Source organism: Patagioenas fasciata, chromosome 3 (genome assembly GCF_037038585.1).
Source record: "Patagioenas fasciata isolate bPatFas1 chromosome 3, bPatFas1.hap1, whole genome shotgun sequence".
In the NCBI taxonomy this organism is placed as follows: Eukaryota; Metazoa; Chordata; class Aves; order Columbiformes; family Columbidae; genus Patagioenas; species Patagioenas fasciata.
Window position 1 is genome coordinate 120,507,210 of NC_092522.1, and position 144,179 is coordinate 120,651,388.

General features: G+C 38.8%; 5 protein-coding genes across 5 annotated transcripts; all 5 read right to left on the reverse strand.

Annotated features, from left to right (window-relative positions):
- Positions 1 to 625: 625 nt before the first annotated feature.
- Positions 626 to 11,999, reverse strand: LOC136099341 (cytochrome P450 2K1-like). Its single transcript, XM_065833419.2, has 9 exons — positions 11,617 to 11,999; positions 9,874 to 10,036; positions 8,601 to 8,750; positions 8,150 to 8,310; positions 7,474 to 7,647; positions 6,629 to 6,770; positions 5,734 to 5,918; positions 5,398 to 5,539; positions 626 to 3,648 (listed from the first exon to the last, which is right to left on the reverse strand). The coding sequence occupies exons 1-9, from the start codon at positions 11,797 to 11,799 to the stop codon at positions 3,461 to 3,463; spliced, it is 1,488 nt and encodes a 495-aa protein (XP_065689491.2). The 5' UTR covers positions 11,800 to 11,999; the 3' UTR covers positions 626 to 3,460.
- A 1,633-nt stretch (positions 12,000 to 13,632) lies between these two features.
- On the reverse strand, positions 13,633 to 22,698 carry LOC136099340 (cytochrome P450 2K4-like). The gene is made up of 9 exons (XM_065833418.2): positions 22,310 to 22,698; positions 20,969 to 21,137; positions 18,823 to 18,972; positions 17,662 to 17,822; positions 16,818 to 16,991; positions 15,690 to 15,831; positions 15,335 to 15,519; positions 14,965 to 15,106; positions 13,633 to 14,468 (listed from the first exon to the last, which is right to left on the reverse strand). Exons 1-9 carry the CDS (start codon positions 22,493 to 22,495, stop codon positions 14,281 to 14,283), a joined length of 1,497 nt encoding a protein of 498 aa, XP_065689490.2. The 5' UTR covers positions 22,496 to 22,698; the 3' UTR covers positions 13,633 to 14,280.
- Positions 22,699 to 25,650: 2,952 nt separating this feature from the next.
- On the reverse strand, positions 25,651 to 43,608 carry RHAG (Rh associated glycoprotein). Its single transcript, XM_065834400.2, has 10 exons — positions 43,381 to 43,608; positions 37,285 to 37,468; positions 36,173 to 36,323; positions 35,834 to 35,981; positions 34,932 to 35,098; positions 33,892 to 34,029; positions 32,935 to 33,056; positions 32,227 to 32,312; positions 31,535 to 31,608; positions 25,651 to 29,529 (listed from the first exon to the last, which is right to left on the reverse strand). The coding sequence occupies exons 1-10, from the start codon at positions 43,514 to 43,516 to the stop codon at positions 29,452 to 29,454; spliced, it is 1,284 nt and encodes a 427-aa protein (XP_065690472.2). The 5' UTR covers positions 43,517 to 43,608; the 3' UTR covers positions 25,651 to 29,451.
- An 11,934-nt stretch (positions 43,609 to 55,542) lies between these two features.
- On the reverse strand, positions 55,543 to 65,374 carry LOC136100551 (cysteine-rich venom protein TEL1-like). The gene is made up of 8 exons (XM_065835760.2): positions 65,337 to 65,374; positions 61,722 to 61,783; positions 60,403 to 60,537; positions 59,106 to 59,196; positions 58,180 to 58,325; positions 57,486 to 57,580; positions 56,684 to 56,772; positions 55,543 to 56,012 (listed from the first exon to the last, which is right to left on the reverse strand). Exons 2-8 carry the CDS (start codon positions 61,779 to 61,781, stop codon positions 55,885 to 55,887), a joined length of 744 nt encoding a protein of 247 aa, XP_065691832.1. The 5' UTR covers positions 61,782 to 61,783; positions 65,337 to 65,374; the 3' UTR covers positions 55,543 to 55,884.
- A 33,459-nt stretch (positions 65,375 to 98,833) lies between these two features.
- On the reverse strand, positions 98,834 to 109,430 carry LOC136100550 (cysteine-rich venom protein TEL1-like). Its single transcript, XM_065835759.2, has 8 exons — positions 108,989 to 109,430; positions 106,045 to 106,106; positions 104,693 to 104,812; positions 104,127 to 104,214; positions 102,878 to 103,023; positions 102,026 to 102,120; positions 100,671 to 100,759; positions 98,834 to 99,749 (listed from the first exon to the last, which is right to left on the reverse strand). Exons 1-8 carry the CDS (start codon positions 109,161 to 109,163, stop codon positions 99,739 to 99,741), a joined length of 786 nt encoding a protein of 261 aa, XP_065691831.2. The 5' UTR covers positions 109,164 to 109,430; the 3' UTR covers positions 98,834 to 99,738.
- Positions 109,431 to 144,179: the final 34,749 nt, after the last annotated feature.

Sequence of the window (144,179 nt, forward strand, 5' to 3'; positions counted from 1 at the left end):
ATATAAATACTATGAAATATTTCTCCAATTTTTGATCACTCCACAAGGGGAGCACTTACTGAGATAACCACTATCCCAGAGGAATTTAATCCAGTTTATGGGTTAATGATTTTCCTGCATGCCAGCTGCCTTAATTTTTGTTAAGTAAGCTTACACTTAGCTTTCATTATTGCTGATCTGCTTGTGAGCAATTTACTATGTGAGTTTTGCGCTTCATGAACCACACAGATAACTTTTTTCTATTTAAAAAAAGAAAGTGTGGAGAAGGACAGTAAGTCAGAGTCCAAGATATTAAATAACTTCCATACAGGGAAAGCTAAATAATTGAAGAAGGAAATAATAAAGATGTAGAATATTTTTTGAAAGCATTAAGTGGCGACTGGTTATTAACTGCTCTTTACAACATAGGAATGAGAGAGTAGCTTGTTCTTATAGTCAAGAACTCTGTAGCAGTACCAAAAGATTCTGTGTAAGCCAAAGTGTATAAATAGCTGCAAAAAAGAAGTAAAGAAACAGGAAGCCTGTAACCCTCAGTGACAATTAAATGGTTTGGAAAATGTACTGATACAGAAAGTCCCTACACCGTTGGTGTCCTTTTAATCAAACACACTGACACTCTGAAAGGTAGAGTACTGAAGTAAGATATATTAATATTTTTGTGTAGGTATTTGCAGTATTTCTTGTGTTTCCCCAAGAAAGTCTACAATCACAAGAGCTTTTGTGTTTATTCCTAGGTGGTCAACTCCTGGAATTGAGATTTCTGGGCTCTTCCTTGCCTTGCAAATCTAGTTGTTTAGATTGCATTGCGTTATGCTCAAAATAGCGTTTCTATATAAAGAGGAAGCACTCCTTGGGGTAAGGGTATAATGCTTTTTACGTATGTTATTAAGAGATGCTATTTCTTTGTTACTCCTAAAACCAGTTTTATCCAGCTCCCGGTCTGTATTTCTTTGTAGCTGAGGGTTCTTCCGTGCCAAGTTTCATCTCTTATCATCCTCATCGTTCTCCTGTGCCACACCGCTTATCACCCTGTACCTCTGCTTCTCTGCACCGCATCCCATATCTCCAGGCCTCTGTTATGATGTTCCGCTTGCATTTCTCTAGACTGCATCCTTGTATTAGTCATAAATATCTAATTTACTGTAGAATAACTACTTATTACTGCTGTCTGTATAAAACTGTGGTTGTACCATGAAAAGATAACAAAAATAAAATAATTGTCCACCTGGTCAATTGGAAGAAATGCTAAATTACACAGCTAAGTAAAACTTTCACAGAGCACCTCATGAACCTCAGTCCTGAGGCCTTGTATTCGCAGTGCAAAGCTGTTGCTAGCAATGACAGCGCTGCATTACAGACCTAGGTAGTTACTGAAGGAAGCTGTAATTATTTTAATTCACTTTTTTCCTGATATTGGGTGATTTATGATAGGCTGGTTTATAAAGGCTTAATCGAGCGTAGACCCTGCCATTCTGCTCTATAGAAAGGCTTCTTGTACTTACATAAAACATAAGGTCTGGGATACGGCTTTTCTAGCTTTTTCATTTCATCCATATTATATTCTGGAGGTAGTGCGAGTCAATATGTACAAAGAGGGTTAGATTAGATCAGCTCTTTTGTACAAACAGAAGTTCTTTCAGGAAAACAGTGCAATCCTATCACCTCCCACCTCTTTGTGCAGTGCTTTCAATGTCACATTCTTTCTATGACTTCAGCATATTTATTTATTTATACATTAAGACAAACGCAAGACTTCTTGTTATATTGGATTTCTCGTATTACTGAGATAAATACAGGGTGTTTCAAAGATGGGCCCAATTTGAAATCGCCGTATCTTTGAAATTGGCTCCATCTTTTTGAAACACCCTGTATGTTTCATTTAAAGGCTAGCAGGAACAAGAAATACGAACATGAGATTTGTATTGAGTACTTCGATGATGTGAGAATAATAGCTGCAGAAAATGAAATGTGATCACCGACTTCTAATATCTTTACTACAGTGGTTCCCTTTTCCAAACCTTTTTTTCAGTGGAATCCTCCCATATCTTCATAAATGTTCTTGACATTTAAAATTCAGAGTCAGAGAAAATATATACGGTGAAACTAATTAAATTGTAATTTTCACAGATACCATCTAACTAATGAAAAACATCTTCTTCAAGTGCAAACATAGCTCAGAATACACACAGACATAAGACTGCAGTGAAAATGTCCTGTAAGTTACATTAGTTTTTTCTCACAGGACTCTTGGACTGAATATAAATAAAGGCTGTGAGGTTCTTTAGCACTACAACTTCCATCTCTCATTTTTAAAAGTTGTTTGCCCTGAGATACAGAACGATACCTAATAATGAGGCTGTATGGTGAGCACAGTTGGCTCTTAAGAGGGGTAACAATGTGAGGATATACAGCTCAATGAGCACCTTGAAGATATGTAGGCTAAATTTCCTTTCTATCTTACACCTTTGTGAATCCAGAAGCTAAAACAGACAGATCTAAATGAGAAGTTTACTACTCTTCTGTAAAATAAATCCTTAAAGGGAAATTACTACATTAGAAGAGCTCAAGAGGAGGGCAAATTTGCTCCTGAAAATAAAAATGATGTAAATTTTGGGTTCTCATACCATTTTCACTTTTGAGTCTTTAATTGTTAGTCTCTATCTAGCAGTCTACATTTGAATACTCAGAGATATTTGAAGTTTTTACATTATCTGAAACATGTATCAGGGGCTTATATGGCACAGGACCTGTTCCCCCAGCCTGGCAGCTGAAGGGCAAGCAAATGATCCGAGGGTATCTAAAATGATGCTAGAGGCTTGGGGTTAAAGCAATTGAATTGTTCTCTGTATATTAGCTTTAAACTGGGTTTACTCCCCACATAATGATGTAATTATTTACGGTCTAATGATCGGAATTTTGTTTGGGTGAGGAGGCAAAGGCATATGGAGGAGTGTTGATATGAAAACCCTCAAAACAAGGGAATGAGATCAAATGAATGGGAATGTTCAGAGGAGTGACTACTTCGAGAAAGAGGAATGAATGTGTTCAACAGCTACTCTTCTAAGTGGGATAATACAAGCCAGGCAGAGCTTCATGGTCTGTATGTCTCTTTGGAGAAATGTGGACTTGGGAGCATTTCTGGGGGATATGCCTTCAACAAACATACAGTGCCAAGTGAAAACTGAAGCAAGGATGTGAAAGCTGAGAGTTTGTATGATTTAGCCCAGATTAGGTGATCTAATAGGTTAATCAATTAGTCATCAATTAGTCCATACTTCTGGTCCACTTCTGCCATCAACCACTAAATAAAAAACAAAATAATACCATTTCATTTTAGAAGTACTGGAAACCCTCATTAAGATGCAATGTTGTGAATTACTTTGGCCAAAGAATGAAGGAGGCAGCTATAATGCAAAAGTAATCTAAGCAGTTTTTAAACAAACTGATGCTGATTAGAGTTCTAGGAACGCGGTACAGCACACATTTTATAGGGTTTGGGCATGACGCTAAATGAAATTGCAGGGCTGAGGTCCAGGTCTGAGGTAGAAACTCCAGGGGGAGGGTGGAAGGTGAACCTCTGCAGGAGACTGGTGAAGAAGAGGAAGAGCTCCATTTTGGCAAGAGTCTCTCCAGCACAGATCCTCCGCCCTGGAATGAGATGCAGAGTGGCCATAAGAAAGTCAGTGGGAGCTGCTTCTTCAATAGCTAGAAGAAATAAAAACCTCAGAGGACCTCTTATTCTGAGGAAGATAAGTGAGAATCCAAACCACCCGAAATGTTGCATCCTAGCTATGCATACAGAACACAGTAGCTCTTCAAAGTGTATTAAATACAAGAATCATGTGGGACAGAGGGATACTTGGTCTTCAGAAGCACGATAACAAAGCTACCTGGTGATTTGTTTTTTTCTTTTACTTTGCCTACATGATTATATTTGGGGAGAAATGTATGGAAATGCAAGCTGAATTCCCTAACTCCAGTTTTCAATAAAATTTGTTTTCAGAACTTTCCTCTACTTTGCTCAACTTTTGGATCCCAGGCCAACTTTGTCTGGATTAGTCTAGACTTTGGTTTGATTAGTCTGGCCACAGGCAATTTTTTATATTACATTTTGTCAGAAAAGGCCTTAAGACTCACAAATGCTGGGTCGAGTGAGACTGAGGAGAAAGATGGTAGAGATACTCCATGGATCACCTAATATAAGCCGTTCTTCAAAAGCACTGTGAATATGAATTATTCTCAATCCTGGTCAAATTCAGCAGTTTGTAAACTGCCTTAACCAGAGCATGGTGATTCAAGGCCAGAACTAACAAAGGCCTGAACTAAGGTTTTATTTTAATGTCCTTTTATGACAGATAATGCAAGAGCTATTGCGTGACTGTGCTATGAAATAATCCTCTCAGGGAATGCTCAGACCTGACACCCGCTGGATGTCCTTTCAGCTAGTACATCTAGACTTAAATCTTAAGGCCTGTGAATTGGGAGTATCAGAAACCCTTTTATGAAAAAGAAATCACTGTGTATTTGATGGTGAGTATGACACAATAAAAACTTATTCAAATATAATGCAGGGTTAAAAATACACAAATAGGGTCTCTAAAAAATGCAGAGTGCTGTGAATATGATAGACAAGTAAGATTATATGTAAGCAATAGGAACTTAATTGAGCAATGACAGAACCTGCAAAGCAGGAGGAATGCCAGAGAGGAGCCGGTCATGGGAGTAGGGATCTCCTGTGCATTGTCAAATGGTGCAAGTGTGTAAGCTTAGGTGAACATCATGCTCTGTGGAAACCTCAAGAGGCAACCCCTCTCTGTCCTTTGATTTTATACAGAATTTGGGAATTTATATAAGGCAACTCCTCTTTGTTGACACAGCATATGAAGTCTTGATCCCAGCCAACGTTATTGGTGACTTTTTAAAAGGGATGCACAAAAAGTAGACATGGCTCCTCAGAAAAGACACAGAAGCCACCTTTCCTTGTGAGTGGTCATAGACAATACAGCTGGGTATGGTAAGAGCCAGAGACAAAGGAGCCCAGGCCATAGAGCAGCTGTGGACCACCAATTACAATGCAGAAATGTTATTTAAACCATCATGGAATTTGCTAAAATCCTCCCTCATATTTAAGATGACACTATGAATTCTGATTTATAATCATTGAATACTAACTGAAAAACTAATAACATCCAGAGGCTGGAGGAATTAGCAGAGATTTGTGAATACTGTCATCAGAGGGGTGTCCTGAGAAATCTGAGTGAAATCTGAGTTGTGAAGTGGCCCCAAGAAAATGTCAGTGTGGGGAGGCCAGGCTTTGTTGACAAAAAACCACTGAAACAAGCAGTTCTTGTCTAAGACCTGTATTTGCAACAGCAGCAAAAGGAAAAGCAAAGGCACCTGCTGAAAAAGGCATGAAAGCATCTTTCTTCACAAATTTTCCCTTGGCGTCAAGGAAGTGCTCAGGATAGAACTCGTCTGGTTTCTCCCACTGTGATTTGTCTTGCAGGACAGAGGTCAGTAAGGGAATGATGTAGGTGCCCTGCAAAATGAGACCGTGGAATTAATTCATAGACTTGCGGTGGCAGTAATGGCAATGAGACTCCAAGATTGTCAGGCTGGAGAAAGATTATTCTGACTGTTGTTATGCATCTTCATTAGCGAGTTCATGTTTATCACATAAACCAGGTCTGAGAAAGAAGAAATGCTAAAAGAATCAATCCATAAGCATCTCACCTTGGGAATGAAATAGCCTCTGAGGGTGACATCTGCAGTAGTCTCATGAGGCAAATCCAATGGCAGGATATTAGCAAACCTCTGAATTTCATGGATGACAGCATCAGTATATGGCATCTGAGTTCGATGCTCGATCCGTGGGGGGTTTGACCCTATCACTTGCTCTATCTCTTCTTGGACCTTTCCTGGGGAAAAAAATCAAGTATAAGGAAGAGTAAAGTATTCATTCATCCCTTAGACATACTGTACTTTACTGGTCTAAAGTATAAATGACTTTGAGTGAAAACCACAAATTCTCCCCCAATTTTTTTTTCTTTTCATTAATGATGGGAGACAGACAGAACTACAGTCTTTGATCATTTCTTTACCAATAAGAAACCGAAGGACTTACATTTTTTTGCCTTCTCTTCTGTCCAAAGTTTCTTGTTCTGACCAAGAGGTGTCTCAAAAACTCCACTTGACTGCTAACAACCCTGTACCGTAAACTAGAATGCAGCTGATAAAGAACAATTCCCTGGATTTTCTCTGGCATTTAAAACCTCAGTAAAATCCGTTTAACATTTACACAGGCCTTTAGTTTATCAACAACTTGTTTCTGAAGGAAACCTGAAACAATTTTGTTGCCCAGCACAGGACAGCACTGTTCTTTTTAATTAATGAGATTTTACTGAGAAAAGGACTTGGCTCATACAACTCTGTTTATAATCTACTGGTGGCCTGACTAGTGTGTCCCTCACTGGGTCTGAACCACAGGGCACAGTGATACCTAGATAATAATTAGCTGGAAATCTGGGCTTTTTCTAACTTAGTGTATTAACAAATACATTGATCCTCGAGGTTCTCATTCAGTTCCTAATGCACTGAGTATAACAGCATCTATCATAAGACCACTTACTCTGAATTTCAGGGTACTTTAGCATCAGCAGAAAGCTCCAGTTTAATGTGGTGGCAGTTGTCTCAACACCAGCAGTAAACAAGTTGGTCACCAAGCTTAGCAAGTTGTCATTATGGAAATGCCCATTGGTAGTGGATTTCTCCTGAAAGAAGTTGTTGAGATGAAAGGATGAAAACTTAAAGCTTTCCATGTGAAAAAGATGTGTTTTATGTGACTAAACATTTACTAACATTTACTAAATCCTATATTTAAAAAAGAAAATGTGTGAAAGACAAAGAGCAGCTTTGGGCTTGTACCTGGTGAAGAACATTGAGGTAGGTTCTATGTTTTGCATGATCTCTGCCCTTACTGGGGACAACTGCAAAGAGAGATGGTTTCTCTACGGATACTGTAGCCCAGATATATCAGATACACCAAATAAGGATTCTGTGAAAGCCCAGGTAGTGCTTTTGTTTTGTAATGCATTATGTTTTTGAAAGAGACAGAAGGACTAGGATAACAGCAGATAAAAAGATGCAACCTCTGTAAAGGTATTACTATAGTCTGGAGAAAAGCATGAATAAGGGTAAATATTTGCTGACCAAAAGGGGCTGGAGCTGCAACAGAATAAATATATGTGTTTAACTCTACTGGTTTGTTAGATGTGTTTTGTCACAGATAGATGCCCTGAAGAAACACAACTATAATCATAAGAACAGAAAGGAAACCATAAATCATAGAATCATAGAAGTCCTGAGTTGGAAGGGACCCACAAGGATCATCAAGTCCAGCTCCTGTCCCTGCGTATGACAAAATGTCTTCATATAACCATAAAAATTCAAATAAAAGAGAAAATATTCAGTTACCTCCTGCTGTTTAACAAGGAAAGCATCAATAAGACTTCTTTGATCATTTTTATCCAGAATTTTGAGATGTTCTACAAAAGTAACTTGTACATAAGCATGGAATTCCTTTTTGATTTGTAGAAGAGACTTGTTAGCTCTTAGCAGAAGTCCAAGGTATGGGAAGATGTTGTACATCTACAAGAGTGAAAGACATTAAGGAGAATTTACCAGCCAGAGGTCTGAAAACACTGCAGAAGCAAGTGAATAATACTGTGCCCATTTTGGAGACACAAAATCAAAGACTTAACGTAACTATTTTCTTCTTTAGAATATGAAAAAGTGACTGGATGAATTCAGGGTAGAAAATCCATCAAGGACCGCTGAGTACAAGGAAACCTCTCAGCTCCAAATTGCTGGAAGCAGAAACTAGGTAGAACCTGATTTTTTTCTGTCCAGATTTAACACTCTTCAAACTATAGCTTAACTATGTTGTTGAGAGATTGAAGATTTGATTGTCGGCTTCAGGATTCCCAGACTGCCTCTGAAGATTTGTTTTACCCGAGTAAGTACTTGTAAACCTTTTATTTCTCAAAGACTCAGATTTTTCTGTTTAATGGAAACAATTGACTACCAGTATTATAATACTATGTTCCTATGGCATCCAGTGGAATAGCAGCATAAAAATGTTTATCATTACCGTAACCAAAGGTTTCCCAGCAAGCCTCATGCTTTCATTGGTCAAATGTAGAAGTCTCATGAATCTGGAGTCTTTGTAGTCAAAACGTTTTCCAAGTAATATCAACACAATTATGTTAGCAACTGCTGCATGAATTATTTTAGAAGCATCAAAGGGCTTTCCTACACAATGAACAAAATAAAAAATTATACTGTGACAACAAAGTATGTAAACTTCATACTAATTATAGATATTTATTTATTTTGTTATTATTCATTGCTGGTTTTGATTATTATCCAATGTTAGAACAATATGCCAAGGCACAAAAATACCAGAGGAACCAAATTAATCTAATTAGTGCAGCCTGAAGTACAATATTTCTTAAAAAAGTCTGAACTTGAGAAGGTTAATGGCAAGCCTCTGGGTACTTGAACAAAACCTTAGAGATTTGAAGAATGAATCATCTGCTCACCTTCTTGTGATCCAATGTTGTCTACCAGATACCCATATTCCTCCACAATACGGTCCTCAATGGCCCTTTTTCCCATTCCAAAATCTCGTAGTGTTGTGAGAGTAAATCTGCGCATCACCTTCCAGTTTTCACCATGAGCAAAAATAACCCCTGACACAAAGGGAATATTTCAAGTTGGCAAAAGATTTTAAATAACAACTAATCCATACACAAATAATATAGGTATTTAGAAGTAGTCACTTTTAAAACAAAGTAGATTACATCTAGCTGAGGAAAAGAGAAATAACTTTCCCTTAAGTATTTTCAGGCTTCAATAATAGGTTTATTGCACACACAAAAAAGGAAGATAAACTATTTAAGATATATTTCATCAAATATTAAGAATAATATGTATCTCTGAGAGACACTTGTCACTGAAAGAAAGGGGCCATTGGAATTTTGGTTTCAAACTGTTGGTCATGATACTTTGGAAGTGGAATTAAATTGAGATCTCAAGTCTCTGATGATTGCAGAAGAAACCTGGCTAGGTACAAATATATTTAAAATGTAGGTAGTGTCTTAAAACCTCCTCAACAATTTCTCACTGATATTGTTACACCATGTAAAAAAATCACTTCAGTCATATTTTTTTCAAGAAAAAAAAGGGAATAAAGAGAGCTTACATGCAGTAATGTGATCCAAGGATGCAACTGCTAAAATGTTCACAGAATTATTCCTGAATTTATCCACAGGTCTTTGGAGATGTAAACACGACACTCTCATGCAAACTCAGAATGAAATTTGGGTGTGAAATTCTCGTTTGGAAACCCAGTTCAGTATACTGTATTTCCTTTATTAAAATGAATTGTCGGTTCTGCAGGTGTGCCATTCTATTGTCACATTCAGATTTTAAAAGTGGTATTCACAACTTGAAAGGAAAAGCAGCGCTATAGCACTTATTTCAGGAAAAGAAGGTTCTACAATAAGCTCAAAACAAGAGATACCATGAGACCTAGAAATGACTTCCCTGTCATGCACGCCCCTGTTCTAGATCCTGAAAGCGTGACAGTGTCCACTATCTGTTGCTGTTGTTATTGTTAGAGTTATGGTCATTTTATTGTCACCGTCAGTAGTTTCAAAATAGAATAAATACACTGAAGTCAGTGAAATTGCTCTCTATTTCCAATGTCTTGGATGGTCTCAGAGCCAAAGTGATGTTCCAGCATCTGCTTCATCTGTCGGAAAAAACTCTATGAATAAGTCAAGCCAATAAGGAAAAAGAAAACCAACTTACCATTTCCTTCTGTCAAATCTTCAAAGATTGGGATTTTAGGTCTCTCTGCAAAAGCATCTGCCTGGTTTACAAGAGCTTCCTTCACTGTTTCATACCCAGAAATCACTACTATTTTCTTCAGCCCCATCTGAACACTGAAGACTGGACCATATAATTTTGACAGCTGTCAGAAGAAAATAACAGTGATTTTCGACTTTTACAGCCTGCAAAGAAATCCACCAGCTTTTCAGTACCGCTTATTTTCCTGTCCTGTCTCTAAATTACTAAAATGTTAAATGTTTTCCTATGTACAGAGAAAGATAATTGATTTAAATAATGTGAATGTGCCAGACATGATAACTAGTGACTACATGGCACAATCAGGAGTGAAGTCCCATTGTGCTAAACCAAGCAGAAGTGCTAACACCTGAAACCCCAAGTCAGTCAAGAACTGCACTGACAGATTTGTCTTCCCTCAAAGACCCCAGTAAATTCTATTTTTGACTCCCATTTTCACAATGATCTCTATGTTATTGTGGTTCTTTCGTTATTGTATAAAAAGCCCAGCGTGTTTCTGGGCCAGGTTCTGGGGTTAGGTATATTCTCACTTTTTATATATGACAACATTCACCATGACTCTGTCTCGGGGACAATGTTTGGCCTAAGCTGGTATGTTTTTAGCTTGTACTGGAAGATTTATTTTCATACAATGCAATGTTCCTGATTCTCCTGACAATATGCGGTGGCTTTTTGCCTGCATTTGTTTTCTAGTGTGTTTGCTCAGAGAAATAGAGGATAACTATTTAACATCAATAGTTTACTGGCATTTGCACACCAAGTATGAGTGAATTTTAAACCTTGAGCTAAGGTCAAGACAGAGAACAAACTTTCTCCATTAGAACGGATTCACTGGAATGACAGCGGAGACATGTTGGTTCTGTTGGACTGAAAGGAGATGGAGCTTGTTTTTTTTTCCCAACCCAGTTAGGCTGCATTGGATAGACAGAGAGGATTTTCTAAATACTGCAACATTTTGTCTTTTGATTTGTGACTGTAACATACGTATAGATATTTAGGTGCAAATAACCCTTTTAAAATAACCAGCAAGGAAGACATATCTAATTTCAGTGTCTAAGTAGAAAAACCTCTAAGAAAGGATCAGGTTCATAGAAGTCTTCTGACTTGAAGATCAGGAAAGTCCTACAATAAGCTAGATAAAGAAAACACTAGCAAAAAAAAAAAATATTGCTTTGGCTTGCTTGCACCTTTGCTGTACATTCTGGCAACTGTTGGCTCTGAATATAAAGAGTATATAGTTATTTTCAGCTTTTGGGGAAGAAAGGAGGAAAGAGTGTTGAGAAGGACTGTTAAATCAGTGAAGGCAGGAGGCTGAAGTAACAACCCCAGACATGTCAATCAGTGGAAGTTGGAGGGAGTTATAATGTGTGTCAAAATCACTCCTTATTCAGTTACCTTTTTCACAAAATTACCACAGAAATAAGGTGAACACTTATGATTAACCTGGGAGTTGTTTAAGGCTGAAACCCAGATGCATACACTCACAGTAAAGGGAGAAAATATTATAGTAACGAACAAATCTTGTTGCATTCAGCTCTTTCTTCTCAAATACCAGTTTCTGATCCCTTGCTAAGGTTCATCTGCGCATGTAACACGTTGGGCATAATAGGAGAAAATCTGACAACGTGGACTATGGGGCTTGGTGATGTTTTTAATTACGAGACTAATAAAAAAGATAATGAATACCTGTAGGTAAGTCCTGTAGGGTCTCTTCAAATCAAACAAATGCAGATTTCCGATGATAGGTAATGCTCGTGGTCCTGGGGGAAAATTCTTTCTCCTGTGGTTATTCCAGAGACCTCCCATTTTCAAAACAGATAGAAAAGTCAAGATGAACACTAAACCAAAAGTGCAGCTGCTCCAGTCCATCTCTTTTCAGCCAAGTATTTGCTACAGCAAAGAGAATGTGGTCCCTGGATCTCTGTCTTTCTGCAAAAATTTCCCTTGAGAGACACTTGTACTAGTCCATAATCTGCTCTCCCAATGAAGGGTATGTTTTTCTTGTGATTTTTTTTTGTGTTTTTCTTCCTCTGTGTTTGCTAATGAAACCTCATTAGAATACAGAGACAAGCAAATATTTGCTAAACAAGTGTATGTGAGAGGGTGTATGTTTCACTGTCCAAGAATCAAAGTCCAAGAACGTAGGAAACCAGAGTTCATCAACCTGCTGTTTGATATAAAAGTCATAAATTCTGCATGCTCTTCAGGTTACTGATTAGTTATGTTTTCATCATTAGTACAGGCACACAGCCTGTGTGAGAAATGAGAACTGAAATCAGAATGGCAATGCCCAAGTGATTAATGCACAGGGATTTAATTTTTTCAAAGCACTTACAAATTGGTATAACTTTGTTTCCATTGAATTAATCGGGAATTTCAAATCACAGAATCACAGAATGACTAAGGTTGGAAAGAATCTCTGAAAGTCATCTGATCCACCTCCCCTGCTGAAGCAGGGCCACCTAGGGCTGGTTGCCCAAGAGTATGTCCAGATGGCTTTTGAATGTCTCCAGTGATGGAGACTCCACAACCTCCCTGGGCAACCTGTGCCAGTGCTCGGTCACTCTCACGGTATGAAAGTGTTTCTTGATGTTCAGAGAGAACTTCCTGTGTTTCAGTTTGTGCCCATGGTCTCTAGTCCTGTCACTGGACACCGCTGAAAAGAGCCTGGCTCTTGGACAAGGTGCTGGGCCAACTTTTCTAGACCGTGCTTTTACTAAGAAAGGTTGAACCAGGGGGTCCTTGCGGTTCCTTCCAACCTGGTATTCTATGATTCTCTTTACCCTTCCTCCAGGTGTTTATTATGCACACTGATAAGATCCCCCTGAGCCTTCTCTCCTCCAGGTTTCTCCTCCAACTTTCTCAGCCTTTCTTCATGTGAGAGATGCTACAGTCCCTTCAGCATCCTAGTGGCTCTTTACTGGACTCGCTCCAGTTTGTCCATATCAGGATCCCCAGGTCTTTTTCTGCCAAGCTGCTTTCCAGCTGGGCAGCCACCAACATGTCCAGGTGCCTGAAGTTTTTCCTTCCTAGGTGCAGGACTTTGCACTTCTCACTGTTGAACTTCATGACGTTTCTGTCAGCCCATTTCTCTGGCCTGTTGAGATACCTTCTAGATGATGATACAACCTTCTGGTGTATCAGCCACTGCTCCCAGTTTGTTGTAATCAGGAAACTTGCTGAAGGTACACTCTGTCCCATCATCCAGGTCATTAATGAAGTCTTTAAACAGGATTGAACTCCGTATTGGCCCCTAGGGTACCCTGCTACTTATTGGCCTCCAGCTGGACTGCATGCTATTGATGACTAAACTCTAGACCCGGCTTTTCCACAAATTTTCAACCCACCTCAATGTCTGGTCATCCAGCCCATATGTCAACAGCTTGTCTATGAGGATCTTATGGCAGACAGTGTAAAAAGCCTTATCGAAGTCTAAGAAGACTTCTTGTGACTAAGAAGACTTGTTCTTGTGACTAAAAAGCTACAGAAGGGCTGTATGAGGAAGAAACTGGAGAAGCTTAAGTGGTGCCACAGAAGAATTGGTTTGCTCCATTCTTACTGGGAGCACAACACTGTTGTTTGTTTGTTCATTTGCTTGTTTTATTTTGTTTTGTTTTGTTTTTCAGGCAAGAGTGCATCCCCAGAAGGTATTCCAAGTGTGAAGGTAGATCTTTCCAGCTTTGAAGACAACATTGACAACAGTTTGATTTGAAATGGAGAAAGGTTTTTTTTATTTTTCCATGTTTTTATAATTGTAATTAAAGGTACGTTATTCTGTAGTAAACTAATTTATTTTCATTTCCATACAACATATCACCACATGGCATCACCTGAGAACCCTCTATGCATCTGTACTGCAGTTCTCCATCAGATGCACATCCTATGTAACTTTGTCTCAGGTTGAGCTGTTCAGTTATATTTGTAAGTGTGTGTATTCAGGGCACTGGTGCAGGGGTAAATTGTGCAATGAACCCTTTGGATGGGGTTGTGCTGGAAGTGTGGAAGGTCAAAGTTCATGGGTATGTATGTGTGTAAGTCAGTGTATAACCCTTTGAGGTCTGGCCCAGAGATTGACACTGACCTCTTTCATTGAGGGCAATATGCAGAGGTGTCGGGAAGGCCTGAATTAAATGGATTTTGCTATCTCTCTCCTGGGATTCATCTTCACAATGACCACCACCTTCCCCTTCAAGAAGTTGCTGGAAGTCATGACTGCTACCTTCCATTATCATGGTGTACTTGGACTAAAAATCCTTCACTGGATTCAGAAGTACCAAACTTCCCATGTGGGACTAGTTACAATGATATTTCATCTGGCTGTTTCAGGGAAAGCACATGGCTAAGAAAAGCTTAGGAACGTGGCACTGCACAGACTTCATGCGTCTTTGGGGGGACGGTAACCCCAAAGGAGGGAGAGATGTCCAGGTCGGAGGTGGAAATTCCAGGGGGAGGGTGGAAGGTGAACCTCTGCAGGAGGCTGGTGAAGAAGAGGAAGAGCTCCGTTTTGGCAAGAGTCTCTCCAGCACACATCCTCCGCCCTGGAATGAAATGCAAGATGGACCATAGGAGAGTCAGTAAGAACAACTGCTTCTAGAGCAGTTGCCAGGGCCTCTGAGCTCTTGTGGAGGGACTTCAAAGATCAGGGTCTTTGTTAAAGCTGGATGTATGCAATTAGTAGGTATAGGTGGAATAGGGGAGGAGGGAGAGGAGAGGAGAGGAGAGGAGAGGAGAGGAGAGGAGAGGAGAGGAGAGGAGAGGAGAGGAGAGGAGAGGAGAGGAGAGGAGAGGAGAGGAGAGGAGAGGAGAGGAGAGGAGAGGAGAGGAGAGGAGAGGAGAGGAGAGGAGAGGAGAGGAGAGGAGGGGAGGGGAGGGGAGGGGAGGGGAGGGGAGGGAGGGGAGGGGAGGGGAGGGGAGGGGAGGGGAGAGGAGAGGAGAGGAGACCTCTGGGAACAGTATAAGAGGCCAGCTCCAATGGGAAGAGAGTCTTAGATGTCCAGTTCATATCAGAACGCCAAAAACCAGAACAGAAAATACCTGCTGAAAAAGGCATGAAAGCATCTTTCTTTACAAACTTCCCCTCTGAGTTGAGGAAATGCTCAGGGTAGAAGATGTCTGGTTTCTCCCATTCTGATTTATCTCGCAGAACAGAGGCCAGTAAGGGGATGATGTAGGTTCCCTGCAAGCCAAGGCAGAACTGTTACTGCACTGAGGGTGGAGTTGCTGTGGCCATCATAGCAACGGTGAGTGTTGAAGCCCAAAAAGTACACTTTAAGAAGAAAGGTCCTACGAAAGTATCTATGAGAATCCTAGGGTGAGTGACCATTCTTGGATGCAAGCAAGACTTGAAAGGGGATATGTCAAACTGGGGACAGAGGGAAGGAAAGGAATGAGGAAGGCATCTCACCTTGGGAATGAAATAGCCTTTGAGGGTGACATCTTCAGTAGTCTCATGAGGCAAGTTCAATGGCAAGATATTAGCAAACCTTTGAATTTCATGGATGACGGCATCTGTATATGGCATTTGAGATCGGTGCTCGATTCGTGGTTGGTTTGATCCTATCACTTGCTCTATCTCTTCTTGGACTTTTTCTGTGAAAGGAATAGGGATCATATATAGATAGATCACTCGATTGTCCTTTTCTTCTACCAGGAATATGAGGGTGTGAAGAATTCACATTTGTTCAACCCTGTTCAAGGTGAAGTTACATTTGAGGTGACCTGATGAGAAGGAAGCTGCTGATTGTCTAGTTTCCACTTACTCTGAATTTCAGGATATTTCATCATGAGCAGAAGGCCCCAGCGCAGAGTGGTAGACGTGGTCTCCATACCAGCTGCAAACAGATTTCTCACAACTGCAATTAAGTTTTCATTATGGAAATATCCATTGGCCTTTCCATTCTCCTGAATATATGAAACAATCATAATATCAGCTGATTAAAGATTCAAGAAGGTACTTTTTCTTTGGAGAACAGGGGATAGCTTTCACATACAGTCCTCAGGGAGGAGTTAAGTGTAAAGTATATGAAGGTTTTGAGGGGATGCCTTGAGAAACCTGCACACTCAAGTCAACAAGGATCTTCACCTGGGTTATGTCAGTGACAAGAATGTTTTGGAAAAGAGCGAGCAGTCACTGGGGGCCACCCATGTGATTCAATCATTTGCTTCAGATGTTTTCTGTCTGTGGGGTATGGAGCGGAGCACCTTGTAGGGTAAGGTTTGTTGTGAAGAAGAATAAATTTGCTGTCAGAACTGGGTTTTGACACGAATTCAAGAGGTACTGGTCCATTATGTTGACTTCAACAACAGCTAACATCAGAAGAGAACCTAGAAGTGTGGTTCATTTTCCCCTGTAATCCAACAGCCAACCCAGACTTTTGCTATAGCCGATTTGGGCTCAAATCTCATGACTTCAGACCATGTAAAGGTGAGGGCTGGGTACAAACACCGTCACATTTTTACAAGAATTGTAAAACTAGATTTTTGTTGAAGTGGATAAATGGTATCTTGTGTGAGCTGGCAACAGAAACTGAGAAATACCTACCAATGAGTCCTGGTTCCCTGTCTGTTTCTGCAAAGGGGAATGTGAGTTTAAAAGAGTCAGGAATACTGGGGTACAGAGAAGGATTTTAAACTACAGTTAAAGACAGCTTCTCCTACTTTGCTTGCTGATAAGTGTTTTGTATTTTCTCAATAAATTAATGGAGAGACATAAAATATGATTGTCTGTGATCAATTTATCTTCTAGCTGAAATGACTATACAGACTTTTAGCCTGACCACGGTTTTTGGTACAACTTTTGCACGTTATATCTCTTCTAAAGGACATTTGTTTATCAAGCCTTGAAAGGAAAGTGAGGAGATTTGAAGGAGCTGCTGGGATTCAATTACCTCTTGCTGTCTCACAAGGAAAGAGTCTATGAATGTCCTCTGGTCGTTTCTGTCCAGGGTTTTGAGGCGTTCTATGAAAGCAACCTCAATAAAACAATTCAGTTCTTTTGAGTTCTGAATAAAAGTTTTGTGGTTCTTCAGGAGGAATCCAAGGACTGGGAATATGTTGTATATCTGCAAGATACAGAGATGGTGAGGAAGAAAAAATAGTTGCTAAGTAGATGCACCACAGTTCAACAATGTGTATTAAGAAAAGTTTTACAGAAGATGGTACATAGCCTTATGCTCCTGATGCAAAATGTTGCTTTGTCCTTCTTCCCTGACCAGCAGTGTGAAATTGTTAAAATTTGTTCCCCGTGGTGTATTACTCACAGTGGTCAATAATGGTCTAGAAATCCCATATTTGTGCATATGTCCTTGACACAATTTCTTACCTCTCCACTCCTAGACAGTTCATCCTTCCTTTTTCACACTGGTTGAAATGTGAGTCTCAAGTTTAAGAGACAGTTATGGGCATTCCCACACTGGTTTTGACCTTATTGTTTATAACTGAGGGTGGGGAATAATGACTGACTTCTACTGCTAAGAGACATAATCCTTGTATCACAGAATCAGAGAATTACATGCTGTTCAATTAATTCTTCATCATGAAAGGAGGAACTGACAGTTCACCAGGCTATGCTACTCAGTTAAATCTATAAATAGCATCAGAGGTGCACCTTCTGCCATTTCAGGGTGCATTCATCATGAATAGATTGATGTGTTGCAATGATTGGAGTTGGAGAGGTGTATCGTGTTGTGTAATCATGCTTTTACAGAGCAATAGTCAAACAGTATGAATTACCGAAACTGATGGACTTCCAAACATCCTGATATTCTCATTCATCAATGACAGGAGCCTTTTGAATGTGGGGTCTTCGTAGTCATATCGTTTCCCAAGCAGTATGGATACAATGACATTAGCAACAGCACCATTTGTCATCAGCGTCATCTCAAGGGGCTTCCCTAGTGTGGAAAAGGGTGGTGAAAACAACAAAGACATTCAAATTAATTAATAAAGCATGCAGAAACTTGATGAAGTCTGTGACATGGTAGGGACAGAGCTGGGAGGAGGAAAGACTCCCCCATCTCAGGGTTAACATGTTCAATTTTGACTGACTGTAAGTGTTTTGTGCTCCCCTCCATTTTCTTCAAGATCATTGCATCCCTGGTTCTTTGTGGCCCTTCCCAAGGGTGCTCTGTTTGGGCATACATGATATTAGATTTTTGCGATATAAGGGAAACTCTCAGCATTGCCACTTCCCCTTTGTTGCCATCCTCATTTGTCCCTCACCACTATTCTTTGTGCATTGGACTGTGTCCCTTCAGGTCCTTTAGGTACAATTTCCTAACTCAATAGCGTTTGGTCACACAATCTTTCCTGCTGAGGTTCTCAATTCTACAGCTTCTAAGTCCCTCTGGTACTTTGCAGCTTGACACATGTTCAAGGTGAGGACTTGACGCCTGAACTAGAATGATGATGTAGAAATCTGGTTTTAGCCCGAGTCTGCTTGGACAAAACAGCTACATGCTGAAGTCCTGTTGTTGATAATTGAGTCTAGTGAAATGTGTAACTGGGTGTTCTGTCTCCTACTGGAAGGACTTTCCCAGACATGGGACTTTAGGGATAACGAGCTTTTTAGTACAGGTATGTAAGTCCTTGCAATAGACTCCTGCCTCTAAATCAGTTAAAGCTGCTGCACGTGAAAGAACACATTACTCAGAAGTACTCTTTGATGTCTGAGTCCATGTTTGAGTTCAGGTGCGCCAATGAATGTTTTTCATCTGCATGTCAGGCAATTGCCGGGCAGAGAGACAGAGACAGAAAGCTCATGTTAACTCCTTGAAGCATGGATGCTGGAGAAAGGTAGATCTCTGAAAGACAGATTCTTCTTCCTTGACGCTTGGCATTTTTGTAGGAGGTTTGAGGAAAATCATGATGTTATAAAGGTAAAAATCCCCCCACCTTTCTGTGACTGAATTGCATCTGCCAGGCATCCACACTCTTCTATAACACGATCTTCTATGGCCTTCTTGCCCATTCCAAAGTCTCGTAAGGTTGTGAGAGTAAATCTTCGCATGACTTTCCAATTTTCTCCATCAGAAAATGTAACTCCTGAAACAAAAAATGAAAACACAGAAACAGAAATTTAATAATGAGAGCAAAGATTCCTCATATACCCTGAATCCTAGTAAAGAAGATGAGTGGTGACAGGAAACCTCTCAAACTCTCAAGGCTTGTTGTGTCCTCAGGTGAAATGAAATAAAGACAGACATGTCAGGAGAAATCTCTGAGGGAAGCAGCCAGCCTTTTGAGTTCATGAGGTGTCTGATGTGCCCTGAGACACGAGGGCAGCCTCTGGGATATCAACTGGGATGATGAAGGTCCTCGTTAACCTTATATTGCCCTTAGGTGAGCTGCAACTTCACCCAAAAGTGTCTGTGTTCTTACGTAGGCTGCAGAGAGTGAATTTAACCTTAAATATGGTCATCTATTCTGAAAATTTCCCCACTTAGTGATGGTAATACCATCCCCATACACTCTAGAAAAGCTGCAGAGAATTCTCAATGGAATCTTCAGAGAAGTTTCTGTCAGGCTGGTGCTGCTCTTTAGTGTCCTTTCACCTATCATGCTCTCTTATTCTTGTTTGGAGTATTGTTCAAAAACCTGTCCCTAATGAAGAAAGAAAACATTTAAAGACAGCTTGGCGTTTAACAACACATTGGTTACTCAGAGCTGGTCACAAGATACAAATGTGCTCATCCTTTCCTTCCTGTCTGAAGAAAACAATCTCTCATGTCCCTGCTTCCATGCATCCCGTCAATATGGGAATCCAAACATCACATTCAGGGTCTAACACCTGTGGAGGGTGAAATCTGCACCAGAAGAATCGCAGAATCACAGAATCACAGAATGTTAGGGATTGGAAGGGACCTCGGAAGATCATCCAGTGCATTTCCCCTGCCGGAGCAGGAACACCCAGATGAGGTTACACAAGAAGGTGTCCAGGTGGGTTTTGAATGCCTCCAGAGTAGGAGACTCCACAACCTCTCTGGGCAGCCTGTTCCAGTGTTCTGTCACCCTCACTGAGAAGAAGTTTCTTCTCAAATTTAAGTGGAACCTCTTGTGTTCCAGTTTGAACCCATTACCCCTTGTCCTATCATTTGTTGTCACTGAGAAGAGCCTGGCTTCATCCTCGTGACACTCGCCCTTTATATATTTGTAAACATTAATGAGGTCACCCCTCAGTCTCCTCTTCTCCAAGCTAAAGAGCCCCAGCTCCCTCAGCCTTTCCTCATAAGGGAGATGCTCCACTCCCTTCATCATCTTTGTTGCCCCGTGTTGGACTCTCTCCAGCAGTTCCCTGTCCTTCTGGAACTGAGAGGCCCAGAACTGGACACAATATTCCAGATGTGGTCTCACCAGGGCAGAGTAGACGGGAAGGAGAACCTCTCTCTGCTTACTAAGCACCCCACTTCTAATACACCCCAGGATGCCATTGACCTTCATGGCCACAAGGCACAGTGCTGGCTCATGGTCATGGTCTCAGAACAAGAGAGAGCTCCTTCTGGAGAAGTGAGCTAAAGGCTTGGATTATTGTTTGTTCTCTCTTACAGAGATATTTATTATCTCTTAAAGAGAGATTAATTCTCAAATATAAATTGAAGTGGGAAATTTAAAATAAACATTAATTAATATCAATCGCACAAGGAGTATTTGGAGATAGTGCTGCTGATTTAATAGACACTTCCCTGCCAGCTTGTATTGGGTTTATGCAAAAGGTTTTGGCAACTGGTTGCCTACAGGGGTGACCTTTGTAAGAAGAGATCAGGACACGCCCCAATGTCACCTTCTCAACATGTCACCTCTAAAGGAAGACTCTGTCGAGGATTCAGACCTCTAAATTATGTGTTTATGTGTAAATTAAGAGTATAATCTCTCCTTTTTTCCACACGGATATCGCCATATATTGTTCAATTTCTCCCTCATTTCCATTGCCTCACAAGCTTAGCAAAACAAAGTGAGAAGTTCTACATCCTTCTGTCCATGGAGAAAGTCTCGTCCTTCTTTGCAGAAGGCAAGTGTATGGGGAACAGAACAGCACACTCACCTCTTCTTTTTCCCACTCCTGTAATTTCAGTGATTGGTACTTCAGGCCTCCCTGCAAAAGCATCTGCCTGCTTCACCAGAGCTTCCTTCACTGTGTCATATCCTGATAACACCACCACTTTCCTTGATCCCATCCAAATGCTGAAGACTGGACCATAAGTTTTGGATAACTAGTGAGATGAAAGGGAGCATTAAAAGATGACAATTAGCAAGCTCAGAATACTTGTTTTTTTTAGCAGGTTTAATGTTCACTTTCCTGCATGGCACTGACTTTTAATTCACTGTCCAAAATGTGGTCTGTAATCCTCTGTTAGGTACTTGAGTACACAGAATTTTAGAGAGGCTAAAGACCTCTTTGGTACTGTGTTCCTTTGAAGAGAAAAATGCAAAGTGAATTTCTCAGTAATTGTGGCAAAACCTGTTCAGTTTCTGCTATACGAATCTGGACAAGCAGCTGGAATAATGAGTAAAGAACTCTTAAATACCTGGAGTTGCTGCCTTTAGGAGCAAGGTGCAAAAGCTGCAGCCACAACCAGGCAGCAATAGAAGGCATGGCTCACACAGGAATGAAATCCGGGAGAGCAGGTTAAGAATGGCTTCATTTTGAGTTATGAGATAATAATGTCCACTACGTGGACTCTGTATGTAACTTGACTGAGAAGCTAAGAACTCGTAGAGAACATGTTAGTACCCAGGAGACAAGTTTCCAAGGTGGTAGTACATCAGGACACATAAACTCTTTGAAACTCTTGGGCTTGCTGTTCATGGCTTTGAGGTGTGGCACAGTGAGAGGACCCCAAATATCCTACACTATCTGATTGTCACATACCATCTTCCCTGGAGTTTGCTGCCACTAGATATGAAAGAATAAACAGTGTGTGTTTGCTCTCTACTTTGATCTGGGAAACCAGGAAAGTTCCTCCTTTGTGGTGAGGATGAAAGGAGAGGATCAAGAAGCTGTTTTCTACCAGTTCCCTGATTGCTGAGTCCACCAGACAGCCTCCAGAACAGTCTGGTCTCATCCCTAAATGTTCCAGAAACCCCTGGTGGAAGTTCTTTTAGGAACAAGAGATGCATGGTTCCTCTCTCCTGGTTACCCTTGTCTGGAAAGCCCCAGCACTTCCTTTGCTCCACAGAAACAGGTCAATTCTTTTGATGACATGGCCAGAAATCAGTTTGTCTGCACTGATGCAAGACCATGTGATGGGAAGAGCAGTTACTCCAGAGAATTAATTCTGTTATGTTTGCATCTACCTGTCCAGATAAAAGTTTGCATCCTTTTTTAGGGGTCAGTGGCTGCCTTAAACAGAGAGCTCTGAGAAAAAGAAACAACAGAAGTTACCTCTAGCATTGTCAGGTGAGGTCTCTTCAGATCCATGATGTGCAGATTTCCAATGATGGGTAAAGGCTTGGGTCCTGGGGGGAGTTTTTCTTCCATGTGGCTCTTCCAGACATTTCGTCTTTTCAGAATCAACAGGAGAATGAGTATAAACAGTAACCCTACAGGAACCAGGCTGACCCAATTCATCGTTTCTGAGCAGAAGCCTAACTGAGAAGATCAGAATTCAGGCAAAGAGTGCAGTCTCCTGTCAGAAGTTGAGAGTTTCAAGCATTAATGGCACATCTACACATACAGAGATATAAACTTCACCTCTAAGAAATGGTAGAAGTTCCCATCTAGGGTTTTATGCTTGGAGAGTCCCTACTGGGCACTTTCATGCGTGTGTGCACTCACTTTACCCTGTGCTGGTTACTGTTTAATGGGTGATATCTAAACTAGTCTTGTGTTTTGGCAGAGATGTCTGTGGGCGTAAGTCCAACATAGAAACAGCAAGACAAACACCTGCTTTGAACTGAGGTGGAAGCAGGAAAAAAAGACTGGTTGCTTAGGCTTTCCCTTCTCTCTTTATGGAACATGTTGGGGATACCAGGTCTTGACAAGAGAAGAAGCTTAGATGATTAGGGATATGGGTCAGTTGTCAAGATTCCTCTTGAGTAACCTGAATGTGGATTTATGGCTGTGATGTATTGTGGGTCCTATAGTAGAAAGCTGCATTGATCAGAAATGCCTGAGAGGAAGAGCTCAGTGTCAAAATCCTCTGAGCTAGCTGATGAATTTGTTGTGACGCACACATCTTTGATCTAGCAGGAGTTCAAACAGTGAAACGTAGAATCAGACTGATCTGACCAAATGGTAAGGTCTTGGTTGATCTGATAGCTTCATTTTCCTTTAAAGTGATTAGATGACAAGGGACACATTCTCTTCCAAAACCAGAAGCTGCAACAGGTCATATAATCCACACCTTACATGTTCCTGATTTTCACATAATGGTTGAGGTCATCTGGTCCAATCTGCCTGGTCGAGCAGGACAACCTAGAGCCAGTCGCGCAATAGGGTCGTATCTTCAGCTGTGGCACTTGCCTGTGGCATCCAACTCAACAACAATTTCAGGAAGAGAGGTGGAGAGAAGAGCTTATGTGATTGTCTTTGAATGAGGAGCCAAACTAAGGGGGAACTTAACAAAAGATGGCCTCTGGTGGTTCAGGAAAGTACAGACTGACTCGTATGTCTTAAGGCCTAAGAGAGTGAGCAGCAGAGAAGGAGGTGTTAAAAGAAGAAACCGTGGAGAAGAAGAAACCATCCAGGATTTTCATTGAGACTGACCAGAGATGAGCTGCAGCCTCCAGAACGGTGTTTGGAAGAGCTTTCTAGTAGCGTTGTAGAGAACTAAATGATACACGACCTTAAGGCAAGAACATGAAGGCTGCATGAGTTAAGATGCCCAGGCTAAGCCTCTTGTCCTTGACTCTTTAAATCATCAGGATCCCTGCAGAGATACAATCAAAGGCTCAGGGGAGGGTTTAGACCTCCAGTGGATTTTAATGTGGAGATCTAGAAGAAAAGAACACAGGCACGTGGCTAGTAGCCTGCAAAAGGAGCTAGAGCTGTCTTACCCCAAGTCTGTTGCTGTCCCCGGCGTCTCTGGAGGAAAGACCAAGACAGTTTACCTACTTGGAAGGTGTCCTGGAAAAAGTCCATGGCCTATGTCCAGGTGTGTGTTAGTTGGTTTATTTCTACTCCACCCCCCAAAGGAGGTGAAAAGGTACTGAGAATGTCGTTCTTTCCACATATCTCTGGGATTTAACTATTAACAGAGTCAGATACTGACTCTTGAGATCTGAAAGGAAACAGCAATTCTGAGTTGATTCCTGAAAGACAGGCCCAGGATAAGGTCTGTGCAGAGCTTAAGGACAAACACAGCATTTATTTGTCTGTATAAGACTCTCCAGGTTGCTGGAAGGACACTGTGGGATCTAGGGATGTCTCCTGAAATTCAGTGAGAGGAGGCAAACCCTCTCACCCTGTTGCCCTTGTTTGCTCAGTCCTGTTGATTTCCTCCAGCATGTTCCTGCAATGCCAGCAAGCAGTGAGTGAGCTGAACAGGATGAATTTTCACAAACATGAGCAGCAGGCTGTGAGTGTGTCTTCCCTGCTTGGGAACATTTCCCCTTGGCCTAATTTTGAAGCACAAATTCAAGATCCTGCCTTGGACCAATATTTGTGGCTCCTCTAAGGTCTGACAGGCAGTGTCTCTGGACACATATCTTGAACAAGATGAATTGTTTCTAAAGTGTTAAGTTTATTATAGTCAAATAGTTCACTGCTCCATGGTGTTTTACACGATAAATGAGGAGAACTAGGTCAGGTTCTTCTAGGAACAGGAGAAAATTATTGTGGTGCTTAGTCATTTCAGTGAGCAAGACTTGGTAGAGCAAGAGTCATTCTTGTCATTGTCCCAATTCTCCTCACCTAACACGAATGCAAGAAAAAAATATTCAAAACAGATGCAGACACAGGGTTCATTTGCCAAACTTGCTGGAAAATTAGGAGATCTGGTCATATTAGCTATATCTCTCATAATAAAGTAAACGTCTTTGAAGACAATGCTGGTTACAGGTCGGTTCTAAAGTGAGGGTTTTTTTACCGTTTTGTGTATGTGTGTGTGTTTGTTTGTTTTTAAGACTTCAATGAATCTCATTAATATGCATACTATTCTGAAACAGATTAGTTCTTAGTTCCAAATATAGGATTTCCTCTGGTACTCTTCAGTATGTTTGTGTGGTAGTTTGAACTGGGACATCTATAATTTCTTGCAGTAGGTTGCACTGGTGTTTGTGTACATCTCTCTGTGTGTCTGTATTTGGAGGAACGTGTAAAGAACCAAGGTCTGGCTTGGATCTCAAGGAACTGAAAGTGTTGTTGTGTGGTATGTGATCTCTGCAGTACCAGAGACTGAGCCCTGCTTGTTTGCTTGATGAGAAGATGCATAGGTGGAGGGACACATATGTGGCAGTGCATTGTTAACATATTTTATACCAAATGTATGCATTTATTTTTTTCTGAGTCAGAAATACATCTGAGAAAAGCCTCTAGAAACAGTGTAGATTTATAGGGCTTTGTGTGGATGGAAAACCCAATGAAGGGGAAGAGGTCCAGGTCTGAGATGGAAACTCCTAGGGGAGGGTGAAAAGTGAACTTCTGCAGGAGGCTTGTGAAGAGGAAGAGGTCTCTTTTGGCAAAAGCCTCATCATACATAATTTGTTAACAGGTTGATTCCAATGGGAAAGAGAGAAGCCTTTATGTGCCCAAGAGATCGCAAACAAACACAACTGGTCATCTGGTAATTTAATTTATGCCTTTAATACAAACGTTAGAATAAATTTTGTAGGCATTCAGTAAGTGTCTTTGAAATAAATTTGCCTTTCAGTAATGAAATACAAAGATATTGCTCTGAAAGACATAATGCTAAACATCTGTAAGAGTCTTCAAAGTTCTGATCATCCACTGTTTTTCCAGAAAAGGGCAGAATGTCAATAAGCCTGAACTTTGGTTAGCTTAAATAAGAAATACTTGCTAATGAGAGGAAAACATAATAAGATAAAAACATTATTTCTTTAAATCCAACTCTTCTCTTTTGATTACAATTTAATCAATCTATATTTAATCTCGTAAAATAATAAAAGAAATACACTGCATTAGAAACATTGAATTTGAAATTTTCATTTAGAAAGCCACTAATCCAGTAGCTTCTGTCAGTTTTACCTTTACAAAAAAAGAGATCTGTTTTCTGATTAGGAATGGGTACAGGAAATATATTTTAAAGGACAGCTGATCTAACCTCCAAAAGGCTAGTAATTTGAAAAACATGAACGGTCTCCTAAGGTTTCTTCCAAGAATGATAGAAGTCTAAGAAAGAACTTTCAGCAACCTGATAGCAGAATATAATTTCAACTTGAAAGTTATCATTGTTTTCATTTAATTCACTTTTTTGGATATTTTTTATGCACAGCTTAATAAATGTCGATACTGAATGAGTTTTTACTCACTTAAAAAAAAAAATAAACTTTATTTAAGCTTTTTTTAATGTGAAAACAAGTCAAAGTGAGAACAAAGAGTGTCCAGTGGTTATTGGAGAGGATAAACCATTGGCTATATTTTATGATAGAGACAAGAAATGCTAGTCATCATGAACTTTGCATTTAGATTAGTTGTACTTGAGCTTTGGTTTACCTTTCACTCCTATCGTTAAAGCTCATCCTCTGCATTGTGTCTCATTAAACTCCTGGTTTTCCTTTCCTGCTGTGTATGACTCCCTCATTGATGAGCAAACTATTTTAAGCTTCCATAAGGCTGGACACCTCTCCCTAGTGTCCAGCAGCATATTACACAGAACTTATCACTATGTACACACTATGTACAAAAGAAACTCTACCGACTCAAGGTATTCAAAGCTGTGAGTAATCTGGAAATAATCAGCCAAAGAAAATACCGTAAGACAGAGAATCAAACACTACTGACATCTGAAATACAGAGGTGAGCTGTCAGGGTGAAGAACCTTAGGAGAAACAAATCATACACTTCAAAGGCACTGGCTTTTTTCACATTGAAAATAATGTTTAAAGCTCTGATTAAACAAAGGTTATCTAGGAAGCCGACAACTGCTATATTTCATTTCTTGATGATACCATCACAGACATCTCTGTGTACTCTCTGATGCATATTCGGGGTGAAGAACAGTCTGAAAGATGCTGGAAAAAGTCTGAAAGATGCTGGAAAAAGTCTGAAACATGGTGGAAAAGGTCTGAAACATACTAGGAAAATTCTATGCCCAATCTATTCATTTAACACAGTCAAACCATAAGGTCTGGATTGATCTGTCTTGAGCTGAGGCACTTGCCTAAGGCATCTCCCCATAGGGAACGATGTTTGGATTGTCCACGAGCAGCAGCCCTCCACCATAGCAGGGTAGAGACCAGAGGAGAAAAGCAAACATGAATGGATGATCAAAACCACAGATCTAATTTATTGTCTTGCTCCAGGTTGCAGTGATCTGTCCCAGGCCTGCCTGATAGATACCCCAAACAGCCCTCATTGCAGTTTTTTTTCATGCCACAATGTTTCTCTTATTTCTTTGCCTTCCTCAACTTTGCCCCAGTGTCCTTCTTGAGCAGAGGTGTCAAACTCATTTTCACCAGATGCCACGTCACCCTTGTGGTTGCTTTCAAAGGGCTGAATGTAATTTTTGAACTGTATCAATGTAACTACTATGGAAGGATTTAAAGGAGAACAGGAGAACAAAACTGCATAGTTTATTTTTCCCGCTTTTGTTTTAAAGAACTAAAGAACTATTGAGGACATCATTCTGAAAGATTTACTCATGACGAGTTGTACTTTTTCACTCAGGTATTCCTTCGAGATCAACACTCATGATCAGTGAATTTACCTCAGAGCTGTAGGTGAACAAAAGACCCTCTGAATCCCCAAGTAGGATTTTGAGTGGTGAGCTTCATGTATCAATGATAAGATTTTTACAGTCTGTCTACATATGGAATCTTTTTCAAGTACTTCAGTACTTTGTGTTTGTAAATTATGTACAAAATACTTCTAAAATCTTTACATATACAATATTTACATTGTTAAATGCCTTCTCAGTTTTTCCAAAAACGATTGTGTGACAACTTTGAAAGGATAAAATATGTCTTCTAGCCAAGAAGGTAGAAAAGAGTCAGTTGTTGCACATCTGCAAAAGAGTATATCTGAACTAAAGTATGTTACAACAGATGTATTTTCATTCATAGATAGAAATCCAACATATATAGCAGTATAGAGCTCATATAACATATGGAACAGCCCTGCCCAGTATCTTTCTAAGGTTTTTCAAAGAAAAATACATCAGGAGAACGGAAGAGATCTGTGCTATTTTATATGAGCAGAGTTTTCCTCTTATATCTGATAAGTAAGACTTGAAATAAGATTCTAATATTAAAAAGTCTTGAAGATTCACCCACTGGAGTGTGGCCTTTTGAGACATCAGTGGTAGCCCAGAGGCACTGTGATCTTTCTGTTAGATTTTCATCTCCCATCCATTGCCTCTCAATGGATTAACCCATGTAGGTAAGCACTGATGTGTGACTCTGCTTCCACAACTGCTGTCATCCCACAGGATTCCTTCAGATACCTCATTTATTTGTATTAATTGAGCAGCCATTATAATCACTTCTCAGGTGGAGTTAATTTTTCCTAATTTAGTTTCCACTTTCTTCTTTCTGCTTTTTCTTATTTCAGGAGGCAGTGACTTTAAATGTAGCAACTCACCACACTGAAGTTCTCCACTGCGTCTTCTGTAGGTTGAACAGAGGTGCTTTCTGATCAGTTCCTAACAAGTCATGCCTCTTCTTGAGGTTAATATTAAATTCATTTTATATCTATTGACATTAACAATGCTAATATCCACTTGTTACTCTTGAACATAATAAGACACATTATGTATTTACTTGTTTTTCATAGGTCCTACTCAATTCCCTTAGGATGTCCTTGAAACAATCTAAATAAATCTATGCCAATAATGAAATTTTTCATCATTTTGCTTTTTTCTCCCTTTCAATAAAGGTATTAACAAAGAATCTTTATACTCGTCACTGAGTTTACCTCATCAATCACTATATTCTGTAAGTTAATCTGAGATGCTCTGGTAAAAAGCTTGTTAGAATCCAAATTAAAAAAAAAAAAAACCAACAGTCTTTCTCTTCTTGATTATCCCTAAGCAGTTGAAGGATGTGACTCTAACTCAGAAATTTGAAGTTAAATATGATATCCTATAATAGGCTTGAAACACAAAGGTTGTTTCGATGGCTATATTAGCTCAGTGATGACGAAAGGTAAAATACAGACAAGTTTGTAGAGCAGTTTGTGGTGGGTTTTTCTGATGCACAAATATATGGCAGGATCTAATTAATTGACCTGACCTTGGCATAATGACTATATATTCAAAAATCAAGCCTGTTTCATATTGCAAAAATATAGCTATATACAGCCACTTCTTGAAAACCTAGTGTAGTTAGGGCAATACTCAGATGTCATTTTTTAGCATTAGAAACTGAAAAGAGAATCATTAGGATGAATATTACAGATTAACTATTTTTCTACATAGTGGCTTCAAATCTGGTGTGTTCATCATGGTTGTTGGAGTGAATTTCATGTGTCTTCTCCTTTTCTGGAACCTGCCGTGAAAATCAGAGAAGCGTTCAGTTGATAAGCTATAGAATTCTTTTTACCATAAAAGGAGACTTAAGTGCGCTGCAAATGTAATTCTGTTTGTATATATTATGTGTCTATTTATTAACATTGACCCAACCTGACATGAACTACCAGTTCTGAATTCTGAGGGATGAATTCAGGGTTTTCTTAATAGAAGAATTCCTTAACACTGGTGTTAGCTACGAGGGTGCAACATCAATAGCTGGGATTTTCAAAGAGCTCTAAAGAAACAAGGTGACCATCTCTAATGAGTTACAAATGGTGTTCTATGCCACATGTCAATGTTTCTTCCCATTACCTGACAAAGCTCACTTAGAGTATTTCTGAGCAGTTCTACTGATACTACATGGCAGTCAATTGAGCAGGATTTTATTATCATCACTGATCAATACAGGCTGTGATTTCTTCAGCCACACTTTAAAATTTTCCTTTCCTGATACTTTTTATCACTTACATATGACAGCCTATTTCAGGTCTTGGTGAAAAACAGTGTTTTGACTTTCCTGAGGTCAAACAGTGAATGACTTGCAGATCTGTCATTAGAAGTTGTGTTTTTTTTTCCGATTGTCATTGCTACAGCCAATTTTTTGGCTCAAAACTTTCCCTTAGATTGCAAACTTTCACCAAAAGCCAAATCGTGTGGTTCATACTAGAGTTTAATCTGCTAAAAACCTAATAAAATCTCCTTTTGAGTTCACGAATTTTATTTACAAGAAATGTGTATCATATATTTCTTCTTGTCTTGCCTTTTTGAATTTGTCCTGGCATAAATGTTAAAATTCACATTGCCTAAATTAAGAATCTGTCACCAGTTCCTAATGCAGGGAGATGCAGAAAACCTACGAACAGTACAGGGAGCTTCTTAGGTCAGCCAAGAGTAAAGGTATGTCTGAGTTTCTGCTCTGCACTTAGAATCTTAGAACCATTTTGGTTGGAAGAGACCCTTAAGATCATCGAGTCCAATCATAACCTAACACTGGCACTAAACCATGTCCCTAGTACCCTCATCTACGCATCTTTTAAACATCTCCAGGGTAGTGACTCCACCACTTCCCTGGGAAACCTGTTCCAATACCTGACAACCCTTTCCATGAAGAATTTATTCCTAATATCCAATATGAACCTTCTCTGGTGCAACTTGAGGACATTTCCTTTCATCATATCCCTTGCTACTTTGGATTGCAGGCATCCAACTCAGAGATGTATGTGGGACTCAGCTGATCAAATATAGGTCTCTACAGTATAGAGCTCCACATTTGAGGTAGGCAATGAAATGTCTTTCATCATCAGTGGGGAATGCAGAGACTTTCAAGGTTTTAATTCATGTAACCTAACACAGATCTGGAAGGATTCAGACGAATGTCAGTATCTAGAGTAATTTCTTCATTGAGCAGAAAGGGAGTCTAGCAGGGCTATTTCAGATGTAGTTGTTTCTCAGCCCTATTGTTTGTGCCTTTATGCATAAAACAATAGTGCCACGAGACCTGTCTTTTTCTGATAACCTCAGTGGCCAGATCATTGAACCAGGTAGCAGAAGTGTTTCTGCTCAGCCTGAGGGACACTTACCCTACAGATACTGAAGAAATTTCATTTAGTATGAAATTTTAGATGACACCAGAGAAGCAGCACCGTTTAGCCAAAATCACAAATATAACATGTTTAAATTACAGGAAGGAAGAGGTTGCCCAACACAGAGAGCACTGAAAAAAGAGATAAAGAGCTCCACTGAGGTCAAAATTTGTAGTCTCCATTTCTGCTTTTTGTTCAAGGTTAGTCTGATGTGTTATAAATAACATGACTAGCTAGCAAGTCCAAAAAAATCCTGAAGGTGCCCTTGATATATTCATAGCCTGAGCAACATTTTTGGGAGCTGAGTCTTGTGTGCAAACTACAAATCCCAGGAAAGCAGGACTGCAGTGTGCTGTACATCTTCCAACATAATGAAAATAAAGGAAGAGTGTATCTTACCTCCCAATAAACAGAGTCATCAAAGCAATTCTGGTCAGATGCTTGTCCCAAGAAGGGCAACTTTAGAATACCACCTGCAAGAAAAACAGCATCAGAGGTTAAAAAATGGACAGAATACCCAGATAAATCTTCCTCAGATATTCCCTGGGGAGTCATCTAAGTTTTCTGACTTGTTTCCCAGTTTGTCAAAATGCCCAACCATCTTGAGACATCAGACCACTCATAATGAGAGGTGATGCAGGTTTCTTCATGTGACATGAATAAAATCTTGTTTTTAATTGCTCAAACCTTTCTCAGAATTCAGACTGGAATTTTCTATTTCAGCTTGATTTTTTGTTTGGAAAGTATCCACAATCATATGGAACATGTGACACCTAGATGAATATGTCTCAATCTCAAACTAGTTTCTGTTCAGAATCCAGGGAAGAATTCCATCCAGAACAACATTTTTCAATTTCTAGATATATGCAACCCAGTATCTTTGAAACACGTATTCGGTAAGATATCTAGGCCTTCACTTGAAGAAAAAAATTATCAGAAAGCTGCTTTTCCATATTCAAGTTTCTGCCCATGTGTCATCGTGCGTTATTTCTATTTTTCTATTTTGTATGATACACATGAAGTTTTTGATACGCTGAAGTTCTCCATGGATGAACCTCTAAATTCACATTTATTTCAGTTGCTGTACTGACCTGTCAATGCTCCACCTGCCAGTGCAATTCCAAGTGAACTGCCCAGGGCAGCAGCCTGCATGCCCGGAGTAAGGCGGCCACTTTGCCTAAAAACAGCAGAAAAACAAGCCATTAACAATCAAAAAACTGTTACACTTTGAAAATCGTAATTGGTCTTACAACATTGTAGTTGCTGTCTGCTGGACAAGATGGCTCATAGGAAAATATCCTGGCATTGTCGTGTACAAGACAGAAATCATGTGGGATTGATTTTATTTTGGTTCTGTTTTAAACTACAGATGAAAACATGTTCTTTGAAAAGGTTATTAGTATCTTGTAAGCCTTTAGAAATTGTTCGTCTTTCTCAAAAAGACCACCACTGCATAATCTTTTAAAATAGTGGAAATAGATGATTTTGCTGACTTTCTTGGAAATCTTACAGTTATCAGCAGTATAATTATAGAATCATAAAAACAATTCTTCTATGTTTGAATGTTTCTATATGTTGGTTTTCATGACGTTTTAAAATTTATTTATTTTTATTTGAGCTTTTAATTTGGAACAAGCTTGGGATATGAACAGTGCGTTAAAGTCAGGACGTCAAGAAAGGTCCCATTTAAACCAGAACGTGGTGTTTAACATCAAATCAAAGATGCATTTTCTGAAAAAAATCATAATTAGATCCAAGGAAGGTGGAAATTCCCTTTCTGTTTTCTCTCTATAACTCACCTCACTTCCTCTTTTATTGCAGTTACCACGATGCCAGTGATACCTCCCAGTATTCCAGGTAAACCATGTAAATTATGAACTCCACAAGTGTCATGAATGTTCAGTTTTGATGCCAACAAAGGCTGAAATGAGGGGAAATATGAAGTTTATAGTGACTTATAGTCTTCCATTATCTCTAGAATGATATGCAAAAGAAAGCAGTTCAGAAGTTCAAGAAAAAATTTAACTTATTTAATGTACAAAAAATTTAGCTATAAAACATGCCCTTTCACTCTGAAATTCTCTATATGTGGAGAAAACCAAGTAAGTACATATAATGGTACAAATGTCCAAGCTACCATCAGAAAAATAATGGTACAAAACACTCCACTGATATTCCTAATACTTTCAGCCACTGCAGTAAAGGTTAAAAGGGATGGCTAAGTAACATGTATACACCTGTAATTAGACTAGTACTCAGGTATTTTCTTCCAGAATGTTTCTCCATGAGGAAATGGCAGTTTAGACAGTTCTAGTCAGAATATTTTGTCTCTAAATTTTGCTCACAAAATGCTTCCATTTTATACTTCAAAAGTATTTTCAATTACAGATCTATTTAGAAATACTAAAAGACTGAAATTTAATTAATCTTATTTCACTGATCTGAAAGGCAATTCTTATGGTTGTTCATGAAACGTGGGCTTGGAGCAAAATTCTGGCGGTTCCTTGAAGAGAAATCCCAACTTTGATGAATGCTACTATCTTCATGATCCTTCTCTGTTTTTAGCTAGATGATGGACTGAAATTAGCTCATAAGCATATATTTAAATCACACTGATTTCAAAGTAACAGTTATCTAGAATTTATGCTCTATACTGTATCAGCCAATAAACTCCTTGTGTAGCAAACTAAGGGAGCTCCAGTAGAGGCAATAAAGCAATAAGTCAATGAGAGCATAGGCAGGTCCTCAATACTTACAGTCAGAAAGTGGAACCCAAGGACAGAGATGATTCCAGCGATGCTCCCAATGCACATGGCAGCAAAAGGGTGGATTGACAGGTCAACACAGGTTCCAATTGCTACTCCTCCTGCCAGGGTGGCATTTTGAATGAGAACCTGCGAAGAGTGTACAGAGGTGGAGATGATATATGTAGAACAGAGAACTGTTTTAGAGCTGAATGACTTGTAAGACTTGCTTGCACACAGTTTTCCTTTTCTTCAGGTGGGGTTTTTCCAATGGAGAAAGATCAGGAATTTTAGACAGAGTTTCCTGCCACACAATCAGAGTGTTTGTTCAAAGCTGCTCTAAGGCAGCAGAAAACTGGGGCCAGTTTAACGAAGTCCAACTTCTGCAAAGTCACTAAAGCTCATCTGACCTCTTGAGAAGCCAGGCTGAGACAGCGAGACCTGTCTCCTACAACAGCAGCAAATGCTGCAAGCTCATTAAACTGTGCCTGCTCTCATTGGACTTAGATAAACACCGCTGGAAGAAGAGGTTGAAAAGATGGGGTTGGACTTTAGGGTGAGGAGATTAAAGGTTGGAAAGCTGGTCGCCTCAACCTCAATTGGCTTTGCCTGTTGTGTAGCTGCACTGTGAGATTGGCAGGGAACAGGTTGTTGTCTTGAGAGAACTATTTTAGCTATCGCAATATGTTATGTAGGATCTTCTTTGGAGTAAGACTCAGAAGCCCACCTGAATGTCGGAATAATGTCTCTATGATCCAGCAGGTTCTGTGGACAAGAGAGAACAAGGGAGCAGGACCATCACTGTAATGTCTGAGAGATCTTTACTCTCCAGATTCAGGGATCCCATTGAGAAACCACATCACCTACCTAAAGCAGGGTGGGTTGCCTCAGGACCCAGTCTGACATTTTTAATTTTAGAAGTGTAATAGCTTTAGTTTTGCCCACAGTGTGAGCAAAATCTCCAGATAGCTCACAGATACTGGGAATTTGCTTGTGCATCCTTACTATAAATGGATGAATGTATTTAACAGAGGTTGTGACTTGATTCTTACCATGCTGAATTTGCCTCTTTGATCTACCAGGCTGGAGAGGGCAAATGTTACGACAGTACATGCAGCCAAGGAATAGTAAGTGTTGACAATTGCTTGAATCTGTTCAGCTGGTCCAGGTGCAGTGGCAGAGTTAAAACTTGGCCAAAAAATCCAAAGAAACAGGGTACCTGGAAGAACATAAGACAAGATGAAACAAAGACTGTTCAGTCACAAGGGGTATTTCAATGTGAAAGATCCAACACAACAGAACCAGCTACAAGAAATGCAGAAGGTGATCAATAAGAAGCACGTAATACCCCAAATGTTGGAAGGAATAATATAATATGCAGAAGTTTTTGACAATGGCAGCTGTCATTTTGACACATGATATCTATAAAATCTTACTGGAAGATTTTAACACATTGTGACCCCTTGTCATGTCCCATTCACCACCAGAGCTCACCACCTCTGTGAAGACCATACCAGGATGAGATGCGTTATCAAGACAATTCACATACAAATAATTAAACATCTATTGATAGAACTGATAGTTTTAGCTGGTAAATCGAATATCTCTCTTGAACAGATATATGCATGGTTTCTAAAACATTCATTAGCACAACTAATATTTCTTTATGATCATTTTCTATAGAAATGCTGCTCATAACAGAATATTTAACAAAAAGGGAGTCACTACTAACACACAGTGAAAATATATTTTTAATTTCATCTTTCCTTTTCTTAATCAAGGAAAAACTTAAAAAATATGAGTCACTGAAAATATTGGGTATGCATCAGACAAATAAAAGAATATGTCTCTAGGAGTATACTTGAGAAATGTACGCAGCATAATAAGAAGCCACCATTAAAACATAAGGATAAAAAGGGATGAAACAGTCAACACTCACTATTACTTCACTTACCAATCATGGAAAATATGTCCGAGTGATAGGTAGATTCCTCGTTTTCATGTTTGTTTTTTAAACCAGGACGATACAAGACAAGGGTTACGGCCAAACCAAAATAAGCTCCAAAAGCATGGATAGTCATTGAGGCTCCAACATCTGTCGCCTGTAATAGGAACCCAAAATAATGTCACAAATTTTATACAGCATAAAGATGAAGATTTGATGCAGGAGAAGTCTGGATGACTTTAATGGTTTATTTTCTATGGTAGAAACCAGAATTGAGAATATGTAAACTAGAACTATAACAAAGTGAAAGCATTTGTTAGAAACAAACAAATTGCTAAATAGTTGTACCTGAAATATTTCTGTAACTAGATGTTCATTGCATGCAAAGATTGTGATCTCCAGAATTGTCAAGATCAGCATCTGAACAGGACTTGTTTTCCCCAGGACTGCTCCAAATGAGATCAAAGCAGTTGCTGTACTGAAGTCTGCATTTATCATGCTGAAGTTAAGAAAACAAATGAAACCAAACAAAACAAAACAAAAGCACAGGAAAAAAGAAAATCAGTTTAAATGGACTTGAAATAAAGCTATGGTATAAAGCCTGTCATATCATTAAAATGATAGAGCTTTAATGCTTCAGATATAAAATCATCAATATCCTATGAAAATTCAATCAAACCTTTCAGGATGGGTTTTGCGGGGATTTTTCCAGCTGCTGGGGAAAAAGTGTGGGAAGGTTACCTCCTGCTTATACCATATATGTGCTTAGCTGGTTGAAATTATAGTGAAACATGAGATGTGTATTGCAGATACTCAGGGATATTTCCAGCTCTTACTGTCCCTTGGACTCCAAAGAAGGCAGGGAGCTTTTAGCTTGAGTCAGATGATTCAGCTCATTTCAAAGCCTTGAACGTCTTTCTGTCACTGTGTCATGTTTGTACTAGCTCTCAGGAAGGACCAGTGTTAACAAGCTATGGCAAATGGCAAAGATAAATAAGAACAGAAATTTATCAGAATTTCTAGCACAGAGATGCACTAACTTATGGATACTTCAAAAATGTCTGTCTGTAAGTATTAAGAAACTATTTATTTCCGCTTGCCCCTCGATGGTGTTTGGATGCTGTGTCTTTCAAAATTGTCTACCAATTGTCTCAGAAAACAGAGCTGCAGATGTGGAAAAGACTCTGAGACCTTGGTAGAAGCAGAAGATATGAATGGGAGAGGAAGTATTACTGGAGCGCAAGTCTGATGAGAAGTGGTTGAGGGAACTGGGGCTGTTCAGCCTGGAGAACAGGAGGCTGAGGGGAGACCTTATTGGTGTCTACAACTACTTGAAAGCAGGCTGTAGCATGAAGGGTGTTGGTTTCTTCTCCCAAGCAACAAGTGATAGGACAAGAGGAAATAGTTTCTCCTGATATTGTAAGGTATAGAAATGTCAGTTTTGGTAAATTCACATGTACCTTCTCACATTAACACGAATTTTCCCTCCTTCCATGTGCCAAAATCCTTGCATCAGCGTTCCCCACTGGAGACCGAAGGCAGCAATGAGCATGTTGATACCAACACTGCCGAATCCATATTTCTTCAGGAAGGTCATCAGGAAACCGATTCCAACAAATATCATCACCTGGACATCCTGAAAGACTGAGAGGAAAACATTTCTGTGTCGTGACTATGAAGAATGACTATGAAGGGAGGAAAGGTGGGAACAAATCAGGATTTAACAGAAAAGGGTTCCAAACTCATGTCATTAGTATGATCCATCCTTCACCACTTCATGACCAGTCTGCTAGTGGAAGACTGAGTGTTTGGAATATGCAAGAGTCACTTATTGATTTTATCCCTTTCTGTGTCATTATGGAAAGAACACTAGATCTCTATACTAGAAAACTGAAGGTGCCTGGAAATATTCTCTGGGTGTGAAGCTACCTGGAACATCACGGTTTCATGTTCTTACAGAGAAGTTCTCTTCCCCTTAGATAAAGGCTGACACATCCAGCATGTTCTTGCTAACTCCAAAATTGTACATGGGATTTGTTTTGTAGAGTGCTAGTTGGCTCAGAGCAAAGGTTTGCTTGTGATCTCTATGAATTACTGTACAAGAGACTGATTTCTTTACTTGGGTAAAAGAAAAAGACATTTAAAGTAAGGTCTAGGCTAGTGATTTAACATTGCTAATCAGCATATACTTAGCCCTCCTTCAAATATGCCTTATTTTTTTTTTTTTTTCCTAAATATGAACTTCGTTAAAATATTGCTAAGTGGGGTTTTATTTATTTATTTATTTATTTATTTATTTATTTATTTATTTATTTTAGGCTTTTAAACACAAATTGAATTTATCAACATAAAATGAATATCTTATATTTTAAAATACTTTGTTACTCTGCAGTGTCTTATATGTTTTAGTGAACTCTGTACCAAACAGGTTTGATTCCTGCATCTAAAGCTTTTTCTTTGATTTTATTAAGAACCTCAGTATAGATAAGCTATTTCTTTTCATTTCTATTTCGTTGCCTCCTACATGCAAATATGTGGGAACAACTTGAGACGTTGACCTGATTAGCACAATATTTGACTTAAAGTTACATTTCCTAATTACACAGTTTCAGCATTCGTAGTTTTGACATATGCGTTACCGTGTTTAGCCACAAGAGGGTCCAAAAATCTAAGCTGTTACTGGAGGTTCCTAATAAACTCTATCATATTTGCACTGTCATACTCCAACCCTAAGCTAGCACTGATATACAAGCATGCATGTAGTAAGATCCGTTACACTGGGCTACACACTTCTGAAAATAGTGCAGAAATGCAGGTGGTTTGCAGAAATCCCCAGTCCTTTTGCTTCCTCTTTAGTCTGGACATTTTCACATTTGCTTCCTGACTTCAACAGCCAGCAATGGGACTTTTTAGGCCCCTGCAAGTGCTTTGGAAGCTTCCAATTTTCCTTTGTATTACTCAGTTCCCAGAACTGCTAGCCAAAGTCTCATGCTGTGCTTTCTACTTATTTTAAAAGACACACAATCAGTTTAACTTTCCCGTTTGAGCTTCTGATTTTGATATTTTTACATATTTTATATTGCAATTCTGTGCAAAAATAACTGTCTCACTTAGAGATCAACATACCCTCTTGCCACAGATGACTTGGTAAGAGATGAAAAAGGTATGTCTGGGGAAAATATAAAAACACACACTAATACAACCTTCCTGATCCTACCAGCAGCAAAGTTTTTAGTGTCTTAGTGGATGCAGAACCCCAAATACTGCTTAATTTGCCCATATTCCTCTGTCAGAGGCAATCAGCTGGGGCTGGGATTTAGCATGAAGTCATTTGACAGGTGCATCTGTTTGTCCGTCCTCCCTCCTGGGCCATAGGAATGCGGAGTTGTGGCTTTGTGCCTGACTTGGTTGTGGTGATGAACTGCACAGCTAGAACAACTCTCCTCTAAACGTCTTGGAAAAGGTAGCAGTGGTTAGTGCTGGTGAGAGCAGATAGTCTTCCCAGCCTTCCTCAACCACCACCTGATGACCTTTAAGTAGGATAAAAACATGTTAGCAGGTCACATGTGAAAGATCTCAAATAAGGGAAGAAGTAACCTTACATCTCCGCTCCTGCTTTTTGAGGATGAGTGTAAACTGAATGTTTAATCAGCCTTTTGCCTCCCTTTTAAAAGCAATTTTCCATAATTAACCATTCACCGAGTAACCTGTGGAATCAGCATCTTCACATCTGAGAAGTGGCCCAGGTTATTTCTCTGACTCTTGTGAAACTACTTTATTAAAAGCTTGTTAATGTTTCCAATAAAATAAGGGAAAATCCATTAAAGCTGCACAGTAACATGTAAAAAAGTAGCCTTTTTTTTTTTTTTTTTTTACTTTAGCAGAAGAAAGTGAAAATGTATTCAATAAACTCTTAGCACACGAAATCAAAGTGATACATGACTTCGACAGTTTTCAGTTTACATCAAACTTGAGTTTCATGCACAAAATGAGACGTACATTTGAAAATTAACCACTTCTGTTCTTTTTGTTATTTAACCGGCCTGTGCCATGGACTTTCTGATAAAGTTTTTGTTTTGCCCATTCTGAGTAGTCAACTCCAGGTAAGAAAGTTTTCCCAGTCTTCTAGAGGAGTGGATGGTTTGTTAGCATTCAGTGTATTACTTGTTCTTGTTTGCAATCCCCTGGTTCAATCATTGCAGACAAAGAATATTAATTATTCTCATCAAAACAATCCCACCTGTGTAAAACATCTCAGTAAATTGCGTCTAGATTAGTAAAAGGTGCTTTCCCGCTGAAATAACCTGACTCTACACTTGAACAGAAGAACAGGTTTCAAAACACCTTGATGACTGAGGAGTTTAATTCTTAATGCTCATCAACAGGGCTACTGCATGATCAGGTCTCTTTAGAAAGGTGTTTTTATTTATCGAAATCTTACCCCAGCCCTGAAGATCAGAAGCAATTCTGTTTGAAACAAGCAGCTGGTTGACATGTAATCATGAGTCCTCCTGAGGGTTAGCCAGGGTACAAAAATGTTTTAAAGCTGTTTGGACTTACACAAAATACTTAAAGTCTTGGTTAAAATTGATTAATTTGTGGGTGTTGAGGACAAGTACACAAGTTGAGTAAAGACCTTCAATTAATCTAGCCTATAACTTGTGCTTTAACTACCTCTTATGTATCTTTTTAAAGAACAGGTCTGGACAGTACAGTTTGTAATAAACGGTTTCGGTAACTAGCTGTGTTTAACAAAGCATGGTACCTCTATTCTGTGAGACAGAAAAATAAAGATTGAGGAAAATGCTCCAACAGATCCTGGACAAAACCACTGCACAAGATTCTAAAGGACTGTCCAAGACCAACATACTAATTCCACTGCAAGGTCTGCAAATGTAGTCACTCTCAGTGTAAAGATGCTTCTGGCATCTAGGTTTATATTAAAACTATGATTTTGTGCTGCCTAAAGGAGTAAACTGCAGAACCCTGGACAAGAGTGGCACATAAGTTTTCCTAAGTCACGAGTTAATAACAGGACATTGTCTACAGGGTACCAGCAGTAAAGAAGTCCTCTAGGAATGCTTGCAAAACTACCATGCACCCTTGTCCTCCCATTCTACTGGCATGGCACACCTGAAGTTGTTCATCCAGTTTGCCATGCCTGCAATTGCATCCACCAGAAACAGATATATTGCAAAGCTGTGCTTAGGGAATGATCTCAGCTCAGGCCCCCTTACCTGAGTACAAAACTATAGTGATTCTCAATCATTGTTTTCATCTTTCTTCAACCCCAAAATACTGAAACAGCTTGGATTCATGGTGCTGAGGTATGTAAGGCATATAAAAGCAGGGCTTGCACTACAATTCTGAAAATATAAATTGGTCCCTGGATGAAACAGCCAAATCTATGAGATATATTAACATCCCTGGGGACAGCATGGGAAGCAGTTTGAACCCGTCATTTTGTGAACTCGGGGGAAGTCCTGGTTCAGGATATGTACTAATACATCTATACAACCATAGTATTAACTTTCTACTGGGTGCTTGGGCAAAATGTGCTCCTGTATGCAATTTGTTGACAGGGAAGTTTGAGAGTAAGAGGGCCTAAAAGTGAAAACTCAGATATTAGGAAATCCTGCTTTTTTTTCCACTTGCTTTTCTCTGTTTTATTGATGATATTTCTGCCCTCTCTCTGATGCCTTTTTAAAATGGAGATGGTAAATTAAAATTTTAAAGAATGGGGCTCCACACAATAGCTGGGAGAGGATTTTGCTAAGTGTGAGAGCAGCTTATCTCGGGAGCTTCCAAGAAAACATTGTACCTGTGGTGATGTGTGTGACACAAGCACTCTCCATCCAGAAGATTCACAGTTTACAAAGAAATATGCTATGGTACTATAAGGGTCACTGAAGATTATTAAATTACTGACATAAGCATGAGGATCCCATTTACCTTTCTTCACTTTCATTGGTAAGGGAGACTCCAAGAAAATGCAGAGCCAGCAAATGGACCTTAATCTAAGTCTGAAGGACCCATGCCCTAGATAACATCCCTCTGGTTTACCAAAGTATATGAAGATGCCCAAAACACTGTTGTTCTGTGGCTGTATTTGTTGTTGTCATGTTGGTTTGGGACCCAGATAAGAGGTAGGTGGACAGGTGTTTTTGGTAAGAGCTCTGTTAATAACAGTGCCAGAATAGAATTTTCTGTGTTGTCAAATTATTAGTGTGGTCTCTGGCATAGTTTTTACTTGGGCCTACTATCACCTCCTGCGTGATGATGGACCAAAGGTCCTTTTCAATATACTCTCTAAATAAGGCCACCTAATTTAGGAACTGGGATAATTCAATATCATGGACATGGCCAAGCTGTGTCTCAGAAAGAGAATGGGTTTGGGCATAGCCTAAGTTCCTCTGTCTTTAGGATACTGCTGCATCTCAGTGGAGTTAACCTAAATGTGAGCAATTAGACCCTGATATTCTTCAACTGACTTGTATCTGGACCTGAATAATGCTGTGTATTCACTGCTCTTGAGTGGACAGTGATCTGTGTGAGAATACACAACACAAGACTACTAGGGAGGGAAATGATCCTGAGATCACATTCCTGTGTGACAGACACTGAAAGGCCAGTTGGAATGAGACAAAAAGAAGGGTACATTCAAAATTACATAGGTGCTACACACAGGCAAGTGGTTCTGTACCATTACGATCATCATTAAGAGGATTGCAATCAAGGCTACAAGTCATTAAGATACCAGAGCCAAGAAAATGAACAGACCTTTGATACTGTGATCAAGACCCAGGCTGCTCCTCCGCAGACTTATTTTCTGTTTATTTACAACAGTCTGATCATTGCATGAAGAGAAGGAGGGTGGGAGAAGTCAGCAACTACTTCTCAGATCAAAAACTTTCTCGCTGAACTTCATCAAGCATTTGCAGAGAAACAAATCAACAGAAACAATTGCAGGCTGAACCATTACTGTCTGCAACCAAGACGTGGCTTTGAAAAATAGGAGAGGGTTATCCACCTTGTGACAAAAACTATTGCCCTTCGTGGAGTCCAGTTTCTGCAAACACATTTTGTAATGATAACATTTTTGTAGTGTAATGCTTTCTCATAAGACAGCCTTTTGAAACCTGGATCATAGTAATTAAATGTTCTGTTCATTTCCATTATTTGATACAGTAATCAGGATAGAAGGTTCAGCAAGAAGCATTTACCATCCATCTCTGGAAAACACTAGAATTCTTCAAGGCAATTAATATTTCTCCAAGTTTTAACCTTCTATGCAAACACTAGAACTATTTTCATGGCTTTTCTCTCCCCAAACAGCTAACTTCTCAGCAGTTAACAACTTTAAGAATCCTAGATGCTCAACTTGAATTTGCCTTTGAAGCCTTTGAGACTGCTTTCATATCTCATAAAAAGTTTATTTGCCTGAAAGCAAATAGCTATATCTAGCTATATCACTAAGTCTCATAAGTTATTCAGAAATCTTGCTTAGCATTAATTTAAAGAAATTCTAAATTCTATAAATCTTAGACGACACTTACATGGGTATAAAGGTAAAGAGCCATCGCTGATCTTGTATTCCACGAATATCCCAAACAAAACAATGATGATCACTTCCAGAAGAAGAGCCAGGATCGAGAACTTGAACCTCATGTTGGTGTCTAAGGCTGAAGACATTGCAGGAGAATGGGTGGCTGTCAGAGCCTGATAAAAGACACTTGCTTTCAGCAGAGCTGTCTAACTCAGTGGATCTGGGTGATATAGGGAAAAAAAAGAGAGAGAGTGGTGAACACACCGTCACACCCACTATGGGAGGGAAACAGTATGGGTCACTATAACAATTTCTACTTCCCAGGCTATTTCTGTGCATGAAATGCTGGTTTACGTGTTTTTTCACTTTGTAATGCAAATCAGCTCATTTAGCTGTTTTTAGATGTGCTTCTCACTCTTATATGTATTTTATAAAGGAAATAGCCTAAAAGAAAATCTCACATAGACTGGTTTGCTGCACATAGTAAGGAGTATAGTGACAGTCAGTTGTGTTTCCTGTAGTCAATTATTTATTCCAATTATAGCTTTTCTTTTAAAACATAAATAATTTTTCATCTTGAATGAAACATAAATAGTGTCCTGTCTGTTCATATAGAATATGGTAGGCAGAGAGAATCTCTTTCAGCAGGTGAAAAGAGGTGCTTGTTCTTATTTCACAGTGAATGAAGTACTTATAGCGAATAGGTTATCATTGTGAACTTATTTGTGAAATAATTGTAGTTCTTCGTAAGAAAAAAATGAATATTGTTAGTTTTTAGAAAATAAAGCTCTAGATTATTAAAAATAATTTGAAAAGACTTTTTTAAAAACAAATATAATTTTTTTTCATTTTCCTTAGCTCAGACAATGAAAATAAGGCAAAGACCAAACCTCTTAAATGGCTTTAAACAGCTCAGTTTGTAAACTTTCTAATTAATAAAGAAACAAACTAAATTTTACTAAGGTTACCGTTGGATGATCACTTATTCTTAAGATTCACTTTGCTTCTCAAAATTTGCCTTGACTCTAAAAACTTTTGTGTATAAAATATTTTATTGACATGATACCGATTAACTTGGCCTCTGTTAATTCAGTATTCAGAGGACAGGCCAAAATTGTATTCTAGGAGCCTTGATTTAATGAAAAATTATATCTGTTAAAGAAAAGAGGATGATATTGCAGTAGTAAACAATTTGGTCACGAAGTGGTAGTGCTAGGATACAGTAATAAAATACCATTTAAGTCTTTGGGTATAAAAATCAACATAGTCTATGGATGCTGGGAGGTGATGATACATCATTGGGCTGCTGTTCTGGTGAGACTACTGTTGGAAAAGTGCTCACATGTTATTAGATTTAAATATTTTTTTTATTTTCTTTTTGGGTACATCTATACTGTCTCTGTGGCCTTTTCTCTTGTTCTGAGGTCAATTTAGGTATCTGGCAAACTTCAGCTTGCCCAGCAGGGTGACTGACACCAGACACCTTTCAGGAATAAAAGCCCAGTTTTCCTAGTATAAGAGTATAATTAAACCATTGACCAAACAATGTTTAAAATGATCTCAGCTTTTTCCCCATGAAAAAAGCTCTGTGGATTTGGAATGGAAACCAAACTATTTAGCGAGAAGAACATACCGGCCTATCACAGAATGAAATGTAAGAGTGGCAAAGCTGAAATAAGGATATACTTATTTTTCCTTTTGTAACGATTGTATTTCATTTGAACAGCTCAATGAGAGGAAGCAGAGCTTTGTTCAAAAGCTATTGCTCCACCTTGCTGTACCACAGGATAAGACGGATGACAACATTTGAATGTAAGGACCTGTGAACTCCTTTATTTGCACAGGAAGTGACTAAAAAAGAACAAAATCATGAGTGAAGTTCATTGTTTCTTTCACCACAGCTCAGCCATGAATAACTTGTGTTATTTGTTACATAATGTTTTCCCCAGTGAATCTCTCACATGATGTGTGCAATCCTTATATTAAACCCTTTGAGGGGGGCAGAAAATGCTCCCTTTTGGGGAAAGTGCCTTTTAATAAATGTTTAAATTCTAAAACTGGTTAAGTCAAGTTCATTCAATCAGGACTTTCTCTGAGATTATTACTTTATATCTTTATATCTTAAATTGCAGACAGGTACATAAACACACACAGATGGACACAGACACAAACATCTACAGTGAAAGATTATTCATGCATATCTAAGTCAATCATGTCATATTGCCTTCGTATTTAATGGGAAATTATATGAAACTCAAGAAAATGATTAGTCTAAACTGTACTAAAAGTTGTCTTAGGAAAAGACATTGAATGTTTTAGGGATTCTCATTTCCTTACATTGACTACAATGCAAGACATTGGTGAGGAATTCAGATTTAAGTATCCAGACTTGTCTCAGGAAACCTGTCTGAGGATCAGGCTTTTCAGCCAAGAGTTTCAATGATTTACCAAATGTAGTCTCATCTGCTCTGCTGTAATTCACATGGCCTGTGCCATGGATGAGACAGGGATCTGTTCACTGAGTGTACAAATGTGGATGAGACAGGGATCTGTTCACTGAGTGTACAAACAAAAGCTGTGTTCCAACATGTGTGTGTCAGAGAGCTGATGTACCAGTGTACCTCACCCCCTTTTTTTACTATTTTTTTTCTTTTTTTCCCCAGAAAGAGCAACTCAGCTATTCTCCTGGTGAGGCGAACTGAGGCCACAGAAAAAGGACCCCTATATATGTATAAGTGATTTACGTGTGATTAGGGACTTTGAAGAAATTATATTCCAATACCTATGTACTCTAAATCTCTTTTTATAAATAAAGGAAACACTTCTCACCATTAACAAGGCTTAATCTGTCAACATTCAACTTCAGCTGTTACTAACTTTAAGCAAAAAGGACTGACAACACTACCTTCCACAAGGAAGAAGATGTTTTATCTAGAGGGTGGAGCTGGGCTACTGCATTAGCAAAACCATCATCATCAGAGATAAAGAAGTCATTATCCTGCTCTGCTCAGTGATTGTAAGCCCATACCTGGAATATTGTGTTCAGTTTTGGTCCCCACTATACAAAAAAGTGTGGACAGGCTGGAAAGAGGATAGAGAAGGGCCACAAAGATGATCAAAGACTGGGAAGTCTGTGCGAACTGGACTTATTCAGTCTTGAAAATAAAAGGCTTATAGAGGACCTCATCACCATGTTCCAGTGTTTAAAGGCTGGCTATGAAGAAGATGGAGCCTCTCTTTGTACAAGGAGTGACATGGAAAAAATGAGGGACAATGGGTTCAAGTTACTCCTGGTGAAATTCTGATTGGACTCAAGAGGGAAATTTTTCACTATGAGAACAGTCAGCCCTCAGAAATAATCTCCCCAGGGAAGTGGTGGATTCCCCAACACTGGACACTTTTAAGTGTCCGGTGGTATACATTTCTCGATCTATTCTAATTAGTAATGCTTATCTTTTAAGTCAGGAGAGAGAAATAGAAACTCCCAAGAGCAATTGATTTAAAGGAAGATGACTAAAATGGACTAAATAGACCAAGTGAATGAATGCAAGGACTGGGTGCTCAATGACCTTTCAGTCATGTTTGTTGGCTAGCCCAGACTCAAATCAGCTTCATGGTGCCTCCTAGAAGAGAAATAATGCGGTCTGATGATGTTATTTAAAACTCTGAGTTCAGTTCATAGAAGTCTGAGCTATGAGTATTCCTCAGTGAATAACGTGGACCCGAACGCATGCCAATTTAAGCTACTTCTTGATGTATGCTGTTATTGTGGACATAGCTACAGAGACCAGAAAAGTAGGATAAGGTGCAGCTTACCTATGCACTGTGACAGAAATATTTCTTAGATCTCTTGAACTTTGAGCTGAGTCAGTTTTTTTGAAAACATTAACATTTATCCTCTTTCTGTGGTGTCATAGTAGGAGAGTTTTTTCATTAAACATCAACTTTAATGCTTTGAGTCAGCAGACACCTACTCCACCTCAATTTGAAAACTTAACCAAGTAAATGCAGTTTGTCGATGCAGTCCTCAAATAGTCTCCTTCACCTTGAAGAGCAAGGTGACAATAAGTGTGTTCTCTGACTCTTTGGTTAGCAACAATAAAATTGTCTTGGTTGGATCCATATCAACCTTTCGAGCCTCTTGACTGATTTCTTACAAATGTGTGGAACATAAGGTCACTGATGCACCGTTAAAAATTTATCACAGAGAACACTAAGATGTCCATCAGAAGAGGGAGGGAACACAATGGAGAAACAGCAATTACAGCTTAAAATATGTTAATTTTACCTTGTTATTACAGGGTGTTTTGCTGAAGTAACTGTTTTGCTTTTCCATTTGAAAACACACAAAATTTCTTCTCTATGGGAGACCTTACTTGAATAATACACAATGATTTTCCTCTCTCCAGTACACTAGCAATTGATAGAGATTAAGGTTAGAAGGAACTACTCAGTCTTTTTGTTCTCCTCTGTAAATTAAATAGGTCAGAGAATTACATCCAGTTAAGCTGTGTTTGACCAAAACATATCTTGTCAAAGAGGAACATGATGGGCTTAAAGACTTCACGGTTTCATGTTCTGCTTTTATTGCATGACTGTTGCAAAGAAGGAATAAAACACAGAAGCATAAACTTTTGGTTGAGGTGTATCCCAAAGTTGCAGGAAAGCTGTTTACAAGAGATAACAGGGTTTGTTCTCCCTTACACAAGGGCCAGTTTGTACTGCTCTTATGATAAAAAAGGGACTACCCCAGGGAAGATGGATGTCTTACACACACCTTGAAGTTCTACCTATTATCCTGAGAAAGCAACATGAAATAGTGTAAATGAAATTAATGTTTCAAGTCTCTGATGCTTCTTGCAAAAGACGTTAATGGTAAATATGTGTTTCTATTGTCCTTTCTTGTTTTTCTCTTGCTCCTCATCAGCCCTCTGTTCTTAATTGTGTCTGTGCACTTGAGATGGCTCTTCCAGAGGTGCTGCTCCTGCCAGTGTGAAGTCCCTTTATGTCTTGCTCTAAAGGCAAGCAGGTTTCTGTAAAAGCACAAGGAGATGATTTCAGACAGGGCAATGTATCATCTCAGTTGTCCTTCCTTACTCAGCACTGTCTGTAGGTTTCAAAATCCAGTCCAGACCTGTGAATACACCTGTATTTGTGATCACTCTTTTCTTTATATCTGTCCAGAACAGCACTAGGAAAGGACACTGGTCAGGGACACTGAGGGGAAGTCTTTTGTTCCTTCTTGACCTTTTATGGTACAACTCTCCTTACTGGTATCAGCAAATGCAAATGCACATCAATCTGGGTAATCTCCAAGTTTTCTTGCATTGCAGACATTCTACAACATCACTTGATTTGTATTTGTTGCCTTCGATGTGTTCTTTTTATATTAATGTCAATAAAACCAAAAATACCCTAAAACATATGACAAGATTTAAATGGAAACAGAAAGTTTTATTCTACCAAATCAAAGGCTTTGGTAGAAGATTGGTAGGAGGGATGCTGTTGAAAAAAAATAGTAATTTTTCAATGTTGCTTACGGGGTTCCTTAGCTGTACTAGCTACAGAGTTATTGCCACCGTGGATTTTTGAGGGTTGTTTTCCACTGGCAAGGAAATTACATATTTTTCTGAATTACCTTTCACCTGGAGATCACATTTTGCACAGAGTCTTCCAAACAGTTTCAAGCAACCCCTTCTATGTTCATCTGTCTGTTGAGATAAAATTTAAGTTGACTTTCAGCTTCATCACCAGTGAATCTGCACAGATTCTGTAACATACTGATTTCACTCATTAGTTTCACCCTTCTAGCAAGTAATGTGATTTTTCTCTGCCAATTCTTTTCTTGCCTAACAGGTTTTTTTCCTCCCTTGCTTCCCTTGCTACCAAATGCCACACTGTGGAAAGTATTTTCTAGATATACAAGACATTTTTATGGTCTTATGAACAGATCACATATACCACTTTAATCATTTAAATGATCAACTTAAGTGCCTCAGTTTGCTCATCAGTGGGGTTCCGTTTCCCCTTGAGAAAGGCAAAAAAAAAGTCGTTTTGAGAAATAGTGACTCTAGAGAGCTATGACATTAGGTCATGTAACTGTAATGGGAAGTGTGTTCATCTATTTGCCTTGTCTGTGACAAGTTACTTACAATCCCTGTCTTGTACGCCAGGAACTTCTGTTGCTCATATCAAGTTTTTTACTGATATTTTTCAAGGTCAGGCTGGACAGGGCTCTGGGCAACCTGATCTGGGTGAAGACATTTCTGCTCATTGCAGTGAGGTTGAACTAGATGACCTTTGAAGGTCCCTTCCAACCCAGACTTTTCTATGATTCTATGATTCTATGGTTCTCTCTCCGCTAAACCTTGCAGAGTACACAAATGGTACAGAAATCTTAATTGAGCTACATAATTCTAAGTTTACCACAATAATTGCAATGCATGCATGAAGAGTCAAAGAGGGTGGTTAGGGAATATTCTTCAAAACACGGTGTGTTGGCTTCACTTTTGCACAACAAACCATCTAGTGCAGCCAGATCAGAGGGTGTCTGTAGACTGAGACTGTAGGAAACAGGTTCCAGGGAGCTGATCCCAGAAGACCTCCTGCTACGTGTGGCACTTTTGTCATTTATATAAACATCACCCTCTCAGAGGCTGAGCTGTAATGTTCTTAGTGGCACAGCAGCAAGGTGCCATTTAGTGGCAATGCATGAAGTGATTTGTCTGACCTACATGAAGACTTGTTAAGTCAGAGAGATAGTAAATATTTGATTTTGATGGCTCAATGAGCACTGTAAACTCTCAGACCACAAGTTAAAAACCAACATAAACTGTGCCATTTGTGCATGCTTTAAAAGTGATCCACAAGTTCTAATCATTATGACCTTGACAAAACTTACAAATGTAGGTAGAACAATCAGCACGTAAAAAAATTCCTGCAAGAAATTCCCATATTTTTTTTTCCTATATAAAACTGACACATCCTTCAATTGTCTGAATATTGGGCAAGTAGGGACTTCTTTTAAACTTGAACGCTGACCTAATGTAAGACATGATTTGTGACCTTCAGAATTAGTTTACATTACTGTTTTTGAGTTACCAGGAAGCTGATATTAAATCACTGAATACCCAGAAGGAGTCCTGTGTACTGAACTGACAGGATTAATTTATTATTTCCTTACAATGGGTCAAACACAAATTCAAGGAGAAACAGCAACCCAACTTGCTATCTAAAATGCAATACCAGCACTGGAGACACTACAACGAATTGAGAGCAAATAAGTATGGTCATGTGAGGAAAAATAAATTCAGTGGAAAAGTTCAGTCTCTGAAGTGTTCATACCCACTTGTGAAAGATAAAAGTTTTTATGCCATAGCTCCTTAGATGCCACATTCTTAGACACTTTCCACGTATATCTAAGACATGCTAACCAACATTAAATAACTCATATAAGACTGGATAAAAATATTTTGTACTGATTTGTTCAACTGATCTGTCTAGCTAAATCTGCCTGACTCCATCCTCGTGACACTCACCCTTTATATATTTATAAACATTAATGAGGTCACCCCTCAGTCTCCTCCAAGCTCAAGAGCCCCAGCTCCCTCAGCCTTTCCTCACACAGGAGATGCTCCACTCCCTTCATCATCTTTGTGGCCCTGCACTGGACTCTCTCCAGCAGTTCCCTGTCCTTCTGGAACTGAGGGGCCCAGAACTGGACATAATATTCCAGATGTGGCCTCCCCAGGGCAGAGTAGAGGGGCAGGAGAACCTCTCTTGACCTACTAACCACCCCACTTCTAATCCATCCCAGGTACCATTGGCCTTCCTGGCCACAAGGGCACAGTGCTGGCTCATGGTCACCCTGCTGTCCAACCAGGACTCCCAGGTCCCTTTCCCCTACACTGCTCTCTAATAGGTCATTCCCCAACTTATACTGGAACCTGGGGCTGTTCCTACCCAGATGCAATACACTACACTTTCCCTTGTTATATTTCATTAGATTTTTCCCACCCAACTCTCCAGCCTGTCCAGGTCTCTGGATGGCAGCACAGCCTCTGGCGTGTCAGCCACGCCTCCCAGCTTGGTGTCATCAGCAAATTTGCTGATAGTACACTCTAGTCCCTCAACCAAGTCGTTGATGAATATATTGAATAATACTGGCCCCAGTACTGACCCTAGAGCCACTTCACTAGAAATAGACCTCCAACTAGATGGCCCTATTGACCACTTCCCTGGGCAGTCAGTTCCAATGCCTGACAAATGCAAAACAGAAAGAGAAAAACAGAAGAAGTAAAGTGTCATTTGATTTGAAATGATGATGTTATTCAATTTGAAATGATAATTTCTGTTCCTGTGGAAAAATCCCAAAAATTTTATTATAAGCATTTTAAAGAGTCATTTTCATTTGCATGTGTTGAGCAGTGTGTTGCCCATCAGTAACAGAATGTTAAGTTAATATAGGCCATTTTTGTGTCAATCTGTTACCTCAATTTTTCCTAAAAATTGTCTTTCTTCAAGGCTTGTTATTAATGCAGGTGTCAGGACATCTTTGTCAGTCCTAGGGATCAGACCCATGGCCCCATTGCAGAGATCCATGGCCAAATGACTGAGCCCAGTGACCAACCCATGAACGTTCAGACATTGTCGGTGGGTCAGTGTGGGTAGGAGTGTCATTTCCTCACTTGTATCTCCTAGTACCCCATGTTCTTTTGACTTGTGGTTAAATTGAGATATTATTATACTGGAGGTGTGGCTACCAAATGTGATATTATAATTAACAGGTCTTAGTGCTTCATAGGCCCTTTCTCAGCATTCACTAATTAATCTTCCTTGCCCTGACTATGTTAGTTTATCTCTGCGATGCAGTCTGTGAGACTGAAGCACAGAGGTTAAGGGTCTTGTTTGCGGAGACAGTAGCTGTCAAGCACCTTCTGTTTTTCACAGTTTAACTGTGGTCTTTACACTTAGAGGAACCCAATTTTTGGCAGCTTGGCCAAGAAGAAGTGGGAGCAGCCCAGGGGTGGAGAACATCCTTGTCCTGCCCCTGCTCTGATGGCCCTTTGCTGCTTCATCTTGCTCAAGCATCTTGCTATAGGTTTTTTTTTTTTTCTTGGGCATTAACTGGATATTCTGACAACACAAATTTCCAATGGCATGTCGAGGTTTCCAAACTTGCTTTCCATTTAGTATAAAGTCTTAGCTTTAGCTGCATAACCTGCTGGTTTGTAGGTGCGATATGTTAAGGACATGAGTGAGGCAAGGTTTATTGAAGAATTGTTCTATCTTATCGATAGATGGAGAAAAACAGGGAAGACTTAGGCCCATGACTCTCTTCAAGACTTTGTAATACTAAAAGCGAAAAACCTTCCATTTTGCTTAACCTGGAGACTGATTTTCAGACAGCCAAATTAAATAATGTGACTACTGCAGTCGGTGCATTATAAATATCAAAAATGTTCTTTCTTCACAAGCCATAAGACTGAGTTGCTCCGTAACATTTATTCAAAATTCTGTCTAAAGCACTTGTCGTGTAAGTTAACTGAAGAGCTCTTACATCATTCTCCGAAGATAAGACTTAGACTTGTACTGTAGTAGTTGCTCTTATCATTACTCAGCATATGTGCTTCTTGTGAGTATATCTGGAACCAGAACAGAAATGGTAAGAAATTCTCAGTGTTACTAGCTTCTTGCCTGAACTACACCTAAAAAGTAGCTCAATTCTGTAGATGTAACTCCAGCGCATACCAAAAAGCACACACTCGTACCACAAAGGAAACATATCTCAGGGCATCAGTATAAAAAATAAGTTTGTGAAAATACCGAGAATGGTGAAAAGTGTTATTTGACATGCTGTATCCCAGTGAATGTCATATTGTTTTTACCTCACCTGTATGTGGGAAACTCATATTCAGAAACATCTCAGCCTTTCCAGGGATATGAATGACTAAGCGGAGTGACCCAAGCTCTCCTTGAAATCTGTACTGAGAAAAAGGATCATCCAGGTAGCATTTTATTTCATCTGCTATTTCTTCTCTTCCACATCAATAGGGAAGTAGAATATTTTGAAATTCCTTATGAAAGTAAGAAGGTAAATGCCTGGATACACTTCAGTAGCCCAGCAGATTGCATGATGCTCCAGGGTGGCACCTCATGATGCAGAAGGTCTCTTCCAGCTTCTGCTGCTGCCAACCTCAAACAGCATAGCTGTCTCTTTGAGGAGGGAGCTCATTCAGAAATATCTGATAATAAAATAATCACTCTCTAAATATTCATTGGGTCAGTAAGAAAGGGAGGAAAAAGAAAGTGTGCGTATGGAAGGAGTTTTAACCCCCAACTCCTTGTATAATCAGAAATAAAATATTGGAAAATATCTCAGAAAACACCTGTAAGAGAACTGTGTTTTTATAGAATAGTATTTTCTGAGGAAGACATAGATTTCTTAGGAAATTTTCACCCAGCTTGTGTTCGAATTGCACTTTCCATGAATATCGCTGTGGCTGTAGGAATCTTAAATAGTGGCACAGGGTCATGATACTGAAACTGAGTAAAGGCAGGTAGAAAATCAAGGTTATAGAAATTACCAGTGGTATAATAGAATATGAACATAGAATATGAAACAATGGAGGGAAAGAATCACTACCAAATTGTTTTTATATGTAATGATCATTTGTTTATCCAGTATTAGCTAAGAAATTCTGCACAAGCAAGCGTTAAAAACAGGTCAGGGCAGGTCCAGATCTTCAATTTCTAGTGAAAGACCCATCTCTTCATTCGGCTAGCAAAATGAAAAGCGATACAGCTGAATGTCTGGGTATAGTTCACCCTCTTGTGTTATAAACTAGAATTGCAATCCTATGGAAAATGGATTTTTGCTGGTCTAAAACAGCAAAAGAAGGTGGTTAAGTGGGATTAGGGCTGGTATATGTGACTCAAAATCTATGGGAGACCAGCACCCATCTTGAGGAGCAGGTGGTGATCTGGTAGGACACTCTAGTATATCCTTTATGGCAACAGGATGTGACATTTGCTCTGCAGAGTTTTGGGATGAGTGTAATGAGGAACATCAGTGGGAAGGGGCTCCTCTGTGCATCGAGAAGATGGTGTTCCATAGGTCTCCTTGGTTTTCAACATCTCTCAAAGTTTATAAACTGTCAGCATAAAGAGCTTCAGTTTCCTCCGTACTTTTTTATTAAAGTTAGAAATTTAAAGATAAGATAAAAGCTATAATATGTAACTAAGAAATCTGTAGGATGATTCTGTAACGTAGTTTTATCAATATAATAATATTGTCAGTCAGAGGAATGATTATGATAATGCCCCTCACTAAAGGGGTCAAAAAGTTCCTTCAAGTAACCAATAACACTGACAGGTAATAAATGCAAGCCCTCAGTTCTGGCTCGATAGAAATACATGGTCCTTTGAAATCATCCCTTGCATTGTAAAGGGTTTGGAAAGATATGAAATTAAAACATTTACAGGTTTTTTAAAACCTTTACAGGAGCTGCCTGCAAATAGAGGTGGGAGAAGACACATCTAAGGCCTTCACCTGAACTTAACCCTCTTGGAGCGATCACAGGGTGTACAGTGTTGGTAAGTGGCACTGAGGTGGTTCCTGGGAAGTTCTGCAGAAAATCAGATATTTTAATTGGGATTTTTGGGGGGACTGCCTTTCTTTTTTTGGTAGCCATATTTTATTTTGTACATACTACAATACTAGTCCCAGGTGAGTGGCAGACTTACTCATAGAGAAGATGGGAATAGATATCTCCACCCCTTTCTTTTTATGAATGTTTTTAAAAGGCTTCCTATTTCTTGAGTGTTGGTGCCATATGAAAAAAAAAAATCATTTATCACTTGTATACGCAGATATATGAGAAACTTTGTGTTTAGGCCACAGGGCAAAATTTGGCAGATTCAATGTTTACCTCCTTATTTTGTTGTACAAAAACATGTATCACTTTTTGCTTTGTCTTTCTTTTCCAGTCTTATTCCCACTCACATAGAGTATCAGAGAGTCTTGAAATATCCATAAGGAATCTTCCAAATGGGAAAAAAAAAAAGGTATCATAAATAACTTCAGTGAAAAGCTCTGTTTGTGAACTGGTGGTAAATCACGTATTTATTTAGCAGAAACTCATTCCATTTCTAATCAAAGAAAAGGTAACAGAAGAAAGTTAAGTGAAATTTAACATATTTTGCAAAAAACCCCAAAGTGATATTAAAGTGTGTTTCCCATTGCAAAGAAATGAATCAGTGGACGATCCACTGAAATGAAAACCATGAAGACATTAGTAGCTTAAGCATGATTCCTACAAAGTCTATAACAACATCAGAGGTTGTTGAGCTACTAGACTTATTCAGGACTGAAAGAGTGGTGAGATTTCAGCAAAAGATGTTACCTATAGGTCAGACTGAGCTGATGCACTGAGAGTGAATACACTTCACAGTGAGTTCTACTCTTTCCTAGTAAGTCAGTGTCACGGCAGCTGTAATGACATCTGCCAGGACATTATATGATTTGAGCGGTGCATCTGCAGGTGGCGGGACACTTCTCTCTCACCAGTGGATGGCTACAGCTAAACAACATTTTCAAATTTCTGCAGTTTCCAAAGAAATCTTGATGCTTGCAAGGATTGGCTGAAATACAAGAGAGAGAAACAAAACCATGAAATTTTAGTTGAAAACCAAGTCCTGGTCTGATACATCTGCATTTTCCAAAAATTTCATATTTCAGGTCTATATAGTCTTGGTATGATCGCTCTGCTGTAAAAAATGCTTGAATATTACAGAAAAGGGAATGCAGGCAGAAAGGCAGTATCTTACTCGTCCCATCTACTTCTACACTTTTCCTCGCTCCACATGGAAGTCTATAGAACCCAGGGGCCTGTGCAGATCTTCACGTACATACAGATGTGTGAAGCCTGACAGTCTTTTCCTGCCCTTATATGTAGATGTACATTAAGACATTTGATTTTGAGCTTTCCAGAAGAGGGCAGCAGAAGATTGACGGTGTGATAATGCACCTATTGCTCAGGAGCAACATAATTTACCCATTATGACAGGATGGTTGAAGTTGGAAGGGAGGTCTGGGGGGTCAGCTAGTCCAATGCCCCCAATCAAGATTGTGCCTGTTCTAGTGGGATTTTTAACCATTGTTATTTCTGGGGGGAATGGAAATGGGCAGTTTCAGGATCTTTCCTCCAGATTAACAAGAAGTAACTATGAAAAAGTAAAATGCTACAAAGGAACGACATTACTATCTGAGGTAGCGTGATGTTTGCTGTAAGGATGACAATACATTCACTTACTGCAAAGCCCTCTGTCACAGTGGCCAGGACAGTCTGCACATTTTGGTCCATTTCTGTAAGGTGTAGCTATTTGCATTGCATTATTTCCTCTGAAATTCAAAAGAAATACAACACAATACAAGATCAAAGTGCAGCTCTGAGCCATTGACAGGAATTTATGCTACTTATCGCAGTGAGAGGAATTCAGAAGTTTTTGGATGAAATTATTTTCATAGGAAGTTGTGTTTTAGTTTCAGATATTTGTAGAATACTAGACCTTTGATTATAAATAGGAGGGATAATAATGCTTGGAGAACGAAAATTAATCAACTATTTACATTTATATACTATCATCAGTTGAAAAAAAATCTTCTGTGCTTCCTAGTTCTGCTTTTCCAATGGCTTTCAAGTGATTGTGGCTTACAAGCACATAACCTCTGCAGCTGCCTTCTGGCATGCAGCTGTTTCAGATGTACTCTTTGCCTCTGTGAATATTCATTTGCTGTTGGCTTGCACTTTACATCTGACTTTCTTGTTTGTAGTCCAAATTGCAGTATGACTTGTGTGTGATGCCTGATTCTAACAGAGGTGGAACTTTGTTTATAGGCTGAAGTTTCTCTAATATCTGTTTCAGTGTGAAACATAATAAATTTTGCTATTTATCCTGGTGTTAACCCACAATTCACGTTGGTATTTTCAAAACTATAAATGGTTAAAATAAAACATAATAACTCTATCCTATGCATGGTAAATAGACTGTGGGAGTTTTTGAAAGCTTATCTAGAATTATTGCACCTTAAATGAGTGAAAAGGCAGTACGTACGGAGGACAGTATTGGCAAACATAAAAGTAGTTGAACTGGTTCTTAGGACAGTATGCAACTGCACATCCAACCTGGTAGCTGCTGTACCATATTAGCTGTAGCAAAACAAACAAATAAAACACATTATTTCAGAGTCATGTTTCATTGAATTCTCATTGAGCAGGTCAGAAAATTGCAGAACCAGAATATAATATTTTGTTTCTTTTTTAAATTATTTTTTAAAAAATTTGTTTAGCTTTTAAGTTGTCAGTTAACTGAGAGAAAGAATGAATTGAAAAATGAGTTAACCATGCCCTCCAGTTTCCAAACGGTTTTGAACACAGTTTCTGGCAGGACAATGAAGTTTCAATTCAATTATTTTAATCATAGATATTTTGCTCTGACATTTCTTAATCAGGTATTCCAATCCATATACAGAAAATATTTATTTCCAAATTAAAGGTATTGAACAATTTTTTTTCTACAGAATAATTTTTTCTTCTGGACAGCTTTTCCAAAATACTGGTTCAATTGCCTCAAAATTAGATGAAAAACAATTGGAATTTATCATTCACCTCTGGATCAGAGTGTGAATTATAGATAATGATTTCATGAGAGTGATAATTTTTTTTCCTAGTATAGATATCTCCCAACTCACTGAAGTGTACTCGTATAATTCCAGTGCATCATTGCAGTTTGTTTCAATTCTCCATACCTGAGTATAGCTTGCGACATTGACATTTTTTGAGGTTGCTCCAAATCCATACTTGAAATTGGAGGACTGGCTGTACCAGACTCTAATTGCTTCAGCCCATGTTCTTGGGTAAGATGAGAGTAATATATTCTCACCACAGGTGACACCTGAATTAGAAGTAAGTGTATTGTGTTACTTAGGAGAGAAGTAAGATGTAGGATGGGAGGTATTACAGAGGGGTTGTATCTAGGCCCTAAGAAAAAGATCATAGAATCATAGAATGGAATCATAGGATAGTTTGAGTCTTCAAAGCTCATCCAGTCCAACCCCTGCCATGAGCAGGGACATCTCAAGCCAGGTTAGGTTGCTCAGAGCTCCGTCCAACCTGGCCTGTGTTGTCTCCATGGATGGGGCATCCACCACCTCTCTGGGCAGCCTGGGACAGGCTCTCACCACCCTCAATGTAAAAAATTTCTTCCTCATGTCTGGTCTGAATGTCCCCTCCTTTAGTTTAAAAGCATCCCTCCTTGTCCTATCCCAATAGACCCGTCTAAAAAGTCTGTCCCCATCTTTCTTGTAGGCTGGTTTTGGTGAGATTTCAGTCATAGATACTTACATGACTACAAAATGTAACACAAAAATGTCTCTACAAAAATGTCATATCAACAGTCATCTATTGCACTGTCTTGTCTCCTGCAGTAGCCAAAAAGTGGGCACTTAGAGAAAGGTACAAAAATTGGGCAAGTACATAGCATCCCTCTCTCTCAAGTTCCAATAATTTGTCTTTCAGGGTATTTCTCTGGCAAAGATGGTGGTTTTGTGTTTAATAATCCTCAAAAGATATTTTGCACTACATTAAAACTTATCCTTATTTCTAGTTCATGTGCAGAGGGGTCATCTGCAATTTGTATTAACCCATCAGCTTAGGTTTGATATTTGTCACGTACCATTCATGACTCTCTGATCTCTTGGACTGACTTTCATCTCACACTTATTTGCCCATTTCTGAGCATTTCTGGCAGTTTTCTCACTCCACACCTGAAAGACACAAAGAAAGAAGTATACAGGTCACAGGTAGGTTAGTGCACACCATGAAGGAGAAGAAAACAAACGGGGAGTGACTGGGATGTTGTGCACTGAATGTTTCTGTGGACCTCAGCAGAAAGCAGAAGATTTGTGCCAATTTACACTACTGGGGCATGTGCATCACATTTCTTTAGCACTGAAGTTTGCAGAGCAGGTTATTCTGCACAGTATCACACAGTCCTTATCTACAGACAGTCCTCATTAATAAGACTTCTATAACTTACTGTTGCTTTCTTTTGCCTATGTGAGTTAACTTTGAAGGCTGCAGTGTGCTGCAGATGTAAGCCCAGGTGCAGCTGAGATGTAATGATAGACATCAGCTGGACTTTGAGAATGTGGAATGTTTACAAGACTTAACCATAAAGCACTGACCAACTCATCTGCCCGTGGGATGGGGATAACAAAGAATATCAGAGGTGGCAGAGATGGGCACAGTGATGGGGAAAGCAAGTTCGTCTGAAGACAAATGGTTATGAAAATTTAGGTCTGTTCTGCCCCCCTGACAATGTGAAATTCAGAAACATATTGCTGCTGGTGCTCCTTCTCTTTGCTTTATCAAACTGTTTCCTTCATCCAAGGAGTGTGTTTGTCTTCTTCTAAGGGAGATGCTCAACCCACAGACTGAAGAGTGTTATCCATAATCTGAGAGCTATCACTGCATTTTGTAACTTATCCCTGGTTTAACTGTTTTCCCTGGAACGATTTGCAGTTGCTGTCTATTGCAATGAGGAAATATAAGGCAAGAACTTGTGATTCACTGTATGGGTTATGTTAATGTAGGTTTGACAGCAATAAACAGATACAGTTGGGGCAAACCTGTGTTCATGATTCCTGCAGACAAACAACTCTAAGCCTGGAACAGTTCCTGAGTTTTTTTAAGTGAAGAAACTAATACATATCGCTTAGGAGAAAGGTTTCAAATAGCACTTGTGGCCCATCCTGAGACCTTTGCAATGATTTTACAACGGCTTGCAGCATCATGATGTGCAAAATTAAGCATGAAGCCTGCAAAAACAAAGGGATAAAATTCTGATCTCTCCATCTCAGTCCCAGAGCATGTTTCCTCTTATCTCTGTTCACTGAGTGTGGGTTGTTTAGAAGGGCAAAAGTCTTCTGCTAGCGATATGGAAAGCAGGCTAGTAGGAATGCATATCTTACCATCTTCAGCATGTTCCTGGCTGTGGGAAATACAGATCTCCGTATTTCATTGTGATGCTCTAGGATCTGTTTTTGGTTTCGATACTTAGAATAAGGAAAGGAGGAGGACATGTCCATTTGTTTATACTGAAAACCCTGGAAAACAATAATAACGAAGGTTCCAGTTAACCAAAGTTTAATAAGCAAGATAAACCATGAGCTTCTTGTCAAAGTAAAGCTTCCTTCCTTCCTTCCTTCCTTCCTTCCTTCCTTCCTTCCTTCCTTCCTTCCTTCCTTCCTTCCTTCCTTCCTTCCTTCCTTCCTTCCTTCCTTCCTTCCTTCCTTCCTTCCTTCCTTCCTTCCTTCCTTCCTTCCTTCCTTCCTTCCTTCCTTCCTTCCTTCCTTCCTTCCTTCCTTCCTTCCTTCCTTCCTTCCTTCCTTCCTTCCTTCCTTCCTTCCATGATTTAAATGGTCGTTTTGACCCTACATGAAATTTGTAGCTAGAAATTCTTCCTTCAGATGTCTCCACATCAAACATGGAGAAAGCTTAGCTGTGGAACCAAATTTCAAGACTGACTTTGACCTCTCATGTCTGCTAAGAAAGTCCCTGGCTCTTACCACTTGTAAGCTTTGGAAGTATGTGAATCTGGATCAGAACTTAGGAATGTTTGCACACCATGTTCTGAAACACCTAAGGTTAAGAAAGCAATTAATGGCTTAGATTGTCTCTTACATAGTGATGTCAGGTCATGAATCCCTGCAGAGAAAGAGAGTTGTGATGCTTATCTTGGAATTTTCAGACTAAAATATCCCTCAGGAAAGGATTCTTCCCACTTAACGTCTGAAAAAGAGACATCTCAGTCTAAGCTAGAGACCTTCAAACTCTTCATCATTACTGGGCAACTTAGGGCATAGTTTTCCCAAGATTTGTTAAAGAAATAGATGATTAGCATCCCTCAAATATATAAATCACTCACATTCAAATATCTCCATAGTCGATATCTACATATACAAGATTAATCTTTTCTAAAGAGAGGTGAAGACTAGATTTCTAATACTTAGCTAGACTGTTTTAGAACAGCATCAGTTCATATTTTTTAGGGAAATGTACTTTAAAAATAATTCTTGTGAAGACAATAGTATTTTGATCGGTGGAAGAAATATTTTAATACAAAAATCTAAGGGAACAAAGAGTTCATTTTCATTGCAGAAAGGATGTGGTAACTATAATCTCAACCCTGAATTGTAAAGCTCTAGAGATCACTAAACCACATTATGCCACCTCAGATATCTATACAATGTGCACAGATACGGCTCTTTGAATAGATGAATGCTCCTACCTGTCCATCTATTTGGTGTAGCAAAGCAGCCAGGAAAATGGTTGCAGTTAGTAGATCCATTTCTACGAAGAAAAAACAAACAAGAAAATCCATTAATCTCTGTTGCATAAAGTTTGTTGTGTAATGTGGCGTGTGAGTAAGATACAAAATTGTTGCAAAGTCAAGCCTGCCACACAGAAGATTATGTTAGTTGCTACCTATTACAGCTGGATGCGCTGAAACTGTGCAAATGAGTGTATGACCATATATGACGACCACTGTCTAGTACAGAGAGAACACTCCATCTTGCATTGAAGAACGGATCATTAAGTAACATAAAAGTTGTGTGTATTTTGTAACAGAAGGATCAACCCCCTCTTGACTTGTTTATTCAACTTATTTTAGATCTGCAACATTTCCTTTATCTTTGCCTCCTTGTATTAAAAGAAAAAAATAAAATAAAGCCCATTAATGTGTTTAGTAGGGTCACATCAGTATCCTGCTCAAGCAAGCATCATCCGTATTAGGAATTGGTGTTCTGGAGTGGAACAAAATCCTGAGGAAGAGTAACTTTGATCTCAAACAGTTACCTTAAAACAGACTGAAGCAATCAAGGAAAACGGATGTAATAAAAACTGTCAAACACAATGGACCTTAGAGCTGGCCCTTGAGAAAAATCTTCAACATGAGCAATACAGGTCAGTGGTAGAGATCTAGGAACCCTGCTTGACAGGGAAACTATTGTGATAACACCTGTTAAAACCATAAATATACAATGAAAATGAAAGCAATCCACCATCTCTGCTACATGATTAAATAAACATGTTGATGTTAAATGAGTACAATGAGTTAAGAAAGTCTGCAGAGAGCTTTTCCTTCTGGCAGGAACTGAAGGAGGGATTCACATCTCTAAGAATTAACAGCAAGTTACCAGGATCCTGGAAAAACATTTCATTCTTCTTGCACTGAGTAGAATGAATATTTCTTGTTCCTGGAGTGACGACTTGGAAGACAAGGCACTTATAGCATTATTTATATCCTGTTAATTGTTTAACACCTGAAATGGTATCTAGATTTTTGATCTGATCTCCCTTTTATTTATGTTGGGTTTATGTTACTGAAGTCAGTGGATTTACTTGCTACCTAGTTCTACCTGAGTGAATCAGCCTATGTCTGTAGTGTCAGAAATAGCTGCTTATTATAAGGAAAATAATGATAATAATAAAAAGAATAATGAAGGAGGTCCAGAAAGCGTGTTAGTTTTCTTTTCAGAAGCTTTGGTGTGACTCTTTCATCTACAAATTTTGCAGCAGCTCCTACACTCACTGAGGAGCAAGTTCTATACAATGTGGTCTCTCACTGGGTACAAGAAGGTTCGCCTATAACCCTTGTTTGGAACTAAATTTCCAACCTAAATTCAACCCTGGACAGAGGGCGTGGGAAAGTCCTGCTTGAACACTGGAAAACACAAAGTTTTTCAAACATCTTTGTTTGTGAGACCCCTTTTATGTCCACAACTTATGAGTGTTCTGTACCAGTCTGTGGTAGGAGTATTCCAACATATATATCAGAGGGTATAACATCATGGTAAAGGACTTGATGTAACTATGCTCTTGCCAATATTTAGCTTTGAAGTTGAGAGTGACTTCCTTTGAATTTAGATGCTAATAACTACAGGCATAGCTAAAAATATTCAACATTTTTACAACACAGGATAGATTTTCCACTAGGACTGGAGGACAATCAATCAGAGAAAATAAATGTATCATGTGACTTTTACATACAGCCAAAAGATCTTAGGGCTAATAGTCACAGCAAAGTGCTCATGAGCAAATGTAAGACATGAGTCCATATATCAGAAGAAGGTAATCAAGCCACTGTTGGAACACGGTAAGTTCTTTATTTTTTTAGATGCCAGCTATGCAGATTTTCAACCTACCTCTAAGGAAATTAAAACAAAGAAGAAAAACGAAAACACTTGCATGGTAGCAATGCAAGACGAAGTTATTCTATGCAATGTGTTGTATTCTTTTAGGAGCTCACAAAATAATGAGCTTGGTGTATCCATTACCAAACTGATATTAACAAAAATGGCAGCACAACATTGCCATGTAGAGATGTGAGTTTGAATAAATGGGACTCATAGTTAGTTTATAGTAGCATTGTGCCTGGGCTAAGAAATCTTACTTCTTAGGAAGTCTATTCAACAGATGAAAACACCAAGAGAATGTGATGTGTTAACTATAATGCTCCTGTACTAGACAGGATGCAGCTAAATTCATCGTTTGCTTCAGTACTGTATTCTGTTGTGTGATATTAATCAACAAGACATATTCTATCACACTGAAGATTACACTTCACTCAGATATTCAGTCTTAAACTTGTTTTCCCATGACCGCATAAGAAAATCACTTGCATGAGGTAGAGGCAGGGATCTCCCTGATATTAATGAAGAATAAATTCTTAAATTGAAGGAATAGCTTTGGCCACTGATGACTTGTCCTTACATGAAGAAACAAGATCTTTCTGGGACTCCCCTGGTAAGTTCTGCAGCTGGAAACATAAAACATTCCTAGCTCCAGGATTAAACCTAATTAAAATACTATTGCACATCTTCAGTTGTTAGATTGTACCATCAAATCTGTCCCTTGAAGTAAATGTATTTGGCTTTACTTTCAAAGTAAAATGATACAGTCCTCAGATACAATTATCCTTCCCTGTCAGTAGTATTCAATCCTCAAAATCGCTTCTATGCTTCTAAAGAAACATTCTAGCAATGCAATTTTAGGTAGCTCTGCTGAAAACTGGACCTTTCATGCAAATTTGATCAAATGTAAAAAAATAAATCTCTATCTAAAAAGCTAGAAATAAAGTTCAATTTGAAAAAAAATAGTCCAGATTTTTTGTGTTTAGTCCTGGTGCTTCACTCCTCAGCAAAGCCTTTTTCCTGCCACCTGATAAAGCTTTAAGGTAATAGCTGGTTTAAAAATGTGTAAAAGTGGGAATATTTGTCTCTTCAGTTCCTTTGATAAGTTCTACCTTCTCTAAGTTATTTTCTCTAACTTTCATTTTGTAAAGAAATTTTCACTCAGCATTAAGAAAATACAATCAGTGTACTGCATGCTATGAGATTGAATAGATATTTTAATAACATTTATACCTGAAAGCTTGGACAGATAGTTAATATTTCTAGATGGTAAAATTATGAGTTCAGCTGTATTAGTATATTCCAATACTCAAGTGAAAGAAATTCAACATGAAACTAATGAAAATGACGTCAGAAAGCACTTCCCATGATTGACCATCCTCTACAAAGTGGATTAATGTATGTTCACATTTGAAGAATAAAGCAAGTCAGTGTTACACTTTGATGTAATAAATGTGGGAATTAGACTTCACTGTAGCCCTTTCACACCAATACTGGTGGAAAGTGTGCTTTCTAAGCAGAATTTATTATTAATTTTTAAATTTTTCCTCTGGGATTATTATAAGCAGATATTTTCTGTTAATTATAACACTTCATACAATTTAGACATTAAGTACATTAGCCTTTGTAGTACAGTGCCCAACCAATATTGATCAAGTGACCCTATGGATAAAATCTCTAATACTGAAATTAAATTCTGCATACATTACCTTTGTCCAGCCAGAATCCTTCTGTATCTTAGGAAAAGTGGTAGGAGTGAGAGGCTTTCCTCGCTCTAGGTTCGCATATATATATGTGTTCCCCTCTATATCTTTGTCAATATTTATTACTCATAAATGACATCAGCTTTGGGGTTGCACGTTTTAGAAGAAAGGACTTTTCTTAAGAAACAGGTGACTGGAAATGAACCAATCCAACTACATTGTTCTGACATTTTTTGCTTATCTCCAGGACCAGGAGAGATGCTAAAAGGCCTGTCCTTTAGCAGCACTTTGACTTTGTCAAAATACTTGTAGTCTGATCAGCACACTGCAGTGCTGATGTTGTGTTAACAAAAGGAAAGATCAGGTTTAGGGATGGTTGCTTTGCTATTGTTTTCTTTGGCTCTGGTAAAAGAGTGAAATAAACATTTTGAGGCAGAGACATAAGTCAACAACTCACTTCATAGCCATGCACAATGGGCAACACAGTGGTGTCTCCTTCCAAGTGGTTCCTGAACTTGCATTTGCTACATAATATCTATGTTGCATTAACTCACTGAGGCCAAGAGGCGATATCTTTAGGCATTATTATACACACGATTCACCCCATGTGTCGCTGAAGATGAACCTACTTGTAGAATGGTTACAGGCATGCACACCTTCCCCTCTCAGTCTGAAGGGATCTGTGGCATGTTTGCTTTTTCGCTCTGGTGCAGCATCACTCAGCTCATTTTCCCTTTTTTCAGAATTTATTTATACAGTAATATGACTTATAAGGTAATATTGCAAAGTCAGCTTTGACAGGTCCTCAATGCTTAAATGACTTACTTAAATACGTGTCTTCTTCCTTCCATACTGCCTGTTGTCTTTCAATAATCATAAAGTATCTGCATGTCTCCTCATTCTTTTCTTGCAGTTCCCTTCCTCACTGTTGCCTTTGCTGTGATGATTTCACACTGACCACCACTTTCATTATGCTGAGTTGAAGTTGCTGTCCGTACAACTCAAAATTGTTTCATTTTTTTTCCCATTTTCTACTGTATTTCTGCAGCTATAAGCTGTTGTTAGCATTTTAATATTGTATTATAATTCCTTTCTAACACAGCTGCTTTTTTTTTGTTATTTGTATAGCGGGCAGCACTACGGGAAGTCGCGTGTGATAAGGTCTCCCACATCCTTCCATGTTCTGAGATAAGGGTAAGAATGTCCTTTTTTTTTTAATCTGAAGTGCTTGTGACAACTTTGATGAGACCAGGGTTATCAAAAGCCTAGTAAACTGTCTACCATAGTTATTAGGACTGCACTTCTTTAAACTATGAAAGGAGACAGTCTAGCACCTCTAGATACTCAGTATCTTGAGAGATGGTTTCATTATTTTACCCAGTCCACTGTACTCAGTAATTTTTGTTAATTTGCCACAGTCACCTGAGCCTTATTTGTATTGTTAAAATGAAATAATGCTACTGCAAGCATTTATTTAAAGCATGCCACACCTGTTTAAACAGTGAAATTCATTTGTTCTATAAAGAATGTCTGTCAGATATGCTACAACTCCTGGTCTATGGGTAAAATAATTGGGAAGAAAACAAAGATTAATAAAACTGACGTCCGGAACCACGGTACAAGAGCAATTTAGCATATCAATTCCCCTTTTCCTCATGTGGATTCCCTGAAGGGGTGGAGTAATTGAAATTAAAAAGAAAAAGTCCCATGGACTTCTGCAAATGCATGTATTTCTTTAAAGATAAATCTATGTAAAGCGCTTAAAAAAAAAAATCTTATTGAGATTTGACTGTGGAAGTTCTTCTTTCAACCTTTAAGTATACCTGAACTACAAAATCTGATTTGCAGTCAAGCAATGAAGGCAAAATTCCAGTTTCTTCAATTCTTCAGTTACGCTGTAGTTAACGACAACTTAGCTAGTGACTTTAATTAAAATCCATGCTGATCTGTGTGCTTCGGGCTTTTCAGAGGTCATTTTCTTAACTGTACAAAACACCTTGCAGATCTCATCCTTTTAGCTAAGAACATTATTAATTTCTACCACACAACTCACCTTCCACTCCAGATGCAGGTTAAAATTATCATTAGGGAGATAACCAACAGGCTAATAATTTGAATAGTTACTGTCAGATGGAAGTAAATGACACACAAAAAAGAAAAAGCTTGCCCAGGTAAAGGCAAAGCACACAAATGCAGAAGCTATGAGTCTCTTTGAAGGCTGTTGGATTACCGAAGGTTTGAGATGCTGGGCATAAGTGACTTGCAAATTATAAATTTTCTCTACAGCACCATGATAATACTGCAGCATTGTTTTTGAACTTATGCTTATAAATATCTCATGGGTAGGTTTCAAGAGGATGGGACCAGACTCTTTTCAGTGGTGCCCAATGACAGGATGAGGGGCAACAGGCACAGACTGAAACACGGGAGATTCCATCTGAATATATGAGGAGAAACTTCTTTCCTGTGAGGTGCCAGAGCCCTGGAACAGGCTGCCTAGAGAGGTTGTGGAGTCTCCTTCTCTGGAGACATTCAAACCCACCTGGACACCTTCCTGTGTGATCTGCTCTGGTGAACCTGCTTTAACAGGTGGGTTGGACTGGATGATCTTCAGAGGTCCTTTCCAACCCCAACCATGCTGTGATTCTGTGATTCGGTGAATCAAAGGAAGGTTGTGTGGAGCCAGTAGGGACAGCAGATAGAGCAAATCCAAACTCCTCAGAGAAACATAATGTCTGTCCTCAGTCTTTGGAGAGCAAAGCTCCTCATCATGGCTTTTCTCCACAATCTTTCAGTCCAAGCAGATGTACCGATTAGATTACTGCCCACTGTGGCACAGCTGCAGTCTTTAAGGTTTGAAATTTACTTTCACTTTACAAAGGAGACATTTCAGGCACTTTTGCCTACAGGTTTTTTTTCAGGTCCACTGTTGGATGCAGATCTGCAGGTTGGCAATGGGGCTACTCCTCATTCACTGAGCTCCATTGACTTGTCTGGCTGAGTTTAAGCCCCTGATGAACATGGCTTAATCAGATCTGCAGTGCTGAGGGCTGAGTAGCAGCTGGGAAAGACACAAACTATCACCTATGAGCTAGATTTGGAAAGGGACTTCTTCTCAATCCTGAGATTATTTTGGTCCTGTCCTAGTGGCTGCTACTGAGCTTTGTGTTAGGTTGGTGCAAAAGTAATCACCGTTTTTGCATTGTTGAAACTTGCCATTTGATATTGGAATACATTCTTAAATAAATGTGGTTGTGTTATACATTATTTTAATGTGTTTTTCTCACTTTATGTCTTTTTTTATTTTTTTATTTTTTTTGGTTACTGACTTATTACTTGTTGTTTATTTTATATTTATTTTAGTCTATGGAAATGATGTTAGACAAAAAGCAAAGTCAAGTGATTTTCTTATTCGAGTCCAAAATGTGTTGCAAAGCAGTGAAGACAACTCAAAACATTAACAATACATTTAGCCGAGGAACTGCTAACGAACGTACAGTGCAGTGGTGGTTCAAGAAGTTTCACAAAAGAGACAAGAGCCTTGAAGATGAGGAGCATAGTGATTGTCCATCGGGAGTTGACAACAACTGAGAGCAGACATATGGTGTGAATTTTGGGGTTGTCCCATGCAGGCACAGGAGTTGGACTTGATGACCCTTGTGGGTCCCTTCCAACTCAGGACATTCTATGAACTACTCATTTCTGCCACAGACAAATCCTCTTATAAACAGATTTAATAGGTAAATACGTTTGTATATAGCCTACAAAACAGGAAGAAGTTTCCTGATCTCTTGATTTGAAGTGAAAAGAGAGATTTTTAATTTATTGGAACTTGCAAACAGGAGTTCATTACTCTTACATTCTTCCTTAGAGAGATCAGCACCCTAGAAGCAGAGCACAAGAGAGGAAAATGCAGAAAGCAGTGGTGGTCTTGTTTGTTTTTGTTTTGGTTTTGTGTTTTTTCTTTCTTCCCCCAAGAATAGAGGTCATCTTGGAAATCAATAAAATAAGAGAGAAAATTGTCAGTATAAACATTTTAGTTATTTCCACTACCCTCAAGGACTAGCCAGGTTAAACCTTTAATTTCCCATACAATTTGATTTATTTTTCTAAAGTACTAGTCTGGTCCTTAGTTAGAAATCATAGTTTTTTGAAAGAATTATGGCTTCACAACTGAATTCAGAAACTTATAATAAACCCAGTATAATGTTACTTAAAAAATTGTTAATAAATAGCATTTATTTTTTTTAAATGGACAAATATTATTCTACCTTATTTGGCTAATCTATCTCTTCTTATAATCACCATATTAAGAAATCCCACTGAGCATGTGTTAATTTGACAGTTGTATTGAATAAACACTTGACCACCAGATTTGAAGTGAGATTCTCTTCCATTAGGTTGGCTGACAAGAACTGAAGCATCTACTCAAGACTCATTGCCCGGACTCTCAGCTGTCAGCAGAAAAGGCAGATGTAACCAGAAGGTGATTCCTCCCATTGGAAATCAGGGATCTCAGACAAATAGGCTGAATTAAGAGCATTTGAAGTAGGAGCTAAGCACACCAGCAAGTGTGGTATAATAGAATAATTTAAGAAATTATCAACCAGAAAATCTGATAGGCCTATTCCCTCCTTCCTGCCCCCAGAACAGGGTCTGTTATAAATAGGCCGGGACTGACACAAGATTTCTATGTGATTCTCAGAAGTTTTCAGCAAGGAGAATTCATGGTTTCCTTGGGTAATAAACTTCTTTCTTTTCTAGTCTTACCATTCAAAAACTGCTTTGAAAATCTATTGTATGAAATTGGCTAAAGAAAGTCTTTTGCGGAAGCCATTTGCATGAAGTCTAAAATGGATTAGAAAATTATTTAATTACTAAAATAACGCACTTTTTATATCCAAGCTCAATATATGCATGTATTCATTGTCTTTCCAAAAATGTGGCAAAACTGAGCAATGTAAAAATGTAGCCTTGCTCATTTTTAACTGTATACAGATTGGCACTTCAGCTACAGTTTAGATCTAGTAATTAATTAGAAGCACTTTCTAAATCTATGCTATGGGATATCAAGGGTCTGCCTTCAGAAAAGAAATCTGGGGTAAAATTCATTCCAGCTCCTGGGACAACTCAATCATGAAAGTGCTTGCATTCGAGCTAGACTTTTTCTTGTAGATAGCTTAAACCCTGCTTTTCAAGTCGCCTTTAGGAAACAATATCTTTGATGTATTTAAAATGTTAGACTAGCCTTAGAGAAACTATCAGATACAGGTCAATGAGACAGATAAGCTACATCCGTTCAATCATATATCTCCCATAAAACAGATAAACTAATGTCTGTTTTAAATGAATGTTAACAGCCATATGGAAGGATACAAAGAAAGTGAACACAGAAGACTTCTGCATGGAAACCTCATATGGAACAACACTTTTTTTCAGATATATCTTCCTTTGTGAGAGTTTTGTCTAACCAAACAAAGCATAGCTATGCCCAATTGGTGTTTTAGAACAAACCCGTTATTTGAAACAAATCTGGCCAACAGGAAATAAAGTAAGGACACAACAACAATATTTCTCAGAATTCAGATTGGCTTTGGGTGTAGATGATTTACTGAATGAACTATTTTTGAGAAAAAAAAAAAAAAAGGGGAAATGAAAAATACATCCCTTTACTTTCAACTAATAGTGAAAGACACAAAGCAATACAGAGTCCAAATTATAATGAATATGTCAAATATAATGGCAGTCTGGAGATATTTGTTTCTAACTCATGGATAAAAATGGTTTTAAGAGCTCAGTTTCAGTTTACATTGGTTAATGACTTCAGCCATAACTATGTCTGACTAAAACAGGCTATACAAACAATTGAAGTTTTTCATGCATGCCTTTCTTATTTGCTACAGGTATTTGCTGGGAAAAGGTGTTTCTCTATACTAATTATAGTGACGACAATGTGGGACTTCCGCCATGGATTCTTTAAAAAAGTGTCAGCCCTAAATTCTTTCCATATGTGAGCATTATAACATTCCCATACACTTGAAGTAGGAGTGTACCAAAGACTCATTGTAGAGGGCACAGAAAGAATGTTGGTCTTGTATCAGTGACCAGCTGGTAAAAAATATCTTCAGCTTGCTGAGACTGAAAAGCATGTAAAAATGTAGAAGAAAACAGGAAAATCTGGTTTGCAAGTCAGTGAGTCCTGCACAGACCATTCTGTTGGACGGATTGCAGGAAGGAAAGGAGAAACACTTGGAGCAATGAAAGAAGTATAACGATAATCTCTGTTTAAAATCACAGTATCCCAGCATGAAGAATCGTTTGGAAATGATATTGCTGATTAATTGCAGTTTGACTCATAATAATTACTGAACAAACTGCATTTGCCCACAACCAACCGTGTTTGTGGAGCAGTTCCTCAGCTTTTTTGTGATAGCACAGAGGTTGACACTCTGAAATGGGAACTACTTGATAAAAGATGGATCTAACCTACATAACCAGAGGGCATATTACATACCCATTCATGGCATATTTTGACTGAGAGGGCTCTCCACACACCTTGCTGAAGCTGAGCCATTCCACAGCCTGACATGCAGGAATCATAGGGCTAGATGGAAAAAAAAGGAAAGAGGGAATATTTAATCATATGAACAAGAACCTGAGAAAAAGTATTGTAAAGGGAGGTGTAGATTTCTGGCTTCTGCATCTTGTAATGTCATTCCCTTTTAGAGAGACTTGATCTGATAGAAAATGTACACACAGTCCAGGAAGGAGAATGTGGAACACTCTGTTCTTTAATGAACTGCAGAAAAATAATTGGTAGAGAAAAAAATGTTTCCTGGCTGAAACTGATACACGTCTTTTACAGGTTTCTGATTTTGGAAAGTATCCAGTTATTCACACTAGTATCAACGATATCTACGCACATGTGCTTACATTAGTGCTTTTCCATGGTCAAGGCGGGGAAAAGCAAATACATACATTTCTCCATAAATCAATGTATAGACTCTTTTGAAAGAAGTAATGAGATACAGTTTTGTATAACTTAAAGAGAGTATCTAAAATGAAGGTTTCTGCATCTGAGCTAGTAATGCCAACACAGAGAAGGAGATCTTCCAGGTTAGTGGAGACCTAAGTCTAAATGCAGCAGCCTATATGGAAGCACTTGGCACTATTTCATATAAAGCAAGATGTTCAAGACAATGCTGCAGTGCTAAAGATGTTACAAAGAACATACTGAAAATCCACACCCTTCCCAATTGTACCTGGAGGACTGACAGAACACTTTGAGTCATCTCAGCAGGTTCTGGACACCCAAGTGTATTAAATGCTTAGATGAGTCAATGAGGGGTGTCTTGGGAGAGACTTGTCTCATGTTAAGACATCTACATTTCAGCAGGTTTATTGAGTTTCAGGTTCTGTTGTCTTTGTTGACCTAGCTCTACCAAGGAGAGGAAACCAAAGTAGGTTTTTAGAAAAGATAACTTTGTAGATTCAGGTGAATCTCCAAATGAAAAGCACATGAGATCTGTAGCACTCAAGGCATTCCTGTTTTTTAAGTGTGTATGCCTGTACCTTTTATTTCATGGTTTGCAATACTGTTGTTGTGATTCAATGTGCCCACCGTAGTCTTTAAAATCACTAGGATAGATTTCAATTTGCTAAATTGTATTTATCTATAGCGTAGCTGCCTTCATCTAAAATTAGTTCTCTTTACAGCCACTGGAGAAAAACAGTCATTTCTGAGATGGGATGTGCATTGCCTTGAATGTCTCACCCCAAACCAGACCACACATATCTGGGATTAAAAACATTTATTTTTGTCAGCTAACAGTAAAAGTAATTTGGAGCAATTAGTATACACAACAGATATTTCAGTTCAGGAGAACTGAATCTTACCTCTGACTCCTCAGCAATGGAGGGTTAACAAAATGTGAGTAGCTGTTATTTATGAGCAAGTTTAGTTTGGACCAGTCATCCCAAAATGAATCTGTACAGAGAAAAAAAGGGTGCACAACTCATCTTGCAGCAGCCAGAAATTATTTTAGAAGCACAGTAAAAAAATTCTCCCTGCCTTCTTTCTGTTTTCCTTGTGTGACCGATGTTTCATAAATCACGTTTATACTAGTAAATTTATCTTGTTCAGAACAATTGTCTTCAGAGATGTGGGCCTGATGGTTTTGTTTCACCTACTGTTCCAAATTCAGGTACGTTTAGTAACCATGTCTCATTTAAGTTTCCAACTTTGACCCATGTTCTTACATTCTTCAGTATCCTATTGGTATCAAAAATAGATCAAGGATGGACATGTCTATTCAGTTTGCCTGGTACATATTGAGACGTGGTAGAACCTTAATAAAAAACATAATAAGCAGGAATTTCTGAGGAGAAGGGGAAAGAAATGGGATGTAAAAACATAATCATGCAAAAGGAAGATGCAGGTTTACTCCGAGCAACTTCAGCTGTGAAATGGGGCATCACAGGCCATTGAAGGGCACAGTGACTGTTGAATTCACACCCATCTGTAGTTCTGCTTTGTAGAGAACACCTGGCAGTGAGCTGCTTAGCTGGTTAGAGCTAAATTCTGCTCTCTTGTATCTATTGACCGCACAATCAGCAGCTAAACATGCAATTTGGCAATCAGCTTCTAAAGTAGACACGTTCTTCTCCTCACGTCCTCTGCTGGCAATAAGTCACCACGAATAGTTCCTGGCTATACAACCTGCAGGTGCAAGCACTCCTCAGCTCTTAACAGCTTAATACCCTTGGCTAGTGTTTTGCTTACACTTAGGATTTTGAGGATGGGAATCCTGTCCCTTGGTATATCAGTACAGCTGCAGAGCACTAGGAGAGACCAGTTTTGTGGTAACACCTGTGGATGTGGATTTGCTGAGGCTGCAGCTGTGTGCAGAGAGGAAATGAGTATGGTAAGGAACAGGGCTAGCAGCTCATAAAACCCAAAGTATAAGGGCAGAAGTGTATGATCAGCATAATGAGAACAGTGCAGCAATAGCCTAGGGCCATCCGTTGCAGGTTGAAACTCTTCCAAGTTCGATTTCTTATCCATCCAGCTCAAACCAAACAGTCAAATGTTCTTGCCAGACAAAGAGCAAAATTGTGGTCTAGAGAGGGGGAACACATCAGCTGGAGTCAACCTACAGCTGGAAAAAAAAATCTCTGATGTTGGAAGCAGCAGATCTTTGATGTCCTGCCTCTGACATCAAAGGTGGAGATATTGAGAGTATGCCACTTTTTAGTGTCAGCTTGGACTGTAAAGTCAGCTAGGTTGACATTCACTGATGCTTAGATAGTAGAGCCTGCAGAGAGAGGGTAGATAGTGCTGTTGACAAGAGGCACATTTAACCTTCGCAAGGCACAACAAGCTCTCCGTCAACATAGAAAACTTATGAACTACATACTAGTCTCTTCTGAGGAAAAGGAATACCTTATCTGGGTGGTCTAACCTAAAGGAAATTCTATGAAAAATTGCAAGAAAAGAATTTCGGAAAAAGGGGCAAGATGACTTGGCACTCAGAGAGAGCAGAACTGTAGTTTGGCTGAGGACATAGTGACAATCCAGTTTCTCAGAGCAGAAAGATTCCAGTCAGTCCACAGCTGTGAACAAATGTTTTACTGGTTTTGGCCCAGAATGTTCATTTCTAGAAGGAGGAGAGGGTTTATTTTCTATTTTCATTTTGAAAACTGTGAGTTATATGAAGAACACTGATTTAGTTACCCTGAAACTATTGAGAGTTTTGGTCACATTAGCCAATAAGTTTTGCCTGGAAGTAATTTTTTAGAGCTGGATACACACTGTTCCTTTCTCCTGCTGGAAAAGGATTAAAGTACCCAAGCAGGCTACATGAAATGTGGCTTAATTCCCCTCGTTTTAATAGAGAAGACATAGCAGCTCTTTAGAGAGCTCCCTAAAAGGTGTTAGTGCATTATTTTTAGGAGGCTGTTCTCCTGTCTTGATATCAAGTCTGCAGCCTCGTGTTTCAGACACTCCCCTAGGAAACAGTGTAGGTGTATTCCAGCGCTGTTTTAGAATATGCAAACCCTGCACAGATACAGGTGCCCAGAGTGACTGTGGATGCCATGGAGGTCTTTCCTGGCCTCTTTCTTCTAGTGCAGAAAGCTATGGATCTCTCACAAATCATCTGCCAGCCCCACACAGAGGCACTATAGGTACTGAGTCATCAAATATGTCATTAGACACTTGTGTTTGAGCATCTTAACCACTTGCAGAAGTCATTGGGAAGAGGAACGAGAAGGAATAAAGAAGGTATGTTCAACCCTCATGCCACTCGTAATCCCTGATGAAATAAGGATTAGGGCACTCCTCCAGGAGGAACATGTTCTTCAGCATGCTCAGAGAGGGGAGGCGTCCATTCAATTTTCCTTCACAACAAGTGAAGTATTTCATTCATGTAACTACTAACTGTGAAGGAGATGAAGAACCAGGGACTGCTTGCACTTTTCTTTGTCTCCGATTTTCCCATACGTGACCCAAATTAAGCACCTTGTTCCCAGCTGAATACAGCATTGGAGAAAGTGGGAGAGAAACGTTCTATTTATTTATTTATTTCAAATGAAGTTCCACCTCCAGGTTCCTGGTTGAGATGCAGGAAAAGAGCACAAGAAAAGTTAAAATTGTTTTAATCATCTTTACAGGATCAAACACTTAATTTCCGAAGTCTGGGTCTTAATTTTAAATTTGTCTCTCTTAAAGACACTCTTCAATAGACATTTACATGTTTATTTAGTTTTTACAGTCACAATTTGACATTGCAATTACAAGGTTATGGTATTGCCTGATAACAGGTTCTCGTGTACTTTTTCAATAATGCTTCAGGTTCATATTTCTCTCTGAGAATACTTTGTTCTAGTACAACCCTGGACAGTTTTCAATTCATCTGTGGTGAGAGAGGTTTGAGAATAGGATTGATTAAAATATTTGTACAGGTCTGGTAAGAAAAAGGAACAGTTTGTATCCAGATCTGAAAAATAACTACCAGACAATTATTTTAATCACTTTGTCAAAGAAAAGTCTCATAACCTTGGGGAAAAAATGTACTGGGTACAAAATCTAGAGAATGTAGTTGACTGCTTTTTGGGAGCACTTAGGAGCAGTTATGGGAGTCCCAAGATGGGGACTTTTCAGGCTTCTTGTTTAAAGCACAATTAAAATTCTAAACCTGCCATTTAAAACATTTGGGTGAAAACTTAAATAGTTGGTTGTAGCTTTCTACTACAGATGCTTGTTGGTTTTTTGACTTTTTCTTATTTGTCTTTTTTCAAGGGTTGTTGCTTTATGGAGGCAAAATACTGATTTATGGATCATTTCTATTTTGAAATGTGAACTACAGTGCAGGGGCCACCCAGAACTCTGTCTTTGATTATTATTACTATATTGCATGTTACATTTTATCCTGACCATCTAATCATGTTGGTCTGGTTACTCCTTTTCCTTCCCCCTCAAAAAGAAAGAAAAAATAAATCTCTTAGTTCAAGTTACTCAGAACGCTTCCCACTTTTTTTTTTTTTTGCTTTTTCTTTTTTTCTTCACCTGAACAAAATCACCTTGAGAAACTGAGGAAGGTCTTGACATATTATATAGGCCAAATGTATCCTCACTAAAATTCCCACTGTCTGAAGTAAAGTGCTGCTCTAGATGGAGAAATGATGCTCCTGGGATTATCATAGAAAAACCCCTGAAAATTTCAGATGTCTGCAAGAAAGAAGCCACTTTTTGCTTCCTGCGGCCATGTAATATTTTAAGTTTTCATGTAAATTACTTAGCCCAACATAAAGTTGAAGTTGCACGTCACTATTCTAAAAAACTCTGCCAGGAATTTCCAGAAAATGCAGTATAGTTGTTATATACTGAGTCATCTGTGCACTAATATTTACATAATGATATATTACAAATTTATCTGGAATATCAGTACATTAACTTAGGACTTACTAATGAATGAATTAATTAACTTACAGGTCTTGTTAACAGGATGGTGGTTAATACATTTCAGAGGAAAACTTGCCTTTTTTGATGTCTCATCCACAATTTTTGCCACATTTTGTAATGTCTTGCTACCCTCCAGTTCACAATCATATACCTTGTTATTCTGATATACCTTGTTATTTTGTTGTCTTATCTTTTACTAACCTAGATAACATCTCCAATTTATTAGGCCTTCTTTTTGAATTCTAGTCCCATACCTTGCATATACCCTGCATAATGTAGAACCTCAACCAGCTTGATGCCGGCAAAATTTTTGAGAATTGAACTCCTTGTTCAACTGTGCAAGTAAATAATAAGAAATAGTGATGGCCTCACACAACATGGGAGCCCTCAGAACCCTTGTCGGATATCAATCCTTCCTATCAAAGTGAGATGTGAGTTGAAACTTCTCTGAGTTTCGTCTAAGTGTGTGCTCCCTTCATGGAGATTTAATCTAAACCACTTTTTTCTTTATGTGTCATGACATATATCTAAGTCAATATTAAAAGTCTTATTAAATTCAAAATATATCTTGTCTTTTGATTTCAGTTCACTCATTTTGCCAGTTATCCATGTTATAGCTGAAGGATGATGCTGCCCCTTTGGATCAGACACTTGAGATGCAGTTTAGGCAAACTGATTGTGTTTATTGATTAGTAAACAGACTTTGAGGTAATAAACAAAGCGGCCAATTATCTTGGTCAGTAATCTAAAAAAACCCCCAAATAATCCATAATCCAAGTAACAAAAGGACAAGCTACTGATATTAGTTGACAGTTACATAGCTATACAACTATGAAACTGTAATTTTAGCTCTTAAATCAAAGTTAAGATTTAGACACAGTATTACAAGCCTATAAATACTGCAACACAACACTATCCCCCCTACCACCCTGCTGGATGTTGACCTGATGTAAAGTATAATGGGTTGTCCAATAGGGGACCCTCAAGTGTCCTGGTGGTCTTAGGTCCACAGGTCGCCATCAGTGATGTCTGTATGTGTCCATTCTCTTGTTGCTAGAAGATTCACTTAATATTGTTCTTTAATTTTATTCCTTATTTTCCATTTCTCTGAGTTTGAGTCCATCTTTTCTCTGCCTTTACACCCCATTTTCTCTGCTTAAACAACTCTCAGATATGGAGTACTTCCCTAATTACATTTTCCTCTTTGCTCCTCATTCTGCTTCTAGTATCCAAACCCTGATATTTCTGATTACGCTCCTGAGGCAATCTTGCCCTTACATGGTGTTACTGATATGGTAGGTGTGGATGCCATTGCAACCCAAAGCACCCCTGTCATTTTCCAGTTCTACTGGTTGTATTTATTTTACCATATCCAGTCACTCAACATAATTATTCTGGTTTAACATTGATTCTTCTGCCTAGTTCCAGTCGAACACAAGCAGGTTCTTATCCTTTGTGTCAGTAGCCTGCACACCAGAACAACAAGTAACTTGCTTCACATTTCTGCTTGTGTACGTAAAGCGAAACGTAAAAGTTCCCTTATAAGGACTTAGCTACTGTGAGACCTCTTCATCTTGCAGACTTGCTTGATGGAAATTTGAAATATTAGATGTTTTTTGTTCTCAATGAAGCCTTTATGGATTCATGCATTGCTTTTTCAATAATTTGATCCAGAATTCTTCCCTGGATCAAACCAAGTCAACATGGTCCAAAGTCACAATGATTGAAAAGATCCTTTTGTTCCCTTTTTAGACAAAAGTACCACATTCAGCTCTAAATTACTTCTTCTGTGATGTGATTGCCTTCATGAAGATGGTTGTTCATGGTTCGAAGATTTGTTCAATTAGTTCCGTAAGTATCGGTGTTGAATTTCATCAGACTAAAATATACCTCTGCCATCGCACTGGTATCTTTAATCTTGCAGATAGATTCATCCTGTCTTGTATTGTAGTGAAGATGATTTGCATGGAGATTTATTGCATTGACCCTGTGCATGACTAGGTGGTTAAATTTCACTGCCTGGGGCATCCCCGTATGTGTGCAGCTTTAGGAGAGGAATAGGAAAAAGCATTTACATTGTGACATTCTCATATGACAGATCTACAGATTATAGTCTCCTGGACTTTTGTCTTGCTTGTCCTTTGCTCTGTGGAAAGCAAACACTTTGGGTCAGTGAAGTACCACTCCCACACAACCAGGGAGTGTTTACCAGGAAACTTTGTGTTTGCCAAAGTAATTTTTCTTGCCAAAGTAATTTTTCTTTCATATTTCTTGTTGTACAACCAGGGCATTTTTCATCTGCTCCAAGAATACTTTTAGTGTCAAGCAACAAATCACAAGCTCTGTTCAGCTTATCAAATAAACAAGTTAATGTATATTTACTTTAAAAGAATGTCGTCATTTGAAAACCTGAGTTTAAGAGCAAATTACAACTCCTTCCCTTGATTTTCTTTCCTAAACCTTCATTTTCTTTCTTTGTCCCTGACTTCTATGTGAAAGACGTGAGCAAACACAGGGAAAACCATGAACAGTAACGATATTGGTCAAATATGTGGGCCAGGATGAGGGTCATGTAGTTTGGAGGGAAGTTCAGTGAATGCCTCCAGCTTCCTAGTTCTTCGTTTGGTCTTATGTTACAGTCTCTCTCTTGAGTCCGTTTGCTCTGGCATCTTTAGTCAGGCACAAACTGTTCAAGCAAGAGATACAAAATATAAAGCAATTATTTATTGATTTAGGTAATTTTTATCATATGCAAAGGTGCCTACGGTCTGACAAGCTTTGAGGCTAATGGCCTCGTGACCGTGCAGAATCTTTGCTGACAGAGCAGCCACCAAGGGGACTGTTTGGCCTCCCCAGCTCCTAGGAGTGGTGCTGAGATACCAATTTCCACCATCTCTGTAGACACCCATGACCATAATGACTTGCTCAAAAACCTACTGATTCCCAACTAGCTCCTGACCTGCCTTCCTGGCTTTTTCCTCCCTTTTTTCTTTTAGGACTTCATACATTTCCATGTTGATGTTTTCCTCTTGAACTGTTGAGCTACTAACAACCCTACCTCAACCATCCTGCTTCTCTATTTTTAATTTTCTGTCTTTCTACAGACTTTTCCTCTGCTCTTTACTAATGGCAGGAGTCAAGGGTACAGTAGGAGTCAAGGGTATGTACTTTGGCCATGGACACCACAAATGCAGTCAGCTGAACCCTGGCACATGCCTGGGGGGAGCTCACAGTCAGGATTGCAGAACAGCAGGATCAGACTTATTGTCAGTGTAAAATTCAAAGCTCAAACTATTTACACGTATATTTGTATGTGTACCTTTCTATTGCAAGTCTGCAATGGTGGTGACATCCAGTGGCAATAATTTTTATAGGTGAATGAAGCTTTTTAGACTGGTTTGTTCTTGCTGTCACCTCCATGTTTGCAGCAAGAACAGTTCATTGGTTGAGGGTGAGGATGCTCAGCTATCAAATCTGTGCATCAAGTCAGATACGCAAAGACAGTTAAGCCAGCTGAAGTTTCTTGTGAAGTGGAGGAGGAGGCTAATTCAGTAAACTTGTATAGTCCAAATATTTTTTAAGGTGTCCCTTTTGTCTTGTCCTTGTTCAAATCAAAGGGACAAATGACACAGGGTATTCACATCAGCGAGCCACCCCAGACTCCATCTCCAGGGAGAGGCTTCTTTGCAGGGCACCATAGGGCAGCAGATCAGAGATCCTTCCCTGACCCATCCCATTGAAGACCCTGTTCAAAGTACAGCAAGCTGTGGTATAAGCTTCAGTTCCATGTCGTGGATCCTCCAAAATGTCTCAGGGGACCACTTCCAGCCTAACTAGAGATTTGGCACTGATCATTATTTGTAGCGTAGGTGGGATGTTACCTTTGGGCAGCTGGCACAGAGAAGCACTTTGCCCACACAGCTTCATCTTCAGCCCACAGGAATGATCAAACATGGGGAATGAAACCCAGGTCAGACCTTTTAGCACAGAAAAAACAGAGGCCATCAAGAGCACTGTAGAGTATTGCCGCTAATAAGCAGTTCCAGACAGTAATTCTCCCATGAGTATGGTGTCCTGTTGCCCTCTAATGCAGAGGAGCCACCCATATCTTGAAGAAAAGGCCCCCGGTGAGATCTTATTGAGGGCTTTCAGTAGTTAAAAGAGCTTATAAGAAAGATGGGGACAAACTTTTTAGAAGGGTCACTTACGATAGGACAAGGGGTGATGGTTTCAAACTAAAGGAGGGTAGATTCAGGCCAGACATGAGGACAAATTTCTTTACAATGAGGTTGGTGAAACACTGTCCCAGGTTGCCCAGAGAGGTGGTGGATGCCCCATTCCTGGAGACGTCCCAGGCCAGGCTGGACGGGGCTCTGAGTAACCTGAGTTGGGTGAAGATGTCCCTGCTCATGGCAGGGGTGGCACTGGATGAGCTTTGAAGGTCTCTTCCAACCCAAACTATTCTATGATTCTGTGACTCTATGATTTTGTGATCCCTTTTCTGGGCAGAGTGGGATGGCCATAGACACTTTTTGCGCATCCACCAATTTTCTGTGTGCTTGTTAAGATGAGTTTAGTAGAAGTGCTCAGGGTGTGTCATCTGATTGCAATTTCAAATCTACACACATTGACATGCAAACAGAAAGGCTTTATACCTACACAGATATATTCTATTAATACAGACCTGCTCCCCCTAAGGACAGTTGTATGACTGCAGGACAGTTTTGTGTCAGTGCAAATGAACTAACAGTCTTGGCTTGTGCTGCTTTATTTTTTCATGGAGTAATGACAGTATTTCTAGGAGTCCCCGGAAACAGGTAATTTTATTTTGAAGTATTTTTTCCTTACAGAAGATGCTTTTAATTTTTCTTTTAAGGCTTATAAACCACTGCTGAACAATGACAAGTAACTTACAATTAAAAAATAAACTTGGAAAAAACTTTGAAACTCCAAATACAGAATCCACAGATGTAAAGAATTCCACACAGCTGTTTACCTAAATTGACTTTACTTATATTAAATTTAGTCTCTGATGAATTGGCTCTGGGAGCCAATTGTACTCCCTACCCCTTCACAAGAAATTGGTCTTTCAGAGTAAACAACAGAATAACAAAATCAAACTTTAAACACAATATTATATTTTAAACAAAAAACAGTGCAGATCCAGTCATTCATATGTTGCAATATGATAAACTGCATAACATTTTCTTTCTCAGTCATTATCCATGTAACCTTAAAGACTTATGAGGAAAGAATTAAGTTTTAAGATTCTGTTCCTTCAGAGACAAAAGTTCAAAAATTTTGTTGGGGAATGGAAATCTCAACCATAAGACAGGCTCAGTGAAAGAAAAAAAGAGCCATAACACAAGATATTTATTTCATTATTTTATCATTACCTTTTTTTTCCCTCTGTGGATGTTTACTGTATATCATTAGCACTACATGGTGTTTACTGATAATACAGAGTTATCCTATACAAACTGTGATTGTTTTGTAGCTGGGTTGTGTTTCTCACAAAAAAACCTTGACTCATTTCTTTCTTCTGAATTTTCTTATCTTTAATTTCTTGTTATATTATCCTCTGTAAACATAAATCTGCACTGAACATGTACTGCCTGCAGTTGTTTTTTATACTTTCTTGTCTGCTATTTGTAATAGCAAGTCTATTTATTGTCACCGAATCATAGAATCACAGAATCATAGCATCCACCATAGAAGCATAGCATCTACAACCTCTCTGGGCAGCTCTGGGCCAGTGCTTCACCACATTCATTTTAAAAAATTTCTTCCTCATGTCTGGTCTGAATCTCTCCTCCTTTAGTTTAAAATCCTTACCCCTCGTCCTGTTGTAGCAGGCCCTGCTAAAAGTCTGTCCCCACCTTTCTTATAGGCCCCTTTTAAGTACTTAGCACCAGTCTTTCTGATTCAGGTTTGCATTTAACTAACACAATCATTTCAGGTGGCCTCTGGGCTTTGATATAGTGTTTAGTGTCATTAAACAGACACAGAGTGCTCCCTATTCAAAAATCACCAATAGGCGAGACTCTTCTACCCTGACATAAAGGTTTGTAAACTATGTATTTAGGTCTAGACACCCTTTATGATGATAGACAAACTTGCACAGGATGTTCACCGAAGTCCAACACATGGAGAGTTTACACCGCTACCTGCAAGAGTAGTTTTTGTGGTATATTGACAATAAAGGATGCTCTTTTGATAGTCCCCAGTTCTCCCATACCCATTGAGAAAGTTTAGTCATCTAAAACATAACTCCATATGGTACAACCCCACCAAGATTATACATTCAACATAAAATGTGTTAGCACTTGCTAACAGTTAAGCAGATAGTATTTTTAAGTTTCAGGAGATGAAACATCAATTTCTAGTACACCAAGATGAGCTGTGTCTGAAGGTTTTTTCAAAGTAGGAAAGAAGATGAAGTCTAAACCAACTGTTTTTTTTAAGAATTAAAAAAACCTCCAGGTTGTCTAACCACAAACAATGTTTCAGTAAACTCTTTTATTTCCAGGTGAAAACATCCAGTGACATAACTAAGAACTGATCTGGGACCTGCAGTTTCCTTCAATTTACCAGCACAAATTGCATGTATCTGCAGCTGAAGAAAAGGTAATTTTTAGTGACACTGAAATTTCAGCTTCAGCTATTCGGTTTTCCACCAGAGGGCACTCCTATATTTTTGATGAAGGCAAGTTTCTGAACAACACTTGCGGGTTTGCACAGCGTGGTGTGTACAGTACAATTCTATTTGTGACACAGCAAGCAAAAAAATGCAGGATCGGATTCACCTCGTCTCACATCTGTCAACACTTTGCATCATCTGGCAGCCACCACTGTCAACTGATCATGCACAGCAAGGCTTCAGCGTGCCAGATGTGTCACGTTTATGCACGTAAAATAAATAATCAGTTAATACACACAGTGTCTGCTATGGCAAGGATGTGACCCGGTTTAACCTGTGATTGAAGGGATCTGTGTCTTCCTCCTGAGGAGGAATGAGGCCACTTGTGTCATCCAGGGTTGCTACCAGATTTCATCATTTCCCTGGAATATTCCAACCCCTGTGCTGCCCTGTGAATTATATCTGGAAGTTTGTTTTATCTACCCATACAGACAAGACTAAACCACAATTCTTAAGAGTCTCTGTCAAGCCTGAATTACTTCCAAAGGATTTATTAAAGATAGTCTCATTCTTTAGTTACTGAAGTAATCGGCAAAGGCAGTTTAAGGAGGAAATAAACTCTTCTGGTAATTTTGCCAAAATATATATGAACAGAGTCAGCAGAGATTGGAAGTATAACACACCAAATGATTTACATGTTCTGGGACCATGATAAAAAAATGACAGATTCTGACAGCAACTCCTAAACTAAACAGGTGAATACTTTTCACTTCCTGTAAAGCCAGTGAGAAGGAACAGCTTGAAATCAGACTGTCACACTCATCTCATCTCTGCACCAAGGCAGCATCTATGTTAACCTGAACCCAGTTGAGACAACAAGGGAGAGCCAGGCTGAGCTTACAACATCACCAGCCTTTACTGGACCTACAGATGTCTGGTGTCTGTGAACTGCTGGTCTTGTCAAAAGCTGAGAAAATGATAGAGAAAAGCTGGGCAACTTTTAGTTACAAACACACTTTATTATAATATGACTTCATTGGCTACATCATTCTGTGATGATGTCTCTCCACTCTGCTACCTCCTGTGCTCCAGCTAATGAGTCAACCACTGTCTGTTCTAGACCAAACCTGTAGTCCATAATGTAATCAAAGGGACATCAAGAGTATGAGGTCTCCTATGGATTTGTAACATGGCTTCAGGAGGAGATGGAGTCAAGATTTGAATATGGGGAATCTCTGACTAGTTCATCTAATGAAACCAGTCACTTCACTTCTCTAGAGTGTTTTGTAACTACTTAATGTGTTGCTTAAACTTTTTCTTTGAACCCACTGCAGAAAATCTCTCAGTGTTTAACCACCTGCCAATATCTCCACTATTCAGTCTCTGGATTTTCAGCCAGAACCCTTATGCTCTGCAGACCCCTCACCTCCCAACCCTACCCCAGCCAAGCCTGCTGTCATCAAAGTTATGCTCACTATAACTAGCTTCCACACAGTCTCTTGAGTTTTCAGATGATGATGAAGATCTGTCCCTGCAAGAGTGTGATCTGGACTGCCTAGGTGGGATTCATCTTAACAAGTTTGATGAGCTAGATCTCTTCTTCAGAGCAACTTTCCTTGTGCTGCCTTTAGAGGTAAGGGAGGCACTTCAGGGCTGTACTTCATCTTCGCTTGTCACAGCAGGTGTCTGAGGTAGGCTGGGTAAGCAGTGAAGTTAAATGACTGCCTTGTCAGTGCCAAGACCTTAAAAAAAATACCATATGGCTCAAGTCATCCACTATTCTGCATCTCTTTGAAGACAAGGTTGAGGAAACCAGCTGTTTCAGGAAGAGATGTAAGAGGGAGCTCTAAGGATAAAAATGCTATCTCTACAGTAAAATTTGTCTAGGATAACCTTTTGGGCCTCAAGGTCAAGTGGTCTGGGTCTGGTCAGTACAGCTGGACTCTTGAACTATTATGACCTCTTCCAAACTACTGTAATGAAGGGCCTTTGGCTTTATTAATCTCTCAGCCATATCAGGGCATATTTGGAGGGTAATGCTAGTTGGAGAAAGCCAAAATAGTGTCAGAGACCAAGATTATAAAGGTACAGGAAAATATATGTCGGTGCTCAAGCCTGTGTACTGCTCTCTGTAGCCTATCGATATAGATAAACATGGGAAAAAGAATAGATTGAAAGGGTCTGGAGGAAGATCTAGAAAAGATCTAAAGTTAAGATTATATTCAGGTCACATAATGGAGACAGAATTTACTCTTTTCATTGTAGAATGCCATCAGTGACTGACTAACTGTGTGTGTATCCTCTAAAATTCACAGGGAATGTGTTAGACAGCAACAGATGCATATAAGGAACATCTATCTGAGATGTTTGTTGGAAGCAGAAACACAAAGTCACCAGGAGAAAAACCTACTCACAGCTTATTTATCTTCTTATTAGTGTGTTACCTCTGGAGCATGTTTGACAGTGTCTCTGCATGGTCTGTAGGAACGATTAAATTATGATGTTTTCTCTGTGAGAAGCAATGCAAAATTGCACCTCTACTTCTTCAGCTGCCTCGCTAGTCACAACTACCTTCAGAGCTCTGGTGTGTACACGTCACCCATTCCTTCCCTAGATCTGAGGTCTATTTTTAGTGTGAAGAGCAGTTGTTGATGTGTTGTCCAGTTGCAGAGTCACACTACGTCTGTTCATGAAGATGGACAGTAGTACACATGTTATATTTACTCCATACATAGGGAATATCCAGTCACACTGCACAACTGCTATTTTTGGAAGACGCCTCTTGCTTCCTCAGAATTGAGCTCATACACTTGTTCACCTGCATGGTGCACTTATGTGACACACTTGCTGGAAGCAGTGGCATGAAAAAAATTTGGTTTGGATTGGAAGACACCTTTAAAGATTATTTAGTTCTTACCTTCCTACCATGACCAGGAACATCATGAGAGATAGCAAAGTTTTTATGGCTATTGTGGTTTAGCACCAGTAGTGAGCTAAACCCCATATAGCAACTCACTAACTCCCCCTCAGTGGGACTGGGGAGAGACTCAGAAGGGTGAAAACATGAAAACTCATGGGTTGAAATAAAGAGATTTGAACAGGTAAAGCAGAAGCTGCACATGCAAACAAAGCAAAACAAGGAATTAGTTCACTGCTTCCCATTGGCAGGCAGGTTTTTAGCCCTCTCCAGGAAAGCAGGGCTCCATCACATCTAACAGTTACTTGGGAAGACACTCCAGACCTTCCTCCATTCCTTCTTCTTTCCCAAAACTTTTATTGCTAACATCATGTGGTGTGAGATATTCCTTTGGTTTGCTGGGGTCAGCTGTCCCAGCTGTGTCCCCTTTGAGCTTCTTGTGCATCCCCAGTGTACTCACTGGTGGGGCAGCATGAGAAGCAGAGATCTTGACATCATGTCAGCACTGCTCACCAACAGTGAAAACACCAGTGTGTTATCAACGCTGTTTTGGTCACAAATCCAAACCAGCATCACAGGAGCTGCCATGAAGAAAACTGAATCTATCCCAGTTAAAACTGATATAATTGCAGACAATTTCATTGATTACAAGGATGAAGACTCATAGCAATTGCTTTGAGCTGCCTAAAACTATCCCTTCATTTTTCTGTAGATCCTGTTGAGTACTCACCAGCCCTCACACAGTGCCTCTGAGAAACAATTTTGAGTTTTCTATGAATTGTTCCACAAAATTACAAAGTTCTCTCCTGTCTCTACATTAAAGGCTGTCAGCATGACTAAATTGGCTGTAGATGGCTAAAGTAATTCAAGATGAATTTCACCTCCCTGTATTGATGTTCCTGATGTTTTAATGGGCAAGCTCATTTGCTTTGGTTGACCCAGGAGCTGTGTGTAACCTCTTGACTGGTCTTTTCCATGCCTAACCCATGCAATCTTGTTTCTTATTAACTGGTAATGGGTGGACTGGCTTCCAGTATTATGCCTCATTAGGTGATGGGTTAACATTAATGGTTTGTTATTTGTTGTTAGATTCTTAAATGGAGCAAAAACTTAAAATTACGTATCACTTCCTGGTAGGATGAGCCTCCTCCTACCACCCGCTCACGGCAAAACAGGTCGGATGATGCAGTTCATAAAGTGAACAAAGACAGCTTGGGCTCAAGGGAGATTCTTTATGCAGAAGATGAGATCAGGCTCAGACATCAAGCTGCTTGGGGCGATGTATTATTAAATGCTATCTACTGATATGTTACTTTTGTAGAAACTGATTAATGACATCCTGCTTTATTATTCCTTATCTTTTATCTTCACCTTGTTTCCAGATGTAGCTGGCAGTACATAGCACTAACCAAAGACCCGTGGCACTCATTAGATGGCGGCTGCTCCTCACAAGTGCCATCAGGCATGCGATTCCTATTCACAATTTTGCTAACAATGCTGGTTAACATGTTGCTGTGTTGCTGCTCAAGCAACCTAAACAACATGGTCTTGTCAGTCTTGCACTAACTTATCTTTTACTGATCATTTTCTTTGACACAATCCTCTGATAAGCTGAGAGATAAATACATGACAGACTCTGCAATGTATTCCCCGGGCACTAAAATCTTAGCAGTAACACTGTAGAGTGGTTTCATCTAACAAGTGCTTCATTTGACCTGTTTTCCACTTTGTTAGAGTGTTGCGGCTGCAGATCTTAAGGCAAATTTAAACTAGAAACAAATTCTTGTATAGCCATTTCCCACACCTCAGGAAATTTTCTGTCTTTGTGTGAATGTGGGTGTTTAATACTAGCAACTCAGATCCTGGTTTTTGTTAGCTTTTATGCTGTGATTATAGGAGAGCAGTGAAGCCCTCTAAGAGAAAACTAACTAGAGGTGTAGTTTTCTGCTGTGTTAGTGTGCTCATTTATCTTGGCAAAGGTTAATCAGGCACTGGGACACTTTCAATTGAAGGCAACTATAACTTAGTTACTGCTTATAGCAACCAGATGTGGATTTGGTGGGGAAGGAGAAGAAAGGGTGGATTAAGAAAATGAAGCTCCTTGATAGTGCTGGCCAGTCCAATAGTACTGGTGTCTGCTGTGTAACTGCATTGTCTCTCCTTCACCCTGAGACTGTGCCTGGTCCTGGGGGCAAACAAGACCTCTTGCAAGGGCTATGAAACCCATGCAGTTCAGGGGATAAATAGCAGAGCAGCTACACTCCATGGAGCTGTGAAGGCTGCTGGTATTACCTGAGCTACAGCCAGGATAAAATCAGTTCCAAAAATACCATAGAATCATAGAATCATTTTGATTGGAAGAGACTCTCGAGATCATAGAGTCCAACCATAACCCAACTCTAGCACCAAACCATGTCCCTAAGAACCTCATCTACGCAAATACTAAGAGCCACAGAGACTTCAGGCATTAAAATAACAACAGCAAGGATACAATTTAGAGATTATAGCTTCTTTCTGGAGAGCATGTCATGGAAAGGGGATGCTGCGAGGTAAAAAGAAAGCAGAGAGAGAAGAAACTGAGCCACGGTGTCACAGTAGGCAAAAGCATAGGATTCCACACACTTTGCCAGGGCTTTATCTGTCTCCCACTCATAAAGCTAAATGGGTGACTAGTTCAGTTAAAGATCACAGTACTAGGACACAAACAGTGGTTTTCATTGGTGTTTCATCATGAGGAATATGGCTCTGTTTATTTATTTCAGTGGTGCACAGGAAGCCTGATAATGGTGCTGAACTAAATTGCAGTAATATGTTCACTTCCTAGTGAACATATTGTCCTAGATCAGGACAATTTGTATACTTCTCTGCACACTTGCAATGGTTTGCTGAATTATAAAGAGTGAAAAACTTGAAAGAAAACATGCAATAGACGAACTGGGTTTCAAGCCATACTTAACATTATAGATTGCCAGGCACTGCAGGTCCATTCCTCTGCATGCCCTCACCTTAGCTGACCTCAAATGGGAAGAAGACTGATTTAATGAAGTGAAAATTAGTAAGATTAGTCGAGGAAGGGAGCCAGAAGGCCTGCGTGGTTGAATAGGGATCTGTTGGGTATGCTCAAGCAGAAGAGGCGAGTTTACAGGTCATGGAAGCAGGGACTGGCCACTTGGGAGGAATATAAGGCTGCTGTTAGAGGATGCAGGAAGGCAGCTAGGGTAGCCAAGGCCTCCTTAGAATTACAGCTGGCGAGAGGGCTCAAGGACAGCAAGAAGAACTTTTTCAAATACATAGCAGATAAAACTAATACCAGAGGCAATGTAGGCCCACTGATGAATGAGGTGGGTGCCCTGGTGGCAGAAGACACAGAGAAGGCAGAATTACTGAATGCCTTCTTTGTCTCTGTCTACTCCGCTGGAGGCTGTCCTGGGGAGCCCTGTACCCCTGAGACCCCGGATGAAGCCAGGTTAATGGAGGAGTTTGCTTTAGTCGATGAGGACTGGGTTAGGGAACAATTAAATAGTCTGGACATCCATAAATCCATGGGTCCAGATGGGATGCATCCGCGGGTGCTGAGGGAGCTGGCTGAAGTCATTGCTAGACCGCTATCCATCATTTTTGCCAAGTCTTGGGAAACGGGAGAGGTGCCCAAGGATTGGAGGAAAGCAAATGTCACTCCAGTCTTCAAAAAGGGCAAGAAGGAGGACCCGGGTAATTATAGACCGGTCAGCCTCACCTCTGTCCCTGGGAAAGTAATGGAACAGCTTATCCTTGGTGTCATCTCAAGGCACATCAGGGATAAGAGGGTCATTAGGGGCAGTCAGCATGGCTTTACCAAGGGGAAGTCATGCTTGACCAACCTCATAGCCTTTTATGAGAATGTAACAAGGTGGATGGATGATGGCAGAGCGGTGGATGTGGTCTACCTTGACTTCAGTAAAGCCTTTGACACAGTCCCTCACAGCATCCTCACAGCTAAATTGAGGAGGTGTGGTCTAGACAATAGAGTAGTGAGGTGGGTTGCAAACTGGCTTAAAGAGAGAAGCCAGAGAGTGGTGGTCAATGGTGCGGAGTCCAGTTGGAGGCCAGTATCTAGTGGAGTGCCTCAGGGGTCAGTACTGGGGCCAATATTATTCAATAGATTCATTAATGATTTAGACAAGGGAATTGAGTGTACCATCAGCAAGTTTGCTGATGGCACTAAGCTGGGAGGAGTGGCTGACACGCCAGAAGGCTGTGCTGCCATCCAGAGACCTGGACAGGCTGGAGAGTTGGGCGGGGGATAACCTGATGGAATTTAACAAGGGAAAGTGTAGAGTCCTGCATCTGGGCAGGAACAATCCCAAGTTCCAGTATAGGTTGGGGAATGACCTATTAGAGAGCAGTGTAGGGGAAAGGGACCTGGGGGTCCTGGTGGACAACAGGATGACCATGAGCCAGCACTGTGCCCTTGTGGCCAGGAAGGCCAATGGCATCCTTGGGTGTATTACAAGGGGGGTGGTCAGTAGATCGAGAGAGGTCCTCCTGCCCCTCTACTCCGCCCTGGTGAGACCCCATCTGGAATATTGTGTCCAGTTCTGGGCCCCTCAGTTCAAGAAGGACAGGGAACTGCTGGAGAGAGTCCAGTGCAGGGCAACAAAGATGCTGAAGGGAGTGGAGCATCTCCTGTGTGAGGAAAGGTTGAGGGAGCTGAGGCTCTTTAGTTTGGAGAAGAGGAGACTGAGGGGTGACCTTATTAATGTTTATAAATATATAAAGGGTGAGTGCCACGAGGATGGAGTCAGGCTCTTCTCAGTGGCAAACAATGATAGGACAAGGGGCAATGGGATCAAGCTGGAACGCAAAAGGTTCCACTTAAATTTGAGAAAGAACTTCTTCTCAGTGAGGGTAACAGAGCACTGGAACAGGCTGCCCAGGGAGGTTGTGGAGTCTCCTTCCCTGGAGACATTCAAACCCGCCTGGACACCTTCCTGTGCGACCTCACCTAGGCGTTCCTGCTCCAGCAGGAGGATTGGACTAGATGATCTTTTGAGGTCCCTTTCAATCCCAAACATACTGTGATACTGTGTGATACTGTGATACTGTGAAGATGCAGCTTTTTAAAAGTGTTATCTCTTTTCTATAATTTTCCAAGTCAGAAGGGTAGGACCTTCAGTCACACCATACACCTTACCAGTCTAAGCTGGGCAAGGGGTTCAAATTTCTACCAGTCAGTCTCAGAAGAAATGTTTCCCAAAGTCAGCCTCCTTGGAAGGAGCTTGTATTTCATACCTTTTTTGGACAAAAGCCTCACAAAAAAAATGACACTAGGAAACGAAACCTTTCAAAGTGCATGTTTGCCTGATTTCAACAGCAGAGAGTGAGGGATTACACTTTTTTAGCTCCTGCACTTACACATTTGTGCTCCTTAGTATATGACTAAGAGACATTTAGTGTCTTTTCGTGATCTTCTGTCCACATAGTCACTTGGTTAAGAAGGAACCATAACTTTTGTTCTACTTCTAGCCTGCGCAGTTCTGATGAAATCCTGAAAAACCTTGAGAAAGACCAGACTAGAGCAGAGAGAAAAAACACAAACCCTTGACTGTATTACTTTTTCAAAGTCATGATTATAAAATAAACCGGTAGATTTATGAACTGCGGCTCATGATTTTTGATGTTGTAAAGCAGTCACAGAAGGCCTCATCAATGGAAATAATGATTGATAGCCAGAATGAACCATGGTTGACACAAAAAGGTCTCCAGCACAAGCCATAACTATAACAAAGTCAAAAAGGCAGAGGGCCCAAAAATTAACATAAAAAAAAGCCTAGGTCCTAAGAGTAAAGGAATCTGAACCCAGTTATGGCAGGATAAGCTAGAGCTGGCAGTGAATAGTTACCCACTATGGCTCCTCAAGTGTCAGCTCTCTTACCACATTCCCAGTGAAAAAAAGAGGTAATAGGTGTCTTTTTCATTGTGGGTTTTGTTACCTCATGTTACAGGATAAGAGCACAAATATGGCAATTGCTGCAGAATACTTGATGTTGCAAGACTTTTGCAATAGGCTTCCCTGCCTTTATTTGCTCAGGTCTTTATTCATACTGAGAAGCACCTTTTTTGTGTGAGTATTTGATGTCATGAGAAATGGCTCTCAAAAAACTAGAGATTGACTAGGGAAAGAGATCCTCTCCATTAAAAGTTGTCAACCATCTTCCAGAACTGATGCATCTAAGCATTTATGTTTAATATAAATATATTATATATAAATATAAATATAAATATATTTAGAATTTAGAATTTAATATACATATAAATATATTTAGAAGATACTTGCAGCCTTGCAGTTGTAACAAAAAGATTTGATGTTGGACCTTATGGTGAGTTGTACTGAGGAGCTTACTCAGATTAAAAATCACTGATTTTTGATAAATGATTTTTATTATCGTAGACCAGCTCCCTGAAAAACGGCTCCCTGCAAAACAGCCAGAACAACATTAACAGCAGAAATTATGGAAAAATCAACAGAAATTGCCTGATCTAATACTGCTACTAAATAATGACCTTAGGAAAACATATTATAGACAGACAAATAGATATACTTACAGCAGTGAACAGTCCCTGCTACTTAAAACTGAAAAAGTAAGACGTTTATTCTTGACATATTATAGCAAGTGCTGGTTTGTGGACAGGTTGAGACCCAAATTAAAGAATCCCTACACATAGCGCTGGGAGAAATACACCTGCTTAAATCCAAAAGTGTGGTCCTCTGATAGCTCTCTGTCATGCTAAGGGAAATCGGTGAGCCTTATGCATGCCACAGCATGGAGAGAGCAGGAGGATTAAAACCTTGTTTCCTATTGAAATAGGCCGCTCCTTGCTTGGTGCTCTGTTGCAATTTGCATCTAATTTGGAGACATTTACCTCTTGCATAAGGCACCATGTGGGCAGCCTGGATGCTAAAAAGAGGGTTGTGTGTGCCACAGCTGGATTTTAGGGTGTGAAACATCAGTTTCTGGAGCACTTATTGGGCAAACTGTTCTCTGGCCCTGATAAGACTGGAACATGCATCTTCTGAGTGTATATACCTGTTATTTTCTTTTATGTCTCAAAATGATAAAATGATAATCTAGAAATATGTAAAACTCTGTAGATTATTTCTGTTTCCTTTAAAATTTATCATTCTCACCTGTCCAGCAACTATGGCTGTTACAGAGAAAATTAATGAGGATTCTCTCCATACAACTAGAAAATGCACCTTTCTGCTCAGATGATTAATATTTGAAGTACAACAGTCACATTTCTTTTAAGGCCATTTTAAAGTCCATTGTAGTTTTTGTAATGTCTTTACTCTTGGAAAGCAGAATAAAAACCTGACTGATGCAGAACAGTGTGAACAGTCTGCTACTGGATATAGCATAGTATGTAGCAGATGATGACTCAACCTCAGAGGAGATCTGTTTGATAAAACCAATCTTACATATGATAGGGTAAAAGTTAGACAAACAGTATAGAAGGACAAACCAGCACTGTCAGGAATTAACTGGATGAAGGAAAACAAACCAAATATTTCTTGGTCTTGTGTAAACTTACAATTCCAGTTAATTTTTCTGAGTTTATATAATTATGTGAGAGAAGATTAAACCAAAACCACACGGTTCTGCAAATATGCAGGAAAAGATACACTAAAACTCAATGCACTTGTCTAATGCAACAATCAAAATCAGAAATGTGAAAAGTTTAAATGGAACTTCATTATGGTAGTACACTTCCAGTCTTTGTAGCCTCTTTCTTTTTAGTTATCGTCCAGTTAGGTTTAGATAAGGGATGGAAAGTTTCATCTACCATGAAATTTAAGCTACTTGTGACATGCATTTCAAAAAGTCAAGCTGTCCATCCATTTATTGCTTAGGACTTTCTTCAAGACTGTATTTGAATACTATGGAATTTTCCATGTTTGTACCAATGCATTCATGTATGCTTTCATAGCAGGATATTGGTAGTGATTGCAGAGCATACATTTCTTAGCTTATTCAAATGTTAATAGCTTATGTTTAGTGTGAAACAGGAAAAAAATAGATGAATTGAAAATACTATGCAGGATGTTAAACTTCATCAGCATGTTTTAAAACACTAATATTTGTTAACTGTATTATCTAATGTTGATGCCTCTTGCAGCAAGTACATTTTTGCCTTTGTGATACATGCCAGGCAATGCTTTGCTGAAAACTGACAGGCAGACTGAAAAAAATACGGCTCCCTCTTCAAATCTCAAGAAAGTATGAAAAGAAATTCACTGAAGACATTACATTACCAAAAGTCAAATTTCAACATTTTGGATTAATTTATGAGATTTGTTGGTTTGTCATGCCTGCTCTCAAAGATATCCTTGTATTTAGGCCACATGGTTGTCTGATTGCCAGCTCTATCTTTTAGAATATTGTGGAGTTTGCTCTTTGGATATGATTTAGAAATGACTAAAAATGTGAAAGCAAAATGAACTAAAAAATGAAAAGCCTATTCATGTGAAAATAATCTTGAAAAGAGGCAACATGAGGTCATTTTTCTCCTACTGTTAATTACATGATTTACAATTTGGAAGCTATAATAGGTCTCACCAATTTTTGGAATGCATCGCCATTTACCTGAAATTTGCTTCTCTTGGACGTACAGGTGCATCATTAAGTGATATTTTCCTGCCACGTGCCAAAAAAGTGCAAAACCTTTATTGCTTTAAGGAAAGTTAGCTCTTCAGTGAGGGTGTTATTTAAAAATTAGAGATACTTCTTGCAGTTACTTTGCTCAGGTGCACACACACTTTGCTTCTTTCAATTCCCTTTCACAAAGAACATTCTTCTTGAATTTTGGGAAATAGCTGTTTCATCATACAGTCAGGAGAGTGTCTAAGTGAGACAGAAATCCACAGTTTCAGGAGGGATTTTTCAAACTCACCCCACATAACAAGACTTCACCATTTTTCCATCCTCACCCTTGAAACCGTTGTAACACGTGAAAGTGTCAAATCAGTCAAGGCTCTAGGCACACATTTAAAAGTCTACTGCATATTTTTGCTTTGCAGGTTTCGAGAACATTTCTTCAAATTCTGAGAAATAAGTGAATCAAGGCCTACAGCATGTGAGGAGTGTAAAATACATCCGTCTTTCAGCTTTCAGAAAGCTACAGAAGTTCTAGGAGTATCCAGAAGTTTCATGACTAATGATGATACATTTCCAAAATGGCATTCAAGTTTCTGTTTCAGTACTAAAAGGATGTCGTGACTGTTGGATATCAAATCTGGGGAAAAAAATACACGCAGTTCTGCCTGCCACAGGATTTTTCTACTTGCCATTAAAATACATTATTTTTGTAGTGGTGACAGACAAGATACTGCCTTAGATGAACTCTGCATATTATAAAGTTTCGTTGTTCCTGGTGTACCATTGTACAAGCGAGAGAACTATTGTAGTTTAGGGGTGGAATGGGAAATGACCCCTTTCCACAGGTCCTCCCATGGCAGCTCCTTGTCAGCTCTGGATCCTTGGTAAAGGTAGGAAGGGTTTCAAGTGTTTCACCTTGAAAGGTGAAATGATCCAGGAACAGAATATTTTAGGAGGAATGCATGCTCTGATGTGGGGACCCCAGTGACCACAGGAACCTATTGGGGACAAGGCACCCTGCCTCACAATACATTATGAAGTATATCCTATAATGTCTTTAAGTCTTTTACCAGCACCGGCTGGTTGCAACGTGACTGTTTGGTAGCAAAATCAGTCACTAAACGATTTTCATGCCGGAGAAATGCCAGGATCTGGACCTCACATAAAGCAGTGACCATAGCCAACTGCCTTCTAAAATATGCTTAAATGAAAAAAAGGTGTTGGTGAAGGTTTACTTTTCACCAGTTTGCTTTGTAGTGAGAGAATGTGTCAGGGGAATAGGATACCTAATAGAATGCCAGGCTGCAGTACAGCCAACATTTATGAAGAAGGTACCATAAACACTAAGTTAAATGATATTTGGGATATGTGAGGAAAACATTCTTTGCTCTACCCATCAAAGGCGTGTCCCTTTGAAGAGAAAAAGAATATAAAATTCCTTGTAGCAAAGAGGCACAGATCAATGTCTTCGTAGCACAGTGCAGGACAGCTTGGGTTTCCTGCTCCAAAGGTTATTTATAACATCATCAATCTACGTGTTGTTATTATCTCTCCAGATCTTGTCTCTCCTAAGTACCAGTTATTTATTTTATACTAAATTATAATGAATTAAAATTCTGGCAGATTTCTTAGAACATAACCGACTCTTGATGTTCATTGGAAGTAATCTGGGAACACAGAACATGTTTTTGTCCAAGAAAGTGCCCGAAATGTGCTTGTGGAAAGTGATAATGTGGATCTGACTCTCCTTTACTCAAGAAAAGCATTCAGTGAAGGCTTTCCATATTGTTGGCAAAAGTTGTCTTCAACCGTGATTGCAATTTGTGGCTGGGGAAGGTCTTGGACATCACGTGTGAGAATAGTGAAAGTAGCTCTGGATGTGGGTACTGCCTGCACAAATATCTAACTACATTGCCAAAGGTCTCTGTCTCTGTCTCTTGCTCAGGAGTATCACGGATTTAGATATCCCATCCCTGGAGACAACCAAGGCCAGGCTGGATGGGGTTCTGAGCAACCTGATCTGGGTGAAGATGTCCCTGCTCATGGCAGGGGTTGGACTGGATGAGCTTTGAAGGTCCCTTCCAACCCAAACCATTCTATGATTCCATGATCTGTGTATTCAACAGTGTGTATATGCCATATGTTATTAGTTTCATCTGTACCACATCTCTCTAGTTTGCAAATGTCTTTTATGGCTTTGTCAAACAAACTACCCAAGCCAAAATGACGTCCACTCATCCAAGTTACTCACTGAAGAAGAAAGTTTGTTTTGGCAAGATCAGTTCATGATGAAGTATTTTATACTCTTCTGGTATTTTATACTCTACTGATTACAAAATGACGGGTAAACAATTTGTTCCATTATCTTCCCAGATATCTAAATTAGGCTTATTGACCTTTAGTTCCCTGGGTCCTTGCAGGTGAGATATATGAGGTCTAATTTTTACCTCATTACGCAACTTTTTTCCTTGTGTGAGTGACTGAGAAATCAGTTTCTGTGTTATGAGTTAGGATGAAAGGGAATAGATTTCTCAACATGTTACTCTTAGTAAATGGGCTGTTTTAGGAGTGGGGTGGACAAGTCTTCCCATTTCCTTAACAATGGATTAGTTATTACATTATCATCGTTCTTACTTGGATCTGTGCTAACTATTTAAGAATTCAATAAGTCATGTTCCGGAACTCACATCTACAACCCGGCATTGCTTAATTTACTGGTAGAAATGTACCCAAGTGAGAGGGCAGTATACCGTAGAGGGAAAACGTAGTGGGAACAAGAAAAACCCAAAACAAATAATAAGCACTTTGAATTGTGAAACCAGGCTTTTAACTTAATGCTCATCTTTTATACAAGAGAAATGCCACTGAAATGAATGAGTCAGAAACGTGTGTTGAAATTGCCACCAAAATGGATGAGTCAGAAGCATATGCTAAAATTATTCTGTGCCAAAGATTCTGAGACTTGGAATTTTTAATTATGACAGCAGCTTCCTTACTAAACGAGGACTGGAATGTGAAATTGTAAGGTGAGACTAAAATAATTTTTAGTCTTGCTGTTGACTGCACAGAAGAACATTTTCTTCCCAAAGGTCACAGAAGTGAGCATTGCATGTTCTTTATGCTAATGGTCATGTTTTCTGAAAGACAGTATGAAGAAAATTTATTTGCCTGATTGTTTTTTTTATTGCCTAGGAAACCTTCATTTTCTCGCATGAACCGTTTCTGCTTATGCTGGTAAAGAATCAAGCTTCCTTCAAGACCTAATGCTGACAAAGTCACAAAGTTGGTGGAAGTTAAGTAAGCAAACTGTATTTCATGGTAATAAGAAGGAACAGAAATTACAATGAATTGGCTCATGAAGAATAAGTAATTTAATGACAGATACAGCAAAAGCAGATATTAAAGAAATAATTTGTTATTAAAAGCAAAGTTTCCAAATGCAGTGACCATTTCCCTTGGCTATCTATTTTTTGTGAATTAAACCCTTTTCCCATACAGTTCTTTTCCATTAGAGAACAGGTTTAGTTACCTGTATGTATGCTAAGTGTAACCTTATAGTACGAGCAGAACCACTAATTTAAATGAAATAAACATCTTTTTTTACCTTTAAATACAAATTTGCATTTTACAATAGAACGTACGTCAGAAAAAGATACAGATTCTAAACCAGAATAGTTCTATTGCAAACCGTGCTGCTCTCCTAATTCCTTTTGAGAAGTACATATATCAGGTAATCTTGTTTATTTTCTCATTCTTTTAACAGTACAATAGCGTGAATGTTGGTCAAGTTAAGAGTAATTCCATGACCAAGGACCATCCATCTATACTAAGAACATATGAAACATCTGGAACCACAGAACTTTTAATAATGCTCCTTAGATAACATTTTGGGAAAAGGAAGGTGAGAGAAGCTAACCATTAACTATATCTGGTACCCAAATCCCAAATTTCACTTAAGATCTCCACTATGTTCTGGATAATTATATGAATAGAACATATACACCCTCCTACAGCTTTTTGTCATCTGAATTACTGGACTGAAGTTAGTTCTTCTGCATATGTACGAGAGGCAGGGTGAAATCTGTTTTTATGGGAGGAGGCACTAAGGAGATGTATGTCCAGGAAGGGAAAAGTTGAGCCTGTTACTTTATTTCAGTTTTGTATTGCCAGGAAGCAGGGCAGTGAACTTGACGAAGCTATGGGTAAATCCAGGAGCATTTGTCAAGACAATTGGAATAAATATCTTCAAACTTTCAAAGCTTGGCTGAAAATGAATCAAAACACAAAATTAATCATAGATGAGAAGCTGCAGCATTTCCTTTCGGCACTATTTTTTAATCAAAATTTCTTTTTTTTTTCTGTAATTTTTTCCTCTTTGTTGCCATTTACTCCACAGCAGCATCCAAAACCTTTGACCACACATACAAAATTCTTAGCTCTTTCAAGGAGGTTTCTCACTGAACTTGCAAGGTGTTTTGAAGCTTTCTTCCTTCATATTACAGCTTATTATGAGAATTAGGTTAATTACATAACAGAAGTTAGACTTGAAGTTAAGATTGACTTTATGAGAGTCAGCCCATATGTTTTTATTTTCTGTTAGAATTCTTAAAACTCAGATATTCTCCTTGCTCTTATCAAGTGTGTTGCTACTGCTACCGGATCAGCCTCCATTGTTCAAAGGAGGAAGAAGACAAAAAGAAAAATATTTCCCTTCCTTCCATGTCATTTCCTAGATTCAAGGACAAGACTTGTCTCTTCTGGCTATGGAAAAGCATATAAACTTCAGCTAGAAATATGGAGCTCAGATTTCTGTGCTACCATTGGTATAAACATCTTCGACCTCACCTGCAGTCAGTGGATCTTCTTATACTAGGAACTTCTAATGAGAGTTTCCATATGAAGGTATCTAGGCCATATGAATATCTTGATCCATGAAGTGGAGAGTATCTGCATCCCATTGTACACCAACCACTGTCTAACATTTGCCCACCTTTCTCAGAGACTCCTTCTTTGGTGTCACTCCACAAGTCATCCCATCTAGGTAAAGCACCTAGTGTGGGCCTGTAATAGCGCTTTTGGCACTGTATTTGAGCAAATAATTTCACAGCCTTGCCATTTACATAAATTGTTATTTTTTTAAAGTATCAATTTTACCCAGTTCACAATTAAAATGTTTAAAACGTACTGCACAATCCGTTTTCACAAGCATGAGGACAATCACCACAGGGTTCTCCTTTTTTATAGGGTGTCTTCATTGAACTTCGTAGATTCCCCCTGAAACACCAACATTACCAACATATGCTATAAAGTCACTATAACGTATCTGAGAATAAAACTTCATTACACGGACACATACATATATTCATCTACACTCAGTCTTTGGTTATATGTCAAAGAACTTTTATGTGTTTGTTGGGTTTATCTTGTGGTGTAGCCCATGGGCAGGGTGGCTGGCCCCCTGCAGCCATGGGGATCCATGATGGAGCAGAGTGAGGACTCCACACCAGAGAGCTGGATGTGCCCCAAGAAGGCTATGTCCCTGAGGACACCCTGCACTGGATCAGGCTCCTGGCAGGACCTGTGACCCTATGGGGAGGCCATGCTGGAGCAATCTGTTCCTGAAGGACCAGACCCCCTGGGAAGGACCCACCCTGGAACAGTTTGTGAAGAACTACAACCTGTGGGAAGGACCCACATGGAAGTTCATTAACAACTGTCTCCTATGGGTGGGACCCCATGTTGATGCAGGAGATGAACTGATGATGAGATGAACATGAGATGAACTGACTGTAACTCCCTGTTCCCTGTCCCCCTGTGCCACCCGAGGGGAAGAGGCAGAGAATTTGTGAGTGAAATTGAGCTTGGGAAGAAGAGAGGGGTGGGCAGAAGGTGTTTTTAGACTTGCTTCTATTCCTCATTGTCCTACTCTGTTTGACTGGCAATAAATTAATTTCCCCAAGTTGAGACTGTTTTGCTCGTGACAGTAATTGGAGGATGATTTCCCTGTCCTTCTCATGACCCATGAGTTTTTTTCCGTATATTTTCTGACCTGTTGAGGAGGGGGAGTGATTGAGCAGCTTGGTGGGCTACTGGTGTTCAGCCAAGGTCAACACACCACAGTATGTGGCAATGTGAATGTGAAAATTAATTTCAGGCAGTTTAAGAAATCATCATTCAGCCTTAAAATTCACACTATTTTTTTTTTAATTAATTATAGTTTTCACTCTACTGTACATATTGATATACCTTCTGAACCAAGATTTCAAGTAGAATGTGCAAAATATTTATTTGTTATTTATTATTATGAAAATTAGGATTTTTAGGCAAATGACATTTAATCTGTCAGTGTCACTTTTATATTTTACATTTTACTTGTTTGACAATTCTTTTAATGAGTATGTTTCTGTCTTTTCATATTCCTAATATAATCTTCAGAGCTGTTCTTCAGTTGTGGGTGATGTGCCCTATTACAAATTTCACCATGTCCCAGCTAATTTTGATAATGTAATAAGAAGTTCCAGAATAAAAATCAATACGTACATGGGGCAGTACTGGCAGACATAGTAGTATTTGTATCGACTGTTGGGACAGTAAGCAACAGCACATCCAATTTCCTTAGAATTCCACCAAACCACCTGTAGGTATAAGAATGAAAATCATAGGAGAACGAAAAATACACATTTGAAAATCATTTAAATACGATGTGCATTACAGAAACATTTGCATCCCAGATAAGTCATTTTATTTACCCTTTATAGTTGAATGTTCTACCTTTCTGGAAAAACTTTTTTTTTTCTTTCCTTTTACCCCTAGGGCCAAAGAACATTTAGGATATAATTGTAATAATTTAGCACGTATAAATATGAAAGGTTTGAGTTAAATTTTCTCAGTCATATATGTTTTCATTAAATTAAAACTATTAAAGAAGATGTAGGAATCATGATGTGAAATTTTGTATCCTCTGTTTCATTCAGGTGAACAGAGGAGATTGTCATAGGCCATTGTTCAACTGGAAAATCTCTGAGTCAATGGAACTCTGTAGACTGTAACAAATCCGTTTATAATTCCTTCCTGATACATTAATAACCCTATTTTTCCAGTGTCTGAGCAATTTTCAGATGTTAAACAATCAAATAAGTTTCTTCCCTTTGTTTCTTCCTGAAGTTTTGAAATACCAGTATCTTTACACTTTACTCTGTAAATACACTTAGCCTATTATTTTCATTTTAATTCTGTTACTTTGAAAGTTTTTGTCTTGTTTTGTCAGAATAACTGTTGTATTTCCATTGCACTTATTCCCTTTAAAGATAATGAGAGGGTAAAAGTTGCTTAGCTAACATATAGATTTTTTTTTTTTTAATTCAGCCTGAAATATTAAAAAGTTGAATCTACCTGAGTGAAATGGCCGATTACGGCACCTTCTTTTTTTGCCCCAATTCCATATTCAAAATCTTTGTCCTCATCATACCAGCTCTGAACAACATCTGCCCATGGGAAAGGGCCGGTGGACATGAAGATATTTTCACCACATTGTACATCTGAAAAGAGAAAGTTACTGAGAAATGCATAAAAGATACATGTGTGAGTAAAAACCAGCAAAAAGTGGTATGATTTGCATAGAAATTCTCATCCTAGATGGGACAGCAGGGTGGTATATTTTTCCAGTTTGATGACATCACCCTTTGTCAATTTTGAAGTTGTCACTTGACCAGTTAGCAACATGGCCAACCTGTTCGACTGGTAGCTTGGTTGTTGACAGACATTTTGCATGTCTATAGATACACCTGCAAACGTGCATCACAGATTCATGACTGTAATTTTGTTATTTGAAAATTAGCAGCCTAGTCATTATTCAATTAACAACTCAGTAAGCTTGGGAAAAATCTCAATCTTTCAAAGCTTAGTTCTGGTAAACAAAAAGGTGTCTACACCATCTTCACCTACTGTTTTTACTCAGGTCCAACCCTACTGTATACTCCTTAGTTCTTATTTGGGATTCACCTTAGTAAGAACCAGAGGATTTGGTTTTTAGGAAAAAAATACGGGACCTGAAGGGCAGTCCGCATCTTACATACACTATAGACAGGTCAGTCAACACCACACTGGGCATGGATCATGGCTATTATTAACTTATTATAGCTGTGACTAACAAAAATGGAAGTGTTTAAATGAACCTCCAAGATAGTTATAGATTACAAGTTGCCGGAAGATTTTAAAACTGGGAGTCCTGTCTTAGAAATTATGCTTAGCACCACCAGCTAGTTTTGGACCTTCAGCCTTTGCCCCTTCCTTCCTCCAACACATACAAGCTGGTTTCTGCAGTAAACTGGGTCTAAATTACTTTCTTTCTGATACATATCTGGAGAGAATAAGCTTTCTCACTATGATTTTTTTTCACCTACTGAAGAAAATAGGATATACATACGTAAAACTAATACAACTGAGATGACAATGGGATTGAACTTTTCTCACTTGATGGATTTATATCTAGAATTCTGCCTTTGTCCCGTACACCAACAAAATCACATTGAATGTAAATGGCATCTCAAAAACAAACTATACAAACAAACATCCAAACCTCAAACTATTCACATCAATAACGTGTATGACATCATTCAAATAGCACTCATGCTTCTCTTACTGGTTTTCCGCAAGTTAGGAGGACTGTGACTTAAAGTACACTTATTGGCCCATTTCTGGGCATTCACTGCAGCCGGAATATTCCATACCTTAATGAAAGAAGAAAATATTAATCTTTCAGTCACACAGCAATTAATAACCCCTCATGAAGGAACAACATTTGGAAATTACACTTCAAATCAGAAAAAAATAATACAAAATCCTTTTCTTTCCCTTTTTTGGGGGGTAGGGGATGTAGGAATGAAGTTACTATGCACCCAGGAGAACAGAAAGTGTGAAGACTGATGAAGAATGCATCAGAAAGAAATGAATAATGTTGTGGCTCCTCCTTTTCATTTTCTTTTTCCTCCAAAAGAAAGATGCATTATTGCTCACATACCACAAATTTTCCAGAACTGTTTTTCTACCTGCCCAGCCTTATGTTTCTCTTGGTGTGGGCCCTGCTCAGTTTTTAGGAAAGGTCTGGATGGTGAATTTGTGGCTAAATAAAATAATGTGACCCTACAGTCCGGTATCTCTCATAGGGTCCTTTATTCATTAAAAATAGATTTGTAGCATGCAACTTACCATCTTCAACATGTTGCTGGCAGTTGGCCTTACTCCTCTCCTGAGAGCATTATGTTTGTCAACAATCACCTTTTGCTGATCTGGTCTGCTTGTTGACAGAGCATGGAAACTTTCAGGTGCCTGAATTGAAAGAACATGTTATATTTCTTTTTTATTTGAATGTAACTAAGTCCTGAATCCTGTCTAGGAAGTACTAAAATAGCAACATACTAATATCAGCCAAGGAGATTATCTTTGTGATGGAGGATGTGCTGTGATGTGGTTTTTCTCCAAAGTATCTATAGGGGTTCTTCCATGTGGAACAGCACTTCCAGCGATTGCACAGTGTGGAGCTTAGCAGTAACAACATTGATTCCTGTGTCATGTCTGCCAACCCTCTATGGGTGGCTGAGATATCCTGGAATACCTCATGTGCTTGTAGAATCTTAAATTTAGGCAAAAGAATCAGACTAAATTTATTATTATAATTTACTTCGTGAAGTTTTGAAGAAACAGGATCTAAAAATGAGCTGAAGACATGAATGTGCTTATGATGTGTTTCCCTTCTTCAGTACTTTAAACGTGCCTATCAATGTTTTTGGTTTTGTTTTTGTTAAAGGAACCAGTTGTTTAACCACAGGATTGTCACAGACCTCTCACGGTACTTCATTTTTCCTACTGAAAAAAAAAGTGTGCCTATGTTTTTCATGCCATAGATTTTCTTCCATTCTTGCCATAACTGACAGCATTTCTCAAACTTTTCACATGTTTTCTAATTAAAAAATATCCATGTACAGAACTCAGCCTCCCCTTTACAACCATTCTCCCTAGTCTTCTAGACTGCAGCAAGGAGAGCAGAAATGGAAAAATTAGGGGAAATGCTAGTCAAGCCATCAGTCACATTAGTGTTTCTGAAGCAGAAGTAGCAAACTTGAAACTTCAGACTGAGTATGGGTTGAAAGGAACCACTCGGAGTGTGTGTTGAGTGTGTTAGTTCATTCAGTTTTTGAGGGAAATTAGTGGTACATGTTGAGAGAATGGGCCTGTAAAAATGTGGGGGAATTAATAGGAAAAGAACTGCATCTTTGGGATATCGAGATTACTGGATATGTGTGTGGGATCTTCTGGAAAATATAGTTATCACTGATCCAACTCATAAGTAACATTGAGTCTATAGTTTAGTTTGAAAGTGTGGAACCAATGTACTGTTTCGGCATTAAAGAGACTTCAAGGATAAATGCTTTCCAGATCCTAGATGTCTAATCAGACTCCTCCTATGTATGATCAGTGAGCACAGGAAAAGCCATATTCAGTCAGACCATGAGAGTCTTGGAACCCACAAAGATTTTCTGAGTACAAAGTGTAGATCCTACCTCTCCAGCAGACAGAGGCAGCACAGCTGTGAGACACAGGAACACCACTGGCAGAATCATCTCTGAAAAGGGGAGAATGAGGTTTTAATTTCTTTTTAAAGGAGCTTTAATTTCTCTGAATAAAAAAATTCATCTTCTGTACATTTCCTGACTTTTCCTCAAGTAGCAAGGTAATGTGTTCTTTCCTCTATTTTTAGATGTAAAAAAATAAAATATGCCCTTTGCACTTCCAAACTTCTGTGAATCAACTGCTTTATATGTCTCTTATTTCCTGCTGTAATCCTGATTGAATACCTCCACCTGAACTCACAGAACAGGAGGACATTGTGCATCCCTTTCTGTAGGAAGCCTTCTGCTCATTGCTACACCATGGAACAGCTGAGGTGGAATGCTGCATTTAGCTTGTTTCTGTGTCTTTGTTAGTCTGAAACTTTCTGTTCTGTCACCTGTTTTGAATGGACTGCAGCAGTTGAAAGGGGTGTTAGACACTCAGCCCATGTGCAGACCTCTACACTTAGATGTCTGAGTCTAGATTCAAACTCCTTACTTAACGACCAGCATGGTGAAACCTTGCACGTGAACTGGGGCAGAACTGGCTGGACCAGAAATGGACCAGCACCGATTTCCTGGGAAAGACCTGTTTCAGAAACCATTTTTTGTTTTTATTTTTTTAAAGACAATTCTTGATTAAATTGCAGGTAGTGTGGAATAGAAACAAAAATGAGAGCCTTGTCTAACTTAAGAAGCAAACACCAGACTCCAAGACCCTACTTACTTAGTGAGCTCAAAACTGTGTACTGTCCAACTACAGTGATCCAGGAGGTAACAGGTCACTTCAAAGTTCAGGTGTCTGATTGCAATCAGTCATAAGATTCACATTCAAGGTGTTTCTGCTTAGGTACCTTAGGCAGGCAAGCAGGTGACTAGAGTGGAATTTACTTATTTTGGCATTTTTCCCAGCCTCCCATTCCAAGGGAATTTCTGAGCATGTTGCCAAAGAGGTGTATTGTTAGCTTAAATTCTTATTTGTTTCTGAGGGGCTGCTGGCTTCAGTTTTAATTTATTCTTGAGGAAAGGCCAATAAGATTTGCTGATCTTTCCATATTCAGCAAAGCCCCTTTACCTTGAGGCAACCAGTTTATATAAAACAAAAGTGCTCCAGCCAATGGAGAACATATGGATAAGAAAAACTATCCTTTTCCAAATGGTACAACAAGGCCCATTTTCCTCACCAGCTTACTGACGTTGCACTGGAGGTGACCCACAGTCAACATGGATGCTGTTCCATCTCTGCCAAAGAGCAAAGTCCTTTGAAATGTTCTGAGACTACGGACAGCTGTAGCTCAGGGGCCAAAAAAAATGAACCGACTGGCCATATGCATACGATTAAACTCTCACAGCCTCTAAAATAAGGTGGCTTATTGCAAGCACTTAGAGTTTAGGAAAGATCTAGTTGATTTGAGGGGAAAAACATTAGAAACTATTCTGCTAATTAACAGAATAAGTCATTGATTTCTTGTTTTTGGTATTGCCATATTTCACTTATTTTTAATTTTGACATCACCTATGTCTCCTTGAAGTGCTTTAGGATCACAGAAGATTTTTCTCTCTAACTTTTCTATCAGTTAATCCGCAGGGCTATTACAAAACTTTGCAATGTATATGACCTAGGTGTTCAGTAGCAAAATATTATACTACAAATAACATGAAAGATTACTCTTTTTACTTAATTTCTGATTAGAAAGTAAATAGAGGTGATGGTTATTTTTAGCTGTGCTTGACTTATGGGCAAAAATACATCTTTTGAGTGCAAGATGTGTTGATGTGCAAATAGAAAACAACCTTTTTTTGCACCTAAAACATGTAAAACCAAATTCTCTGTTGCAGTGGAAAAATGACTCTTCAATGAAATTGTGAAGCTTTCTGTTTTACAAACCAAGCTGAAGAAATTAACTTAAAGACATGGGCAAAGTATTAATTCACTGCAATATTTTCTATGATTTAACTTACAATTAAATATAATTGGTAATTTAATACATGATGTAAGTTTCAAAATGCCATTTGAATGCTTTTTAAGACCCAGTGGGTTTCCTGCTCCAAGATACTAACATACTTTTGGCAATCCCACTGATTTCAACCAAATGCTTATAGTTTATGAGATGTAAATTTAATTACTCTGCATTAATTTCTAGGCACTGGTCCTAAAATCAGTCTCTCTGTCCCCCTCCCCTGTTCCCCCTCAATCAAACACAAATCAGGACATGTGCCAAGTCTAAGTGACTTTCCTGCAACTCCATCTGTGTACAGGGATCTGCCACTGAAAGATGGTGCTTTAGCATCCCTAGTTTAGCAAACTTATGTGAAAATGTTTTTCCCATTTCCCTCTTCCAAAAACAACCAAAAAAGCGTCCTAAATTATTCATACATGTGAACATCTACTACAAAAGAACATTCCCATTATTTATATTCTACTTGAAAAACATCTAAAATGGAATAACACTAGCTGTGATTTCACCTGTACAGCTTTGTTTCACGAAGTCCTAATTAGCAGCCAACTTGCACAAGAGTGGCAAATTGCGCAAGGTGGTAATTTCCCCACTCTGAAAATAAGTGGTGATGGTTACATATAGCAATAGAATACACCAAACTGAACATAAATTCAGTTCAAAATGTTCTGTCTTTCTCTGTCTTTTTTCTCTGTGTACATATAATCTGTCAAGACACCGCTTTATTACATACAGGCAGCTTATTTTCTGGTTTTGATTGTTCATCAATTTTTTTACTTGTCTTACATTATTACCTATGTTATCCTTATTTTTCACTGAATAAAACCCTCTTTCTGTGACTGTCCTAAATTTTTCAAGAAGTCTTTTGAGAATAGGTTGCATTTTAATACATGAAAAAAATGCAATATTTTAAGTAAACAAGTCAATGTAAATCCTACCTTTTGTTTCCAGGAAGATTAGGAGTTTCTTCTGTTCTTCTTCAGGTGGTTGTGGAAGTGACCAGGGTTCTTCATTGGAGGGTGATTTATAGCTCTTCTGTTTCCTGATAGGACAAGGTGACTCAGCGTCACAGGTATTATAAAATTCAAATAGTGACCAGATGGAACAGTGCATTTCTCAAGTCCAGATTCTTCCAAGAAGGAGGCTGTTTGCATGCGTTTCGTTTTTATTCTCTCTTACTTCTTGTACTGAAAGAGATTAAATACTCTGAAATGAGTTTTATATCTACTGCTCCTTATATGTGAAATTTGCAGTCAATGTGAATGCTAGGTACAAAGGCTCTCTGCTAATGATTGACACATCCAGTAGTAGTACGACTTGATCTTAATCTCCAGCAATGCAAATAAACTCAGCTGGTTAAAGAGGTGTCTCCAGACCGATGTTGTTGAAACCGAGATGGAATTTTGCCCATTGATTTTTCCATGGGGGTAAAAATAGTCTCGGGCCAAGTTCCTCTTCATGCTATGGCTTCTTTATGTCAGTCCTACAGTGTAAAAGTCAAAGAAGGAGACAAAGATATTTCTGCAATTGATACTTTTACCCAGTATTGAATAAAGATTAAAAGATTATTGTGTGCGCTACCGTTAAAGCACATAATGTTTCGGCATATCCGGGTACATGTGGTAAGATGAGAATGGGTAGAAATACTGCCAGATCAGAAGGGTATTTGTGTTCACATTGACTGTTTCTGTCCACATTCAGTCTCAAGTAATTGCTGACCAGAGCAGCTGTCGTTGACTTCTTTTGTATAAAATACTGTTACTTTTTTATTTTAATTCAGATCTTCCTTCCTCATAGTCACTCAACTCCTACCTTAGTACCTTGTGCCTTCACAAAAATCTTTGGCTTTTCCTTACCTGGGAAACCAGTATATTGGTTTTACCAGAAAAAAATGGTAGTGGTGTGATTTGTCGATTTGTAATTACATGGAAAGGAACACACTGTCAGCAAATTTGGGGTTGACACCAAATCGCAGGGAGTAGTCAACATGCTAGATTATAAGGCTGCAGTTCAGATGAATCTCAAAAAGCTGAAGAAGTGACCTGACAAAAAGGATCTGCAGGTGAACAACTGGGAGAGACCAATTGTCTGGGGAGCAGCTCTAACCAACACTTAAAGATTGTAAGTAGACAACAAGATGCATAGGAGCAAGTAGTCCTCCCATGCAACAGTGAGGTTAACCCCAACCTGCCTTGCATTAGCTACTATGTAGTGAGAGTGCTCAGAACAGTGATTATATCCACTGTTTCAGCACTTCCAGCACTATGTCTGGACTATTGTGTTCAGTTTTGCAGTCTCCAGTACAGGAAAGACATGAACAAACTCAAGTAAGCCTAGCAAAGGGCCACTATGTTGACAAAAGAAAAGGTCGAGGTGGACTAGTTTAAAACATGAAGTAAGGGCCACAAATTGCAGCTCTGATTGGATATAAAGAAAAATAATTTTGACAGTGAGGCTTGTGAAACATTGAAACAGATTGACTAGGGAGGTGGTAGATTTTGCGTACTTGAAGGTATTCAAAAATGCACAAGGCACTGAGTAACCTTATCTAATCTTCAACTTGGTGATGCTTTGAACATGGTGCTAGACCAGATGAGCTTCCGAGGTCCTATACAACCAAAATTGTTCTAAGGTTGTGTGATTTTTATATTGTTTCACTGGAAAGGTACCAAATGAGACGTCTTACTTTACCTGTTGAGAAATATGACAATTTAATTAATTACACCGGGAACCTCTAATTGTCATATGAGAAAGCAAGTGTTACTAGCATAATCATTATAACCATTACTAATTGAAAAGGTTGCATTCAGGTCATCAGTGAACCACGGATCCCAAGGTAAAACTAGATCCTATTATGCTCATGTCATTCATCTCTCTGTCTAATATACACCAAGACCTCTTTAGTCAGCTCCCATTCAAGCCTGAGAGCTGTCTATAAACATGAGTAAATGACTGAAAACATTCTATCCCTTAATAACATTTCTGTGACTAGACATTTTGTCATGACACTTCAAAAATTCTTCCTATAGTTCACTAGATGGAATCACAGAATCATAGAACAGCTCAGGTCAGAAAGGACCTTCAAAGATCATCTGGTCCAACCTTCCATGTGAAAGGAAGCCTAGATGTGATTATCTAGCACCCTGTCCAACTGTATTCTGAAATCCTCTAGTGATGATGTCTACCATATCCTTGGGGATGTTGTTGAAGTGAATGATTGTTCTCACTGCGAAAAACTTATTCCTTAAGTTGAGATGAAACCTGTCCCTCAGCAGCTTGCCCCCTCTCTTCTGCATGTGGTTCCTTGTGAAGAGACAGCCTCCATCCTCTGTGGCCACCCTTTGAGTCCTGGTTTGCTGTGATGAGGTCTCCTCTGAGCCTTCTCTTCCCCAAGGGCAAAGGGTCTAACTCATTCAGTCCTTCTCCATAGGGCAGGTTCTACAACCCACTGATCATCCTTATGGCCCTCCTTTGGACCATCTCCAGTGTGTCCATGTCTCTCTTGAATTCTGGAGACCAGAACTGGACACAGTACTCAAAGTATGGTCTAACAAACACTGAATAGAGTGGGAAGATTATATCTCTATCTCTGTAAGCCCCTAACGATGCAGGCGAGGATCTGATTTGCTTTTATTACTTCAAGGTTGCACTGCTGACTCATGTCCAGCTTGTCCACCAGGATAACAGGTTCCTTTCAGCAAAGCTGCTCCCCACCCATGCAAAATCTAGTCTGTACTGGTTATATCATCCCAGGTGGAGGATTTTGCACTTTGTCAACCTTCATATCATTCATAGCCTACTCTTGCACCCTTTCCAGGTCTCTTTGTAAGATGACTCTTCTTTCTGATATGTCCACCTCACCACCCAGTTTGGTGTCATCATCAAACTTGGTGAGGGTGCTTTCAATCCTATCCAGATAATTCAAGAAGATGCTGAGTAGCGTGGTGCACCATATCAATCCCTGGGGAACTCCACCTGTGGCAGGTTGCCAGCCTGAGTAAAACCCATTGATCACCAACCTCTGAGTGAGACTACATAGCCAATTTCCTATACATCTTGCAACCTACCCATACTATTTCTATCTTACTAGGAAAAGGCTGTGGGAAACAGTATCAAATGTTTTGCTGAAGTCCAGGTAAACACCACCCACTGCTCTCCCTCTGTTGACAGAAGATGTTATTTTGTTGTAGAAGGTGATCAGGTTAGTCTGACACGATTTGCCTCAGGGAAATCCACGCTGGCTTTCCCCAGTCATCTTCATTTGGTAACAGTTTCTAGGAGGACATGTGTCATTGCTTTCCCAGGAACCAAAGAAAGAACAATGGATCCGTAATTTCTCAGATCCTCTTTTGGGCCACTCTCAGGGCCACTATGAACTCTATTTTACAAAAAGATGCAAGCCGTCCTCCTCTTCTTCCCTTCCTATCTTTTTGAAACTGTTTGTAGTCATCTGTGTCATGGATTACTCTTCCAGTCATGTGAATTTCCCACCAAGTTTCTGTGATTGTTACAACATCATAACTCTCAGACTGGGCATGGATCTCCAGTTCCTCCTGTTTGTTTGCTTTAACTTGTATACAAAGGACTTCTACTACAGCTTTTCTAGTGGAAAGAAATTTTTATATTGACTGTCACAAACATGTATTGCATAAAAATAGGCTTAGAAATTGCCTGTCTGGCTTTTGAGTTCAATCTCTTATTAGATACTGTGGCAGAATGCAAACCACCCCTCTCTCCGCACCCCCCCACCCCCCCCCCCCCCCGCCTCCTTCAGTATGGAGGGTGTAGGCACATCTCCCTCTCTCTGCTACTTGAAGCTAACAGCTTCTTTTGTTTGGCCCAGAGCACCCTGGCCGGGGCCATTAGGAGAAGGGATTGCTGAGGCGCCAGTGAGCCGCTGGGCACCTGTGACCAGCGTGGGGGATGTTTGGAGGCTTCAGGGGCACCCCACACACGGTGTGGGGGTGCAGAGAAGCTTCTAGAATGCCTACAGTCAGGTCTGATCAGCCAGTATAAAAACGGGACTCTCGTCGAGACTGGGCCCATTGTCGCCGGTCTCTCGGAGCACGAGGAAGATGCTACCGCCGAGACCCCGCCTCCCCGGGATGGAGACTCCGCTTGCCTTGCCGCCACGGGTGTGAGTAAAACCCCTCGCAGGATTGCGAGTGTATTTATCCTTTCCGTGCACATATGCACGTGTAACTTCCCGTGCTTAATACAAGCACGTATAAAATTATTTCCTCGCACAATCGCGAGTGTAACTTTATTCCGTGCACATTTGCACGCGTACTTTAAATTATTTCCTCGCACAATCGCGAATGTACTATAAATTTATCCTCGCACAATCGCGAGTGTATTTTCCTCCCGTGCTTCCACATAAGCACGTGTAGTATTCCGTGCACATTCGCACGTGTAAGTAAATTAACCCTCGCGGAATCGCGAGTGTATTATAAATTAACCCTCGCGGAATCGCGAGCGTACGCTTTACCTTTATCTCTTTAAGAATAATCCCGCGCCGTATTCAGGCAAGTGTGTACTCCTCTGGGACTCGGGGGTGGTTCCGGCGTTGTTTTGGGTGAAGCCACGTGCATGCACTCCGTGGACCGCCTGTTGTATTAATTGCTGCCCCTTAATATTATTTTCCTCAACTGATACCCGAACCTATATTTAAGTCACTTTTGGAGTGCTAAAACCCTGTTTCTCACCGGTTTAATAAAAGTTGTTTTGGACCCTGTTGTCCCTTAAATTAGCCTCGGGGTGCCTCCGTGACAGATACCAATGATACTGTACATTTATTTTCATAAAGCACTTATAGTTTGAATTTCCATGAATTATCTTCTTGATGGAGACCTTAGGTTGCTTTCAGGGTCACAGAATAATTGAGGTTGGAATGGGACATCTGCAGATCACCCAGTTCAAGCTTTCTGCTCAAACCTTAGAGCAAGCTGCTCAGGGTTGTGTCCAGCTGGGTTTTGAATGTCTCCAAAGATGAAAACTCCACAGTCTTTCTGAGTAAGCTGTTCAAGTGTTTGATCACCCTCACAATAAAAATAAAAAAAAAAAAATTCTTGTGTTTTTTATGGAATTTCCTGTACTTCAGTTTGTGCCAACAGACTCCCATCCTGTCCCTGGATATCACTGGGAAGTGTCTGTTTCCATCTTCTTTACACACTCCCATCAGGTGTTTGTACATAGTGATAAGATCCACATTGAGCCTTCTCCAAACTGAACAGACCCAGCTCTCTCAGCCTTTCTCATACAAGAGATGCTCCAATTCCTTAGTCATTTTAGTGGCTCTTCTCTGGACGTGCTCCAGTATGTTAATTTCTCTATTGTTCTGGGGAGTCCAGAACTGGACACAGCACTCTAGATATTGTTGAGTAAAGCAGAAGGATCATCTCCTTTAAACTGTTGGCAACACTATCTTAGATGCTTAAAAAATATTTCACCGCAGTAAGGTAGCTCTAGTCTGTGGATATTGTCTTACAAATAAGTCAACCGCCCTTTTATTTTTTTTCCCTTACTATCTCCACTTATTATCCCTGTTTATCCATACCCTCCTTTTGTCTTATCTGTCAGCTAGATACGTATCTTCTACAAGGAAAAGCATGTGTTCTCATTTTGTACAGTATCTTCTAAATGTTTTTATAGCCCGGAACAGGGTCTGAGAGGCTGTCATAATAAGAACAAAAAGCACTAATAAATGATATAAAGAACCATACTTCAGATTTCTCTCGCCTGTCTGAAGGTTTAGATTGCATATTAGGAAAAACTTCTTCATTGAAAGGGTTGTCAGGCATTAGAACAGGCTGCCCAAGGAAACTGTTGAGTAAGCATCCCTGGAGATGTTTAAAAGATATGTAGATGTGGCACTTAGGGACATTGTTTGGTGGAAGACTTGGCAATGTTAGATTAATGGTTGCACTCCCATGATCTTAAAGGTCTTTTCCAACCTAAAGAATTCTGTGTTTCTGTGAGAACAGATCAGGATTCCTCTCAGCTAAGTTTATCAATCTAAAAATTCATTTTTAGTCTTTAAAGTGGTAGTTAACTCCCAGGTTCATTCTACTTAGAGACTAACCTTGGGTGACATTCCTATTCACTGTAAACCAGACACCTGGATAAGAGATGTTGATATATTTGAGAGAAAAATTTCACCTTCCCTTCCATACAATCACTTCTGTTCAGCAGTCCTGCATCATTAATGGGTGGATCTGTCTCATTTTCTGCCCCACATAAACTGAAAGCACAAATTCTTGTCTGGAGTTGGATGTATGTTACACAAACAGAACAGTCAATTACTGCTTTGCTTCTAAAGACCAAAGAGGATTTCTGGCAGTTTTCCTACTGGTATTTTACACATAATAGGCCACATTATTTTCTCGTGCTCCATATGACAAAAGTATTCTCAATTATTCGAGCATTTAATTTTTTCATTACCCTGAACAAAAGTCTGCTCTCTTCTATGTATCACCTGCATTTATTTCAGGGAGTTAATTCCTTTGTGAACAGTGTAAACTCAGATCACTAGCTTGATAAATATTTTGAGTCCATTATTGAGATTCCAAACTATATTAATAATCCTGAAGGAAACTTGATACCCCAGCTTTTATTTCTACCTCACTTTTGTGTTTCCCAAGGTCCCAGTTTTACCTGTAAACTGATGGAAATTTTGTGCCGTTAAGGACAACCTTTGGAAGACAACAGATTGAAGACTCTACTAAGTATCTCTGGGAATAGACTGGTTGCAAAGTTAATCACTGAGGCACAGTGTTTCCATCCTAAAGATAATACCGGTCCCTTGAAGAGTTAACATCCCTTTCTCTTCTCTCCATCATCCCTAACTTCTGCATGTAGAGCACAAACCCAAGGCTCTTCTGTAGCTCTTCCCAGAGTACTAAAGACAGCAACTTAAAACAAGCATGACTTAGAAGAAGGTTAAACAACTCCATTATTTAGTAACTTCAGCCTACTTTGAGAAGTATTTTCTTTTCCTTCTACAGGTTAAAAACACATCTTGCTTTCAAGTACTTGTACATGATTCCAAATGGCTTCTGAGGTATTAAGTAAAGAACTGCTGTGCCAAAACTAAGTCAAGTGTGACTGCAATATAAGAAAGAAATATAGACAATGCTACTGTGTTGTATATTTTGCTTCTTTTTAAGAAATAATATTTACAGTCTACACAACATGACAGCTGTGTCTATCTCCTGCATTAGTGGCCTATCTAGTCACATCCCCTTTGAATTCACTTAAAAATAAGGTTTACTAGGAAAGATTATGAACATTTCTGAATAAAAGAATATTTAAAGACCATTAAGACCACATTCTCCAAGTCAGTTATGTATCTGAAATTGAATTAATTTAATTAAACACAGGCCTCTACATTTGAGCAAGGATCCTTTCATAGACTTTGGAAATTAATATGCATCTTTGGAACATGTTTAATTTCATCCTGAACTTAACATCTAAACCAAATTATACTGTGTTCTAGAAGTACCTGTTTATCTTCTGATTATTGGATGGTCATATTAAAATTTCTTTTTTTTTTTTTAATTCTTTCTGTTTAAAAAAATATTTTTATTTAACTAATTAATGAAATAGATGCTAAAAGTCAGTCTCATTGTGTAGGATAAACAAGTGCAGTAGAAGCTGAGGGAAACGGGTGAAGGAAAAAATAGCATATTCAAAGCTGTTGCACACCTCTGGAGAGTTAGTCGTTCCTGTTCTTCTCTTTACAGGGAATTTCTGTAGCTTCTTTCTGGTTTGTGTGTGATTTTCTATGGTTTCTTATGCTGGGAAAGACAGATGAAGAAAAGGCAGAATCTAGTCAGAGTCAGGGCAAGTGGAAGAGAATGCCAAATTAGAAAATGTGCATGAAAGAGAGAATTGTTTGTCATTAAGGCTGAATTTTCTGAAGGTTTAGAGGGATTTTTTGGTGTTCATCAGAAAGAAAAAAAGGACCAAAAAGTTTGAAGAGAAGTGGGAAACTTCAGTATTTTCAGGACGTAACTATGACTGTTATCTCTCTGTCAAGAAGCCCTGGGGATTCTAAAAATTTCAGTAGTAAAGATATCTCTGGACCTATTTCATAAGCATGAATGAATATGTGCACCCAAGTTACCTCAGAAATGGGAAGTAATATTACTTGCATGATATGATAGGAGGAAACAAGAGGAAAACAGTTGCTTGTCAAATGCAGGAAGTTTGTGGCTCAGTCACAAATGAAACTTACTTAATTTCTGTATACAAAGCCAGCCCTTGCTTCCTCCTCTTACAAAAAATGTCATTAAGAGAGATCTGCATGATGTAGTTCTTACTTATATGCTGTACATCCACCAAAAGGTTCTGAGAGTTGTCTGTGCATACGTCCTCAGTAGCAAGCGTAGACAAGGTGAGCAAGATTGGATTATTTGCAAGAAGGACCAAATATCTCCATTCATGGAGACACAAGCACTGCCTGAAGATGAGGGTTATTTGCCTTGGATTGTACACCATACTGGATGGATGTTACTATATTGCTCTGTGTCTTAACTGGTTGATGCTTGCAGTTCTATGCTACATATGTGACGACTTGCAGGGTTGGATCTCCACATGCTTGGGGAAGTTTGAAGTGCAGACGTACTAGATGGGATTTTGTTGCTGAAACCTGAATGTCCATTTCCAATTTTGTTGTAGTATATTTGAGACATATTAATGATACTGACAGGTATTACACAGCACTTATGGGAGATCATCTTCCTTGATTGCTAAATGGAGGTTAGGTAGGAAATCCTGCAGTGGTCAAAATAACCTTAAATTTATATATATAGGCAAATGAATCACATCCCTACTGTTTCAGGCATCGTTGAGTTGTCTTGCCTTCCTCAGCTATGCTTCCACACTCTGGGGATATTCCAGAAATTGCCTGTCGTATCTGCATGGCTTCTAAAATGACTCTAAAGATTAATACCAAATTTTGGGCAGCTTAATATAGTCCACTGTCTGCATCAATTGCTTTCCTTTTAGATGTTGAATTCGGCTATCTCAGCTTCAGTGCCTGGCACTGTCTTGAGAAGTTGTAAGATATTTTATCTCAACATTAGCTACTGGTTCAGAAAATCTGAGCTTCCCATTGATTTTTTGTAATATCTGACAGCCATGGGTAGCTGTCTCAGATTTGTCAGGGCATCTTACACACCCTCTACAGGTGCCTATATCTCTCCAGCGACTAAGAATGAACTTATGGAATGATTCAAGTTCTCACACCTAATTGTAGATGTCTATACTTGACCTGAATGTCCTGGCTTTTGTTGTAATCACTGACAGTAAGACTCAGTTGTCCACAGGCGTCCAGAGACATCAGTAATAACTTGGAATATTAGAGATATTCATGTGGGTCACATTGCTTGTTTAGATTTACAGATTACAGTAAAAGACTCATGGATCTCAAATAAATCTCTGAGAGTCACAAAAAAAATGAAGGAGTTTCTTGTGTTGATTGTGTACTCCAGCCCAGACATTGTATTTTGTGAGATCTTGGACCAACAAGGCTTCTCAAGACCTCATATCAGACCAAATCTAGCTGAGATGCATCCTTGGATTTCCCTGCATGCTTCATTCTGTTTACAGGCAGGATTCAGCTGGTGCTGTAAGAGAATGCATCACCTTTTGGTTATTATACAAGACCCAAAGAGGATATTTCACTCAGGGCTATAGCACGTTGGATAAATGCTGTGACCTCACTGCAACGTACCTTAGACTGATGTGCTAAGGTTACAGCATCCTAACAGCATGTCCCTAATCCTGTTAGTCTTATGAAAATGCATTGTCAGGTGCCAAGTATGTACCCAAATGCAGGTGGATTGCAATGGGGTAATTTATAGTTCAGTCTGTGAGTCAATATGGGCCATACATCCACTCACAGATTGCTCACTGAATCTTTTTCCCTTATATGTGTCTTGACATTGACATTCATGGAAACAGCTTCCAAAGTGGAGATCTCCTCCAGTAAACGTTGTCACAAATGAGTTTTGAGTATAGAATGAAGATGTTACTAACCCTGCAGTTAGAGTTTAAGAAGCATCACTTTGAATTTAAATCTTATGTGTCTGATTTTAACTAAACCATTAAATACCTCTTCTTTGTTTGCAAGCTCTTACATAGGAGCACTCTCTTCCTTGGAGTATTTTTTGTGTGTTTTGGTTTTGCTTTCCTGCTCGGACCTGAACAATAAGCCAGCGATGGCTGTTTCTGTGTGTGTGTGTGCGTGTGTATGTGAGCCCAATGCCATATTTGAAGTCTTTCACCTCGTGCTTGTCTGACAGCTGACCAAGTACCGCAAGTGTCTGTCACAGACAGATTTTTCGCTGCAGTTCACAGCTAACATAAGAGAGGGAGAGGGGAGGGGAAAGACGGTTCACACGATGTACAAGGAAACGTGTCGGGAAGATGCAGGGATCTCTGCGCAGACAGAGTGCCTTTGTCTCTCGGGCAGAATGCCTCCCTGGCTCAGAGCCCGTAGCAGAGCAAATAACAGAGCAGATTCATTATGCCCTAACACTGCTACATGACAGTACATCTGGGAATTAAATTATAGACAAAGGTGGACTCTCTATTTTTCTTTTTTTTTTTTTTTGTAATCTCAAGAAGTTGCCATTATCTCACCATTCAATAGCTTCTTTGTATTCACTAGATTTGCACATGAAGCCCAAAATTACCTTACTTGAACCGAGTTACAGTTGCGCTGCAAGTGTTTCTTCATATTAGTTTTCACTCCATTTCTAAAAGAACAAAGGTCCATTATTGATCAGAGGTATACAAAACAGATGGTATTTTTCTTTTTTATATCAGAGAATAACATAACCATATTTAGGTACGAATGGTGAGATTATTTTTTAGCAAAGTTTTCATATGTTAAAGTCTGATGTCTGGTCTAAGCTAATCATATAGTTGTCCTGGAGTGATTAGACTGGAAAAGACTTCAATGGAGCGTGATTTACTCTACTTAAACAACTTAAGACAAGATGTATTGCATTCTGGAAATGCTCGCACTGCTCCATTTATTACAGAGATCTTTGACACCGATTTCTGTCTTAAAGATCGCTAAAACAAAGGATCGAAATTTCTTCTAAACAGCCAAAAAGATTGACTTTTTAATTAATATCTTGATTTTTCTTCCTACTTAGATTTTTTTGTTTGTTTGATTCTGTGTGGCTTTGTTGTTGTTTGTTCGTTTGGTTTTGTTGTTTTGCTTCTGCTTTTGCAAGCCAGGTATAGTTGGTTTTTTTTCTTGTTTGTTTTTTTTATTTTGTTTTGTTTTGTTTTAATTTTCTGAGTAATTAATTAAAACTTTAAACAAGGTTGTATAAGAATCTGGAAACAAAAAAGAACCCACCCAACCCCATATTAAATATTCACACCAACTATTTTTATAGTTATTTACAGGTGGCATTTTAAGCTTTCACCCTTTGGCTATTCACTGCCTTCACCCACCTCCATGAACTGCCATGAGTGATAAATATATTACTTTCTTCTGAGGTTCTTATATTTTTCTTCTGTGCTTTGGTAGTTGCACATTCTTGTCTCATTTAGCTGCGATGTCAAGGCAGTAGCTCCGCTCAGAAGTAGTTTATTGTTTCAGTAAGATAAACCTCCATGAGCTTTGATATGTCAAGGGGAACTCATTTGGCATCATACCTCTTCCAGATGAGTAATTTCTTAAATATCCAGCCAAATCTCAGGAACTACCACTGATTCTGTATTGATTCTCACAGCACCTGGGATTCTTGCAGGTATACAAATTTCTCATAAAGGATCCTGTTGGCACCCCAAATGGAGCCTGGAAAGAAGAGTCTGGAGAAAGAATCAATGGTGTAGTTGGTAGACTTGTGAGCTACATGTTAACTCTATTTGTGGAATTTTTCTCTTCTCAAAAAGCTAGTTTGGGTTTAGAAGCATAGAGTTCATCCAATTGTGTAAAATGAACAGTTATTTTCAGATTTTAAATGTGCACAGTAAGCCCAGAAGAAAGGCACAGCATGTAAAACCAGTAAACACACAAATATGAGCCTAAATGCTGCCAAATTAATTATGCTGTCACACGTTTAGTGTGCAAGAAAGACAAGGTAAACAAATTTTTAAATTGAAGTGCTGGAGTTAAGGCCTTATCTGTCTATGCTCTGAGGCTTTATCTACTACATATGTATATATTTTTATAGATATTTATAAATATATTTATATATTTGTATATATACATAGACTCTATCCTTGTCCCTTTCTCTGTATATACATGCATAAATATGTACCTGTGTATACACATACATATACACATATAAGTGTAGCAAATAAATCCATGTCAGGGACTGTTCTCTAGCTCTGGGACAAGTTGGTGACTTTCAGTCTTCACACTGAATGACTGCATGAAAATCAACTGTTGGGGATAGTAATTCTGGGGATGCTGATTCTTGACCCATGCTTGGATGTTATTTGAGAAAGGGTTAGATACATAGGTATTCTTCTATCTGGTATGGTGCTGAGTGAATCAATAGTCTGCAGAGCTATTATTAATAATTTTGGTGATGTTGACTCAGTCTCTGCTGGCTGTGATAGGAGTCTAGGTGCCTAACTAGAAAATAGCTGAATTGCTCTCAAGACAACTTTGAAAGTGAAAACTCATGGTGATGTTGATTTGCTCAGGCAGACATGCAAAGAGCTTTCTAAATAACTCTTTTTCTTCTGTGTCTTGTTTTTGAGAAAAAAAAAAGAAGCTTTAATGTACCATTTTAATGTTCTCTAACAACGGGACAATATTACAGAACATTAGAGAAACTCCCAAAACAAAAGAAGCAAATTCTTCCCAAGCTCAAAAATAAGGCAGCACATTTAAAATCACTACCTTTTCACTCTTCCTAGTACTCATCCTGTACCAGTGAAGCCTGTTGTTCATTTTAGTACACACAGAATAACAGCCATGTGTTACTCTACTATACATCAATATGAATGTGGGGCCAGATGTTGACTACACACTACAGGTACCTAACCTGGAGTCTGCAAACTTAATTATTAATAATATAAACAGTATTTAGACCACTTAATGATTTCTTTCAGTCTGTTGGATTTTCTCAATATGGGTGTTGTTGGCTTGGTACACACATTACAAGCAAGATATTTGCAAATTGCAGTAAGTCCAGCCAAAGACCATGAAGATGACTGGAGGATGGAGTTAATTACATAAGTGAAGATATGGACTTACATTTGTTTAACTTGGAGAAGGCCAGCAAGGAATATCTAGTTTATATTTCAGCAGGGCCTGCAGAGAAGATAGATGCAGATTCTTCTCAGAAATGCATAACAAAAATACACAAGGGAGCAAGGATGGGTTGGAAACCAAGGTAGGATGAAGAAGTGAGACCAAGAGAAAGTCCCATTTCATGGTTCTTATATTGTGAGAAACTTAGGAAAATGAGAACTTAATCAACATTAATTAATTAATTAATTAATTAATTAATGCTGGAGAAGACAGACATTTCCAGCACTGATAAGAAGGGAAATGTTCAATAATGGCAGAAATATATTGGCCGTGTGTCCTGAGGAAACCAGACCACGATAACAATCATAGAGATCCCAGGGATTAATATGGATGATTTGGGTCCTTCTGCCTTTTCTCCTTCCTTCCTCTTTCCCATGGCTATCTTGAGGTCTTGAGAAGGGGTGGATTCTCTTGCAGTCTACCAGCCTAGAGATGCACATGGAGGATGACAGTTGCTACTTTTTCTGCCTTTTATTTTGAAATCATATCTGCTTGAATAGCTGTTGTATTTCTCCTCAATATTCCCTTCTAACCATTTTTCTGACTTGCTTGCTGCCGGTGTGAAATAGCTTTAGTTATACAGGATAACCTATTTAGCAAAACCCGCTAGTGGCACACATATGGTCCATGATGGAAATCTCAGGTTTACGCTCTTGAAAATTTCCATACACTGCTAACTCTTCCAAGCTGTCCCCACCTCTGTTCTATGTAAATGTATGTCCTAAATCTTGTCATTTCCAGATCAATGGAGCAAATGACTTACTGAAAATCCTATTCTGCCAGTTGCTAAAGTGTTGCTACTGACTTAAAACAGAGGTTAATTTTCTGGGGACTACTCAAAACGTAATGTTAAATATTCCTTGCTGAATCAGTTAACATTGACTATGACTGTAGGCAATTAATATGAATTTCCCAAATGACAGCCATATTCTCTCAGTAATTTCCCTTTTATTTTTGTCTCAGAAACAATTTCACATGGGCAGACTATGACAGGTTGCTATTGTGAATCTGCTGCAATGCTTCCAGGTATTCATAATATTGTTTGTATTGCTAAGTGCTACGAGGGAAAAATATCAAACTTAAGGGATTATGCTCTGCTGAAGCTGATTAAACAGTTACTTCAGTTTACAGACTTATGACAAATGAAAACCTCTTACACACAACGCCAAGTTATCCAGGTTGTCTGTTAATGAAACAGATGTCAATTTGCTTAAATGTCAGGTTTCCTTTTTTTCTGTACTTCAAATCCTTGAATTTCTGCTGGAGCAAAAGTTAGAGTTGTTTTCCTGCATAAGATTTGCCTATATGGTAAGAAAAAACTTCAAGTTGGGTCTTCCAGAATTAAATAAGGGGTCTTATATAGAAGAAAATGCTGGAGAAATTTGATCTCATTCTTTTGTTCTGGTTTTCGTTTTATTCATAATTACTCCAAAGGAGTGCTAGAGTTAGGTTACATTAGGTTATGGTTGGACTCGATGATCCTGAGAGTCTCTTCCAACTGAAATGATTCTATGATTCTATGAAATAGTGTCCTATTCACAGACACTGATGCACTGACTCAGTACTCCACCAGACCAAGGTTGGGTGAGTGAATGGTTGCAGTCCTCTTCTGCAGCTGCTCTTTGAGACCAGTGAGAATAGCCCCACAATGATAATATATAAGAAGATATAAGAAGAAGCTCCTCCTTTGGCATGGATGTCACCTGCAGAAGTAGGATAGCATGAATTTTTCGGATGTATTTCTTATAGATGGTTGGATGTTTCATCTGGTTAGTCCCATTCTTCCTTTACAGGTAACAGAGAAAAATAGGGGCTTGAGGGGAGGGAACTCATTTCAAGGTGTAGCTAAAACAGGTAAGATGTTCATATTCTTCTTCAATGGCTTTAGCCACAGTCAAGAGTATCTCAGGTGAAGAAGTCAACACTGTGCACATCGGGGCTTACCCCATACTTAGGCATCTAGAACAACTTCAGATGCTCCAGGGCATCCAAGAAACTCATTACATGGGTCTGACATGGAAGGGAGATATACAGAAGATCCACAGCCTTCTGAAGCAAGGCAGAAGCTGGATGCTAGATAGGACATCTCTGAGAGTTCAGAATGACATTAAATGACATAAAATTACATGTATATGTTAAATTCCATCCTATTTTTCAAATGCTAACCACAGTAACTTGGTCATCTTGCTCAGATCACGCTGCATTGAGATACTCAAATCTAAAATAACCAGTGATGAATACTACCCTTAAAGTTAGATGACCTGTCTCACCCTTACAAGTGTATCCAAATTCAACAGACCAAGATCATGGTAATATGTACTGAAAATAGCTATTAGCAAAGGTTGCAACACTCAGTGTTCTTCTTTACTCTGAAACTGAGGCAGGAATCTTTATTCTTCTATGTGTGTAACATAGATATTATGTTCTTTTGACTTATTTGATCCACAATAAAGTAGTCATGGATAATATACACACTGATTTACTCATATTTGTTCTGAATTTAAAAGACTATAACAGTTAATCCCATTTTAGTTGACATGGCAGGTAGTCCGTTATGTACTGGGTATGAAGACATTCAGTAATAAAAACATGTATTGTTTAAAGCAAACAGGCAAGTCAAATCCCCTTGACTGAACTTGGAACAGATTAACTCAACTCAACATTACCAAATCCACATCAAATCTTCACAAGAGTTAGTTGGTTATTCACTCACTACTCAGTCCATTGTTGCAAACGTGAGGGGATTCTTTCAGTGTAAGGTGTGTAAATAGAGCTCACTGGATTTCCTCTGAAATTTTCAAATGACATAGAATGGAACAAAACCGTTTTTTATATCTATCAAAAAAGAAGAGAAGAAACTGCTCCCTAGTGTTGCAGTTGCTAACCAAAGGGAGAAACAAGTATCTAGTATATATCTAATTTTCTGACTACTGAATTCCAACTTAAAATTCTAGGACTGGTGGGGAAATGTTGGTCTTGCTCATTTCCATAGACTTATCTGTTGTAGGGAGAACTTAACAGTAGCATAATTCAATGGGTTCTGAAACGCCGTGCATGTACTAATAGCACTACTGAGCAATTCCTAGTTGCTGCAAAGTGATACAAGCCTGGCAAAATTTTGGGAGATATTGCTGCCATTGTAACTGCTATCAACAGCAAAAGGTTAGTTCTCCTAATGCAGCAAAATTTTTATAGTCCAAGTAATACCTGGGATTGATTTCCTGCCATTGTCCTGGATCTTGGTGGTTCACTAAACATGAAGGTTTGGGTTTCATCAAGTTACTCCTGAACTGAGGATGATCATGAGATGTGCACACTTGTATAGTAGGGACTTTTAACCATAGAAAAAAATGTAGATAATACACAGTATGAGAGTTTGCTTGCTTTTGTCAAGGAAAGTTATTAAACCATTCAGGAATCTCCAGAATTAAAGATACTGTCATACAAATGAGACAGAGCTAGTGCTTCAAAATAGAATTTTGGACACCTCTCATATGTGCTTATCAACATTAAGCTCATCATGCTTACATCCCTATGTGTACATTAAACACTTTGATATGACTTTCTTTATACCAAAGTTTCTTTGGTCTGTTGTGACAGACTAAAGGGAACTTCAAATGTGAGCAAGTTATTGCTGTTATTGCATCTCACCTGCTTACACTGCCAAAATCACACTTATATACACAAAGACTTTGCGTATGTAGAGAATCTGACTCTGTACTTGAAGCTGATTCAGCTGTAAGTTGTTTAGTGTGAAACAGTCAGATCTGACCCACTCCTCGATTATAAGTGCTTTTTCTGATTTGTGCTTTGCCTGAATGTCCCACTTCAATCTTAGCTGAGGAGAGTAAAAATTCTTGCTGGCAGCTGATATAGACAATTGGCCTCCAGTGCCATCAGATTCAGATTTTCACTTTCCTAGTGTAGATATTACCAGCCTGGTTAGCTATCTGCTGCTTCTCCGTTCCAGTGCATCAGATGATTCAAAAATCTTGTGCTTTTGGAAATAATGTTATTATACTTCTGCTCCTCTTTTCCTTATATACAAAAGAATGCCAAGAAGATTAGACCAATTAGAGAGTACTTGGGTAAAACAAACAAACAAATAATCTTTTGCATTGTCATCCATAATTAGAACTATAAGATAAAGTGTGCTTTTCTGTTTAAGGTTTAGCATTCTTTGCAACTTCACCATTTCACAGATTAAGAAAATATGGGATAAGGAACACAATTAATTCGAAGCATAAAACAAACTACTGAGGGGGCTTTGCCTGCTTTGGTGACTTTACCTAAAGTTGAATATATAAGCTGGTATTTCCAATACCGACTGCTGAGAACTGTGTGTTTACACTCTCGGGACCTGTTGCCTTTCTCAGCCCAGTGTGCACAGGTGTTTCAACTGCCTGCAAAACAAGTATTTAAGATTGCTTATACCTCTCATGGACACTGTGTATTTCTCTGACTATAAAAACTGGCCACGTAATCAGGTTTCTCCCTAAGGAATTAGATCCCTAAATATAGAGATCTAATCTTTTAAAGGAAACTTGTTCTCATTTACTTAGTGTACCAAATGTCTCGTGAGATACAATGATAAACTTTTACCTTTAGCTAAGTGAATTTTTAGTTAATAAATACTAAGCTAAAGCCATGTTCTTCAGTTGCTTGTCAAACTGGTAACTGATTTCAATTCAGAACTGTTTACTGAATAAAGAAAACTTCCATACTAGCACAAATTTCCAACATTATTGGCTAATTAAGGCTTTGTCTACACTGGCAGCTGGGAACTTAAGGCAATCTCATGCCCATATGCACTAACCATTTACATTGTAAATCTTTTGGCTGGGCCTTAAGTGACAGTCTTGCCTGATGCTGCAAAAAATGTTGGCACAAGGCTGATCTGACCCCTTCATGTCATGTGCTTTGGAACTATCTGGGCACACAATCTGTAAGCACTATAAATCGATCTGCTGCAATCCCACAAGTCACTGTTTTTGACTTCTTGCAGTTCCTGCAAATCCTTTCTTTTCTTTTTGCCACCCATAAGTACTGACAATCTCAGAAAATGACAGACAATGCACAATTGATTACTATTGGTAAAAGAGTTCAATTTCATTCAGCATAAGGGAAATTGTGATTCACCTTAGCCCTCATTCAGTTAATATGGGAATGGGGACCCAGTTAAGTTCACTGTGGACAATTCAAAGATGGTCATAAATCTCAGATTAGATTTCCTATGTACAACATCATGTGGGCAATGCTTCAAGGTAGCTCATGGCAGAGGCATAACATTTAGTGGGATAAAATAAAACTTACCTCACAAACTTTTATATGCACAGATTTTTCCAATTCTTATGTTTTTGCAAAGATCTTGCTTTCATTACATGAGTGCCTAAGAACAAATTGAGCCTTTGACTTATATACATGTGCAATATATACTGAAGAAAAATATTTTCTTTCAAGACTAGTAGTCTTGAAAACACAAGGAATGTTAGAATATCCCAGACCACTCAGAAAGCAGCTTGTTTTTATTGAGTCCAAAATAGGGTATTTTTTTTGCCACTTGTCATTTTGTTCAGTGGCTAGCAATAGTTTTGGCATTTATTCTCTACAGTTCCTCCCAGGGAAGTGGGGAATTCCCCAACACTGGACATTTTTAAGTTTCATCTGGACCATCTTGTTTAGACTGTTTTTGCTAAAAAAGGTTGGACCAGATGATCCCTATGGTCCCTTCCAACTTGGTATTATATGATTCTCCTTTTTCCCTTCAGATTTTCTGCATTTCTTGTCATCTAGAGCTGCAAGAGGTGTTTATAGTGACCACATGTTTGGTCTTCTCAAAAGGTTTCTAAGGAAACACAACAGCTGTATGGGGGGTAACTCAAATTTCAAGTTCATACCTGTCTGAGGTAGAGGAGACCCAGCAATTGGCTAGGTGAGCACAGTTGGTAAACTCATCTCTGAAAGGAAAAAAATGTTTCTGAATTCTCTGAACTGCTCCACCTGGAGATTTCCTGTAAAACCATCTCACAAAGGACATATAATGAATGCATCAGTGCTGCTTTATTGAATGACTAATAACAAAACATATGCAAATATAGGAAGGGATTGTGTTAATCTTGGCAGTAAGCGTTGACTGTGAATGTTCATTCTGGAATGCTCCAGTCAAAGATAGAATATGACTTCTCAGAATTGAATAGAAAATCTGAATTTTGACAGATTTCACTCCGGCAAGGAAAGTTAAAATATCTGCGGGATACTGACTAGGGAAGTCTTCTTTGTAAGTCTTTCAGCCCATCTACACATGAATTCCATGGTACTGGGATGTTCTATGATAATTTCCATTAACTCCAGCTAATGGGTCAGCCTGCATATTTATACTCATATATTATCTAGGGCATTGTGCTTTAGCAATGCAAAGCCTATTGCTTAAATTGTTATCACAGGCCACAGCTCAGGCTGATCGACAGTCTCTAGACAATCCCAGGGTAAAGTTCAGGAGTTATTGTGGACCAAGGGCCATTCACAACTGGTTGTTTAGGATTCAGCCACACTGTCTGGAGTGTACCAGCTGTACCTGGGCCCAATGACTTGACCTCAGGATCAGAAAACAAGCCTGGCAAGGTTTACATCACTTGTAGTCCCAGTCATAGAATGGAAGGACTATATACTGTTGCTGGTATGGATAAACAGAGCTGCTTCACCTTACAGTATAGTCAATTTGGGCTCTCTATATCACATAGACAGTAGAGGTAAATGATTGAAGAGGATATATGGAAGTTAGTAGCAGTTTATAGGCTAAAATAATAGTTATTTATGACTTTATAAGCCACAAGTTGAAAAACATCCCAAAAATTTGAATTATTGTGGCCTCCTATAATGGCCACATCTGCGTCTGAATTCGTCATGTTGGAAAATATACAAGGCTCAAGCTGAAAAGAAAATTTAGTACTCGTTTATGGTTTATTGGCAGTTACAAGACAACTAAAGCCCAGGACAAATTCCTTGAACTTCTTCCTAGCATGAGCTGTCTGTCATAGGACAGGAGTCTAAATGGCCTTCACGTTTTTCAAGTTTGGCTTCCATGACTGGCTTTCTCACTTTGTCAGCCTGAAAGGTAGGTTGTTGCTCTAGAAATAGGAGGAAGTCACTGCTCATAACACATTGTGATACCTTAGGCTTATATATTTTCTTGGCAAATATCTGTGGAAAATTTCAATGTATCCTGATGAGAGGATCTTCTTCCCACCAGCCTGTGAATCTGATCTGAATGCAGTGAGGCTGCTACATTTCAGGAGATAGTTCTCACAACTGTCGTTACCATTTTGGGTCACTTCTGACCTAATGCTATTATTTGTTTCATTTTTTTGTAACAAAAAAACAAAGCCATATTTATAGTTCAGCAAAGAATTGAAATGTGTGCTATAGTTCATTCTTATTCGTGACAAGGTGGGAAAATAAATACTTTTAGCATTTTTACTGACACTCCTCCGATCACAACGAGCTTTTAGTACATGCATTCTATTAGGCAATTATTTAAATGCTGTTTTGAATATTAATCACTTACACAGTCCTGTGTAAGGATTCAGACTCTAGCCCGGTTACGCACTGGAAAACCACATCGTTGTTACCTTTGCTTATATAGTGCTGGGAAACACAGGCTTATGTAGACACAAAGATGCACTTATTTAAACAGGAAAGTGAGTTCAGCTGCTGCAATTTTGTGTGTGTAACAGATAAATGGCTTGACGTATATTGGACTTTCGGTGGTTTAGCAGTTGCAAATTATTCAAGATAGCCAAGATAATGTAATTATATTAATATATTACGTCATACATTACAACAGTGAAAGAGACGTTCATAACATTGTCTCATAGGGAACTGATACGGAGAAACATTTCTTGCCATCATTTTGGAGAGGAAACAAACATTTCTTTATGATGTCCATTTTCAGAAATTAAAATCAATGGACTTTTAGTGAAAGGAGTGAGAATTAATCTTCAAACTCTCAAGGAAGACTGCAGAAATTAATGGTATCAAGATATGAAGCAATTAGAGATACTTGTCTTTCTGTTTAACTGTTTGGACATCGTATCTTTAGCAATATCTGACCACATCAAGGCTGATAAGCTTCTTCTGTCTTTGTCATGCGTGTTTCTAAGCAATATTCAAATTTTCACTTGGCTTAAGACTCCAGTAGCATGCAATGGGAGTAGTACAGTCAGTCTATGAAGTTGTCTCTGGGTTAATTTACCTGCTGATATTACCATAAATTAGTCTGACACTCATGGAACCACAGGTTTCAGGATCTGTGGAGCCCCATATATATTCTGAAGGTACTCCTCATAATAGGTATTCCTCAGCTATTTAATTGTATCACACCTGCTGCAAGTTTCAGCTAATCCCTGCCATTTACTTAGGAACTATCTGTCATTTAAAATCAAATGGACTCTTACAAGCATTTCGCAATCAGTTCAGCCTGGATTAACACAGAATGACTTCCAGCAACTCCCAAGGAAGTGTCATATTTAAATAATCTTGATATTTAACATCTATTTTAATGGACAAATAAAACCAGATTAAAAGTAGCTTTACTCATATTTTTGTGGTATTAAAACTAAATGAAGCTTTACCTTGTCCTTGAAAAAAAAATCCATCATACAGTACTGATAAGAGAGTTGCAGAACAAGCAGAAACAATCCAGTTTTTGATGCTGGTACCTGTCTGTGCCAGTGCTTCACTGAGTGTTATGGCAGATTTGCATGGATTTGGTATGCATGAAAATGTAGAAAATTGCTTTTAGCTATCATTGTGCTCTCTCTAATTCTGTATGTATATTATGGAATAGGCAGTTTTGGGCCATGTTGACCACTGACCAGCTGAGGATTCACTCCTAGTACAGCCATTCCCACCTAGCTTTGAGGAATTCACTTGTGTTCTCCAGTTTGTTTCAACAAGGGTTTCAGGCAATTTGTTCTATAATGGGCCTCAGTAATATTTAATATAGTTTTGCAAATGTCAGCAGTCATGATCAGGCACCATCTGCAAAGCAGGTTGGGAAAATGGTGGGAATAAGCAATTAGGTAATTTTAAGATTTTAGCCTGAACATCAAATCATGTTCTCAAAACATAATGTAGGACAGATGTTTGCTACACTTCTTATGGTTCCATATCAGAAGCAGCCTAGGTTGTAAGACTAAAAGAGACTTTCTGAGCTGTTTAGTCTCACTGATGCTGAAGATTACTGAATTTGATAGTTTCCTTTTGATTCATAAAGTATCTTCTCAAAACCAGTTCATCTTTCTTGTCACAATACATTGTTTCCAAACTTTCATAGAATCATAGAATGCTGGGGATTGGAAGGGACCTCGAAAGCTCATCCAGTCCAATCCTGCTGCTGGAGCAGGAACACCCAGATGAGGTTACACAGGAAGGTGTCCAGGTGGGTTTTGAATGTCTCCAGAGTAGGAGACTCCACAACCTCCCTGGGCAGCCTGGGCCAGTGTCTGTGACCCTCACTGAGAAGAAGTTTCTTCTCAAATTTAAGTGGAACCTCTTATGTTCCAGTTTGAACCCATTACCCCTTGTCCTACCATTATTTGTCACTGATAAGAGCCTGGCTCCATCTTTGTGACACTCACCCTTTGTATATTTATAAACATTAATAAGGTCACCCCTCAGTCTCCTCTTCTCCAGACCAAAGAGACCCAGCTCCCTCAGTCTTTCCTCATAAGGGAGATGCTCCACTCCCTTAATTATCTTGGTTGCCGTATGCTGGACCCTCTCCAGCAGTTCCCTGTCCTTCTTGAACTGAGGAGCCCAGAACTGGACACAATGTTCAAGGTGTGGTCTCACCAGGGCAGAGTAGAGAGGAAGGAGAACCTCTCTCCACCTACTGACCACCCCCCTTCTAATCCATCCCACGATGCCATTGGCCCTCTTGGCCACAAGGGCACAGTGCTGGCTCATGGTCATCCTGCTGTCCACCTGGATCCCCAGGTCCCTCTCCCCTACACTACTCTCTAATGGATCATTACCCAACTTATACTGGAACCTGGGGTTGTTCCTGCCCAGATGCAATACTCTACATTTGCCCTTGTTATATTTCATTAAATTTTTCCCTGCCCAGCTCTTTAGCCTGTCCAGGTCTCTGGATGGCAGCACAGCCTCTGGCATGTCAGCCACTCCTCCCAGCTTGGTGTTCTTTGACCAAGAACTGTTGGGTTCCTAATGAAATGTGTTAAACTGACATACAGAATATATCACTCCTCAGTAACAAGAGTCAACTTGTTGCTAAACAAGAATTATCTTTTGCCACAGAAAAATCAATATTGTCTTTTTCTATGAGCACAGATAAGGATTCCTCATTGCAATTTGCATCATACACACATTGAGAGTTTACTAGCAGGAAGACCTCTCCCAACTGGCCTTCTTGTATGAGGGAAAGCAGAACGAGAACAGCAACATTTTAGACATTAGAAATGTAGATAAAATTGTAGTTTCTTATAACCAGTTGAAGTAGTACAGAGACCTTGTGGTGCTATGGACCACAAGTTGAAAGCCATATCAGAATAAGACAGCCATAACTTAGCCAAAAATCAGGAAATTCAAAGCTCAGTCAAGGAGGCTGGGGGATGAATCACATATTCTCTGCTTCTTCAGTTCAAAGGAACAACATTCATTCTGTACCCTTTTTCTTGAATGTGTGCAAGGCACCATCTGGGAAGCAATAAGTTCATAGCAAGCAGGATAGAAACCATGAGATTGTGAGATTGAGATCTTGTGCACATAGTCTAAACACAGGGTCAGTTTGTTGCCTTTGTTGGATCTTGAGCTCTCAGTATTCATCTTTTGCATTTTAATAGCATGATTTGTAGTTTCAGTCTTACAATTTAACAGGATAAAGGAAGAACGCAAGTAATTGCATTCTTTAAAAGGTACTAGAATTTAATATTTAAGAGTAACCATAAAAATAGCCTTATGCATTCATAACATCAATAGTGAAGGATGGTATTCTATCTGCCTATCCATTCTAGCCCTAAAGAAATGGGTAATATATAAAGCATAATGAAACATCATTCCAAGGTAAGTGGTTAGCTGGTCTATATTTTGAAGAGGAGGTATCCTCTTTTGCTTCGTTTGCTTCAATTAGATCCCTAGAAATAAGTAAAAACATCTAGTTTGGTCATTCACTTGCAGTTATGAAAACATTTGCAGACATTTGCCATTGGACCATTATTATTTTAAAATGGAATGTGAAACTAGGATGTTTCACAGGATAACCTTAAACTTTATAGTAATTGGTTCACATATTCTGCTTGCACAGTTGCTACGTGTCATTTCATCCACCTGAAAGAAGTCCTTTCCATGAAATCTCAGTGTTGATTTATAACCAGTTCTTCCAAAAGTGGGTGGTAGTAATCTCATATTTGCATTTCCTTCTGAATGAGCAGGGAAATGAATCAAGGTTGACAAAGTCTGATCCCGAGTCGTGTCAAATGAATCTTCAGGGTACCTAGAGTAACCTTTTCTTGTTGCTTTAGAAGATCAAAATATTTGATATTTTCTTATTTTTATTCAGCCTGTTCTCTGATGTAAAGTGACAAAAAATTCTCCTCCAAAATGGAGGTATGACTTTTCCAGTACTGTATGTATTACTATATACTTTATCTGATAATCAAGACACATGTTTTCCTGTTACCTAACTTCCTCCTGTTTTAGATGTGATACAAAACACAGGTATTTATCAGCCATATCATCTCTGAGAGTGTTTCGGAAACCTTCTAACTGCTCACAGTATTAAAATATTACTCTAGTGATTCATGAAGAATTTCCTTTAGCTGGCACCGACCGCACTGAACGATGATTATACAATATGTGACCTTTTCAATGCTTATAAATATTATACATGCTTTTACAGAAGTCGGTTTCAACATTGTGTCAAAATATTTACTTACTTATTGTGGATGTGGGCTCATAATGAGCTGAAGGATCCTGCCTCATTCATCCAAAGTAATTGAAGGCATAATTGACTGAAAGCAACTCCTACCAACCACCTGCATGAAGGAGCAGTTGTTGAAATTGCCTTTTCCCTGTAAGCAATTATCAGATTTGTTACTGACAGTATCACATTGAGCTTCATTAACCAACAGCTCCTGAATCCTGCGAAACTGAACATGCTTAATTACAATTCCTGCCTACTAAGCTTATTGGAAATGCGTCCTAACCATAATAATTAAAGCTATTAATAGCAGCTTGGTTAATGAATTAAGCCCTAACTGAGCTAGATTTTTTCTAGTTTGTGTTTGGCATGGAGACTATGTGGTTGGACAGAGAAACAATATAATTATTGACAACTGAAGGGAATTTTTGTCAGCTTTCTAATATCTCTAAAAATTTAGATTAAATATTGTGCTGGTTGATGTGTTAGCACAAATTTCTGTTGCAGCATTCTCACTACTAGACAATAGTTTTGCGAGCAGTGGGACTACAGAAACTGCAGACAGGATTTAGCTGGCAGAGTGAGACTTGTGTATTTAAGTGTCTACATGTAGGTGTACACTGGGTGTTCAAATCACATTGCACTCAGCAGAGCTCAGAGCTTCCTAATCTCGGCTGAACCTCATGGTCAACTGAACCTCGCCGGCTCTGGCTCTCGCTGTGCTGGCTCTGATCAGCTGACTTTGGCTGCAGATCCCGAATTAAAATAAAAAATCTCTCTATCACTCTGTACTGATTTACAAAACAGATACAGAGGAAACCCCTTAAATCATGCTGCTCTATTTGAAGTATAGAAGTCATGCAGAGTAAATCTCTTTGCTACTGTGTAACAGGACTTTTTTTTTTTTGAGTTGCAAAACTTGTTGTTCCTTTCACGTGTTGCCTTCTTATGGCTCATTAAACAAATTATTCCTATCCCGAAACTACTTGCATGATTCTGAAGTTCTCTAAAGTAACTGATGGGTGAAGACTATGGGTCTAACAAATCATTATTCTGGAGCTTTCTCACTTTCTATTCCCAAAACTCTGCTTAGGGTCTTCATGCATACTGAAATAACTTTTTAAAACCTTGGAAAAAAAAAAAAAAAAGACGACAAATCCCTTTATGAAAAATCCTGCTGTAAATCATGAAGGACACACACAAAAAAAAGAGTTTAATCCAACTGTCTTTAGTACTGCCTAGGAATAGTGCTCTACCTACATTGCAAATATTACATTATTCTTCATGGGTGTGAATTTGTTTGATAGAGGATCATCACAAAATTAAAGTCAATATCTTCAAATTACCTCCTGAAAACTTGCTTTCATTATTGATATATTTATGATACCATGTTAAGCCTATTGTTAGGAAAGTCTGGTGTTGAAAATAAACATTTTGCAAGAAATCTTTACGACGTTAAAAATCTTTCCTGTTGGGTCAGCTGCTCCCTTTCCATTCACACACAAAGTAATTTTCAAACATTTTTGTCTGTAATTTTTGCAAAGGGGAATCAGAAGAAACATAGATATCTTCAAAGCTGAAGCGACTCAGTCTGCTGATATTGACATATCTACACTCCATTTTTTGACAATCCTCTAGAACTGCAGTTGAGAAACAAAAATATAGCCTGAAACTGAATTTTCCTGAATATTAGGGATATTCAGAATAAAGTTTTGACTTTGATGTGTTTTGTCAGTTATGTTAATGACATTTGATGGGACTTATATTTAGGATACATTGACGTTTGGGGCTTTTTTTTGTGGGACAATTTGTTTAATTAGAAAAAAAAAAAAAAGCCTCCAAATCTAAAGACAGATGAAAGTATTCATTCAACTGCTAATTCACCTTTTAATTAGAAACAGTAAAGCACCTTTGAAAGAATCTTAGTCTAAGGCAAAATAAATTCAACAACTCTTTTTAATTTCTCATTTGGTTATCGACTAAATAATTGTAATGTATGATTTGGTTATTTATAAATTAGGGGAAAATATTTTATGCTGGAAATTGTCTCTAAGATTTTTCTTTGTTGAAGAAAGACTGCAATAAAAATCAATAAATTGATAGGTGATTGATGTAATCTAGCTTGACTTCTCTAAGGCCTGTGACATGATCACACACAACATTCTGTCTGCTTAATTGGAGATACATGGGTTTGACAGATGAGCTGTTAGATGGATAAAGAGCTGTCTGGATTGCCACATCCAAAGACTTAATGTCTTAGTGTCCAAGTGGAAACCAGTAATGAGTGGTGTCTCTCAAGGGTCTAGACTGGGATCAATGCAATTTAATATCTTCATCAGCAATGTAGTGGGATTGAGTGCACTCTCAGCAAGTTTGCAGGTGACACTAATCTGAGTGGCTCAGTTGATTGGCTGGAGGGAAGGGTTGCCATCCAGAGAAACCTTGATTGCTCAAGGAGTTGGCCTGTGCAAACCTCATGAAGTTCAACAAGGACAACTGTGAAGTCCTGCACATGGGTCAGGGCAATCCTCAATATCATCACAGACTGGGGGAATCTGTCACTCTACTCTGCTCTCTTAAGACTGCACCTGAAGTTCTGCATCCAGCTCTGGGGTCCTCAGCACAAGACAGATATGGACCTGTTAGAGCAGGACCAGAGAAGGCCACAAAAACTATCAGAACTGGAACAGCTTTGCTGGGAGGACAGTCTGAGAGAGTTGGGGTTGTTCAGCTTGGAGAAGAGAAGGCTCTGAGGAGACCTTACTGGGTGCTTTCAATATATAAAGGGGGCTTATAAGAAAGACTTTTTATCAGACCCTGTAATTGCAGGACAAAGGACAACAGTTTTAAACTAAAAGAGGGTAAAGTTAGATAGGAAGAGTTGGTTTTTTTACAATGAGGATGGTGAGACAATGGAACAGGTTGGCCAGAGAAGTTGTGGATACCCCGTCACTGGAAGTGTTCAAGGCGAGGCTGGACAGACCTTTGAGAAACTTGACCTACATGTCCATTAATCAATCAATCAATCAATCAACCAGTTGATAAGCAGTGTAGAAAAAACTATATAAATGCATACAGATTCCTAAGGCAATTTTTATGTTTTTGAAAGGTAGCTAATGCTTAGTTACTAAGCAAAACTTCTGTCCTAATTTCTTTGTCCTTTGACTCTAAAAAATCATAATAAAAGTTTTCAGTACCAAAAGAAACCAATATATGCTGTTGGTCATCAGCTATAATATTTTTTTCTTGAGAATTAATTTCATCCAGGGAAAAAGAGAAAATTATTTAAAACTGATTTAACCATAGTTAAAGGAAAATGGAGCATATAAATGTAGCCTACGTTTGCAGATTCTAATTCAACACTACTGTCAGCATTCCCTAGAGTAATTATCTGTCCATTATAGCAAATTATATTGAAGATAGCATTTGAGATGCTTGGCATTTTCTATGCAAGCCAAAAAAACATGTCTTCTAGCAAAACCCATAAGTTAGATTACAAAGCTGCTAGTCACAATTTCCATCAACTGACCTGTTTGAAAACTGCCAGATTTATGTAAAGCTTCAAATAATTTTTGAAATATTTAAGTAAGTTTATAAATGGAAACAAGACCTTTGGTCAGATAGATAATGAACTCTCTTTAACTTCTGAAAAAGACAATGTATGTATAGAGGAGAAATAGCACTTGTGACTGGCTATTAGATTAATAGAGGTTATTATAATGTGTTTATTCTGCTGTATACTCCAGTCTCACCCAGCAGAAAAGCCATCTTGTCTCAACACTTAAAGATGAAATTGGGTGTATAAAGTCTTCGGATAAAATAAATATAAATTATAGTGAACTTGTATTTGTTAATATGATAACTAAAGCAGGAAAAGTTCTGAATCACAAAAATCAAGGAGTAGAAGAATCTTGTTTGTCAATTTGTATCTTTCAAAGAACCAATTTAACTGAAAAAATACTTAACATAAAAATAATGTTTTCCAAATTTTAATTTCTTTCAGAAATGTTGATAGAAAGAAGATCTATAGAGAAAAATGAACTATTAAGGTATTTTTAGAAGTTCCATCAGAAAAAGTAATTTTTACTTTTCAAAATGCTGAAGTAAATTCAATAAACAGACAATCAATGGAAAATTTGTCATACTAGATTTGCTGGCAGGACACTCCATGTAATCCTAGTTTTACAGATCCTAAACATATGATCCATACTTTTTACATTAGTTTCTGAAATGCCTCTCTGTATAGCAGCAATAATTTTCCCAAATTCATTTTGCCAATGTGACACACATTAGATCCACAATCGTCCTTTCCAGATATGAGTTAATGCCTTAGTTCAGCTTCAGACCATTTTTGTTTGGTTGGTTCGTTGTTTGGTTGGTTTGTTTGAGGTTTTATTTGTTTGTTTGTTTTTTGCTTTGTTTTGCTCCTTGTTGAGGTTATTAAGAGGTCTGTTGTGATTTTTTTTTTTTTTTTTTTTAAAGTTGACCCCTCTTTGCACAGAGACAAAAAATACTTCAACCCGTGTCAAGAGACAGGTGATGTTTTCAACCATGTGTTTCCAGTTTTTAGCTTCCTTTTCCTGTTTAGGTGTATCTTTATCTTAATGCAAAGAAGGCAGCAACCCATGAAATATAGATCTCAATGTGTCTGTGATGAGTTTGATCATAAGGACCTGGTTTCCAAAGTGATGTGGGGAGGATAAAAAGATTTACTGTGGTTCAGAAACATCTTCATAAATCATATCAGGTATCCATAAAACATTCAGCAAAGCATAAGCCACCTAAGGCACTGGTACCATAGGTTTCCTCCTTATGGTATTTGCAGAGCTTCTCCCTGTTTGCCTGGGTTTTTCTGCTTGTTGCATCAGCATGTGATCTTGAAATACACAATTCATGAACTCTTTGGAGGTGATGTTGCTTTATTCTGCCTACAGACCCTGCATGATTGGGTCATAATTAATCATTAATGCCTTTGGAAACTGTTACCACATAACCCCTGTTGCCATTACTACATAAAAAAGGATATCTGTGGAGTCTCGGATATGTGATTCAGAAGTAAATAGCCCACTACTTCACAATACTATCATGAAAAGAATGTTAGATCACCTTAACACTTTCTCATGCCAAAAATATGACTTAAATAGATAGAATGTGAGCTTCACAATTTTTGTGGGGTCATATCTGTGTAATATGTTAAAGTTTTTTATTTTGATACTACAGACCAAGATGAAACAACAGTGGTAACAGAGTGTTACTGCCAGTTTATCTGTCTAAAAAACAAGGACGTCATCACAGATAAAGGGATTGGGTAAAATTACTTGGAGTGAAACAGGACACAGCAACAAAATTTATACCTGAAGTATTATTATAGCATTCCTGTAAATATAAATGTCTACATCTGTGGTAGTTACTTGATTTCTTTTCAAAGGGAATAAGAAGGTGGCCTTTTAATGACACAATTCATACTAGAGATTTTAGTATTTGCTGTAAGATGAGATGAACTGAAATCTGGAAACACCCATTCCACTTTTCGACAACAATAAAGACACTTTCAAAGGGATTTTCAATTCATTGTTTGCCAGAACTGGAGGAACTGTACCTTACTTCAGTGGTCTACTTTGCAAACAAATAACTCGAAGAGCAGTATCTAAGTAGAGAACAATTATTTTCTTGTGCTTCCATCTGAATTATCTAGGAAAAGAACAATTTTTTAAAGAACAAGTTGTTTTATTATCTGTGACAGAAATTTCTTTGAACATCAGTATATGACTAACTAAGAATTAAATAGAGAGAATAGGGAGAATGAAGAAACTGCCACTTTAAGGTCCATTGGACATGATGAGATGCATCTATGGGTCCTGAGGGAACTGGCAGATGAAGTTGCTAGGCCACCATCTATTGTATTTGAGAAGTCATGGCAGTCCAGTGAAGTGCCCACTGACTTTTCTCACAAAATTTAACCAAAAAAGTTGACCAAAAAAAACCACCCTAAAACACATTTTGAAGAGTATTATTGAAAAGGTCCTTCTTCCTTTCCAGGTTTGGCATCATCCTTAATTGACTGAATGTGGAGAATAGTTCCTCCCAAAATGTACTCGTTTTGGAACTGGACAGAGCTCACTGCAATGTTATGTGCAGCAAAAAAGATACACCCTCGTGACAAGAAACTTTTTCCTCATGTGGGAAACTTCTGAATGAACAAATGCCATGATTTAGACTCTTCATTTTTCCTTTTTCATTCTCCAGATAAGAATGAGGAAAAATCACAAAAAAGAAAATCACTCTACCAATATACTCTACAACTGACAGTGTCATTGTTTTTGAAAAAAAAAGAAAACAAAAGTTAAAAGGAAACATCATCACCAGTTTCAGTAATGTGGTGCTTCCAAGACATGGGCATAGGTGTAAAGTAGGAACAGTAACTATATCAGAAGTGTAATCACTAAGGTGGAAAACGAACATCAAATATCCCGGCTCACGTCATACTTGTTTGGATGAATAAGCTTCTCAAAGGAAGACTGGATTCATACAGTTGAACACACATTCATTGTGGGATTGAACAGAGTTTTTCTCAATGAAAAAAATCACTCTCTGACCCAGCTCTAGCCATGCTTGGAGTTTTTGACTTTGATAAGGTTTTTATAAGGTATTATTATAATATGGGATGACCACTGCCTAAAAAAAAAAAAAATGTTTACACTTCTCCTATAGCTATATATACAAAAATCTCATCAACATACTTGATATCTGAAGATCTTCGAAGATATTGAATGTTTTCATTTTATGTAGGCAAGTAAATATAGTGAAAATAAAGATTTGATAACCAGAATACCATTGTTTACAACTAATGGCCTCTACTTCCTGGATAAGAATGTTCAAACCTTCGATTAATAAAATTTGCACAACTCTTCTTACTCTGGTCATTGTTTTTAGCTGAACTCAGTGCTGAGCGTGTTTTTAAGCTTTGATCAGCTGATGATTGAGAGAGGAGTACATAATTTACTTCTATTTTTATGTACAAACTTTGTATCTACAACCTCAGTCCTTGCTTCATCAGCTAAGAAAAGTGTTTGGGTAAGACCCTACAGTTTCAGACTGTTATACGATTAGAATTAGGAGCTGTTTTAATGGATGGGTCCATTATAAAATATTGGTCCATATGGGCCACGGATAATAAAGTGACATCTGTGTTTTAAGTGAAGTAAATGGGTATTGGCACACACTTTGTTTAATTTTGAAAATATTTTGCAAATATTAATTGGAACTTGTATGGAATTAGGCGTTTTATTTTAAAGGTTCAGTTGTGCAACTCCTCCAGTTAACTGTTCAGTCATTTCAAAGCTGTAGCTGTCTCTTTTTTTGCAACAATAAAATTCCTCAGAGCTTGGTACACCATAAATTTTTACAAATGAGCACATAGACATTCATTTCCTGCCTAGGTTCAGCTTTGACTCACAAAGATGTCATTCCTTGACTGTGTCACTTGAGGAAGGAGACCTCATTGTCATCCTTTGAACACGTTTTATGTGTATCATGGAAACTGGACTCCACCACGAAGCCTGGTTGTTGTTTTGATGTAATAAAATGAAACATCATCATCAGAAGCTCCTGGATCCTGCTGGTAATGTTCCTCTTCCCTATGACACTTCAGTGGCTAAAATATGTGCACAAATTGTGGAAGGAAAGCCCTGAATTTCTTTTCTTCCTAAATGGAAGTTAAAATGTTTGGTCTTGTCAGACAAGACTCCAACATGAACAACTTTCCACTTTTGATTTCTGATTTCATTTCCACCTCTATATCCCTTTATAAGCCTGTCCCCTTCTTATTTTACTTGCTCAGTCCCTGACTGAAGTAAATGGGATTCAACATTGCAGTGAGGAAAATAAATTAATATCAACAACGTGCTCAACAGAGTGATGATGGATTTTAGGAAAGAAACTGAAATACAGATCATTAACCAGGGCTTCCCCTTTAATTGTCAAGTATGGTTAATCTTTAACAATCTTCTCCTTTCTGGAAGAGGTGTTCTTTTTTATGTCATTTTAGGTTTTAACTCCATGTAGCCATAATATACTATATACCTATATACTATCTTATCTACTTATAGTTCAATTATAAAATACCTTATGATAGAAAATATTTTAGTATCGCTAAAAATCCTGTTTCTCCTCTGTAGCTACATATTTGACTACCAGAAGACACTTAACAAGCTTATATATATAATTTTAAGAGAGGAGCTGATATGGAAGTGCACTCTAAATTTATCTATGGGCTGCAGGGCTACCATTAGCTCAAGCATCTCTCCACAGACTCCACTGACTTTATGAATCTCACCCTTAAGTGACACCCGCATGGTATTAGGGCATGGGTAACTAATCTAAAATTGGAGATCTTCTCTAGAGAAGGAAGTTTAAAATTAGGTTCTGCAAAGTCTCAAGATCCTTTATTCATTTACATCTTTAGTCCAAGGTCCCAATTTTGAGGAGGCATTAGGATGGCCTCTGAATGTCTGTCATCTGAGAATAATTAGAGGAACAAAAGAAAACAGAAAATAAATAAACAGATACATGAAACCATACACATCAATTGTGTCCAAGGACATTATTATTTTTTTAGATCTGGTGGAATTCTATTTAAGCGACACCAGTGGTGTCTGCAAATCCAGCTCATGAAGAAAGGCAAAACTTTCAAAAATATCTGTCAAGTGCACCCATGTAGCTTGACCCTAAAAGAAAGATACAGGGTAACAGCAGAATGGTGACACATCTCTGTAATTTCACCCTATATTTTTAACATCTCAATGGGCAAGTAAAAATCCTAGCTTGTTCAAAGAATTTAGAATGGCACACTCTGTAGACCACTGATCATTCCTCCTACTATGAAATTATGGCTTTCATGGTGAATCTAACTTGCTGCCAACCTGAGAACTTTTGCAGCTAGTATTCAACTGCTAATCAGTCTAATTATCAGATAGTGTAGGGATTGAAAAGAAGAAACAAAAATAGACAATGACCAATACATACTCACTGAAGACTTAAAAACATTAGAACTAAGGTAACGAATAAGTGTGGTATTTTTTTTATTTAGCTTTTAAGCACATGAAGTTCCCTGCCTATGCTTAATTGAAGCCCTTCACAAAAAGACAAAATCTAAATACAACAGAGGTATGACGATAAAATTCCACTAATTGTGGACTGAAGTTATTACTTACAGTAATTTAAATTTACTTTCTGTTTTGGTTCAGTGTTCAGAAAAGAGCTACTGTAGACCGGCTGCAGTATCCCAGTAGAATAAATATTTCCTGAATTTTTTTTTCCTCAATTTTTTTCTCTGTATTTCTCTTTCTACTTGTAGAAAATACCTCTAGAAGACTGAAAAAAAAAAACAGGGTTCCTACTAAAGGGGACTGAGAAAAGTGTGATTTTCCCGCAACTAAAGTGAAGAATTCAGATCTCCTGAACCCCTATCAGGCAGGAGTAAAGTCTCACAGATTCATATTCCTAGAAAATCTACATTTAATTCCAAACTGAGATCAACCTCTTTTTCATTGAATTGAACATATAAGTACACGTGTAGAAATCTGTTTTTTGTCATAAACAGAAATGTCAAACAGCTGTAAAAGGCATTTTAAGTTAATTCTCTTACTATTCAATACTTAATTAGAAAGGAAAGACAAGCGTTCGAGCACTATTGATCTTTACCATGTAGGCTATATCATGCACCCCACTGAGCATGCACACACACAAATACAGATGTTCATAAACACTTGCATTCATTTGAAATAGCAAGTTTGCAAATGTTAGCGATTTCTCTAAGGCTGTCATGACATCTTAAATCTTTTCCTATGTCTCGTAGTAGAGCTGATTTGAGGCATCAGAGGCAAAACTGTGTTTTGTGACT

Bases quoted from the DNA above. Each gene is read 5' to 3' on its own strand.
- LOC136100551 (XM_065835760.2), bottom strand. From the start codon at position 61,781: ATGGATCTACTAACTGCAACCATTTTCCTGGCTGCTTTGCTACACCAA. The intron at 59,197-60,402 runs GTAAGATATGCA...TGTGTCTTTCAG, and splicing joins CCAGGAACATGCTGAAGATG to GTGTGGAGTGAGAAAACTGC. The intron at 58,326-59,105 runs GTACGTGACAAA...CTTCTAATTCAG, and splicing joins AGATCAGAGAGTCATGAATG to GTGTCACCTGTGGTGAGAAT.
- LOC136100550 (XM_065835759.2), bottom strand. From the start codon at position 109,163: ATGCACTGTTCCATCTGGTCACTATTTGAATTTTATAATACCTGTGAC. The intron at 104,215-104,692 runs GTAAGTTGCATG...TCTTTCATTAAG, and splicing joins CCAGCAACATGTTGAAGATG to GTATGGAATATTCCGGCTGC. The intron at 103,024-104,126 runs GTAAGAGAAGCA...TTCTCTTTTCAG, and splicing joins TCCTAACTTGCGGAAAACCA to ATGTACAATGTGGTGAAAAT.
- LOC136099341 (XM_065833419.2), bottom strand. From the start codon at position 11,799: ATGGACTGGAGCAGCTGCACTTTTGGTTTAGTGTTCATCTTGACTTTT. The intron at 10,037-11,616 runs GTATTCATTATC...TTCTTCTGACAG, and splicing joins CCTACAGGACTTACCTACAG to CTGTCAAAATTATATGGTCC. The intron at 3,649-5,397 runs GTGCCTTTGCTT...ATCTCATTCCAG, and splicing joins TTTCATGCCTTTTTCAGCAG to GGCGGAGGATCTGTGCTGGA.
- LOC136099340 (XM_065833418.2), bottom strand. From the start codon at position 22,495: ATGAATTGGGTCAGCCTGGTTCCTGTAGGGTTACTGTTTATACTCATT. The intron at 17,823-18,822 runs GTGGGGGGATTT...TTTCCACACTAG, and splicing joins TGCAATTCAGTCACAGAAAG to GGAAGCCCCTTGAGATGACG. The intron at 15,520-15,689 runs GTAAGTGGAAAC...TTCCTTTCACAG, and splicing joins GAAATATCCTGAAATTCAGA to AAAAAGTCCAAGAAGAGATA.
- RHAG (XM_065834400.2), bottom strand. From the start codon at position 43,516: ATGTCTTCAGCCTTAGACACCAACATGAGGTTCAAGTTCTCGATCCTG. The intron at 35,982-36,172 runs GTACAACTATTT...TTCCTATTACAG, and splicing joins TAGTTACAGAAATATTTCAG to GCGACAGATGTTGGAGCCTC. The intron at 33,057-33,891 runs GTAAGTATTGAG...CCCTCATTTCAG, and splicing joins TTGGGTTCCACTTTCTGACT to CCTTTGTTGGCATCAAAACT.